The sequence below is a fragment of the Nicotiana tomentosiformis genome, chromosome 9 (assembly GCF_000390325.3).
Source record: "Nicotiana tomentosiformis chromosome 9, ASM39032v3, whole genome shotgun sequence".
In the NCBI taxonomy this organism is placed as follows: domain Eukaryota; kingdom Viridiplantae; phylum Streptophyta; class Magnoliopsida; order Solanales; family Solanaceae; genus Nicotiana; species Nicotiana tomentosiformis.
Window position 1 is genome coordinate 28267023 of NC_090820.1, and position 144179 is coordinate 28411201.

General features: G+C 37.6%; 4 protein-coding genes across 5 annotated transcripts; all 4 read right to left on the minus strand.

Annotated features, from left to right (window-relative positions):
* Positions 1–47543: 47543 nt before the first annotated feature.
* On the minus strand, positions 47544–51296 carry LOC104093148 (ethylene-responsive transcription factor RAP2-3). The gene is made up of 2 exons (XM_009598863.4): positions 51003–51296; positions 47544–48278 (listed from the first exon to the last, which is right to left on the minus strand). Exons 1-2 carry the CDS (start codon positions 51226–51228, stop codon positions 47731–47733), a joined length of 774 nt encoding a protein of 257 aa, XP_009597158.1. The 5' UTR covers positions 51229–51296; the 3' UTR covers positions 47544–47730.
* Positions 51297–75378: 24082 nt separating this feature from the next.
* LOC104093149 (uncharacterized) lies at positions 75379–84168 on the minus strand. Of its 2 annotated transcripts, XM_009598865.4 has the most exons (3): positions 83932–84168; positions 82485–83833; positions 75379–75791 (listed from the first exon to the last, which is right to left on the minus strand). In XM_009598865.4, exons 2-3 carry the CDS (start codon positions 83811–83813, stop codon positions 75618–75620), a joined length of 1503 nt encoding a protein of 500 aa, XP_009597160.1. In that variant the 5' UTR covers positions 83814–83833; positions 83932–84168; the 3' UTR covers positions 75379–75617. The 2 variants fall into 2 exon arrangements, with proteins under 2 accessions (XP_009597160.1, XP_009597159.1); XM_009598864.4 differs by having other exon boundaries at positions 82485–84084.
* A 2721-nt stretch (positions 84169–86889) lies between these two features.
* LOC104093151 (multiple organellar RNA editing factor 3, mitochondrial) lies at positions 86890–97103 on the minus strand. The gene is made up of 4 exons (XM_070186027.1): positions 96554–97103; positions 88569–88666; positions 87453–87518; positions 86890–87343 (listed from the first exon to the last, which is right to left on the minus strand). The coding sequence occupies exons 1-4, from the start codon at positions 96907–96909 to the stop codon at positions 87087–87089; spliced, it is 777 nt and encodes a 258-aa protein (XP_070042128.1). The 5' UTR covers positions 96910–97103; the 3' UTR covers positions 86890–87086.
* A 17955-nt stretch (positions 97104–115058) lies between these two features.
* Positions 115059–118738, minus strand: LOC104110665 (exopolygalacturonase-like). Its single transcript, XM_009620202.4, has 5 exons — positions 118412–118738; positions 117238–117552; positions 115979–116268; positions 115621–115837; positions 115059–115528 (listed from the first exon to the last, which is right to left on the minus strand). The coding sequence occupies exons 1-5, from the start codon at positions 118598–118600 to the stop codon at positions 115295–115297; spliced, it is 1245 nt and encodes a 414-aa protein (XP_009618497.1). The 5' UTR covers positions 118601–118738; the 3' UTR covers positions 115059–115294.
* Between the last annotated feature and the right edge of the window lie 25441 nt (positions 118739–144179).

Below are 144179 nucleotides of genomic sequence, written 5' to 3' on the forward strand. Positions count from 1 at the left end.
TAAGAAATCTCTGGCATAACACTGAAATAAGGTCGCACTATAGCACCCCAAGGAGGCGGTCGTGCTGGATATGGGGGCCTGCTGAACTACCCTCTCACGAACTGACCTCTACCCCCAAACGGGGCACCTCTAAACTCTCCAGAATATCTAAACCGCTTATCTCTCATAACCTGCTCTCGGCTATGCTGACGCACACCCTCAATCCTCCGGGCTATCTCCACAACCAACTCATAAGAAGTCCCCATCCCAACCTCTCGGGTCATAGTGGCCTGAATGCCAGTATGTAAACCCGCAACAAACCTCCGTACTCTCTCAGCATCATTAGGGAGTATCATAAGTGCATGGCGAGATAACTTAGAAAACCTCACCTCACAATCGGTCACTGACATCTGATCCTGCTGGAGCTGCTCAAACTGAAACCGCAACTCTTCCCTCTGAGAGGGTGGAATATACCTATCCAGGAAAATACGGGTGAACCTGTCCCAAGTCATGGGCGGAGAATCTGCTAGTCTGCCAAGAAGATAGGACTTCCACCATCTACGGGCCTACCCTCCAACTGAAAAGTAGCAAAGTCTATCCCATGAGACTCCAATATCCTCATGCTGTGCAATTTGTCCCTGCACCGATCAATGAAGTCCTGGGGATCCTCATGTTGCTCACCCCCCAAAGACAGGAGGATGTATCCTAGTCCATCGGTCCAATAGCTTTTGCGGCTTGGTGGCTGCAGCTGGTCTGGGCTCAGGTATAGTTGCTGCCATAGGCTGGGCTCCACCCACGGGTAGTGCACCCTAGATCTGATATACAACAGATGCCTGCCCATGGGCCTGTGCGGTAGAGGTCTGTGCTCCCCCGTCCGCCTAATATGTGGCTGGCTATACCGGAAATAAATCGTCCTGAGTCATAGTGTCCATGAACTGCAGTATACGGCCCATGACCTCCTGAAATCCCGGTGTGAATGTGAAATCCACCGGCACTAGCTCGGCTGTGGGCACCTCGCCCTGCTCCTCGATAATAGGATCCTCCAGTGCAACCACTGGTGGCATTACTGGAACAACTCTAGGATGTTCTCGTCCCCTACCACAGGCTGGAGCCATCCCTCGGCTTTTGCCTCGACCTCTAATAATTGGGAGAGTAGCTATTCCCTGGTTTGGAACCTCATTAGAGCGCGTTCTCACCATTTGTGAGAGAATAAGAGAAAGATATTTAGTACTACATCAATTGCACAATGGAAGATGAATAAATGTAGTTTCCTAACACCCTAAAGCCTCCCGAAGATAAGTAAAGACGTCTCTGTACCGATCTGCATGACTCTATTAGGCCTGCTCATAACTTGTGAGACCTACATGAATCTAGTGCTCTGATACCATGTTGTCACGACCAAATTTTACCTATAGGTTATGATGGCGCCCAATATTACAACTAGGACAACCAACTAGTGAATTAAACATATATTTATTAAGGAAATATGAAAGATCTGATTAAATAAAACCAAGAAAAACCATTCAACCCTAATTCTACCAGTGTATGTGACAAGACCTGGTGTCACAAGTATATGTGCATCTAGTAGATTATACAAAAGATATCCAAAATACTGTCTAAACACAAAGTAGACAGAAAACAAATACAAAAGGGAGATACTAAGTGCTGCGGAACGGCTAAGGAGAAGCAGTTCACCACTAGGCCCCAGGATAACGTGGGTGCGCACCGGTAGGACCACCTAAGGTTCCTGTCCGAGATACTGCATAAAAGTACAACAAGCATAGCATGAGTACGTAAATAACATGTGCCCAATAAGTATCAAATCTAATCTCGAAGAAGTAGTGACAAGATGTCGACTTTGACACTCACTATGGGTCAATAATATTTAAAATAGAAATATTTAAATAGACATAATTTATGTGAACAACAAAAATTTTCTTAACAAGCAGAAATAATTAATTCTTTCCAGTACTTTAATTAAATAAAGTATGCAGTTATCACAAGTAATTCATGATTTGAGTCCTAAACTATCCGGACATAACTTAATTAGTAGCTACGCACGAACTCCCGTCATCTCGTGCGTACATAGCCCCCACAATTAGCAACAATTATTACTTTAAATCACTTACGGGGTAAATTCCCTCTTACAAGGTTAGACAAGAGACTTACCTTGTCTCAAAGTCCACTTCCCGTTCACAACGTCGTGTTAAAGTCTCAATTTGATGATGAAAAATCCGAAACTATCCAAATGTTATGCAAAATAATTAATTCATGCTCAATTATTCGAAATTGGACTATTAAATTAATTATCCGACCAAAAATGGTAAAATTTCTAAAATTCATCCGAGCCCACGTGCTCGTATTCTGAAAATTTTCTGAGAAAATCGTTACCCATAATCTCAAGAACTCAAATATACAGTTTCCTTCCAATTCCATCACCATTTTCGTGGTTAAAATCTCATTTTTATCAAAACCTAGGCTTTTCATCTAAATCCTTTATTTCCACGATTTATATGTTATAATATACCCATAATCTATGTATTTAACTCAAAGTGTGTAGAATTAACTTACCTTTAAGTTGCTAGTTGAAATCCCCTCTCAAAAAGCTCCAAAATCGCCCAAGAATGGAGGAAATATGGGCTAAAATGGCTGATTTTCCGTTCCTTTAAACATTCTACCCAAACAACCCTTTCGCTTATGCATCTCGCAAGCCGCTTCTGCAGCTCTGCATCTGCGGAAAAGACCTCGCCGATGCAAATTTCCCCTTAGTCGGCTCGTCTGCTTCTGCGATCAGCGGCTCGCTTTTGCGAGACCGCTTCTGCGGTGCATGCACCGCACCTGCACCCTCGTCCGCACTTACGTTCCTCCCCTTTGCACCTGCACCTTTACAAGTGAGGTTCTTATCTCGCATCTGCGGTGCCCAACAACCCCTCCTCTTTCCGCTTCTGCAACTCGTGGATCGCTTTTGCGAGCTCGCACCTGCGGCTGGCCAAGAGTAGGTGCGATTGCAGCAGAAGTTGGAAGCTTCAGCTGCTGCTCCAAATTCCAAAATTGATTCGAGCCTCCTCCGGTTAACACCCGAGGCGCCTGGGACCCCACCCGAACATACCAACAAGTTTGAAATCATAAAACGGACTCGCGTGTACCCTCAGAACGTGTAAAACAACATCAAAACTAAGAATTATACTTCAAACAAAATTGATTTAACTTAAAATTTTTAAATTCTTCAAACTTACTCCAAATGCGCCGAAACATAATTAAACTACTCTGAATGATACTAAATTTTGCGTGCAAGTCTTAAATTACCATACATAACTATTACCAGACTCGAAATTTCAAACGGACCTCGATTACTCCAAAACCTACTCCAAACAAAATTTAAAGAACCTTAAAACCTCCAAATAGCTAACTTTCACTATTAAGCGTCGAAACGCTCCCGGGTTGTCCAAAACCCGATTCGAACATACGCCCAAGTCCCAAATCATCATACAAATCTATTGGAATCGTCAAATCTCGATTCCGGGATCGTTTTTTAAAATGTTGACCAAAGTCAAACTTAGCCTTTTTAAAGCCAACTAAGGAATCAAGTATTTCGATTTCAAACTGAACCCTTCCAAATCTCGAACTAACCATTCCCGCAAGTCATAAAACTGTAAAAGTACATACGGGGAGTCTTATTTAGGGGAACAAGGTTCTATAAATCAAAATGACCGGTTGGGTCGTTACACCAATCTTGAAGACAAATAAGAGATTGCACCAGTTTAGGCGTCAACGAACTCCTAAACAAGTCAAGAATGTGACCTCCAGTGCTGAATGCACATTCTTTGAATTGCTTAGACAAATTATTATGTTGTGTCTAACATCATGTATGTAGAGTTCCATCGAGTAAAAACATCTAAGCATAATGATATCTTGGAAGTTAACTTTTGAGATTCACAACATTCTTTGAACTTTTTAATCCTAGCGGGAGATTGTCTAATGTATCTCACAGCTTATCTAACTCTCTTGATAGGAAACACCAATTTCTTTCAACCCATATTGTACAATGAGATTAAGTATGTGAGCCATATATCTCACATGTAGGTGTTTACTATTCATTATATTAGTTCCTCAAGTAGTCAATTGTTTAGACACTTCTCTTACTGTGACATCATTGGAACTAGCATTATCTACCGTTATAGTAAATACATTTTCCAAACCCCAATCAAGCAAGCAATTAGTAATAACCGCCGTCATATTATCACCCTTATGACTAGCGATAGGACAAAAGTTTATTATCCTTTTATGCAATTTCCAATCGCTATCAATAAAGTGAGCAGTAAGACACATATAGTTTATTCTTTGTATAGAAGTCCAAGTATCTGTTGTAAGACAGATTTTTGGACGTGCTTCATAGAAAGACTTCTTCAACCTTTGTCTTTATTCACAATAAAGTTCATAACAATCTCTTGTCAATGTTCTACGAGAAGGAATTTAAAATTGAGGTATTGTGACTCCTATAAACTTCTTAAATCCTTTCTTTTTAACAAAACTAAATGGCAGTTCATCCAAAATTATCATTTGAGCTAAGGCTCTACTACTAAGTGCTTGATCAAATTTCCAAGTGGTAAGCATCCCCTTCATTTGCCCCATTTGAAGCTGGTAGAAAGCTTAGTTGTGTTTGACTAATTTCCATATTACGGGGCATTTTGGTACACTTAGTGAGATGATTGTTCATTGATGTAGTGCCTTTACCTTTCGTAGCAGCTGCACAAGTTTTTTCACAATGCTTATATTTTGCTCTATTAGCTCCAATAGGATAAACATACTTCTCAAAATTGTTCTAAGCATCAGATCTAGGTTGCATGACTTTCCTTTCATTTGGAGCTTCAGCAGGACTGAGACATTCAGTGTTAGGTATGCTATCATTTGAACCCCCACCTTCGCTTACCCTACTTTCATTTTCCGCCATCTACGAAAACGAAAACAAGCAGAACACTAAAATACTGAGCATAAATATATAAACTAAGTTATAAAAATGCGAAAAAGGAAGTTAGAGGAGGAGACAGAACAAGCACAAAATTAAATGAGGAGACAGAAATAATAAGCGAGCAAGGAGACAGAAAATGAACATCAAATTCAAGAGTCAAGACTTCTTTCAACAATATACTACTAATTTTTAGCAGAAAAATAAGAAAAAATTTAATAAAACAAGAGAAACAAAAGAAGATTGGCGAGGACAGTGAACAAAAAAGAAGAAATGAGAGAAATATAACAAAAAATAAGCTTACCTGAACAACAACAAGAAATTTGACGACAATGAAAACTGTTGGAGCACCACCGGCACAAATCAATGGCGATAGAGACAAGAGAGACGCAATAGAAATTTGAAGAACCCTAGCATCTTAGAATGAAATGGAAGTTTTATTAGAGTGAAAGTCTTAAGGGTTAAGAAAGAAAAAGTTGATTGACCTATGTATTTGGGTTGGGACTTTGTCTTTGATGGAACTTAAAATTAGGCCTAATATTATTAATTTGTTACATATGAGCTTAGTCTATATATAGTTTAAAGAATTCATTCGCTAATAATTCGATTTTTCGGTTAATCGAACCAAATAAATCAATAACCGACAATCGAACCGTAAAAATAAATTTTTGAAATTTTAAAGTGAAATCGAATGAAAAGACCGAATAATCAAAATCGAAATAAAAATATTTTCAAGTCGGTCGATTTCTTCGGTTCTAACTTATATATGCTCACCCCTACTAAGCTGTAGGTGGCTCTGCCACTGTCTTCTAGTATACGGGTCTTAGATGCAAGCAGGTAAAGTTTCTTGGTATCCATCAATCAATCAACAAATCCAAACTACTCCTAATTACGTGTCCATTATATCCCGCTTTTGATTCCTTTGCTGTGTTCCAATTGAACCTTCCATTTATCTCTCCGTTAATTTCCAGTCGATTCCGTACGTTTGAATTGTGAAATTATGTCGGAATATGAGTTTACACGTTGCCTAATGTAAAATGGAGTTCCCATTTTTTCTTCGATCAACTTGAGTGTGGTAAACTGGTAATTAAAAGTGGATTTAGAATTTTAAACTATCTAAGAAGTATCATTACAATATGTTACTTTGGGGTAAAATCATTTATATCCCCCAAGTTTATTTTAAAAATTAAACTCATCCTCTAATATTAAACAATTATCATTTTCACCCTTTTATTACATGCAATGTCTACTTTACCCTGGACATTTTCGACTCCCCATATATATAATATATATTTTTATATTATTTAGATATTTTTTAATGCATGTACTTATTCATATATTAAAAATATTATAACTTATTATATAATTTAATCTAAGTTCACTAACATTATAAATAAAATAATCATATTATGAATTTATTACAAAATGTATTCCTATTTTATTATTTTAATATTATGTATATTAAAATGCATATATGTATGCCGGCGTGTGTGTGATTTTAAAATCCGCTACTTTTATTATTCTCTACGTGTATGTAAATTTTTGAATTTTGATTGTAATTACTAGATTTTTTTAAATTATAATTAAAGTTCATGTAACGTATAAATAGATAATTTTTTGCAAATTTATTATAAAATTTACTTTTATTTTTCGTCCATTAAATTCTTATTATCTGCATTGTATAATTTATAAAAGTTTCACTCTCTTTTATTCTCAATTTTATAAATAGACTGAGCTTTGATTGCTATTAATAAAATTACTGATGCGAGTAAATTATTTATTGTAATTTTTTATTTTTCTCATTTATTTGACTATTGAACATCATTAATTTATATGCTTGACTACTACTACTTTTTTTTTTTGGTTTCGAAAAAGTTTTTAAAATTTGTTTATAGGTAAGTCGATAACATAAATTAAAATATAAAAATATTATTATATTAAAGAATAAAAGTAATTAAGAGATAAAAATTTTAGAGGATAAAATAGGCTTTAATATGAGGAGAAGAATGATAATTGTTTAAAGTTGGAGGATGAGTTTGATTTTTAAAGCAAACTTGGGGGATGTAAATGATTTTCACCCGCTGCCTCGTGACGATGAGTGTAGACTTAATAAAAAAATTTATATTTGCAAAAAAAAAAAAAAAAAAAGTTATCATACTATATTAAAAGTGGGAAGCCTTTAAATCTAAGTTAAATTACGAAAATATCCCTCAAAAGTTGAGGGACTTTTTTACCCTTCAATCAATTATTATTCATAGTTATTTTCTTGTATAAACATGTAAATGTATAATAATCAGTTCTAATTTGTTAGATTTGAATGTCTCTTGGGTGTATAATGAATCTGCCACCATTTCGTATTCATTGAATTTATAGCTAGAGTAAGTTCAAGGAATATTTATTTCTTCATATTTCAATTCTAATGGAAATACCAAAGGTTATATTTGATATATGTACAGTAATTTAACAATCAAAAGCAGTAAATTCTTAGTAGGCGTTTGGACATAAGAATTGTAAAATTCGAAAAAATGGTGAAAAAAAATTTCAAGTAAAAATTGTATTTGAAATTTAGAGTTGTGTTTGGACATAAATTTCAGTTTGGGTTATTTTTGAAGTTTTGTGAGTGAAAATTTTGAAAAATAACTTTTTGAAATTTTTTAAATTTTTGAAAATTTTTAAAAAATTATTTTTCAAGTAAAAATTAAAAATTTTATGATCAAACAATGATTACGAAAAAAATAAAATCTTTTTGAAAAAATTTTCCATCAAATTTTATGTCTAAACGGGCCTTAGTCACCTATATTTTACCATGAATCCTTGGGCTACTCTAGAAACTCTAAAATGTGATGAGGAATCACAAGAAGTTGCCGACTAATCCAACACAGAACAAGGATACACGTGGTAGTGATTTTTAAAACTTCAACAAACGTTAATTTCATCAAAGAAAAGGAACCAAAAGTTGTGCTCTTTGTCTCCACCTAACCAGACTTGAACTCAAATCCTCTATGGTATTCTTGTTCTTTGTCAAGTAAATTTTTATGTGTTTTTTATTTTCGTAGGTTCTGAATTTTTCTTTTCTTTCTATTCCTAATTTTCTTTTGACAAATTTAGTGTATTTGATTTATTTTACAGCTCTAACTTGCTAACTAAATCAATGTTGCTTCCTTATCATCTCTGCAAGTGAGTTTTCATCTCATAGTTATTTCTTAGACCTTTGGTTAAGGGGTGTCAAAATATATAAAAGTAAACATACCAGAAAATTAAGGGGAGTCAATACATAATATATATACATATAATTTATTTTTTTTACCTACTTTGATATCTCCGCCACTGACTACACTACTTTAAAGGCGAACCATGTAAAATTAATTATTATATTGATTTGTCTTTGAAATGTAGGTAAAGGTAGAAACAAGAAAACTCGAATAATTTATGAAAGAAAAGTGATGTTTCAGAAGGGAAATACAAACGGACATAGTAGTATGTAGTGTTACATGAGCATATCGAGCAGAAATAGTAGGTGAAGAATAACTATTCCGACATATTCATCGGTGGTCTTGAGGATATGTGACGGAACTTATCTTGTTTAATTCTTTTTCTTTTTTTTTTATAGCAAAAACAAATGCTTTTAGAATATACTACAAACTTTCCTTTAAATCTTTTTTTAAACCTTACACATATGTTTAATAATAACTTTGTGATTTAAAAAAAAAAAGTACTAATGGGCTACAGAAACTAGTGTATATATAAAGCTCGAATTGAAGGTAGTGAAAGCATTAATTGCCATAGTGCAAAAGTTGACACCACCTTTCACATCCTTAAGGGGACAGTCGAATTATCTGAATTGTCAACACTTTTGCTTGCAATTATATTGTAGTGGAATAATTAATTTGTTTGAAATACAAGAATTGTAAAATTTTGAAGAAAAAAAATTCATGATAGGAAAATAAAAAATACACAGGCAGACACACTCATACGATGTTTTCAAGTGCCTTAATTTGGTATTTAATTTGTCTGTTATGAAATATATAGTACTCCTAATTGAGATGCGTAGGTCAAATTTGGGTTGGACTTTCTAGCTTATTGTTTGGCAGAGCAAAAATGATTGAGAATTAAGGCATATAAGAAATTATTTAAGTCATAGATTAGATCGAACTTTACTCAAAAAAGGCCCCACTTAGATTGTAAGTGACCCGGTAATGCTAAGGTTCATGCATCTTTATTATACGATGATGACTTATTACATGGATTCTTCTCATCTTGTTGTCTCAATACTTTAGGTGTTTACTTTATTCATCAACTAACATGCTTTTTGGAATCAATTCAACAATCAAACATATCATCAATAGCAAATACCCACGAGTTATCGCGACAATATACAAGAGGGGCAATTGCACATAATGTGATTCTATTGATGCTATTTAGAGATTAATTGGTATTTATTTTATTCTGAAATTTTAACTAAAATCATAATTTCAAAACAATTCGTGACACGTTTATCCTGAAAAATTAAACTGAAAAACTGAAATTCATGACACACTGACTGATTCCTAAATAGCAGCCCTTTAAAGTGGTTACCTGGTATCATTTCTACTATACAAAACAAGAATATGTTCAACAAAGATGGAACCAGGATTCGAAGCGGCTTATGGTTTTGGGATTCTAGTCCTATAAAGTTACTTCGTTTTAAATTAATAATCTGTACATATTCAATAGATTTTTTTAAATAAATACATGAATTGGACCAAAGCGATCGGATTCGACCGAACCCATACTCGATGGGCTAGCTCCGGCCCTGATGCTCAATACACCGCGGGGAAATACAAAAAACTTAGCTACATGGCATATACTATAGTTTTTCATTCACTTGCTAAACACCTTTGGATTCATAAGTACTTTTCCACGGCTCGCGTACACACTATTAGTGCTTATCTGAGCTTAGGGTCTTTTCGGAACCAGTCTCTTTACCTGCAAGAGATTAGGGGTAAGGTCTTCTTATCCAGCAATTGATGTTAACCAAAAATTTGAATATAATCTAGAAGATCCCAAAACTTGGTAGATATGGCTGGAAAAAATTTGACAGTTTTTGACCACAACCTTCTGCAGTTCTGCTGGTAGTTAGGAAAAAAAAATGACATAAAATTTCTTTTAGACTGATAGAAGTTTTAGTTGGCTAGAGGTATCCAATCAAAGAGGACAACTTGGTTATGATGAATGAGGTCATCATATTTTTATTTTGCACCGGCTAGACTAAATTCGAATTCGGACTAGGAAATGGGTTAAAGCGTTGCATAACAAAGATGACTTTATACCTAAAGTTCAAATTCTAAGATCTTTATTAAAAAAGATAACAAAATATTTACTAGTCCCCACAACCTTTGTTAGTCGAGAGGTCATATTGACAAAGATGTTGCAACTAGAGCAAATATTATATTATCTGATTTTTCTGGGTGCATGCACAATGTTCACTTGTTTTATGTCATTCTCCTAGTTGCGTTGTAGTTTAAATCCTTCGGCCTAGCTCTAGTTGTCTAATTAATTTTATTTTTCTAACATTTATATAAGATTCAACCTCAGATTATTGAGTTCTTCTCCGAATCACAATCTTTATAATTAAAAGTATTAGGAAATGTTGGAAAAAATATTACATAAAGAAATAATATGAAATGAGGAAAAGTAAGTTTTTCAATTTCTTTTGGTGCATGCATGAAGTTTGTTTTCTTAATTTCCACCTCTTCAACTTGCCTCGTAGCCAATAGATGGCTTCCTCCCGCACTCAAATGATGTTATCTTCGAATGATTTTGGGAGTGACTTAAATTTATAACTTTTTTAATGGCAAATGGACGTATATGTCAATTGAAAGAAAATATCCAGAATAAATTACCTTTAACGATAACTTAAGGATAATTAATATTTACATATTAATGATGAAAATTAAACTGCATGTACAGTATAAATCTAATCATCTGAAGGTTGTAAAGTGATTTTTCGAGCACGTATTTAGTGTATACTGTATAGCAAGGCACAGCTATGTTCTTGTCAATCTTAACTCGTCAAAACATCTTTTGTAGAAAATATTTAAATTAATGGTAAATGTATTTTGACCGTGAGCAGTGGAGAGCCAGAAATTATATCAAGGCTGTTCAAAAATTTGAAGAAGTAAACAACAAATTTATTCAATGTGTGGGTTCACTACCATCTTGTTCACTCCAGTGATTCTGCCATGAACGATCTCAACAATCTGTTTCTACCAAATACAAATTATACAGAAATTTGTTTTTTTGTCATTTGTGTTTATTTTAGTAATGAATATACACTAATTGCCGTATAAACTGAAATATTGTATATTGAGCACAGATCACGCATTCAAAGAGAAAAAGATGGCACTGATTTATCGATTTTAGCTTTGGGCTTAACTTTGTTTTCCATTTTTGTTTTTTGTTAATATTTTCAACATCTCAAATTGCATTGTTTACCCGAAAAACGGATAGAGTTGAATTTATACGTAGTTTTAAAGATATGTAGTATAAATTGGTATAAATCGAAAAAGATACATAAATGTGTATTGAAATTAGTTATAAAAGAAATGAATGCAAATCAGATGAACTAATTAGCCTAAACTTTCAAGTTTAATCACCTCCAAATCCGATGAAGAACGATTGATAGAAGAAACAATTAGACTAAAATACCAAAAGCCACCCAAAGATAGTATTGGCTCTGTTTTCTGTATATATTTGAATGAATGTGTGTATGAATCAATGTCCTCTTACAAATGATAACCAGTCTTGATAGAGTGGGGGATTCCATTTTGGGTATAATTTAAAAGTACATAATGGGGATCCCATGATAGATTAATTAATTAATTTTTCCTTTGATTTCTGCCGAGATTCTCTCCCCAAGTACGGCTATAACGACTCTTTTGTCCCTTGGTTCGATATTGATCTTGTCTGGTCTCGGTATGGGTCGGTCCCTGGGTCTCGAGCTCGATATTGATCGGTCTCTAGGTCTCGAGCTCGATATTATAATGATGAACCTCGGTTCATCATGCACCAATCTTGATTAATCACACGAAGAAAAAATTTGATTTTGACCGTATACAGATAGTCCCCTCGTTTCTCGAAAAGAAGGTGGCGAGAAACGATATGATTTTTCAACCACCGACTAGACGAATACTAACGTCTGCGACGAGCCCAATTGTAACGTATGTGACAAACGTCCCGTCGGTCCAGTTACCAAGGCATTAAATGTGCGTCAGTCGATGGTCGGCCACTGCAAATTTTGAACCGTCGCTGTGAAATCTATAAATAGCTTTTTTCTTCATTATTTCAAGCTTTTACCTTTAAACCTTTTTCATTCCAATCTTCACGGTCCTTCGCCTTCTCCAAAGCTTCCTATTTCCAGGTTTTGGAATTTCTTTGCTTGTTCTTCACAAAAAACCAAATACTTCAATCTCCCTTCTTCTTTGTTCACAGAAATTTAGATGGCCAAAACATTTAAAATCGTTCCGCAAAAAGAGGTTGCTTCTTCATCACGACCCACCGGTGGTGAGGATGTGGCAGAACCTTGCCCTGAGGAATTTATTCCGGTAGGGTGTTCAACTGTCAGTGATTTTAAAGTTGAAAAACCTTCTTCGGTATCGGGTCGATGTGAGCCGATGTCGAGGTACCAGTGTACAATCAACGAGAAAATTATCGAGAAAGTCAAACAAGAATACAACTGGGACGATAAGCATGTGTTAGTCCCATCGCATGATGAATCAATTACTACCCACGTGGAAGGGTTCCTAAGTGTTTATACTTATCCTTTCATGTTGGGTCCTTTAGACCCTATCATCATTGCCTTTTGCAAGAGATACGACGTGACCCTTGGCCAGATCCATCCTTCTTTTTGGAGAATAGTGATTCTTCTCCGATTTTTCTCGAGCAAAATCGAGGGGTGTCTTTTCACCCTCGACTACATTATGCGCCTTTATAGTCCCCGACTTTATTGAGGAGGGTTAATCAAGCTTGCTCGCCGATCCACCAAAGTGTCATTCTCGAGTGTAGACGAGACTCGTGATCAAGGTTGGATGAGCCGATTTGTTCGAGTCAAAACCTCAGACCTGATCCCTTCCGATGACATACCATTTTCTAAGAAATGGAATATGAATCGGGAGCACTTATTTCCCTTCGTTCGTTTTAATTTTGTAATTGCCTTTCATTTTATTGATCTATATTTTCTTTCTTGTCATAGCTGTGGCTCGGATGCCTGAGCTGATTCCGGATCTTAAGCAATGGGTTGAAGGTCCGGTGTTGCCGAGACCGTACTCTGAGCGCGCTTGGGTGGAATTATCAAAGGGTCGATGGGAGGACCGTAGTCATGGTAAGTCTCTTTCTTAATCTGTTTGTCATTTGCTCTTCTTTACTTGCTTAACCCCCTTTTCTCTTTGTAGGACTTGGAAAGGACGTTGCCATAAGGCCCCCATCTGGTGATGAGGAGGTTCCTATCTCGAAGCAGGTTAAAGAAAAAATGAGAAAAGATGTACCGAGTTTCCCGGTCTTGGAAAAGAAAAAATCAGCGAAGAAATCTCGCAAGCCAAAGGGGGGCCTCAGTTTTATGCTTTCGGAATGGATCCGCCGATTAAGGGACGAGCCCGAAGAAGGAGAAGAGGAATTAGCCAGTGTACGGGCTAATGTTGTGATACAACAATCTTCCGAATCGGCTGAAGTGAATAAGGGAACCCTGGCCATAATCCCGGAACAAGAAAAAGCAGAGACTATTCCATCTCGAGCTGAGATGGTTGAAGGGGAGACCGAGGGTAGGACTTCTCGGGCAGCAGAAGATATCTCGAGGGATGAGCTCGGGATAGTTGATATTAGCGGATCCCCTCAAATTTCGGATGCTATGATCCGTGAGGCGAGCATGTTGGAAGGTCGATCCTACAAGGGCATTCAGGAGCCGACCGATATCCACGGTTTTCTCGATGGGCTCGATTCAGCTGCCTCGGAGGAGGTTATCGGGTTTGGTGGATTACCTATACCAAAGAAAACATCATGGTTAGGCTCTACCGGGTCTTCATTGATTCCAAAACTGGTGGACCAATTCCCGGCCCTGAGTATTGATCATGATCTTAGGCGGAAGGTAGTGCTCTGCGTCCCGGAAGATACCCGAATTTTCTCTCCACCCGTAGGGATTGCTAGTTATCTTAGATCCCTAGTGACCGAAGAGTATCAAGCAGTGATGAATGTGGTAGGACCCGCCTACCTTTTCAACGAGGCCCAGCATGCTCTGAATCGGGTAACTTCGATGGCATCTATGTTGTTTCTTTTATACTTGTTGTAGATAATTCTAACATTTTTTCCATGTTTGTAGGCTTCGGTGTTGCATCATGAGGCTTTCCTCCTAATCCGAGAGGAGCATGAGGCCGAGGTTCGGGACCTCACTGAGAATAGTGACTCCTATAAACTTCTTAGCGAGAAACTTCGAGCAGATTTGGCAGCGGCTCGGGATGAGCACGAGGAGATGGCTGAGCAGGTATTCCAAATTCTTCACGATAGTGGAGATGAATTGTAGATAACCACTAACAATCTGATTCTGTAGGTTCGGTAGAGGCTTGAACAGATCGAGCGACTCAATTCGCATGTAGATGAGCTAATGGCCGAAGGGGAAAAATTCAAAGAAAATATGGATATACTCGCCTCTAAAAAGGAGATCGTTCAAGCGCAATTGGATTCCGTTGAGCCCCAAGTTTGGGCTGCAAAAAAAAAAACACCTTGGTGCAGATCGAGAGGGTTAAAGAGCTTCAGAGCCGGTTAGATTTGGCCACTTCCGATAAGGCAAGCTTGGCTAATGAACTCAAAGTGGTCAGATCTGAGGCAACTGAGGCTAATAAAAGAGCTGATGCTAAAGTGGCCCAGTTCAGGACCGATGTTGAGGTTAACCAGTCCCATGCTAAGAGCATGGTCGAACATGCTAAATGGCGGGCTCAGAGAGAAGCTCTCTAGGAGGTCAGTGCTCAGGGTTTCAATGTTGAGGCCGAAATTGAAAATGCCAAGGTGGAGGAAAACATGGCTCGAAGGCTGACTTTCCTGAGTAAGACTCCGATAGCTCGAGCGAATCTGAAGGTGGGGAAGATCTCGAGGACGCGGCCTTCGATGAAGACCAAGCCATTTAGTAGTTTTTGTTATTTCTATCGAGGTTGCTTCGGCCTTTGCAAAGAACTTCCTTCGGGCCGTGTTGCCTTTGTAAAAGATTTTGATGTATATATAAGACTTTTCCCTTCTATGGCTTCTCAATCTTTTGCCTTTTTGTTAACTTATACAAAGGTCAAAGAGTGCCTTAGCATGGAATAATTATTCAAAGGTCCAAGATTGAGATAGTAAGAACCGATAGCAAGTACTGCACTCGACATTTTCTTATAGGTAGTCCCAGAGTGAATGTTCTAACTCGAACCGAGGTGGCTCTTAGACTTGATAAATAGATGTCAAGTGAAATGATTCGCTCGAACTCGAAGCAAAGTATCCCTTAGGATTTACAGTCGAGTGAGAATGATTTCTCGAACTCGAATTAAGGTAGCCCTTAGGCTTTGTAGTCGAGTGAGAATGATTTCTCGAATTCGAATTAAGGTAGCCCTTGGGCTTTACAGTCGAGTGAAAATGATTTCTTAAACTCGAATTACTATAGCCCTTAGGCTTTGTAGTCGAGTGAGAATGATTTCTCGAACTCGAATTAAGAAAGCCCTTAGGCTTTGTAATCGAGTGAGAATGATTTCTCGAACTCAAATTAAGGTAGCTCTTAGGCTTTGTAGTCGAGTGAGAATGATTTCTCGAACTCAAATTAAGGTAGCCCTTATGCTTTATATAATTCGATCTCGTTGATTTTTCGGATGGCAGTCCCCGATTTATGAGGTAATCATTCGAACTCCGGTTTTGGTCGGCCCTTAAGCCTGTGTAGTCGAGTGAGAATAATTTCTCGAACTCGAATTAAGGTAGCCATTGGGCTTTACAGTCGAGTGAGAATGATTTCTTGAACTCGAATTAAGGTAGCCCTTAGAATTTGTAGTCGAGTGAGAATGATTTCTCAAACTCGAATTAAGGTAGCCCTTAGGCTTTGTAGTCGAGTGAGAATGATTTCTTGAACTCGAATTAAGGTAGCCCTTGGGCTTTACATACGAGTGAGAATGATTTCTCGAACTCGAATTAATGTAGCCTTTGGGATTTACAGTCAAGTGAGAATGATTTCTCGAACTCCCTTGGGCTTTACAGTCTAGTGAGAATGATTTCTCGAACTCGAATTAAGGTAGCCCTTAGGCTTTGTAGTCGAGTAAAAATGATTTCTCAAACTCAAATTAAGGTATCCCTTAGGCTTTGTAGTCGAGTGAGAATGATTTCTCAAACTCGAAATAAGGTAGCCCTTAGGCTTTGTAGTCGAGTGAGAATTATTTCTCGAACTCGAATTAAGGTAGTCCTTAGGCTTTATATAATTAGATCTTGTTGATTTTTCAAATGGAAGTCCCCGATTTATGGGGTAATCCGTATTCCAGTTATGGTCGGCCCTTAAGCCTATTTGCATAATAGATCGAGAATATGAAGTAGAAGAACCTTTCTGAGGTATGAGATATCGGCAAAGAAATTTTTTTTCTTTTATAGGTCATTATACATGCGTATATGTTTTGTGCCAGGGCTCGAGCAAACTATGCAGGCATGGTCCGTTTGACCATTTGGCCCTTACAAATTTTTCCTATCGAGACCCTCTTGCCATGAAGTAACGATCTTGCCCAGACTTGATATTCGAGGGCAATGCCCCCAATATTAGAGGTTGATTGTAAAGAGGCCTCGGATACTGCTGAATTGTTCTAAGATAGCACGATCAATGGTTACCTCATTAAAAACCTCGCCGAAAAACCCATTTGGGACAAATCCGGTCTAAGGGAAAAAGAATGCAACGCGCGCTTTCAGACCTAAAGGCTTCATGTTGAAGAATCCATCCTTGTTTCTGCTCGAACACCTGCAAGGGTTAGTTTCAAAATACAAATGAACATGGGAGGGTCGTACCTTAGCAGTAGTATCATTTTAGATGCGATACATTCCAATTGCTCCGCAGTTGTTTGTCGTTTATTACCGAGCTTGTAGGATCCTTTTCCGACGATTTCGAGAACCCGATACGGTCCTTCCCAGTTCAGACACAGTTTCCCTTCATTCGTCTGTCGGGTATTGAGGATGACGTTGCTTAGCGCCAAGTCCCCGATGTTAAAATGTCGAAGATTGGTTCTTCGATTGTAGTACCTTTCGATCCGCTATTTTTGGGCGGCCAATCGGACGAGAGCGGCTTCTGGTCTTTCGTCCAACAATTCTTAGCTCGTATTCATGGTCTCGTTATTTGATTCCTATGTTGCATATCGAAACCTGATGCTGGGCTCTCCGACTTGATCGGGATAAGAGCTTCGGTGCCATAAACCAACGAGAATGGTGTTGCTTTGGTACTGGATTTCGATGTTGTGCGATATGCCCATAGGACCTCGGGTAGTATTTCTCTCCATTTTCTTTTGGCGTCGGTCAATCTCTTCTTAAGATTTTGGATGATGGTTTTATGGGTTGATTCGGCTTGTCCGTTCCTACTGGGATGATAAGGTGTTGATAGAATCCTTTTGATCTTGTGATCCTCGAGAAATTTAGTTACTTTGCTGCCGATAAATTATTTTCCATTATCACATACAATCTCGGATGGCAACCCGAATATGATGTGGTCCCATATGAAGCCTATCACTTCCTTTTCTCTTACTTTCTCAAAAGCATGTGCTTCAACCCATTTAGAGAAATAATCAGTCATAAAAAAAATAAACTGAGCCTTTCTTGGGGCCGAAGGGAGGGGGCCAACGATGTACATTCCCCATTTCATGAAAGGCCATAGAGATAGGACCGAATGGAGTAGTTCCCCGGGTTGATGAATCATGGGCACATGCATTTGGCATTCGTCGCGTTTTCGAACTAACTCTCTTGCATCCTTGCCCATATCGGTCCAATAATACCCTGCTCTAATTACTTTGTGGACCAGCGAATCGGCACCGGAATGATTTCCACAAGCGTCCTATTGAATTTCCCGAAGGATGTAATCGGTATCTCCCGGTACCAAACATATTGCCAATGGTCCATCGAACGTCCTTCTAAACAGTGTTCCGTTTTCGTACAGGGTGAACCGTGATGCCTTTATGCTCAGAGCTCTCAATTCCTTTGGATCCGATGGAAGCTTCCCGTTCTTAAAGTACTCTATGTTTTTGTTTCTCCAATCCCAGGTTAAACTTATGGAGTTTATCTCGGCGTGACCTTCTTCGATTACCGATCTCATGAGTTGTACGACAGTCCTCGAGTTAAGTTCGTCATCTTTGACCGATGAACCTAAGTTTGCGAGAGCGTCGGGCTCGTTGTTCTGTTCTCAAAGTACATGTTGCAAGGTCCATTCCTTAAATCGATGTAGAGTCACCTGTAGTTTATCCAAGTACCTCTGCATTCGATCTTCTCGGACTTCAAAAGTCGCGTTAACTTGGTTTACCACTAGGAGGGAATCGCACATAGCCTCTACAACTTCCACTCCCAAGCTTATAGCTAGTTCGAGACCTGCAATTATGGCCTCATACTCGGCCTCATTGTTAGTCAATTTTGTAGTTCTAATAGACTGTCTAACTACATTACCTGTGGGTGATTTTAGTACTATGCCTAGTCCGGACCCCTTCGCATTCGAGGCACCGTCCGTAAAGAGGGTCCAGACTCCCGAAGAGGTACCCGATTTTATTAGTAGTTCTTTTTCAATCTCGGGTACGAAGACCAGTATAAAGTCAGCCATGAAGTCCGCCAAGATTTGAGATTTGATGGCGGTTCAGGGTCGATACTCAACATCGTACCCACTGATTTCTATGGCCCATTTGGTCAATCGACCCGAAAGCTCGGGGTTGTGCAAAATATTTCGAAGAGGATAATTTGTTATAACACATATCGGATGACACTGGAAATATGGTTTTAGTTTCCTAGAGGCGCTTATTAAAGCAAGCCCTAATTTTTCTAAGTGTGGATATCTAGTTTCGGCCTCGCCTAAGGTCCGACTGGCATAATAAATAGGGAATTGCGTACCTCATTCTTCTCGAACCAGGACTCCACTTACCGCTATCTCCGAGACAGTCAAGTACATGTAAAGTTATTCGTCCTTTTTTCGGGTATGAAGTAGCGACGGGCTCGATAAATACCGCTGTAGCTCCTCCAAAGCCTGCTAGCATTCTGTAGTCCATGCAAATTTGCTCTACTTCTTAAGTAGTGAGAAAAATCGATGGCTTCTATCTGAGGATCTCGAAATGAATCGTCCTAGGGCGGCTATCCGTCTCGTTAGCCTCTGCACGACCTTCAAATTATCTACTATCGTGTTATCCTCGATAGCTTTGATTTTATTGGGGTTGATCTCGATTCCCGATTGGGCACTATGAAACCAAGAAACTTGCCCGAGCCAACTCTGAATGCATATTTTTTGGGCTTGAGCTTCATATTGTACTCCCTCAGTATATCGAAAGTTTCCTGCAAATGTATTAAATGGTCCTCTGCTCGCAGGGACTTTACTAATATGTCATCAATATAAACTTTCATTGATTTTCCTATTTGTTTTTCAAACATTCGGTTTACTAGGCTTTGATAAGTTGCACCAGCGTTTTTTAGACCGAATGGAATTACGTTATAACAGTAAGTAACGTACCTAGTGATAAATGAGATCTTTTCCTGGTCCTCCGGGTTCATATGTATCTGGTTGTACCCAGAGTATGCATCAAGAAACTGAGAGTCTCGCGGGCGGCCGTGGCATCGATCATACGATCGATATTAGACAAAGGAAGAGAATCCTTGGGGTATGCTCTATTCAGGTCTTTATAATCTATACACATTCTAAGTTTGTTTTCCTTCTTAGGGACTACCACCACATTTGCTAGCCATTCGGGGTATTTTACTTTTCGAATGGATCCTATTTTAAGAAATTTTTACCTCATCCTTAATGAAGGCATGTTTGACCTTTGACTGGGGCATTCTTTTTTGCTTCACCGGATGGAATTTCAGATCCAAACTTAGTCTATGAGTGGTTATTTCCGGTGGGATCCCTGTCATGTCAAGATGGGACCAAGCAAAACAGTTCATGTTAGCTAGAAGAAATTAAACAAGTTTTTTCTTGAGCTCGGGATTTAATCCCGTGCCCAGGTACACCTTTTGCTCAATCAGATATTCGATTAGCGTGATTTGCTCCAGTTCTTCGACCGTTGATTTGGTAGCGTCGGAATCATCGGGGACCATGAAGGATCGAGGGATCCCATAATCATCATCTTCGTCAGTCCTTTGATTCTCTAATGGGGTCGAGGCTGACGTTTGTGATTGCTATTTGGTGTCCCGTTTCTTATTTGAATCTGATCCCTTTGTCGATAATAATAATGATATCAAAATCACTTCATCGACGGCAAATATTTCCTTTGCAGCCGGTTGCTCCCCGTAGACCGTTTTGATTCTCTTTGGTCTTGGGAATTTTAGAACATGGTGAAGGGTCGAGGGTACTGCTCTCATGTTGTGGATCCACGGCCTCTCGAATGGGGCGTTATATCTCATGTCGCCCTTGATCACGTGGAACTTCGTTTCTTGGATGGCCCCGTCCATGTTTACTGACAAAATCATCTCACCCTTAGTAGTTTCACACGCCATATTGAATTCGTTTAGTATCAGGGTTGCGGGCACGATCTGGTCCTGTAGACCGAGTTGTTCTACGACTCTTGATCGAATGATGTTGGCCGAACTACCTGGATCAATTAACACACGCTTAACTTGAGTTTTATTCATAAGCATAGATCTTACCAGTGTATCGTTATGGGGTTGCATGATTCCTTCCGCGTCTTCGTCACTAAAGGACAAGGTTCCTTTAGGTATGTAATCCTGAATTCGAGATCACTTCTCTCTTTTGATCAACATCTTAGTGCATTTAAGCACCGGCCCCTAGGGGACATCGATCCCTCCGATGATCATGTGGATGATGTGTTGTGGCTCTTCTTATTCGTTATGTCTATTGAACTCTCTATTTTTGAAATGGTTCTTGTCCCGCTCACTTAAAAACTCTCGAAGGTGCCCTTCATTGAATAACCGGGCTGCCTCATCTCTCAACTGCCAGCAATCTTCCGTTCTGTGGCCATGAGTGCCTTGATACATGTACATTTGATTGGGATTTCTCTGGGCTGGATCGGACTGCATATGTCGAGGACATTTAGTATCTTTGATGCGTCCGATAGCCGATACGATGGCAGATGCATCAATGTTGAAGTTATATTCTACTAACCGCGATGCTTCCTTAGGTCTGGTATGCATGTCGAACCCATTCTTGTTCATCATCCCTCGAGACCCTTGACCTCGAATACTTCTTCTTTCGCCCCGTACGGGGTTACATCCCGGTTCGCTACCCCTACGATCCTCGTTATACGGCTGGTATCGATCCCTATTCGACCTTGGTTCTTGGTTGTTGTCCCTTTTAATAACGGACCCAGAACCCAACTTGTCGTCTTTGACTCTAATCTTTGATTGATATCGATTGTTTACATCAGCCTAGGTAACATCCAGGTACTCGATCAAGTTCTACTTCAACCGTCGTGAAGCCATCGAGCTTCATTCGTTCAGTCCTTGGGTGAAAGCTTGAATGGCCCAATCATCCGTGACCAGTGGTAGATCCATTCATTCCATTTGAAAATGAGATACGAACTCTCTTAGCATCTCGTTATCTTTTGCCTTACCTTGAAAAGTCCTGACTTTCTGGTTTCGACCTTTATGGCTATGGCATGTACTTTTACGAAAGAATCTGCAATCATAGCAAAAGAATCGATAGAGTTAGGCGATAAATTATGATACCATATCATCGCTCCCCTTGACAAGATTTCACTGAACTTCTTTAATAATACGGATCCGATCTCGTCATCTTCTAGATCGTTCCCTTTGATGGCACATATGTAAGAGGTGACATGTTCGTTAGTGACGTTCGTTCCATTATATTTAATAATTTCGGGCATGCGGAACTTCTTGGGGATCGGTTTTGGAGCCGTGCTCGGGGGGGAAAGGCTTCTGTACGAATTTATTGGAATCCAAGCCCTTCAATATTGGTGGTGCCCCCGGGATCTGATCAACCCTGGAGTTATAAGTTTCCACCTTTTTGTCGTTTGCTTCAATCATCCTTTCTCCTAACTCTATTCGTTTTGTCAGTTCCTCGAGCATCTTAATAATTTCGGGATTAGTCCTCGATTCTTGTTCATTTGACCTTACTACAGTTGGCCCCGTTTTGTGGGTGACTTCTTGGGGTGGACCGGGCTCTACCTGCTCGGTGCCTGGGTTTGGCTTTGCAACTGAGTTATCGCTACCTGTTGAGCTTGCAACATTTCAAAAATCATACGCAGGTTGATCCCGTCTTCTCCAGCATTTTGGGTATTTCGAACTGCATATCGAGTTTCACCATGAATGTTGTTTTTGGGGTCGGAACATTGGTTCGCCTCAATGGCCACATGTGAATTAACGTCAATTGGATCTACAGCTCGAGTTCCAATAGGGTAGACGAGTGGCCTTTCATCCCCGAGCGTCAGGTTGTTATTCTCATCTTGAAGGCTACCTTCGTTATTGATAGGTAAGGCCATTAATTGAGAGTTCATCGTTTTTAACCTGAAATCAAAGACACTTCCAAGAGCAAGTGTAAAATAGTGTGTTTCACAGATATTCGTATCAAATAACCACTATTATCCTTGGCCCCACGGTGGGTGCCAAACTGTTTACCCAGAAAACGGATAGAGTTAAATTTATACGTAATTCTAAGGATGCGTGGTATAAATTGATACAAATTGGGAAAGATACATAAATGTGTATTGAAATTAGTTATAAAAGAAATGAATGCAAACTAGATGAACTAATTAGCCAAAACCTTCAAGTTTAATCACCTCGAAATCGGGTGAAGAACGATTGATAGAAGAAACAATTTGATTAAAATACCAAAAGCCACCCAAAGATAGTATTGGCTATGTTTTCTGTATATATTGGAATAAATGTGTGTATGAATCAATGTCCTCTTACAAATGATAACCACTCTTGATATAGTGGGGGGATCCCATTTTGGGTATAATTTAAAAATACATAGTGGAGATCCCATGATAGATTAATTAATTAACTTTTTCTTGATTTTCGCCGAGATTCTCTCCCCAAATGCGGCTATAACGCTCCTTTATCCCTTGGCTCGATCTCGATCTTGTCTGATTTCGGCATGGTCGGTCCCTGGGTCTCGAACTCGATATTGATCAGTCTCTGGGTCTCGAGGTCGATATTGATCGTTCTCTGGGTTTCGAGCTCGATATTATAATGACGAACCTCGGTTCATCATGCTCCAATCTTGATTAATCACACGAAAGGCAAACTCCATTTTGACCGTATACATGCATATCTTCATATTTTTATCTATATTATTATATAAACACACAAAATTTTGACCAACTTTATTTTATAATTTGTAATTGCATTTTATGTTGGATACAATTATAAATATAATTAATATCTGTATTACTATAAAAATATCTTTCAAAAACTAAAATAATTTATTCACATAGATAATTCTAAATTGGAAAAAAGTGTAATATTAAGGAGGTTGACAAATATTAATATTTTTAGGTAAACTAAAGTAATTATTAGCTCTCCAAGTGACAATAGGACTTTTCATTAGATAATTTGGGAGAAAAAGAACAACATACTATGTATGAGTAACTAATTTTATCGAAAAAAGATATTATGTGTGGATTTTATAAGTGTATTGGTTGATGCGAGAATAATGGGGCAATAATTCATTAGTGTATGCAACTGCAGCTTGTGAGTTTTCAACCTGTCAAAAATGAAGCAAAAATTATGCTGAACGCTGCTGCGTGTGATCTTTGAACAAAGACGTATCAAGAATTTTAAAAATATGGGTATGCTATTATCTTTTAAAATTGATGTTTGATTCCATTATATAAAATTTTATGGTGATAACAAGTTGACGAGCAAACTATATCAGTACTATATACGCAAAAAATATTATTCACTTTACAATTTTCCCTGACAAGTTTTCATACTTTGAAATCAGTCAATAATAACATCATTACTTATAGTTTTAAATATCTCACGCTCTATAGAGCAAACTAAATTCATTCAAAAAAAATTTTAAAGTCATAGTTTAGTATTTAGCAGGGAGTTTTGCTGCTTTGAATCCACGAGAGCCTCAGAGCTGAGAAAGACGAGTCACGTGTACTTTGTTTTTAGGAATTTCAAAGATTAAGAGAAGAAAAATAAAAAAGACGTAGGCAAAAGGGAATTAAAAAAAAGAAGTAAAATACGTGTTTGCTTATTAATTGGAAAGAAGAAAAGGGCGTAGGGATCTGTTGTTAATTAAAAAGTGACTTTAATTACTATTTATTAATTATAAAAGAAATTAATTAAACAGAATTGTATGTGGATCGATCCCCTGATCTTGGGGACAAAAAGGAGACAAAAGGGGTATTCGACACCCGTGCACCAAACCAGTAACTTGAGCATGTGTGGCCACAAATATATTTAGTCCATAATAGCAAAAAAATAATATTACTCTCTCTTTTCAATTTAGATGAGGTAGTTTGACTCGACACGGAGTTTAAGAAAGAAAAATAAGATTTTTTGAAATTTGTGGTCTTAAAAGTTTAAGGGGTAAAAGTTTTATAGGGCTATGACATTTGTGTGGTTATAAAAGTTTCTAATTCTAGGTAAAATGAGTAAAATAAAGAGTTAAGTTGAATTATTTTTAATTGTAAAAATATATCATTCTTTTTGGACGGACTAATAAAGAAAGTGTGTCATCTAAATTGAAACAGAACGGATACTATTTATACATAGCCCAAGGAGATGAGCATGGGTGCATGTACCCCACCCCTCCACATAAATCCGCCCATGTCTTCGAACGCGCAACTTTAAGGTGATTTTTATCACTCTTTACCACTAAGATGAAGGACTAAGCTCAGTCAAGTAATTTTTCTATAAAGAATGTTCAAGTGAACACGAATGGATGTATATCTCGTGTTACAAATACTTTTTTAAAGGCAGATTTGATCGAGCTATTTATTATTAGATATTTATTTTAGGTAACCGCTTGAGATTATCTACTGGTACCTGTCGGGATAGATGCAATTCTCACTGCCCTCCTTTCCTTTTCCTAATTCCCGATCTAATAGAATTTATTTAAAAAAATAATAGAATCCATCGCTCATATGACCATTCTGTTAATAATCTGTGTTTAAAATTAGAAAATCAGAAACTAAAAAAATGTTAGTTCAATAAATAAAACATAAAATATTCTAAGCCCACAAATATTTGTGTGTTTGTAAGGAATCTAATCACACTACTATTGCTCAAGGTTATAGATTAATTCCTCGCAGGATAGAACGAAATAACTATTCTGTGATATCGGCACTACAAATCACAAAACTTTAGTGAACTCAACAGACGAAGCAAATCACACTTGACACTTATATTTATTTTGAAAATAATACAGCAATATAGAAAAGAGGAAAAAAGTTTTCAAATTTTTTCATATATAAAATATGAGGCTAACCCTCTAAATTTATAGGCAATGAAAGGGTGAGATGAAGAGGTGCAACTCAAAAGGTGCCTCTTTCATTTCTCATTCACACCCATTCACAAAACCTAACACATTCAACAATTCAAAATTATAGACTAATGTCACTTCTCTTTCGTTTGTAACAGGAAAGTCACTCAACTATTCTTATTGCTCACAGATGGTCACTAAACTGGAATTATCAAAATTTTCGGTGGAAAAATGTGTCATGGCAGTTAGGCATGTTCATGAATTGGATCGGATTTAGCACCTTTCAAATTATAATTTCAGATTTCGAATTTTGTAAATTACAATCCGAATCCGAACCAAATGAAATACGGATCGGATAAATATTTCGAATTTCGATTCGAATTGTATACCTTATTACGATGCTAAAATAAATAATTTTAATATGTTATATCCTACTATTTTCAGTAACAAACTCATTCATTTGCGTATCTTTTACTTTTAATATTGAAAGGAAAGAAAAGGGAAAAACAGGACTATGCATGGTCTTTTTATATTCTTGGACTAAATAAAATGAGTTTTTTACACGCTTGATCCTTTTTTATCTATTATTTAAAAAAATAAAATCATTTATAAAGATCACTTCTTTTTTTTCATTATTAGCTATTATAAAAATTAAGCTCAATATTTAATAAGTAAACTGACTCACTAATAACAGGAAGTACTTTTTTGTCCATCTCAATTCTCCCTTTCCAACATTCATCTTCTTCACTCCATTTTTGAAAATCTGATGCATATGTAAATGCCACCTAAATTCAAGATGTATTGATTTATACGTCTTTTATACTTTGTATATCAAGTATCACTTTAATTTAAAATATATTTTTATGTATATATTTTTTGTATATTTATTTGTGAAGTGTCATATTATTTTAAGATGTATTTTTAATATATATTTCACATATATTTTATATGTCAAGTGCCATTTTAATTCAGGATGTATTTTTTATGTATATTTTTTGTATATTTATATGCCATCTTAATTAAATTTAAGATATATATTTTTATGTATATTTCACATGTCTAAGTGTCATCTTAATTGAAGATGTATTTTTTATGTATATGTTTTGTATATTTTATATGTGTTAATTCAATGTATATTTTTTTATATATATACGTTTTGTATATATTAACATATATTATTATCGAAGTAAAATCTTTATGTTAAGAAAGGAAGAAAGAAGGAAGAGAAAAACTTAAGAAAGATAATTAAAAAGAAAACGAATGGAACAAATTTTGAAAATATATTGGCTTCGGCATAAAAAGAAATTAAGAAAATGAAGAAAAAGAAGGAAAGCTAATAGATAAAGAGAAAACACGGCATGATTTTTGTACAAAGAATTATTGACTTTCCATTCAAATTGCTTATGTTTACTGATTAATAATTAATATTCCTATTTTAATGAAACTGTGTGCTATAAATATAATTATTTTTTGCCACAACTGTAATGTTGAGTTTCATGCTAAGAATTTGTTATATTTCTTTTAAACTGTGACAGTTATGTAAAGTTTCCTAAAATAATTAATACCACATAACATAAAAATGCACCCATACACCCAACCCGACCTACTAAAAATAAATATTCACCACTAAAATGCATCCCTGTGGTAAATGTATCTCTCTTTTTCTTATAAAAAGCAGATTTTTTATGGTTTTACTCTACTTTTATAAAATAATAATGGGTACGAGGCTAACGACTAAAGACTAAAGACTAGAGTGACCTGTGTTCTTCTTTTCTCAATGACTTGTATTATGTTTTTTACGATTTTTCTTCTAATTAGTAATGGGTATGAGATTAAGGACTAGAGTGAAACTATGTAAAAAAAAAAAAAAACTTTTTATTAGAAGAAGAGAGATGCATTTACAATAGTAATGGGTTTTAGCGTTTCATTTTATTCAACGGGTGGATTTTTATTTTTAGTAAGTTAGGTTGGGCGTATGGGTGAATTTTTATGTATTATTTGGGTGTTAATTTTTTATTTTGGTCCAAAAATATAAAAAATTTATATGGACTGTCACGTCACATTTTTTCACCGAAAAGTTTAATAATTCCGATTGAAGGACTATTTGTGTGCAATAGAAATAGTTGAGTAAATTTACTGTTACAAATAAAAGAAAAGTTACTTTAATCCATAACTTTAAATAGTTTAGTGATCATATGAGTAATAGACTCAAAATAGCATGTGGTGGCTGAAACCTGGGCTTGCTTAAAGTATACGGGATAACAATAGTATATACACTACCATTTTCTAAAATAAAATACTACTACTTTAAGTCTACTAATAATTCATGGTAGAAATTTGTAACGACCTGGTCGGTCGTTCCGAGAGTTTTAGCATTGTTTTTCCCATTTCTGCTTATTTATGTGTTGTTCAGCTGTGTTGAGTTGTATCGAGTTTGTAGGTTTGGGTTCAGAGTAGTTTTGGAGTGAAATGAGACACTTAGTCTCTTAGTTAGAAAGTTAAGTTAGAAAAGTCAACCGGATGTTGACTTATGAGTAAACGAACTCGGATTTGGATTTTTATGATTCGATTAGCTTCGTTGGGTGATTTTAGACTTAGGAGTATGTCCGGAATGTAATTTGGAGGTACGTGGTAAAATTAGGCTTGAATTGGTGAAAGTTAGAAGTTTAGAAGTTCTTAGGCTTGAATCCGAGGTTGATTTGGTATTTTGGTGTTATTTTGGATGTTTCGAAGGTTCGACTAAGTTCGGGCAGTGATATATGACTTGTTGGAATTATTGATTGAGGTCCTGCGGGCCTCGAGTGAGTTTCGGATAGGTTTGGGTTGTGTTGCGCTCGTTTTTCTTATGTTTCGACGCCGTTTCTTCAAGCATAAATGATATCATATGGAATAAATGAGCTCCGATTTCTTTTTTGATTAAAGCATTAGATTCGTATCATAATTACGGAACCGTAGAAAAAAGAATCGTCGAATTTGGATATCGTATGAGGATTTTATGGTCATTTTACTAAGAATTAAGTTACTAGATTTTGTCAGATTAATTACGAAATTGTCACGGACGGCGTATTTAAAAATCTGCACTATTTAAAAATATTAAAACCTGCATATCTCCTTCATTATAAGGTCAAATTGAGTGATTCAAAAGCCTAACTTGACTAGTATTTCACAAAGAATCCATTGGAGGTATTAAAAGCGTATTTCGGAATCGTTTGGCATGAGAAACGAAGTAGAATATCTGGCAGAAAAATATATAAAATAAGAGTTTGTTCATTCGGTCATATTTTGAGTTGGGGAACTCGAATTGGGGCGATTTTGGAGGCGAATTGGGGCGATTGAGGTAAGTGTTCTCTACTCAATTTTGGTTATATTTCATGAATCCATCTTCGTTTTTGGGATTTGATTGATAATTTCAAAGTGAAATTGAGGGAGTTAGGGCTTGAGTTTTGGAGAGTTTTAGGTAGGGATTTGAGGGACCAAACGGAGCCCGATTTTAAAATTTTTTATATGGTTAGACTCAGGTGAGGATGAGGTTTATTATTCTTTCATTTTTGACTGGTTTTGAGACGTGGGACCGAGGGCCGAGTTTTGGCCGATTTCGGATTTTTGGCCTATTTATGTAGCTTTTATTGTGGAATTCGATTCTTTAGCCTATGTTGATAGTAGTATTCCAATTTTGATTAGATTCGGAGCTTTTGGAGACCGAGTCCAGAGACAAGGGCATCTCGGAGTAGGATTTTACGTTGTTAAGGTAAGTAACAGTTTTAACTCTGGCTTTGAGGGTATAAACCCGGAGATTTGATATCATATGATTGTTTGGAGGTGATACCCACGCTAGGTGACAGGCTTGTGAGTTTGTACCGCGAGGGATTGAAACTTGGTCCGTCCCGTGAGGCCTCATGGCCATCATCTGTGTTTACGTAGTTACTTGTTGTTGAACTTGTCTGCCTTCATGTTAGAGATCATGCTTAGGCTTTATTCATACTCACATTATTTGTACTAAGTCATAGAAATTATTGTACATGTTTATCTCAGTCTCTATTATTTGCTAATATGATGTGATACTTGATGTGGGTTGTGTTCCCTTATTTGTTGATGATGGTGAGGCTAGTGAGGTACATGATTGAGTGAGGCCGAGGGCCTGGTTGTGAGGATATTAATACCATAGCGCGTGAGTTATCCGCGTAGCACATGAGTTGAACGTGCGGGTCCAGGTATTGATACCATAACGCGTGAGTTGTCCGCATAGCATGTAAGTTGATCGTGCAGATCCAGGTATTGATATGATGGCATGTGAGTTGTCCGTGCTTAGCGCTTGGGCTTTGGGAGCCCCCCTGGAGTCTTTACACATCCCCAGTGAGCACAGAGTGTTGAGTGTTTTGAGTGCTGAGTGCGAGTGATAAGTGATGGAGTGACACTGCTGTGAGGTTGTATTTATTTGTGTTGTTGCTGTATTTATCTGCTAAACTTCTTTGTGGCATTTACTGAGTTATGGAATTTACCTGTTTATTTTTAAATTATGAAAATAAATAAATGGACTGTTTTACTTAGCTCGTCACTACTGCTCAGTTCCTTAGTTATTTCTGTTACTTCCTGAGGTAGTTGTACTCATACTACACCCTACACTTTATGTGAAGATCCTGGTGAGTTAGAGCGCGACGATCGTTGAGTTCAGGCCGGCTATCTGTGGAGATTGCAAGGTAGCTGCTAGCGTCTGCATGACCTTGTTACTCCTTTTGTCATTTCTTCTTTTGGACAGTTAGACAGTTTATATATCTTATTTTATAGTTTTAGACGCTCATGACTTAGTGAGACCCTGATGTTTGAGGCTCGTTTTTGTATTTTTCTATATTATATTTAGAGTTGATTTAGTTTATGAAAAAAATTAAATGTTGGAAATGTTTTATTAAATTCTCATAATCGATTTAGTAGTAATATTTTGGGAAATAGGTTTACCTTGTAACACGATAGGTACCATCACGACCATGGTTAGATTTTGGGTTGTGACAAGTTGGTATTAGAGCCTAGGTTATATAGGTCTCACGAGTCATGAGCGAGTTTAGTAGAGTCTTGTGGATCGGTATGGAGATGTCTGTACTTATCTTCGAGAGGCTGCAGAACCTTTAGGAAAACTTCACATTCTTGAATTCTTATCGTGCGGTATTGATTCAACTTGAAGTGTAACTCTTTGAATTCCTTCGACGCATTCGTATGCGCACATGAGTGCTCAGTATCAGTTGTGCCTCGACGGCTTGTGATTCCCTAGATGAGGTGCGAGATGTGATTTCTATGTGTTGATGTTGGGCCAGTCTGAAGGACTTGAGGCCGGGGTTTGATTGTAGCTTGAGCACTGATGTGTTGATTGTGTGAGCGCGCGCTTGTGGTACTTTTGGGGGTATTTAAGAGCATATTCAGTAGCTTATGTGCCTTAGGGCGGTGTGGTTTTATGCTTGGGTCTCGTGTGGTGAGTCTGGGTTGAGGATTGTGGTGTTATGGCGGGGCGGAGTATCAATTTGAAGGTAATTCAGAAGGGACTCAGATAGATAGGACATCTTGGTAGTAGGTTGGATCTACATGGTAATGGGTATGATTAGTTCTTTGGGTGTGTATGAGGTAATGAGTTCTATAGGTGTTTTGTGGCAATGTCCTTGAGTTTTTGGTGGCCTGCGTAGCTTGGTTGAGTTATAAGGATTTAGTCCTGACAGATTGGTTTTGATCCATTGGGGTTCGGAGAGAGTTCTTGATGGTTTTGAGAACAACTCTTGGCTCGTTCGAGGACGAACGTTTGTTTAAGAGGGGGAGGATGTAACGACCCGATCGGTCGTTCCGAGAGTTATAGCCCCGTTTTCTCCATTTTTGCTTATTTATGTGTTATTCAGCTGTGTTGAGTTGTATCGAGTTGGTAGGTTTGGGTTCAGAGTAGTTTTGGAGTGAAATGAGACACTTAGTCTCTTAGTTAGAAAGTTAAGTTAGAAAAGTCAATCGGAAGTTGACTTATGAGTAAACGAATTCGGATTTGGATTTTTATGATTTGATTAGCTTCGTTGGGTGATTAGACTTAAGAGTGTGTCCGAAATGTAATTTGGAGGTCCATGGTAGAATTAGGCTTGAATTGACGAAAGTTGGAAGTTTAGAAGTTCTTAGGCTTGAATCCAAGGTTGATTTGGTGTTTTGGTGTTATTTTGGGTGTTCCGAAGGTTCGACTAAGTTTGGGTAGTGATATATGACTTGTTGGAATTATTGGTTGAGGTCCCGAGAGCCTCGGGTGAGTTTCGGATAGGTTTGGGTTGTGTTGCGCTCGTTTTTCTTATGTTTCGACGCCATTTTTTCAAGCATAAATGATATCATATGGAACAAATGAGCTCCGATTTCTTTTTGATTGAAGCATTAGATTTGTATCGTAATTACTGACCCGTAGCAAAAAGAATCGTTAAATTTGGACATCATATGAGGATTGTATGGTCATTTGACTAATAATTAGGTTGCCAGATTTTTTTAGATTAATTACGAAATTGCCATTTACGGCGTATTTAAAAATCTGCACTATTTGCAAATATTAAAACCTACATATCTCCTTCATTATAAGGTCAAATTGAGTGATTCAAAAGCCTAACTTGACTAGTATTTCACCAGAAATCGATTAAAGACATAAAAAGTGAGTTTCGTGATCGTTTGGCATGAGAAACGAGGCAGAATAGCTGACAGAAAAATATATAAAACAAGAGTTTGTTCATTCAGTCATATTTTGAGTTGGGGAGCTCGGATTGGGGCGATTTTGGAGGCGATTTTCACCATAGGGATTGGGGTAAGTGTTCTTTACTCGTTTTTTGTTATATTTCATGAATCCATCTTCGTTTTTGGGATTTGATTGATGATTTTAAAGTGAAATTGAGGGAGTTAGGGCTTGAGTTTTGGAGAGTTTTAGGTAGGGATTTGAGGGACCAAACGGAGCCCGATTTTGATAAATTTTATATGGTTAGACTCGGGTGAGGATGAGGTTTATTTTTCTTCCATTTTTGACTGGTTTCGAGATATGGGCCTGGGGGCCGAGTTTTGGCCGATTTCGGATTTTTGGCCTATTTATGTAATTTTTATTGTGAAATTCGATTCTTTAGCCTATGTTGATAGTAGTATTCCGATTTTGATTAGATTCTGAGCTTTTGGAGACCGAGTCCAGAGACAAGGGCATCCCGGAGTAGAATTTTATGTTGTTAAGGTAAGTAACAGTTTTAACTCTAGCTTTGAGGGTATAAACCCGGAAATTTGATATTACGTGATTGTTTGGAGGTGATACCCATGCTAGGTGACAGGCTTGTGGGTTTGCACCGCGAGAGATTGAGAGTTGGTCCGTCCCGTGAGGCCTCATGGCCATCATCTTTGTTTACGTAGTTACTTGTTGTTGAACTTGTATGCCTTCATGGTAGAGATCATGTTTAGGCTTTATTCATGCTCACATTATTTGTACTCAGTCATAAAAATTATTGTACATTTTTACCTCAGTCTCTATTATTTGCTAATATGATGTGATACTTGATGTGGGTTGTGTTTCCTTATTTGTTGATGATGGTGAGGCTAGTGAGGTACATGATTGAGTGAGGCCGAGGGCCTGGTTGTGAGGATATTAATACCATAACACGTGAGTTGTCCGCGCATATGAGTTGAACGTGCGGGTCCAGGTATTGATACCATAATGTGTGATTTGTCCGCGTAGAACGTGAGTTGATCGTGCAGATCCAGGAATTGATATGATGGCACGTGATTGTCCGTGCTTAGCGCTTGGGCTTTGGGAGCCCCTCCGGAGTCTTTACACACCCCCAGTGAACGCAGAGTGTTGAGTGGTTTGAGTGCTAAGTGCGAGTAATAAGTGATGGAGTGACACTGCTGTCAGGTTGTATTTATTTTTATTGTTGCTGCATTTATCTGCTAAACTTCTTTGTGGCATTTACTGAGTTATGGAATTTACCTGTTTATTTCTGTTTATTTTTAAATTATGAAAATAAATAATTGGACTGTTTTACTTAGCTCGTTACTACTGCTCAGTTCCTTAGTTATTTCTGTTACTTCCTGAGGTAGTTGTACTCATACTACACCCTACACTTTATGTGAAGATCCGGTGAGTTAGAGCGCGGCGATCGTTGAGTTCAGGCCGGCTATCTGTGGAGATTGCAAGGTAGCTGCTAGCGTCCGCAGGACCTTGTTACTCCTTTTGTCATTTCTTCTTTTGGACAGTTAGACAGTTTATATATCTTATTTTATAATTTTAGACGCTCATGACTTAGTGACACCCCGATGTTTGGGGCTCGTTTCCGTATTTTTTTATATTATATTTAGAGTTGATTTAGTTTATGAAAAATTTAAATGTTGGAAATATTTTATTAAATTCTCATAATCGATTTAGTAGTAATATTTTGGGAAATCGTCTTACCTTGTAATACGATAGGCGTCATCACAGCCATGGTTAGATTTTAGGACGTGTAGTCACTAATTTGGTTTTGTTCCGCCTTTGAGAAAGAGAATGTAAATGCATTTGCATCTTTTAGTTTACTTATCTTCCAAATTTTCCTTTTAATGTTTTGTTTTAAGAGTTCTTCTAGAGTTGTCACCTTTCTTATGTCTACTAGAACTATTAGTTAAAGTTTAATTTGGACTTATTCAAGTCATTTCCTAGTGAGCGAAGGACGAAAAGCAAAACGAAATAGGCTGCAATAACTTAGTCCGTTTAAAAAAATAATGACATATTTTTATATTTGAAAATAATTTAACTTTAAACTTTATATTTTACTCATTTTATCCTTAATAAAAAAAATTTATAGCCACACAAATGTAAGACCCCATAAAGCTTTTACGCTTTTAGGACCACATGTTTCAAAAAAAAAATCCAACCTTGTGCCAAGTCAAACTAAATCATCTAAATTGAAATGGAGGGGGTATATTTTTTATTAGTCCTTTACACTTAATTTTCTTATTTAATTTTAATGACTAACTTATAAAGCCATATAAATATCAAGACATATTTAAAATTACAAGTTTCTTAAATTTTGCAATTAGACTTATACAATATAAATTGAAATGGAGGAAGTAAAATTTTGAGTCTGAACCAAAGTGTGGTTCTTTTGGACTCAAACGACACAAAAAGCGTTTGTACCATTTTATAAAAAGCGTGGTAAATAACCGCACTATATTTGAACTCAAAAAAGGGCGGAAAGTATAGCGCACATATAGGACGCGCTATAGTATAGCGACTATAGCGCGTCATATATATGTGCTATACCTACTTTAAAAAGCGGGCTTCCATCTTTCCCGACCAGAAAACCAGTAACTCCCCCTTTCCCCATTCCAGCCCCCCCCCTCCCCCCCATTTTAAAAGGGAAAAAACTCCATTGGAGCCCACCCGTCCCACAAAAAGTGTATCTTCTCTGTATTGTAGCAAGCTAACACCTTATCGCGTAGTGGATTGCTCATTTCGGCCCCCAAATCATTAAATCCTCACCTTTCAAAAATATTTAAATCGAGGTATTCCGACTTACTTTTTAGTAAAACTCATGTATAAAAATGCGTATTAGTTATTTTTTTACTGTGGTCTATGTTTTTTCGTGATTGTTTTGTGATTTAATTAATTTATTATTTTATATCTGGATTGGATTATTTATGTGCTAAAAATTAGTAAAATGGATAAGTTGTTATTTTATGAATAATTAATGTTATTAGTTGTTATAAAAAATATTTATTAGTTATTTTTTAATGTGGTATATGATTTTTCGTGATTTTTTTGTGATTAAATTAATTTGTAATTTTTGATCCGGATTAGATTATTTATGTGCTTAAAAATTAGTAAAATAGATAAATTATTATTTTATGAATAATTAATGTTATTTGGATTTTATTGTTGTACGTATATTAATATGTGACTTTATTGTTGTTTAGTACTTTTTAGTGTTATGTTGTGCCCGTAATTATAATGTAGTGCCCTTTAGCGTAGTAAAACTGATAATAAATTTTAGCTAATGGTAGTTGACTTTATATAAACTAACATATGAAATATTAATATAGAAAATTTATCAACCTAAGCATCTGTTATATGAATAATTACTAAATTATCTTTATAATTATTGAAATTAATCATTTAATTATCCGTTAACCCCAAAACTATCTAAAAAAGATGATAGTTCAAACACAAACTCTCTAGAATTTTAATCAACAAATGTAAGAAATAACATAAAAACAACAATATTTGTCATACTAAGTATTTTTATATGAATACTTATTAATTATATCATGTATAGTTATAAAAATTAATTATTTAATTCTATTATATCCAAAAATAGCTGAGTAAGAAACAAACATATAAAATAATAAACTAACATATAAAATAAGAAAAAAATATGTAAAATAATAAACTAACATATAAAATAATAAACTAACATATAAAATAAGAAATAAATATATAAAATAATAAACTAACATATAAAATAATGTAATAAACTAACATATAAAATAATAATATAGAAAATGTATCAACGTAATAATATAGTAAAAATATCGATTAAATATTAATATAAAAGATATTGCAATATGTTTAAAGATGTAAAGCAATCAAATTGAAAAATAATTTAATTAATATTGTTAAATTTACAGACATCGTCTTGTAGGTTCCCCTTGTACATCCCGGACATGCATCTCGAGAGCTACGGTTGCTACAGGGCAACCATAAGTCTTCATATATCTGGGATGGGCAGTGTTTGTCCCAGACGTATAGACGATATGTGGGAGTTCATTAGGGACCACCCACTCCATCCCCGTATAGTTAGACGCCTTTAGGATATGGGTTTCTACAGGATCATAGAGATAGGTGGGTTGCAGTTCGACTGGGCGTTGATCACGGCTATGATAGAGCGGTGGCGACCAGAGACACACACGTTTTATTTACCCATCGGCGAGGCTACCATCACGCTTGAGGACATGTATGTTCTTTTCGGGCTACCGGTTGATGGATTATCCATAGCTTACCCGCATGCTCTTAGAGACTATATGGGAGTACATTACCTACATATGTTGTAGCGACTCACCGGTTTCTAGCCAGCGAAGCCGACTCCATTGAGTGGGCTAGTCGATTGCAAATGACGCCCGTCCGACAACATCTGGTGGCGATATATGCGGAGATTAAGGATGATTCACCGCCGGAGGATATCGACCAGCACACGAGATTGATGTTGTTGCCGATGTTTGGTGTTGTACTGTTCCAGAACACTTCGAGAAACCTAGTTAGTTTGAGATTTCTACATCATCTGGAGCGGCTAGATGATTTACATGGTTACAGTTAGGGAGCAACTGTTCTAGGTTACCTGTATAGGCAGATGTGTCGGGCATGCATGGGCACCCAGAGAGACATTGTCAGATTTTTACCGCTGTTGCATGTGAAAACATAGTCAATTCTTTTCATGACTATAACATACATAGTAAAATAATACCTTAAATTTTACGTCCACAATATATATTAGGTTTGGGATTGGGAGCGGTTCCTGCAGTTCCAGCCACCTCTACCATCGATCGCTCCGGATGCACCACCTCCACCGTTTCTTCCTTTAACTTAGAGGTGGGTTGATAGGCGAGGCTACGGACGCGAGGTCGAGGCTCGACATCATCTCCCATATTACAGGGATTTGTTGGATTTGCTTAAAGGCGCGCAGGTACATATACACTTAAGTTTACTTCGCTTGGCTTTATATGTGTTGCGTTTACTCATGATTCTTGTGTTTAATAAATAGTTTGTATGAAGGCCATACAACGAAGCGTTCATAGCCGGTTTTCCCGATTATTGCTCCCGCGGCCGAGCTAAGTGAAGCTCTTCTGTCCCACTGATATGTCTCGATTTAGTCGAGCATCGTACCACCGAGCAAGTCCTTCGCCAGTTTGGTCGACCGCAGCTTGTACCTATTCCGCCCACTTGGGTTAGGACACATTACCAGCGGGATGATCATTGCAAGGTTGACCAGACATACTTGGCCTAGCTAGAGGCCCAGATTGAGGTTTGGAACCAGAGGTATGACCTGATTCCTCCACATCATATACCTAAGCGTACGGATGGCGAGCATGAGTATATGGGTTGGTATCGCAGCGCTACCCAACTTCTCATCGGGAATCACGTACATCGCGCTGGTGGTCGATACATTCCATATGCCTGGAGGCATGAGGCACTGGTATGTTATTTGTTATACTTACTTATAACGTTACATTATCCTTCCGTAATTAATATTTTACATGTTATGCAGGCTATTAGCTTACATCAGTTCTACCAGTTGGGACTGCAGATGCTGCAACATACCGGTGAGGGAGGGGCAACTTTGCACATGTTTGGCCGCGGGTTATTGATCTTGCTGCTGAGACATTGAGACGTGCCTGAGATTATGAGCGCCTAGGATACGAGGCTGCTTATGTGCCGCCAGAGGAGTACCATCATGAGCCACCAATGGAGCCTGAACGTGGTAGACGTGGCAGGCGTGACTAGAGAGGAAGGGATGTCCCACGAGGTCGTGGTGGTCTGCGAGGACAAGGTCCCCAGCAAGGGGCCGTTGTGGCACCCGTGGAGGATATTAGAGATGATCAGCTGAGTAAACACCCTGAGCCATACGATGCGCCTCATGATATGCCGCCATTCAGCCTTCAGTTGTCGCAAGGGACTGCGCAGTTGACCCCGTGAGCTCCATTGTTGATCGCGGGCACGACCATTACGCGACAGGAGTGGGATCATCGACGGCATGGCACATCCATTACCCGTGAGCCATCGACAGTTGCTAATGATCGTCCGACACGAGAGGTGCATAGTGGGCGACGACTAAGTTATGGCTCATCATCGAGGGATGCTGAGGATATTTCACATACTTCATATACTCCATTGCACCTCGATGTTCCGACAGAGCATTGTGGCGCTACTCATGCACAGGTTTGTTTGTATTACTATTATTTCTAAAAAAAAATTATCTCATTGATTAGTCGGTAATATCTAAAACATTTTTATTTTTTTAAAGACATCGTCATCGCCCGTCACGGAGGCCACATTATGCGATACTGACATTCCGGAGACGGATGATCTTATTCGGGAGCCCGCTGAGACCATGGTATGACCATTAAAAAAAATTGCTAACAAGTATGTTAGTAAAATATATTTTACATACTAAAATATCTTATTATTCTATAGGTTACTGCTAGCCCGATGGCCGTTTTTACTGAGTCTGCCAGCCTTACCGACGATCATGCTGCAGCGCATTCTCCGATAAATAGGCGACGTGATGGGGATGATCCTGATAGCGTAGTCGGGCGGGATGGAATGCGCTTCAGGCCAGCCAATTCTTTAAAGCATACAAGTTGTGGGACACATAGATATTTATTATTATTTGTATATATGACATTAAATATATAATAGCAACATTATTTATGTTTTACATAATTTGCGCATGTATTTTTATTTCTCACGTTATTTATTAGTTTAACACTAGAACACACAAAACAGATGACAGCTTAACATAAAATTTAAATTCGTTACCAATTAAAGATAATACATGACACGTACAACATAAAAATAAAATACTGCACTCAACGTATCCATGTGTTTGTTTAGTCACTATCGCCCATTATTCTGTGCTTCAACCATTTAAATTTCTCTTTCAACCTATTTTTTTCTTCTTCAACCTCTTTTAGTTTCTCCTTCACTGCCTTAAGTTGTTCTTGTAATTTCACGATCTGGAGTTCGTATTCACCAGTCATATTCTAAATGTTTAGCAAACATGATCTATAGTATTCCTGATTAATGGGTTCATCATACCATTCTTCATAACCACATTGATTTTCGTCCTACCAACGGAAAATTAACACAATACTATTAATTAACATGTTATATAAAAAGTATTAACAAATATTTTTTTCAAGAATAATTACTTAGAACTTGTGTACACATCCAACGTTTGAGTCCCAAATTGCAATTTGACCAACATGGCTTCAAAATCGCACGTCTTCCACAGTAACACCTGGGTACGTAATTGAGTCTAGACATGTCGTAATTCTTGAAAATAAAAAATTAATGGAAAGTTTTTCTATTCTTTTCGTTATCACGCAAATAATAACGAAAATGCGCGAGGTTTTTATAGGCAGCTAAGAGTAATTTTAGGTTACATAACGCATATTGGTGAGGCACTATGTTTCGCGTGATAATAATTCTTTAGGGTACAAGTGGGTCCAGCTTTATCAGGTCGACAACTTTTTCAGATCGACAACTTTTTCAAGTCGACAATACACATAATGCATATTGGTGAGGCGCTATGTTTCGCGTGATAATAATTCTTACGGGTACAAGTGGGTCCATCTTTTCAGGTTAATAGCTTTTTCAGGCCGATAACTTTTCAGGTCGACATGATAATACACATAACGCATATTGGTGAGGCGCTATGTTTCGCATGATAATGATTCTTTCGGGTACAATTAGGTCCAGATTTTTCTGGTCGACAGCTTTTTTCCAGATCGACAATGTTTTTAGGTCGATAGCTTTTTCAGCCCGACATGACAATACACTTAACACATATTGGTGATGCGCTACGTTTTAATATGCAAGTTCGTGCAGTTTAGTTCTTCTGAAGTTGAACCAAGAGATTAGTATTCAAATACCATTTGAAGAACCATTACAGCATCCATTTCAGAAATGCCACTAACATTTAATAAGTGGTTTAAGAAGAGGCAAAAATGTGAAGGTAGTTCAAAAGATCCACATGGAACACGTCATAACACAATCGATCCCTACCTTGAAACAAATATGCTAGGTTGCTATACTAATTTGGTTTATGACAAGTGGTATGGTGTTCTGCGTCCCTTGAAAAATAAGTCTATCAAGATACACACTGATCTCAAAGTTGTAGTGCACATTATTGAGGGCGAAGTGCATTCTAAAAAGCCTGAAGGTATGCGAATTTGAGGCGAAAAACTCTAACGGATTCCCCTTTACTCAAAACGATGTGATTATGAAGTATTGTCACTGGCATGGGCTTGTTGTACTACAAGCACTGTATACAACCTTCCAAACACATACAAATATGAACCAGAAGTGATTCGGCATTTGATGAAGGATATTCTAGAGATGAAAAAGGCACTAGCTATTCATCATGCAATGTATGATCTAAACTACCTGGAAGGAACGGAGGATTAGTACTGGGATTTATTATAAAATGCAAAATTGCATAGAGACAATGATTATCCTGTTTTCCCAACAGTTTTTGAGTAGGAGGGACTACCTAAGTTTCTACCACAGACGTTGGACGTATGCGTCCTATATTGTTGTAGAAATCAAGCCAGTGGTCTTATTATTGGTAGTGATGAAATACGAGAAATGTATGTCACCTGGGGCCTAGATTACGATGCCCTCGGTCCCGAAGGGTGTGTACAAGATGTTGACGAAGAAGATGAAGACAGTGACAATGAAATAATGTCAGACAACGACGATAGTGGCGAATGACAATTATTTTTTTATTTCTTGGGGTGTATGTTAAATTGTTGTATTGAATCTTTAATGCTAAATATCAATTAGATTTAACCCCATTGGAAATATAATTTTATTTCATATATTTTGCAAATTGAACATTTACATAAATTTATTACTCCCTCTGTTCCAGTTTATGTGAACCTATTTCCTTTTTGGTTCGTTCCAAAAAGAATGACCCCTTTCTAAATTTGGTAACAGTTTAGGTTAAACTTATAATTATACCCTTAATGAGAAGTTTTTATAACCACACAAATACTCTGGGTCCCTTTTTGATTTGTTTAGGACCACATATTCAAAAAGTCTTCATTTTTTCTTAAACTCTGTGCCCAGTCAAACATGTTCACATAAATTGGAGCAGAGGGAGTACAACAAAATTACTGTAATAAAATATTACGTTTATCTTTGATAATTGGGAACATTGGATGAATTGCCACCTCGAGCTGAAGTACCACCGCTTCCCAAACTAGATGAAGGACATTTACGGCGGTCGTGTCCTGTTTGGGAACATATGCCACATTTACGCGCATAAACAGTATCATCAATATCCATTTGGTTTCGTATATGCTTTCTTTTTTGCACGTGTCGTTGACGCACATACACACCATTTAAATGAATCCGACGATCAATAATGCTCAGCACCCACTGGCGACAACTAGGGGTGTACAAATAAAACCGACAAACCGATAATCCGACACAAACCGAGAAAAAAAATCCGACTATATTTTGGTTGATTTGATTTGGTGTTAGAAAACAAAAAACGGCCATAATTGGTTTGGTTTGGTTTTAACTAAAAAGATCAAACCGAAACCAAACCAACCCTACATTACATGTATACAAGTTTTAAAAATGTTTTCTACATAAAAATAATTATTCTAATGTAATTTATAAATAGTTTTTAAACTTTTTCATAATTCTCTCTTATAATGTATTATTTCAAGCTTAGATTTAGAATTTTTGAATGGTCAAATATGTTTTATAGCCCATAAAAGTTAGTGACTCAAATAAAGTCCAAAGCAAAATCAAATCAATAAAAATGCTAACAAAAAAATTCAATTCAATACTAAGAAGGACAATAGTGTTGGATATTTATTTTCTTAGTTTTTCATTATTTTAGATAGTGAAAATGCATAACTTACTTTTAATATTATTTAGACATGTATTTAATACTTAGTACTTATTATTCTTACTTAATTTAACATGATTTAGTACTTTTAGATTATGTTTATTTTTATTATGGCTTATTAGTTAGCAATATTTATTTTATGCGATTTGTTGACTATTTTAATATAATCATGACTTATCTCACATTATTTTGTATTATTTTATTGGATAACATCTTATCTAATTTTATCCTACGAGGACCTAAAAAATATTAGAACACAAATTATAAATTTTATGCTATGAAGATTTTGTCGAAACAAATCCGAAAAACCAGAGAAAATCAAAAAAATCGAGAAAAAAAATCGAGATTGAAAAACCCGACTTTTGTTGGTTTGGTTTGGTTTATAGATTTAAAAATCCAAGACAATTTATTTGGTTTGGTAATTGAAAAACTCGAACCAACCCGTCCCATGTACACTCCTAGTTACAACTGTCCACTATAGGTGTTTAAGTATGCAACAACACTATATTCTTTATCAACATACTTCGTTGCCACAAAACCTGTATGTTGAAAGCACTTCATGGCATGTGAGCATGGCAAGTGATAGATTGACCATTTTTCGTAGGAGCATAATCTTCTGGCTTCATTGACGATGCGTGTATTATTCTCGCGGTTATGATGCAGACCAGTCCGAACTTCAAAAATATTTCGCTCACTGCAATACTGCAAAAATGAATGCCAGTGTGATCGCTTCCTATATTTCTCAAATCGTTTCATTGGTTGTGGCATAAATTCAACACCTCTTTCCATCAATGACGATGCACCTCTAGATCTTTCAACAAACCTCTCTGCCATCTGCTTGAATAACATCCGCACCATGGCAGTGACATGCAATCCACTTGCAGACTTCAATAACCCATTGAAAGACTCTGACAAATTTGTAGTCAGAGTTCCCCATCTTCTACCACCATCCGCATACAAAGTCCACATGTCAAACTCATGTCGCATCAACCAACGATAGGCTTCTGGGTCTTCCTGCCTAATCAATTCCATTCGCCTCCTGAATTTATACTCTTGGCGATCTGTTGCAGTCATCCACATTAAATCATGCAAGTCCTTATTCGGATAAGCCCTCTAGAAGTTAGCTTTATAGTGCCTAACACAGTAACAGTGGTAGGCATACGGTTCATGCCATGCATGCAAATTCTGTATAGAACTTAAAATACCGCCATGTCGATCACATATTAGACAAATACCTAAACGTTGTCTGACAACGTGCTCCTTCAAGTGGTTCATAAATAATGTCCACGTCTCTTGGATTTCATTAGCACAAATAGCAAATTCTAGGGGAAATATACCTCCATTAGCATCTACTGCAACGTCGATCAACAACTTAATATCATACTTTCCGTCAGAGGCGGACCCAGGATTAGAGCAAGACGGGTGCACCACAGTATGCTAATTACTAGCAATAAAATTTGATGTGCAACTCTTTGAAAACTTAATATTATGATGACTTACCATTCAAATATAAACAAAAAGAAGTTCTAAAGAAAAAGAAAGCACCGAACAAAGAGAGATTTTTTCGTAAAATGGATGCTATAGGAAGGGAAGGTGTTTGATTAAGTATGATTAGTATTTTAATAAATGAAAAAGAGGCCAATGATCAAAAGGACGTCCAAACTTTAAATTATCAAAATTTAGTAAAGAAATCAAGATTATGGGTATGTTAATAGTCAAATAACTGAACAAGGGTTTCAAACTCTCAGTTGTCATTGCCGAGTCAGAGTCAAAGTGATTGTTGAAGAAGGCAGTTGTAGAAAAATTCTAATTTTTCTATTTGTGGAGCGATATGTTGCAATTTGAGGCTTTTAATTTTAAGGTAGAGATTTGAAAAAGAATAAAACTAATTAAGTTGACTATTATGTATATTAGTACTAAGCTATAGTTGAATTCAAAAAGAAGATAAAAGTTAAAAATAAAGCAATTTGCAGAGTATTAACTATTAAGTATAAAAACTGTTATATTCCAAGAACTAAAACAAAAAGGAGAAAAGGCTGAAGTAGGGTTTCGAACCCTCGTCATCCAGCCATTGAGCGAATTTAATTGCCCAACACAACCACTCCTCCATCAGCTTTTCTCTGTTTGGGGGCACAACTCAAATATTTATTGGGTCCCATATATATGGATAGATATATATAACATATATATACAGTATTTTTGCCGAGACTAACAATGTCCCGTGACCCCTCAACCCACAACGTAGGTCCGCCCCTGCTTTCCGTAGACATGAGTGTCGTCTATGGATATTACCGGCCGACAATGCACAAAACCATCAATGGCTGGTTTGAATGCCTAGAACATATATCTGAAAATGTATTCTAGTATTCTCGGACTCCGCTCAAGCTTTCATTTTACAATAGTCCCACGGTTAAAGTATTGCAATGCAACCATGTACCTGGGTAGAGCAGCAAATGACTTATTTCAGTTACCATAAATAATTTCAAACGCACGTTTATGCCCAAAAAATACCTTTCTTTTGGTAATGGTACATCCATATACCTGGTGGACAGATGTTATACACTCTTTGATCTTGTACTTTATGGACGCTTCAATGTGTGAAATCAAGACAAGAGAAATCAAGTCAACATTCAAGTTAAAATGATTCCTACTGAATGTGTCCATTTCACAATTGTGGATGCCAATGTATTTTCCCATAATACACATATTTGTTTTCAACTTTCTCGCACGCAACATCCAATTATAACCTTGAAACCATCTACGCCAAATAACTTTGTATACTTCCGGAGATGACTCAAGAACCACGATCTCACGACACTCTTTTATGATGTACATTCGCACCGCCCTACTTAGGCGCGCTTTACCAGCAAAAAGCATGCCCTTTGACAACATAATTGCTCTAGATTCATGCCATATTGTTGTCCGAATTTCGTCAAGATCCCTTGTGAGGGCATCGACATCCGGCATACTTGGCAACTGATAATGGTAGGGAATCTTCCTTAAATGAAACGGCACATGGGACTCGTACACTCTCGGTCTAACGGGAGGTGGCGCATGCTCCCTCATCAAATCAGGTTCATCATTCTCGTCCTCATCATCATCACCCTCATCAGGAAAGGGGGTGTCATCTCCAGACTCATCAGCATTTTTGTCATAATCACTATCATCTTCCTAACTCTGCGCATCTGCCAGATCCCAATTAAATATGACATCTTCGGACAATTGAGTAAGGACATGACCTTCAAGTTGCTCGTTTTCACTGCACATCCAATAAAATAATGAATTTTTCAAATTTATCCAAACATTACATATAAACTTTATTACTTCACTTACAAAATAATGTGTTGATATCCCATGATGCACATTATCCTGTTGATGATGACTCCCATATGGACCACCATGATCCAACACATCAAAACTACGCATATTCCAACTGTCTGTTGGTTCACAACTTGTAAAATCCATATCTGGCTGGTACCCTCTATAGAATATATGAGTGTTAATATAAATTTAATACATAAAAATAAATATCGTAACACAAAGAAAAATTAAAGTTTACCACTCGGCTTGTGGATTATGTAAACTTGGGGAGAAAGTATGTCATCGCTCCGCATTCGCCCGTGGAGATAAGTTTAGATCTGGCCAAACTCTTTCACGTGGAACCTATTCGGATAATTACGAACGTCATTATTGCGAACGGCAAAATCACACAATGATTGAGGGATATCCCTATTTTGCGAAGCCTCATTATTGCGAACGTCTTCAGCCTTGACGTACATTTTCAACATTTTTATCACAAGAAGTTTCCGGTATTCATTTGGAGTCCTCAAAAAATCTGTCAGAGTTTCATCATATTCGATGTTAAACTCAGCATAACAAGCAACCCCTTGCGGAGTAACAGAATATAGATATCTTCCGGTTACTTTAATATTGACCGAACGTTTGCTCACACTTATTTTTTTACATAACGATACCAATCTATCGTACTCCATTGTAAGTGGTAACTTAACATGACACTGTGGAGAACAATTATAGCGTACTGAGTTATTCTCCGCCACAACTTCATCCCCTCCCCCTCCCCCCCCCCCAATATAATGAAACCCTAATTTTTTGCTATTTGGATATTATGATAAAATGCAAAATAACTTAACGAACAAATATTTCGGAAGACTTGAAGGTCCTGAATGGATTTTTACCAAATTCTGAAACTCCTTAAATAAGAAAAAAAACCAGTCTGGGGGTACAATTATTTGATGTATAGTGCATGCATAATAGGCTCTGTACCCATATGAATTATTAGTGGGTCAGTTAAGTACAAATGAATTATTGGTGGAGCCATGAATTATTGGTGGGGCCACATTTTATATATAGTATTCACCACACTATACCTTAACGGACAAACGTGATGTTAAGATATAGCGCGGTGAATAACCGTGCTATATATAAAATGGTACACAATTTATTTATTTTTATCTATTTGTGTCGTATGAGTCCAAAAGAACCACACTTTGATTCCGAACTCGTAAATTTTTTTACTGTAACTTTTGTACCTTTTGCAACATTTTATTAATGATTTAACACTCATGATCTTGAGATATGTTTAAGTTATATGCTTTTTGTCGTTGCTAGAATAATCTAGGGCTGCCCGTAAATGTCGCCGGAAGTTGTTTTTTGGGTCGAAGTATTTTTTTTTTTTACCAAAAGTATTTTTAAAAAAAAATTGAGGTATTTGGCCAAACTTTAGAAAGAAAAAAAATATTTTTTAGGAGAAGCAGAAGCAATTTCCGAAAAGCATAAAAAAATAGTCTTTCCAAAAGCACTTTTCTGAAAAACACTTTTGACAAAGTTACACTTAAAAACAGTTTTTAAAACTTGATCAAATACAAATTAATGCTCAAAAGTGTTTCTCAAATTAATTAGTCAAACACAAATTGCTTATCATTTTTAAAAAAGTACTTTTCAGAAAAATTTCTCAAAATAAGCTAATATTAGAAAGTTGGCCAAACAGGTTATAAATTAATGTCTAACTTTTAAAAAATGTTATAATATTGTTTAAAAGCGTTCAAACATCAAATTATTACAAAATCAACTTCCCAATCTAAATCCTAATTCCATTATAGATGTTTCTAAAGAGGTTCAATGTATATTCGTCGACAAGTATTTTATTTAACTTTCTAATGTCCTCCATCACCTAGCTATAAAGCACTATTACTTAATAGAGACAGAATAATCTTTTATACTCCAACATAATGCTCAATAACCTTTTTTAATGTCCAAAAGTAGAGATTAAAATGCATGCACCAAACATCATAAGCGTAATCCAAGATTTAGAAACCATAAACAGTAAAACAGCACAAAACAACATGACATTAATATTACAAATTGCATGCAAAGGCACGCAACTTATTATTGTATGTACTTTCTGCATTGTACTACGTACTACCAAAAGCTAACTAGTCACTCATCAGAAAACGCACACCAAACAACTTAGGATGAAATTAACTAGTAGTATATGATAATTTTTACAGTGTTCAGTAAAACAGCTGCTGCTGCTGAGTTGCAGCAAAGTCATCCATCAGAAAAATATTGAGGGGGTCAGAATCGACGATCCCTGAGTCTGGCTCTAAATCCAGGAATGACTCCAAGTTGGAAATCTGCTCCTTGAGCTCATAATCATGATGTTGAGGATCCTCAGCAGCGGGCATTTCCATGGGGTAGTAGGGTGTTTGGTTTTCATATCCATAGTTCAACATTATTGAGGCCGGTTTCTGAGACATTAAGTCAGAACGTGTGGGCTGATCAGGGATGGTGCTAGTGCAGTGTCGCTTGGCTGGTGGCGAAGGTGGCTCTGGAAAGTTGAGCTTAGCCTTGTCACCGCGGATTCGCTTTGCAGCCTCGTCATATGCCCTGGCAGCTTCCTCAGCCGTGTTGAATGTACCTAACCACACGCGGACGCCTTTCTGAGGATCACGTATCTCAGCAGCCCATTTTCCCCACGGTCTCTGCCTTATTCCTCTGTATTTGTTCTTCCTCGCCCTTGGGCCACTGCTCTCCTTCTCAACCTTCACACTTATTGTACCTGCAGATTTATTCTTTATAAGGGTTCCTGCTAAACATTTTAAACACAACTACTCTGGATTTATTTCACTTCCATTATTTTGAGTCTTCAAAAACCACATTAATCAAGTCAATTCATTTGACATCACTAAAGTTATTGATCAACTTCTGCTCCCATAAGTGGTGGTTTCATATGATTAGTTGACACGGACTGGGAAGCAAGTCTGTCACATGAAATGGCCTGTGCGATATACATGCAAAAAGAGACTATTTACTTAGTTCTATTATAATCCTAAATAAAGTAAATCTTAATTCTTGGTAAACTTGAACTTTGATGTCTAATTTCACCTTCTTATGATTTTACTTTATCTGGGATCATTTTTTTGGTCGATATTTGGAGCTAAATCGGATTAAATAATTAACTTTGGATTAAAAAGAAATTACACGAAATATATTACACTCCCTCAGTCCCGATTTACGTGGCGCCGTTCGAATTTTAAGAATCAAACGAGCTTTTCTTTGACCTTGATTTTCCATATGCCTTTTAAATATTTTGAAAAGTTAATTATTATGACTAGTTTTCAAAATTTTATTTCGAAATTCATGGCCAAAACTAAGAAATTGACTCAAAATCCAAATGGTGCCACAAAAATTGGGACAAGGGAACAACTAACAATTTTCCTCAAACTAATATATCAATATAAAAAATACAAGCATTTAGTTTGAACTAACCTCCAAAATAATTAAAGAAATAAAGCAATTAAAAGGCAAAGAAATAATTACTATAGGAAAGTGGTCACAACCTTTTTAATTACCACAAAAAAAAAAAAAAAATTGTATATATAGCATCTCTCTCTACATACACACACACACACACCATATATATATATATTGTGATTGATTTTCTTTTCTTCTCCTTTTTGTTCGGTTTTGATTAGTTCAAGTATGATACTAATTGACTTGAAAACGACAAGAAATTAAGCTAGCGTTTGGCTATAGATTCCCAAATTTATTCTGAAAATTCTTATTTGGGTGAAGTTTGATTTGAAGATGAAAATGTGTTTGGACATCCGTTTTGGGTGAAGTTTGATTTGGAAGAACATGAAACATGACTTATACCCACAAGTTCTAAAAACTATCACAAATACCTAACAGTACCATTATCAATAACATTCATTATATTATCGCAAACTATAGTCCTGAACATAAATAAATTTGATACAAAATTATCATTTTTATAATGAACTATATGATACACTATCAGATGACCGAGAAGACGAAGCAATATCGTTACAAAATAATAAATGGTGGGCTCTTTTATAAAATATAAAAGTTTGGGACAAGTTTTAAAAAATATAATAGTGATATTTTGACCCAAAACCAGCTATTGAGTTGGTTTTGGGATTTGGGACTTGGGATTTGGCCAAAATATAGGCAAAATCTATGGCCAAACATGTGTTTGCCAAATAAAACCCAAGTTTATTTTGGCAAAATCTATGGCAAACGGGTCCTAAATATATTAGTTTGATTTTTGTAATTCTGACTTGTTTTATCTGAAACAGAACACATGTTCAAATAGATAAACGCAACTACCGGCCGATACTCGTATTAATATGAGTTTAAAGAACATAAACTTAGAAATCACATCTTTGCAGCAATTTAAATAATGATTTTTTTAAAAACATTTAGAGGAAATCTGCGAGTAAATTCTTGTATACATCCTGATGCAATAGAAATACGAAAACATATGTTGTTTATGCGTGTACTAGCTATAGTCTTTCCCTTGATGCGTGTGCATTTATTCCCTCTTAATCCCAATGAATTTTCAATTATTTTTCTAATATTTATAGTATCTTTTATTTATAATTCCTTTGAATAAAAAATAAACCGAAATAACATTACCTGTAAGAAAAATATTACTAGTATTTGATTTAGGCAGTCTGTCCCATTTATGACACTGATTTCTTATTTGAATATTTTAAAACTATTTTAAAATGTTTAAAGAAAATTATACTAATATTATATTACTCTTGTGCAGCTTCTCGAGATTTTATTTCATAAAATTAAGGTAATAATGTACAAAATCATCTGAAAACTAGATATGGAGTAATATATGGATATTATTTTCAAACTCATCTTACTTGGATATTTTAAAACTATTTTAAAATGGTTTCAAAAATTTAAAATATTATATGACTCTAGTGCGGTTTCTCTAGATTTTATTTCATAAAATTTAAGGTAATAACGTACAAAATAACCTGAAAATTAGATATGGATTAACTTTTAGAAAAGACACAGAAAATCTGAAATAAAAAAAGATAAATAAATTATAAATTTGAATGTTTACTTGAGTTCCCAAAAATAGTTTGTTTTTACAGAAACCGTACGGGACACGAGTGTATCGCGTGTTAGTTCCGAGAAAATAATCATCAGATAAATATATTCTTTTGATGAAGAATCATCAGATATATAGTACTATAAGACTATCATTACACTCCTCCCATTTTGTTTATTTTAAAACTTATCATTTTATCCTTAATAATTTTACCCATTTATTAAAAAAAAATTATAATCGCACAAATGTTTCTGAACAACAAATATTATGACATAGAGTAGTATTTCTGATCACAATTTTTCTTTTTTTAATTTCGTGTTAAGTCACAGTAGTCACATACATTGATACGATACGGAGTGAGTATAACACAATCATATATGTGAGAGAGGAAGTATAAGAGCATTATCGCACCTTTTTCGAGTTGATTAAGTTTGCCGGAATCTGATTTCTGAGGCTTATTGTAGGAGTGGGTTAACGACTGAACGGAATCAGATTTGCCGGCAATGGAGGAGGAAGAGGAAGAGGAAGACCAGAAGTCGGAGATAGGGTCAAGCTCAGCCCAGAGGTCACTAGCAGTGATTTTCCGGCAGCGGTTTCCGACGGGTTCATAGTCGGGGATTATGGCACCTCCACACATTTTTCTTTTTGTTATTGAGATGTTTTTTCTTTTAAGAGAAAGAAATGGAAAGAGACGGTGTAAATTGTGCTTGGGTGTGAGTGTTTATTTATAGGAAAGGACAATTGCAGTTTAGTCCTTTAGTTAACTATTAAAATGTAATTTTGTCTCTCGTTATAATCCAGGTAAGCACATCTAACCTGAAATTGCTTGGAATATGCACTTTTTGCCCCATTCCCTTCACTTAAATATTTGAGATGGTTTAATTCATCTTAGTCTGAAATAAGTCAATAACACCAATTCGATTAGTCATGTATCGTAATTTCACATCACTTTATTGACAACTTTTTATAAATATATTGAGAAGATAGCTTAGTATTTAATTCCAATTATAAACGTCACCCCAAATACATATATGATTGATATTCATATTTGATTTTTTTTATGCACTCATTTCATTCACTAAAGAAAATTGAAGCAGTAATGGTAGCATCTCAATCAAATATAGTCATTCTCACGTTGTTTTTTATCGATAAAGATGTTATATTTATGATTGTGTCACAAATATATTTTTTAATGAAAATATTGTTGTTACACAACAATAACAATTACTAATTGTTTTTTTTTGGAACTCCTGGAAAACTCGCAGCCGTTACAGTCTATGTCATTCGGGTGAGTACTCTGTGCGCACTGGATAAACCTCCCACTGTATAATAGTCCGCAAACTACACATGAGATATAAACCGCACAAGGCAAGCCATATGCGACAGGCTCGACCCAGAAGGCATTGAGGGGGATCGTTCCCAAGTCATCTATATGGACGACCGCCCTCCAAACCAATTGGGCCATACAAAAGAGTTATCATATGAATAGACATTGACCACGAACTCAAGAGCTCAAAACAATACGTTATACTGTTAATAAGAGAACTTAGAGGCTAATAATAGTTTTCACATGACATATTTTATCTAAAAATCGATCAAATCCATGAATTAAGGACTAAATATATTTACTATTCGAGGAACATATTAAAATTTTCATCAATCATTAAAGGACTAGAAGTGCAAATTTCTCTTACAGGAATAAGCGGTTACAGCAATCAGTGAGGGTAACGACAAATCTGTAGCAATTTGGCATCTTGGTAGCAAGTGGAGGTAAAAATAATAATAGAAACAACAATCAGACGGTAAAGAGAGGGCCAAGCTAATTGGAGGGTGAGATCATGGTCGTAGCAAATGGACTGCTTTCAAACACTGCATTCCTTTCAAAACTCTTTCATCACTTGCATCATTATAAGAAGTCAAAAAAATTCACCCACTTTTAACTTTGGTTAAATTCAAGTTTTACCTCCTAAACCTTTTTAATCAGGGTGCATATCTCCTTCAATTGTGTATGGGGATAAAATATTTGTTCGTGGAATAATTTTGCGAAAGAGAAATATTTGAATATAAGTAAGAAAAAGGCATAAGGAAAATACATAAGTTGTTATCTGAACTTGTGTCGAAAAGTGAGTTTTCATCCCCAATCTTTACGAGTGTCATTTTTTCATCCTATACTTGTTCATACTGAATTTAATTCCTCGTTACAAATACATAACTATTCTTGTGGAGAGTATTGTTTTACATGTTCTACCAGCAGCCTCATCAGAACTATGTGAGAGTCAAGTATTTTTTTTGTTTTTCAGTTATTTTTTCTTTTTAATGTCTCCCCCCTTTATTTACTATTTTTACACAAATTTTTCTCTCTCCCCCCTCCCCCCCGACACATATAGTCGTGGTTGCTGCCATCTCCAATTTTTTTCGGCAAACGAAGAAGAAAAATATATAAAACGATCAAATAGTGTTATTATTTGAGTTTGAATTGAAGTATAGTTACTTAAATTATTGGACCGCCATAACAGGCCCCAAAACACCTTTCCACCAACAAAACACAGGTTCCATCATGGACAGATCTAGCAAAAGGACCCAACAAAATAACACTCATTTTTATTCCTTTTTTCTCCTTGTCCTAGTTAATAATCAATACCAATATGAATTAAGAAAATATTTTCTATAGAGTTGATTAGCTTTTGATTTTATGGAAAAGACAGTAAAGAGGATCACTTGGTGATAGAAGAAGAAATGACAGAGAAAGTGATATGAGAAATTTGGAGAATAAGCAAAGTAAAAGAAGAGTACTAAAAAGTTACTAAAAAGAGAGAGGAAGGAGCCAAGAAAGTACAAGTTGGACAATTAAGCTACTTTTAAGGCTTTTTTGACATTCTACGCTGTTTGAACAGAGTAACTTCACTTGTTGTACCACATTTCATTTAAGGATGAATTAAATTCAGTATGAACAAGTATAGGATGGAAAAACGACACTCGTAAAGGTTGGGATGAAAACTCACTTTTCGGCACAAGTTCAGGGAGCAACCTATGTATTATCCCTATAAGATATCCCGTATTCGTAGGCAGTGGCGAAGCTATATAGCTCCAAGGGGTGTCAACGGACACCCCTTCGCCCGAAAACTACACTGTTTAGATAGGTAAAAATTATCTTTTATATATATAAACTATCTATGGAGTCATCTTGACTTTTTCGTGTATCTATTTCATTAAATTTTGGCACCCTTAGTGAAAATTCGGGCTCTGCTACTGTTTGTAGGGTCCAGAAAAAGGCCACACTCTAATGTGATGTATAGAAATTATCCTATAGGTCATACAATAACAACTTTATTGTTGCTCCAAATAGTTATAGTTCTGTATTATATATTCAAATTTGACCCTATACTTTTGTCTTGTTCTTTTCTTTTCTTCTTCATTTTTCACTTTAAGCATTTATTGATCCGACTAATCTTTATTCGTGTTAAGTAAACCTACTAAGAAAAGTAAAGGTCTGTTTGAAAAGCCACCGGATAATTGAAATTGGTGTAATTACTAAGGTAGTAATTAACAGCCTAGTAATTATATAGTTATATAATTACGATAACTTGTTTGTTTATCATAGTATAATTACAGTGTAATTATAAATTTATTATTTTATTGCACAAGTGTAATTACACAGTTAGATTAAATTTTAAATGAATTAATTATCAAAACTTAAAAGTTAATATAGTAAACATATGCCTATAAATTTTTATAAGTATAAATGATATTATATTTGGTATTTAGGATGTATATTTTTTCGTGAATATACATTAATTAGTAATCATATATTTATAACTAATACTGTAAAAAAAATTATATATTTTTTAAATTAATAATATTTAGTTTAGACACTTACAAAAACTAAAAGCATACATTTTGTAAGAATATCATGAAATTGACGTTTGATAAAATAAATTAATATTTATAAATATAATGTCATAACATTATTCAAATATTTGACAAAACTAATTTATCAATTCTAACTAAAAAATGAACAACATGCAATGTGAGTCAATACTACTAAAACAAGTAAATTGGAGCCATGAATATAACACAATTCTAAAATTCAAAAAAAAAAGTTTAACGTATGTCAAATTCTAACATAATAATGCTCCAACTTAAGATTTGGAAACATAATAAGTTTATAACCACATTCAACAACGAAATTCCACTTTAATTGCATCACTCATTATATGTCAAGTTTGTTAATGACACATTATTTCTAATATTAGGAGGTGTAATTTTAAAAAATAGAATAATAAAATAAAATATAAGCAATTACATGGAATCACAAGAAGTAAAAGATAGAGAAATGAAGATAAATAATGTACAAAGAAAAATATATTTTAAAATTTTAAAAAAAAAGTAAAAATAAAATTAAAAATTTAAAACAATAGAAATAAAAAGTTATAAAGAAAATAAATTAAAATAAAAACAAAAAAGAAAGAAACTAAAAAAGCAACCTTGTAATTAAAGAGTGTAATTACCACAAATTCTCACATCTCCCTTGAGAATTGGAGAGTGTAATTACACCCCTCCAATTACACTCAATTTCATGCTGATCAAGTAATTATTTGGCTAAACAAACATGTCAAACTGTGTAATTATACCAAATCTAATTCTTAGGTGGCTTTCCAAACAGACTCTAAATGTTTTTACTTCCTCCTTCCCTCTCTTAACAAACCACTCCAGCTCCATAAACAGCAATGCGTGTGGTGTGGGGCCAACTAATTGCCAGAAAACTCACAAGTTCGTCCATATGGATGTACAAGAATTGTACTAACAATTAGTAACGTATCTCTTAAGGATCCTTTATAGAAAGTAGTCGTCAATTCACAATTAAATCATTAACCAAAAGAACAATAACTCCAAAGGGTTGAGGGTTTTAGGGAATTATGAACACTTGTTGCTTAAAATGGTGACTAACTTACTGTTACAAGCTCATACTTCGTGCCTTGGGCCGACTCATCTGCAAATAGACGCATGGACGGAGTTCTTGATTCATATAACTGTTCGATTTTACTATTTATTTTTTCTAGTTGATATACATAGATTTATATTTATTATACATAAATTTATATATATATATATTATAAGTGTGAAGCCCAAAATTGAGAATTGAATTACTAAAATATCCCTCAAAAATTAATTGACCCTTTTGTCCTTGAATAAGAAAAAGACCTTTCATTAAATAATTATTTTTTAAATTGAAACATGTGAATATAATATGAGAAAATTGTTCCATCTAACTGTAGTTATTGTAGGTGTTATTGAATAGTGCTTTATAGACTAAATTCATTCTACTAATTCACTACAAGACCAATACATTTATTAAATGCAAATTAAAAACTGTCCATTCATATCCTAGGTTTATCTTTTAGTTTCAGTTTTAATTTCTTAAAAGTACTATATATCTTGCTGCAAGAATAATTATTTTTATCAAAAAAAGGTGAAACAAATCAGTCATGTTGGGGTGAAAAGTTAGAAGTACGTTAGGTTCCGGCGTGATTACTTAAAAAGTTAAGATTATACTGACGCAAAGCTAAAATATGGTAAAAGAGAAGGTACAGTTTAAAGGTATATTATATTTACTAATTAGAATAAATGTCAAGAACTCTCATACATCTCTTTTGATATTTCAAACTGCAGTATGATTCTGGTATGAGTAAAATATCTGCAAGGGTGGGGGAGGAGAGTTGAAGATTGTGTATTTATCAGTGTTGAGTTCTTTTGTATTCTTCATTACACATTTACTCTTATATGACCACCCTTTTATTAGAAAATTTTGACAAGTTTCTTATACATTATATGTCACGACCTAAAATCTCAACCTGTCGTGATAGCGCCTATCTCGATACTAAACAAGCCGATAATCTCAATAAACTCAAACTTCTCTTTAAGGTTGAAAATACAATATTTAAATACAATACAGACACTTCCCAAAATCTGGTGTCACTGAGTATATGAGCACCTAATATGAATACAAGTCTGAAAAATATAGTGTATAATAGTCTAAGACCAAATACAGTGAACAAAGAGATAGAGAAGGAGAGACACGGTCTGCGGAACACGGCAGCTACCCTCAAAATCTCCTGAAATTCAATCGTGCGAAAGGATCAACATCCGCTATATCCGGAAATACCTGAATTTGCACACGAAGTGCAGGGTGTAGTATGAGTACAACCAACTCAGCAAGTAACAATAATAAATAAAGAACTGAAGATAGTAGCTAGTTATATAGTTATGTTTCATTTCCAGTAATCCCAATAAAGAATAGACATGCTATCAAATCTGGCAGTTTAATGTCAAATAAATTTTTATACAGTTCTTGTTCATGTAATCCGTATATCAACAATCTTTCAGAGATTTCACGATAATGACAGATAGCAACTAAATGCAAAAATAAATGAAAATCAAATACAACCTCTCAGGACAACAATCACTCACTGGGCTCCCAGCCATCATCACTCACTCTCAATGGGTACCCGCGCTCACTAGGGGTGTACAGACTGCGGAGGAGCTCCTACAGCCCAAGAGCTATAATCTGCACGGCCAACTCACGTGCTGCACGGACAACTCACGTGCCATAATATAAATATCTGGATCCGCATGGCCAACTCACGTGCTGCACGGCCAACTCACGTGCTATAGTATAATATAAGAATCCGCACGGCCAACTCACGTGCTGCACGGTCAACTCACGTGTTATAGTATAATATAAGGATCCACACGGCCAACTCACGTGCTGCTTGGACAACTCACGTGCTATAGTATCAATATCTCACAATCAGGCCCTCTGCCTCACTCAGTCATAAATCTCTCCAGTCTCTCGGGCTCTCAATAATCATGAAATCAGCCCAAACAACAATGATATGATGTATCAATAATAATCACAGAGATTGAGATAAAATGTGCAAGTAAAAACTGAGACTGAGTATATATAGCATTTAGCGGGCAATTCAACAAGTACGCGACCTTTGTGGGTCCCAACAGTACTATCACATAGCCTAAGCATGATTTCTAATATAATTTGCAGTCAAATTTTATCAACACATAGAGAGCATATAGCTAACAACAAATTATTCAATTTTACAGTTTTTCGGGACGGACCAAGTCACAATTCCTTCGGTGCACGCCCACATGCCCGTCACCTAGCATGTGCGTCACCTCCAAAATAATCACATGATACCAAAATTCGGGGTTTCATACCCTCGGGACCAGATTTAAAATTGTTACTTACATCAAGCCGTGAAATTCTTATTCTGCAATGCCCTTTCCTCGTGAATTGGTCTCCAAACGCCTCGAATATGGTCATAAATAATTCGTATCAGTCAATAAAATTCATTGGAATTAATTCCATAAGAAAATAATAATTTTTCATAAAAATCCAAAAATTATCTCAAAAATCGCCCGTGGGGCCCACGTCTCGGAACTCGACAAAAGTTATAAAATCCGGAAACTCATTCAATCACGAGTCTAACCATACCAATTTTACCAAAATCCGACCCCAACTCGACCCTTAAATCTTCAATTTAAACTATGAGGGTTTTCAAAATTTCCCAACTCAATTCACCAATTAAATGATAAAAATAATCATGGATTCGGGTAATTTAACCAATATTGAGTTAAAAATACTTACCCCATTGTTTTCTCTGAAAATCACCCAAAAATCGCCTAAATCCGAGCTCCAAATCGTCAAAAACTCTCTGCCCAGACATTTTCTCTATGCGATCGCGAACATTCCCACGCGATCGCGAAGAACAATTTTCCATCGCCCAGATTTTACTCTACGCAATCGCGGACTTTCCCACGCGATCGCAATGCACAACATCACAGACATACGCGATCGCGGACTAGTCCACGCGATCGCGAAGCACAAAACGCGTGACTTCTACTCCGCCCCACTTACTCTACGCGAACGCGACCTTCGTCACGCGTTCGCGAGTCACAAAATTCTAGAGCTACGCGATCGCATGCCGCTTCACGCGATCGCGAAGCACAAAATGCCACTGCCTCACATTAACCCTACGCCATCGCAGATATCCCCACGCGATCGCGTAGAATAAAAACCCCCACTGACCAAATAAGCCTACACGATCGCAAACGCATTCACGCGATCGCGTAGAAGGAAAACATTATCAGATATCAGAAAATTCCAGCAGCTATTCAAGTCCAAATTTTTGATCTATTAACCATCTAAAACTCACCCGATCCCCTTGGGACCTCGACCAAATATACCAACAAATCCTAAAATATCATACGGACTTAGTCGAACCCTCAAATCACCTCAAATAACGCTAAAATCATGAATTACACCCCAATTCAAGCCTAATGAACTTTGAAATTTCTAATTTCTACAAACGACTACGGAACGTATCAAATCATGTGCGATTGACCTCAAATTTTGCACACAAGTCATAAATAACATAACAGTGGTATTTCAATTTTCAGAATCAGATTCTGACCCCGATATCAAAAAGTCAACCTCCCGGTCAAACTTCTCAAAAAATTAAACTTTCGGCATTTCAAGCCTAATTCCTCTACGGACTTTCAAATAATATTCCGGACATGCTCCTAAGCCCAAAATTACCATACGGAGCTATTGGAATCATCAAAATTCAAATCCGAGATTGTTTACACATAGATCCATACCCGATCCACTTTTCTAACTTAAATTTTCTATTATGAGACTAAGTATCTCATTTCACTCCGAGTTCCTTCCGGACCTGAACCAACTAACCCGATAAGTCATAAATCAATTGCAAGACATAAATTGAGCAGTAAATGAGGGAACGGGGTTATAATATTCAAAACGACCGGCCGTATCGTTACATTATAGCAACCTCAAGACAGTTTCCGGGGTATGCTTTCCTCCACCCTTTTAGCTTGTAATTATGATCATTTTACTTTATTAGTCAGCCATTCAAATATTTAACTATATCTGAAATCAATCCTTTTTCCGAGCAGTTCATCTTACAAATCTTGTATTAATTTGAAGAAACAAAAAAAAGATTTTTTTTTTAAAGGATCTTGATTATTATGAAATATTAATAGTGATTTTAGAATCCTAATCTGAGTATAAAATTTTAGTTGTGAAGTCTATAAAACGCTTTGTTTTTATTTTTATAAGATGCAATATATGGTATATATTTTATGTCGTGTACAATATTTCAGTTCCTTAATTACCAGGATTACACATAACTGGGCGGTGCAGTGGTAATCTAATAGTCACATGAGAGAATTAGCTAACAGTAGCATTTCAGTTTGGATAAATTACAAGACATACTTTAAGGGTATTTATTCATATTAATTGCGTATTTTTATGAAGGTGAAATGATTCAAATATTACTACTATAAATAATATATATAAAGCCCTGCATAAGTTATGTGATTCTTATTTATATAGAACATAAAAATGGCTGCCAAACACGATTGGTAATATTTATGTCCTCTTTGTGAAACAAAATTTTCCATAACAAGAAAACAAGGACTGCTACAATTTTAACAAGGTTGATTCAGTGATCCGCAAAATCATATGTTTCTCTCTCTCTCTCTCTTTTTCTTTGTGTGTGTGCGCGCATCCGCATTACAACATTTTATTTTTGAGTTTTATATTTTAACAAGAGATACACGTGTAACGTACGTGTCCAGGACTAGTGTGTGTATATATATATATATACACACTCATCGTCTATTTTAGTTTAGACGGTTGTCTGGTCGGCTATTTAGGTTAATTTTTCAAAGTTAAATTAACTAAATTTGATGTATGCATGCAAAAGTAAATTTTTTCTTTTTCTAGGAATGTGAAATTAGTTACATTTGATGTTCCTCATGACATCTATCTCTTTTTATTTTTATATTTATACATTTCTTAAACAAATTAATATTATCGATCATTCAATGTATTATCATCCCCTTTTCAACCTATATAGTATTGATTCTCAGATATCTTATCAGCTAGACTAAAGCAAGAAAGAATCATCAACAAGTAACACAGGAGAATTTGTCGCCTAAAATTTCAAATATTAGACAATATCTTCACTGTTAATATCATGCTCCATCCAATTCCAAATATTAATCATTTTAATAAACTGAATTTGTTTCAATATACTTGAAGTTGTAGAAAAACTTATTAGGAGTATTTTTTTCTTCTCCTTCTTCAAATTTACCCTTAATGCTCCAATTAGTGGGGTGTTTTTTAAGCAATACATATTACGAGTTCAATTTCATGTGCTTTGCCTATACCCTCTCCTAGGGGTGTACAAAGAAAACCGATAAACGGCACCAAATCGATAATCCGAGTCAAATCGAGAAAAAAAAAAACCCGATGTAGTTTGGTTTGATTTGGTTTGGTATTAGAAAATAAAACCCGACCATAATTAGTTTGGTTTGGTTTTAACTAAAAAAAGTCAAACCAACCCGATAGTACAATTATGTAATTTTTAAAAATATTTTATACATATAAATATTTATTGTAATGTAATTTATAAATATTTCTTTACTTTTTCACAGTTTTATCTTTTAACGTATTATTTCAAGTTTAGACTTAACATTCCTGAATGGTAAATAAAATTTATAGCCCATAAATATAGTAACTCAAATAAAGTTCAAGTCCATACTAATGCTAACAAAAGAAATTCAATTCAATAATAGGAATGACGATAGTGTTGGATAATTATTTTAGTTTTACATTGGTTTATAATGAAAATGCATAACTTAGTTTATCTTTTTCTTTAATACTTAGTTATGTAATTAATATTAGTAGTTATTAGCTATACTTATTTTAGCATGACCTATATAGTATTTTTAGATTATTTTAATTTTCATTATGGCTTATTAATTAGCAATATTTTTTTTGTGTAATTTTATTATTTTATCTTTGTTATTGAATATTTTAGTATAATTCTATGACTTATCTCATATTATTGTGTTAGTTTCTTAGAAAGCACATTATATAGTTGTATTTTACTAGGACTTAAGAAATATTTGGAGCACAAGTTACATATGCTATGAAGACTTTAGCGGAAAAAATCCGAAAATTCGAAAAACCCGAGAAAAATCGAGATTGAAAAACCTGACTTTGTTGGTTTGGTTTGGTTTATAAATTCAAAAACCAGACACCATTGGTTTGGTTTGATAATTGAAAAATTCCAACCAACCCAACATATGTACGCCCTTACTCTCTCCCATGTTAATTATGTGAAAAATAAAAATCTCAAGCTTTTCACTCTCTTGCATTTAGAATTCAAGTAGATAGTTTTATGAAACATTTCAAGATCTCACCAAAATGGCAACTTAAAGTATTAGATTTAGCGAAAGTAGTAGGGTCAACCACCGATGATTGTGGTGGAATGGATAAAATTTTGTCACCATTAACCAGAGATCTCGGGTTCGAACATTGAGAAAGGAAAAAATCCTGGTAGGAAGCTGTGATGACCCAAAAGGTCATCTTATATTTTAGAACTCGAATTTGCGCTTTTAAGCCTTAAATACCTCATTTTTACCCTTTTCGATTTGCGTGAGCAGTCCGGGCAGATTTCCGGAAAGCTTTTATCTTAAAAATTAATGAAAATAAGAATTTTTGCCTTAAAAGTTGATTTTAGTAGATTTCGGTCAATATTTTTGCTAAAGGGGCCCGGATCCATGCTTTGACGGTCCCGGTAGGTCCGTATCGAATTATGGGACCTGGGCATATGCCCGGAATTGAATTCGGAGGTCCCTAGCTTGAGTTATGAATTTTTGATGAAAATTAAAAGTCTGAAAATTATTTATTTTTAAGAATTGATTGATATTTGGCATTTGTTAGTATCGGATCCGTATTTTGATTACGGAGCCCGGTACAGGTTCATTATGATATTTAAGACTTGTCTATAAAATTTGGTGAGAAACGGAGTTGATTTGACGTGATTCAGACGCCTAGTTGAGAAGATATGAATTTTAAAGTATTCTTGAGAATTTCATTTGATATGGTGCTAAATTCATAGTTTTAGGTGTTATTTTGGCGATTTGATCTCGCGAGCAAGTTCGTATGATATTTTTAGACTTGTGTGCATGTTTGGTTTGGAGCCACGAGGGCTCGAGTGAGTTTCGGATAGGCCACAGGATGTTTTAAACTTAAAATTTTTTTCTGGTATAACTGAACCTGTTGCAGGCCTCTGATCTCGCAATTACGGGATCAGGCATCACAAATGCGAACATAACAGGGTCTGCAATTGCAAGGCTTTCATCGCAATTGCGATAAGAAGCCTGGGCCAGCAGTTCTCGCATTTGCGAGGTTACCTTCGCAATTGCGAAGGGAGTCTGAGAAGGGCAGGTTCGCAAATGCGAACATTTACTCGCATTTGCGAGGTTCAGTGGTCGCAAATGCGACACTTTCCTCGCATTTTCGAAGGCAGCGGGACTGTGAAGGGCATCGCAATTGCGAGTGTTCCTTCACATTTGCGAAACTCAGGTCGCAATTGCGATACCTGCAGCTGAGTAAAAGGGACTTAGACATGATTTTTCATCCATTATTCATATTTTCAAAACCCTAAACCTTAAGAGGCGATTTTTCAAAGACCAAATCTTCCCCAAATCACAGGTAAGTGATTCCTAACTCTTTTCTTTCAATCTTTTACATCTTATAACAAGATTTCAACCTAGAATCTAGAATTTTTATGGTGAAATTAGGATTTTTGGGTAGAACTTAGGAGTTTTGAAATTTGAGGATTTAGACCTCAATTTGAGGTCGGATTCTAAAACTAATTACATATTCGGGCTCGGGGATGAATGGGTAAAAGGATTTTGGTCCGAACTTCGGCTTTGACCAAGCGGGCCCGAGATCGATTTTTCGACTTCTTGGAGGAAAATTTGGGAAAATGTAATTTATGTAATATAATTGATTTTAAGCAATATTTGATATTATTGAGTCATTTTTGAATAGATAATAGTGGTTTGGAGGTGAATTTCAAAGGAAAAGCTGTGATTGAGAATTAAGTGGCCTTTGGAGCGAGGTATGTGTTGTGTCTAACCCTGACTTGAAGGAATTAGGAACCTTAAATTACTTGCTAAGTGAAATTCATGTGAGCGGCGTATATGTGAGGTGACGAGTACTAATGCGCCGCCAATTTATCTGTTTTCCATGTTTCTCAGTTTTTCTTATATTGTCTCATTCCTATGCCTAATTGCGATGTGTTATACTAGTATTGTTTAATTTATCGTTCTTATCATGTTTACGGATTTTCTGGTAATAATTGAGTTTTTATTTCAAAGTTGAGATTGATGTTATGGAACCAAATGTTGAAGTAAGGTTTGTACTTGTTATTCTATCTCTCTGTTGATATTCATGCATTGCATTATGGTAAGGGACAGTGTTAATGCACGGAGGGTGATGCCGTGCCATATTGTGAGTGTTAATGCACGAAAGATGATGTTGTTCCATGATATGAGAGTTAATGCACGAAGGGTGATGGCGTGTCATTTTTATTTATTTTATGGTGAGATTGAGAGTAAAAGCACGAAGGGTGATGCCGTACATTTTCCTTATTGTATTCACTATTCCTGTTGATTCATGGTATATTGACTGCTCCGGTGATCATTTTGTTGTAGTTCTTTATCTTGTATTCCCCTCAGTATGTTCCCCTCCCGACATTTCCTATTTAGTTCTTCATTTCTGTTATTTGTATATACACTGTAAAATTGTACATGTTGATTTGTAGGTGCCTTGCCTTAACCTCATCACTACTTCGTCGAGGTTAGGCTCGACACTTACCAGTACATGGGGTCAGTTGTACTGATGCTATACTCTGTATTTTCTGTGTAGATTTTGATACCGGCTCAGGTTGATCGAGATTTTTGCTATTGGTCCGCTGTCCGAAGACTCAAGGTAGATTTGTCGGCGTTCACAGACGTTGAAGTCCCCTTCTATCTTTTCTGTTCTACTATTTTTTTCATTTAGACAGTTGTATTTCTTCAGACTATTACTTGTAGTAAATTCTAGAATGCTCGTGAATTGTGACTCCAGATCTGGGTGGTAGTAATTAATACAGTTTTATAATATTTCGTACTTATTATATTTCATCTTAGTTAATTATTATTATTTACTGAATGGAAATAAGGAATTGGTTTAATAATTTTCTAACGTTGGCTTGCCTAGCAAGTAAAATGTTAGGCGGCATCACGGTCCTGTCGGTGGAAAATTTTAGGTCGTGACTGTTGGTATCAAAGCACTAGGTTGCCTAGGTCTCACGATTCACGAGCAAGCTTAGTAGAGTCTGGAGGATCGGTATGGAGACGTCTGTTCTTATCTTCCAGAGGCTATGAAGTTTTGGAACAAGTTTCACTTATATTCTTCTCTGTCGTGCGATTTTGCTTTCCCAATACTGATTTAACTCTTCTACTCTTATTCTCTCGCAGATGGCGAGAACACGTACCGCTTCCTCAGCTGAGCAGCAACCAGAGCCTCCAGTGACAGCTCCAACGCGGGGCAGAGGTCGAGGCCGAGGCCGTGCCAAAGGCCGAGGTAGGGGCAGGGCTCAGTCTAGGGCCCGAGCAGCAGCCCCATCAGTGGAGCCTCAGATAGAGCTTGACGAGGAGGTTCCAGCCCAGACTGTTCCTGCCGGACCAGCTCAGGTTCCTGACGGGTTCATTGCTACCCAGTACTTCAGGACGCTTTGGTCCGTTTGATGGGCCTTATGGAGAGTGTGGCCTAGACTAGCGCATTTCCCATGGCACCAGCAGTCTCTCAGGCTGGGGAAGGAGCCCAGACTCCTACCACTCCCGCTCCGGAGTAGATAGTTCCCCAGTATCAGACTCCAGCAGCTCTGCCAGTCGGATTAGTTCAGCCGGTTATTGCGGCACAGGTCGTAGATGGGCCAGCTATGTCTTCTGAGGCTTTATGGAGATTGGACAGGTACCAAGCTCTTTTCTGTTCACTTCAGTGGTGCTCCTTCAGAGGATCCCCAGGAGTATCTTGACAGTTGTCACGAGGTTTTACGGAACATGGGTATAGTGGAGACCAATGGGGTCGATTTTGCTGCATTTCAAATGACTGGTTCCGCCAAGAAATGGTGGAGAGATTACTTGTTGACAAGACCAGCTGGGTCGCCTACTCTTAATTGGGACCAGTTCTCTCAGCTCTTCATAGAGAAGTTTCTACCTATCACATTGAGAGAGGAGTGTCGCCGTCGGTTTGAGCGTCTCCAGCAGGGCAGTATGACTGTTACTCAGTATGAGACCCGTTTTGTGGATTTGGCCTGTCATGCCATTCTTCTGCTTCCCACCGAGAGAGAGAGGGTGAGGAGGTTTATTGATGGACTTGCTCAGCCTATCAGATTGCAGATGGCTAAGGAGACTGGGAGTGAGATTTCTTTTCAGGCGACTGCTAATATCGCCAGACGAGTCAAAATGGTTCTTACTCAGGGAGGTCAGGGGTCTAACAAGAGACCTCATCATTCCGGTGAGTTCAGTGGTGCCTCATCTAGAGGCAGGAGTACTTTTGGTAGAGGCCATCCTCCCAGGCCATTTCATTCAGTGCTTCAGGCATCCCACGGTGCCTCAGGTGGTCGCGGCCCTTAGATGCATTATTCCGACCAGCTAGCCTACAGTGCACCACCATCTCCTATTAGTGCACCTCCACTCTAGAGTTATCAGAGTGGTTATTCAGGCCGACAGGGTCAGCTTCAGGTTCAGCAGTCACAGCAGCCGAAGTTATGTTATACTTGTGGTGATCCGAGACACATTGCTAGATTTTACCTTCGAGCAACGGGCTCACAGCATCAGAGTTCGCATGCCATGGTCCCGACACTAGTTACTGCACCACCTGCTCAACCAGCCAGAGGCAGGGGTCATGCATCCAGAGGTAGAGGCCAGACTGTTAGAGGTAGAGGTCAGGCCGTTAGAGGTGGAGACCAGCCAGTTAGAGGCCGTCCCAGGGACGTAGTTCAGGGTGATGGGGCCCAACCACGGTGTTATGCTTTCCCAGCCAGGCCTGAGGCTGAGTCATCTGACGTTGTTATCACAAGTACTGTTTCAGTTTGCAGTAGAGATGCTTCAATTCTGTTTAATCCGGGATCTACTTACTCCTATGTGTCATCCTATTTTGCTTCCTATTTAGTTATTCCTCGTGATTATTTGATTGCTCCTGTGTATGTGTCCACACCACTGGGAGATGCTATTGTTGTAAATCGTATTTATCGTTCGTGTGTGGTCACCATTGGGAGTCTTGAGACTCATGTAGATCTTCTACTTCTCGACATGGTTGATTTTAATGTCATACTGGGTATGGATTGGCTGTCACCTTATCATGCTATATAAGATTGTCACGCCAAGACGGTGACCTTAGCCTTGTAGGGGTTGCCTCGATTAGAATGGAGAGGGAATTTTGGCCATTCTGCCAGCAGGGTTATCTCTTATGTGAAGGCTCGACATATGGTCGAGAAGGGGTGTCTATCTTATTTGGCTTATGTCCGTGATTCTAGTGCGGAGGTTCCTTCCATAGATTCGGTGTCGGTTGTTCGTGAGTTTCCAGAGGTATTTCCTGCAGATCTGCCGGGGATGCCACCCGACAGGGATATTGATTTCTGCATTGATTTGGCTCCGGACACTCAACCTATTTCCATTCCGCCATATCGCATGGCCCCGCCAGAGTTGAAAGAGTTGAAGGAGCAGTTACAAGATTTACTTGATAAGGGTTCATAAGACCTAGTGTCTAGCCATGGGGTGCACCTGTGTTGTTTGTGAAGAAGAAAGATGGATCGATGAGGATGTGTATAGATTATCGGCAGTTGAACAAATTCACCATCAAGAACAAGTATCCATTGCCAAGGATTGATGACTTATTTGATCAGCTTCAGGGTGCCAAGGTGTTTTCAAAGATTGATTTGAGATCTGGCTACCATTAGTTGAGGATTAGGGCATCCGATATTCCTAAGACAACTTTTTGGACTCGGTATGGGCATTATGAATTTCTAGTGATATCATTTGCGCTGACAAATGCCCCAACAGCATTCATGGATTTGATGAACCGGGTGTTCAAACCCTACTTGGATTGCTTTGTGGTTGTGTTTATTGATGATATCTTGATCTACTCCCACAGTCGAGAGGAGCATGAGCAGCACCTTCGGATCGTTCTTCAGACTCTGAAAGACATCCAGTTATATGCTAAGTTCTCAAAATACGAGTTTTGGTTGAGTTCAGTTGCTTTCTTGGGTCATGTTGTATCAGCAAAGGGTATTCAAGTAGATCCTAAGAAGATTGAGGCAGTCCAGAACTGCCCTAGACCTACATCAGCTAAAAAGATCCGTAGTTTCCTGGGTTTGGCGGGCTATTACTGTCGATTTGTGGAGGGGTTTTCATCCATAGCAGCCCCGTTGACCAGATTGACCCGGAAGGGTGCCCCGTTCAGGTGGTCGGACGAGTGTGAAGCAAGCTTTCAGAAGCTCAAGACTGCTTTGACTACGGCACCGGTATTGGTGTTACCCACAGGTTCAGGATCTTATATAGTATATTGTGACGCATCCCGTATTGGTCTGGGTGCGGTATTGATGCAGAGTGGCAAGGTTATTACATATGCTTCGCGGGAGCTGAAGGTTCACGAGAAGAATTACCCTGTTCATGATCTAAAGCTGGCAGCCATTGTTCACGCGCTAAAGATTTGGAGGCACTATCTTTACGGCGTGCCATGTGAGGTATTCAATAATCATCGGAGCTTGCAGTATTTGTTCAAGCAGAAGGAACTCAATTTGAGGCAGAGGAGGTGGCTGGAGCTATTGAAAGACTAAGATATCACCATATTGTATCATCCTGAGAAAGGCCAATGTGGTGGCCGTTGCTTTGAGTAGAAAGCCAGTCAGTATGGGTAGCCTTGCATATATCCCAGTTGGTGAGAGACCACTTGCATTGGATGTTCAGGCCTTGGCCAACCAATTCGTGAGATTAGATGTTTCTAAGCCCAGCCGTGTTCTAGCTTGTACAGTTGCTCGGTCTTCTTTGTTTGAGCGCATCAGAGATTGGCAGGATGACGATCCTCATTTACTTGTCCTTAGAGACACAGTGCGGCACGTTGATGCCAAGCAGTTTATTGTTGGAGATGACGGAGTTTTAAGGATGCAGGGTCGTATTTGTGTGCGTAATGTGGATGGACTTCGTGAGTTGATCCTTGAGGAGTCCCGCAGTTCCCGGTATTCTATTCATCCGGGCGCTGCCAAGATGTATCAGGACTTGAGGCAGCATTATTGGTGGAGGCAAATGAATAAGGACATAGTTGCCTATGTAGCTCGGTGCCTAAATTGTCAGCAGTTAAAGTGTGAGCATCAGAGACCTGGTGGCTTACTTCAGAGGTTAGATATTTCTGAGTGGAAGTGGGAGCGTATCACTATGGATTTTGTTGTTGGACTTCCACGGACTCAAAGAAAGTTCGATGCAGTTTGGGTTATTGTGGATAGGATGACTAAGTCAGCGCACTTCATTCCTGTGGCAGTTACCTATTCTTCGAAACAGTTAGCAGAGATTTATATTCGTGAGATCGTCCGTCTTCACGGTGTGCCCGTGTCTATCATTTATGATCGAGGTATGAAGTTTACCTCGAACTTCTGGAGGTCAGTACAACATGAGTTCGGTATGCAGGTTGAGTTGATCACAACATTCCATCCTCAGACGGACGGACAATCAGAGCGCACCAAACATATATTGGAAGAATGCTTCGCGCTTGTGTTATAAACTTTGGAGGTTCTTGGGATCAGTTCTTGCCACTTGCGGAATTTTCTTATAATAATAACTACCAGTCGAGCATTCAGATGGCTCTATATGAGGCATTATATGAAAGGCGATGTCGTTCGCCAGTTGGCTAGTTTGAACCGGGATAGGCTCGGTTATTGGGCACCTATTTGGTACAAGATGCCTTGCGTAAGGTCAAGATTATTCATAATCGACTTCGCACAGCTTAGTCTAGGCAAAAGAGTTATGCCGACCGTAAAGTTCGTGATATTGCATTCATGGTTGGAGAAAGAATATTGCTTCGGGTATCGCCCATGAAGGTTGTTATAAGATTTGGGAATAAGGGAAAGTTGAGCCATAGTTGGGGGAGGTAGCTTATAGACTTGCATTGCCTCCGGGGTTATCCTCAGTTCATCTGGTATTCCATGTGTCTATGCTTCAAAAATATCATGGTGACACGTCCCACGTGTTAGATTTCAGCTCTGTCCAGTTGGATAAGGATTTGATTTACGAGGAGGAGCCGGTGGCAATTCTAGCCTGGCAAGTACGCCAGTTGAGATCAAAGAGTTACCTTTCAGTTCGAGTACAATGGAGAGGTCAGCCTATTGAGGCAGATACTTGGGAGTCCGAGTCCGATATGCGGAGTAGATATCCCCACCTTTTCACCAGCCCAGGTACTTTTCTATGTCTGTTCGAGGACGAACGATTATTTTAGAGGTGGAGAATGTGATGACCCAAAAGGTCATCTTATATTTTAAAACTCAAATATGCACTCTTAAGCCTTGAAAACCTTATTTTTACCCTCTTCTATTTGCGTGCGCAGCCCGGGTAGGTTTCCGGAAAGCTTTTATGTTAAAAACTAATGAAAATAAGAATTTTTACCTTAAAAGTTGATTTTAGATGATTTCGATCAATATTTTTGGTAAACTGGCCCGGATCCATACTTTGATAGTCCCGGTAGGTCCGTATCAAATTATGGGACCTCGGCGTATGCCCGGAATTGAATTCGGAGGTCCCTAGCTTGAGTTATGAATTTTTGATGAAAATTAAAAGTTTGGAAATTATTTGTTTTTAAGAATTGATTGATATTTGGCATTTATTAGTATCGGGTCCGTATTTTGGTTCCGGAGCCTGGTACAAGTTCATTATGATATTTAAGACTTGTCTGTAAAATTTGGTGAGAAACGGAGTTGATTTGACGTGATTCAGACGTCTAGTTAAGAAGATAAGAATTTTAAAGTATTCTTGAGAATTTCGTTTGATTTGGTGCTAAATTCGTAGTTCTAGGTGTTATTTTGGCGATTTGATCGTGCGAGCAAGTTCGTATGATATTTTTAGACTTGTGTGCATGTTTGGTTTGGAGCCCCGAGGGCTCGGGTGAGTTTCGGATAGGCCACTGGATGTTTTGAACTTAAAATTTTTTTCTGGTATAACTGAATCTGTTGCAGGCCTCTGATCTCGCAATTGCGAGATCAGACATCGCAAATGCGAACATAACAGGGTCCACAATTGTGAGGCTTTTATCACAATTGCGATCAGAAGCCTGGGCCAGCAGTTCCCTTCGCAATTGCGAAGGAAGTCTGGGAAGGGCAAGTTCGCAAATGCGAACATTTACTCGCATTGGCGAGGTTCAGTGGTCGCAAATGTGACACTTTCCTCGCATTTGTGAAGGCAGCAGGACTATGAAGGGCATCGCAATTGCGAGTGTTCCTTCGCATTTGCGAAGCAAAGGTCGCAATTGCGACACCTGCAGCTGAGTAAAAGGGATTTAGACAGGATTTTTCATCCATTATTCATATTTTCAAAACCCTAAACCTTAAGAAGCGATTTTCCAAAGACCAAATCTTCCCCAAATCACAGGTAAGTGATTCCTAACTCTTTTCTTTCAATCTTTTACATCTTATAACAAGATTTCAACCTAAAATCTAGAATTTTTATGGTGAAATTAGGATTTTTGGGTAGAACTTAGGAATTTTGAAATTTGAGGATTTAGACCTCAATTTGAGGTCGGATTCTAAAACTAATTACATATTCGTGCTCGGGGGTGAATGGGTAAAAGGATTTTTGTCCGAACCTCGGCTTTGACCAAGCGGGCCCGGGGTCAATTTTTCGACTTCTTGGAGAAACATTTGGAAAAATATAATTTATGTAATATAATTGATTCTTAAGCAATATTTGATATTATTAAGTCATTTTTGAATAGATAAGAGTGGTTTGGAGGTGAATTTCAAAGGAAAAGCTGTGATTGAGAATTAAGTGGCCTTCGGAGCGAGGTAAGTGTTGTGTCTAACCCTGACTTGAGGGAATTAGGAACCTTAGATTACTTGCTAAGTGAAATTCACGTGAGCGGCATATATGTGAGGTGACGAGTACTTATGCGCCGCCAATTTACTTGTTTTCTATGTTTCTCAGTTTTTCTTATATTGTCTCATTCCTATGCCTAATTGCGATGTGTTATACTAGTGTTGTTCAATTTATCGTTCTTATCATGTTTACAGATTTTCTGGTGATAATTGAGTTTTTATTTCAAAGTTGAGATTGATGTTATGGAACCAAATGATGAAGTAAGGTTTGTACTTGTTATTCTATCTCCATGTTGATATTTATGCATTGCATTATGGTAAGGGAGAGTGTTAATGCACGAAGGGTGATGTCGTGCCATATTGTGAGTGTTAATGCACGAAGGATGATGCCGTGCCATATTGTGAGTGTTAATACACGAAGGATGATGTCGTGCCATGATTTGAGAGTTAATGTACGAAGGGTGATGCCGTGCATTTTCCTTACTGTATTCACTATTCCTGTTGATTCATGGTATATTGACTGCTCCGATGATTATTTTGTTGTAGTTCTTTATCTTGTATCCCCCTCAGTATGTTCCCCTCCCGACATTTCCTATTTAGTTCTTCATTTCTGTTATTTGTATATACACTGTTAAATTGTACAGGTTGATTTGTAGGTGTCTTGCCTTAGCCTCGTCACTACTTCGTCGAGGTTAGGCTCGACACTTACCAGTATATGGGGTCGGTTGTACTGATATTGTATTCTGTACTTTCTGTGCAGATTTTGATACCGGCTCAGGTTGATCGAGATTTTTGCTATTGGTCCGTTGTTCGGAGACTCAAGGTAGATCTGTCGGCGTTCACAAACCTTGAAGTCCCCGTCTATCTTTTCTGTTCTACTATTTCTTTCATTCAGACTGTTGTATTTCTTGAGACCATTACTTGTAGTAAATTCTAGAATGCTCGTGAATTGTGATTCCAGATCCGGGTGGTAGTAATTAATACAGTTTTATAATATTTCGTACTTATTATATTTCATCTTAGTTAATTATTGTTATTTACTAAATAAAAATAAGAAATTGGTTTAATAATTTTCTAACGTTGGCTTGCCTAGCAAGTGAAATGTTATGCGTCATTACGATTCCGTCGGTAGGAAATTTCGGATCGTGACAGAAGCGCTTTCTCCTATAATTGGCTTTACATAGTGCGACTTCAAATTAATCGGTGCTCCAAATTAGGTACGGGACAATATGTGGAAAAAACAAAAAAGGAAGTAGAAGTGAAGAGAGGAGAGAGACTGTGGCTACTAATATCACAAGTTGAAAATGTGATTGGAGAAAGAAGAAAGGGGATGATGAATCAGTTGAAGAAAAGAAACGTAACTGAAAAGAGTGAATGTGCCAAAAGAGGACAGAAAGCTGAGAATAATAAAAGGCGTCACTCAGAAGAAGTGACCAAACAAACAGCAAGAGCACAGAGCCACTCTCTGTTGGGAAGCAAAAATTTAGGGCTAAAAAGTAAGTAGCTTACTGCTTCTTGCTGAGAAACAGGCCAAAACTCAATTATCTTTCTCTCACAAAACGTGACTTTGCTTCCCTCATCTATGTTGTCTTCATTTGATGGAGGTTTCTCAATCTTGTTCTTTTCTATAACTAAAATGCCTATCATATTTCATTCCCCCAGTGTTCACTATTTAACTCCCCAAAAATGACTAACAAAGGATGTGGTGTAACGGATGGAGCTGCTTTTTCCTTAACTAGAAATTTTGAGTTCGAGCCCTGAGTATAAAAAAATTCCTTGGTATGGAGCGCTTCCCCCGAATGAGGCCCTACGCGGTACAAATTTGGATATAGTCGGACTCCAATACGGGTACCGAATACCGGATGGGAAACTCAAAAAAAAAAGAAAAAAAAGGAGACTACGCAAAAAATGGTAGCCGCTTGTGTATTTGCTGACCCTCAAAACAAAGTTGAAAGTTGTATTACACTTATATACTTCTTCCGTTTCAATTTATGTGAACCTATTTGACTAGACACGGAGTTTAAAAAAAGAGGAAAGACTTTTGAATTTGTGGTGCAAAATGAGGCACATATAGTTTGTGTAGCTATAAATCATTGCATAAAGGTAAATTGTTTTTAAATAAGGAAAGAGTTCATTCTTTTTTGTAAGTACTAAAAAGGAAATAGGTTAACATAAATTGAAACGGAGGAGTATGAGTTTACGAAGAGATGTAAGGCTTAAACTAGCCTCTATTGACTATCCCATACAAAAGAATTCACTTGTGCAGAATTGTTGCTTCCTTTGTTTATTACGATACCCTATACTTTTTAAAATGATCTAAGAATACCCCTCATTATATTATTGTGTTATCTATACCCCTGTAGTCATATTTTGGGTTCAAATATACCCCTCATTTAAACAAAGGGACACGTGTCATCGTCCTGTTGGCCAATTCTAATTATCTCCTAATTAATTAAAAAGACTCATTACCCATACCCGAAAAATAATTTTCTAAAACAATTATTTTTTTGTTAAAAATGAAAAAAACTCAAAAAAGTTTTTACTAAAAATTGAAAAAAAACGAAAAATATTTTTTTTCCATTTTGTACAAAAAACCTGCTTTAAAAAAAACTCAAAAATATGTTCTAAAACAATGTTTTTGTAAAAACTAAAAAAAATTAAAAAGTAATTTTCTAAAGCAATTAAAAACTGGAAAAAACTGAATGTTTTTTTCCTAAAAACTGAAAAAACCGAAAATATTTTTTTCCAATTTTTTTAAAAAAACTGAAAAATAATTTCTAAAGCAATTTATTTTTGTAAAAACTAAAACAAAACTGAAAAGCAATTTTCTAAAGCAATATTTTTGTAAAAACTGATATTTATTTTTTCAGTTTTCAGTTAAAAAAATTTCAGTTTTTTCCGGTTTTTAATTGCTTTAGAAAATTATTTTTCATTTTTTTTTCAGTTTTTACAAAAATATTGTTTTAGAAAATATATTTTATTTTTTTTAAAGCAGTTTTCTGTAAAAACTGGAAAAAAAAATATTTTCGTTCTTTTTTAGTTTTTTAGTAAAAAATATTTCTGTTTTTTCTAGTTTTTACACAAAAAAAAAAATTACTTTAGAAAATTACTTTTCGAGTATGGGTAATGAGTCTTTTAAATTAATTAGGAGATATTTGGAATTGGCCAACAGGGCGATGACACGTGTCTCCGTTTAAATGAGAGGTATATTTGAACCCAAAGTATGACTGCAGGGGTATAGATAATCCAATAGTATAACGAAGAAGGGTATTCTTAGACCATTTTTAAAAGTACAGGTGTATATTTGGACCTTCACCGTTACGAGAATGTTCCACAAGTATAACTTTTTTACCACTATAAAATCGTTGGCTCTTTTGCTGAAGTTTGATTAGATTAAGATATTAATGACCTTTAATAATAGAAGAGAGTGGCATTAAGTAACAGAAATATAGAGTGAAGAATAAGAATAATTGAAGATAGGATCTTTTTCTTTCTGCTAATGACAACTCCAGCAAAGCATGATTTTAACCATTATAACAATAACCTGTCACCTGCTTGCGTTTTTAATATTTAAACCAAGTTACAACGACCAGACAAAGAAAATCAGTTTTCGTCATTACACAACTGTATTGACCTATTCCATTTTTGGCTTCGCTTACAGTTAAAATATTTTCCAACCATAATTAAGCCCAAATCTTAACACCTTCCAAACACATCAATCATTCAACTAAGCCTTAATCTCAAGACTAATTGACCAAACACATGAGAACACATCAAACAATAATATGCTGTATTTCAGATTCCAGTACAAAGCAATTTTCAAGATATTAAAATGACAGTTCACAGTGGCAAACAATATTATGATTAAAATACATAGGTAACAAACCAAGAACCAGAAAAAGATGAAAGAATTTATACGTAAAAGTTCCCAAGGATTGGTATGACGGGGAGTAGTTTTCAAATCATCTTGCTCGCAAAAGCTGAGGAGAAACCAATGTGGCAAAACCTCTTAGCTGGCCATCTTATTCAAGCGATGTATGGTACTTCTTGCCACCCTATTACCAGGATCAATATTCATAACAGTTCTAAGGTCTTCCGCCCCGAGCTTGTACTTCTCCATACTCTCATACAACAGAGCACGCTGCACAAGGACGGAAACATTCTTGCCATCTTGTTCTAGAACCTGCACCACAAAATGCAGCAAATAAGTCTTTATTCTCATGATAACACATTCAATGAAGTCACAAGAGTTTGGCTAGCCATAATCCGGCAAAACATAAGTCTTTGCATCTAATCAGCCAGAGCATCCTACATACAGGTTGCGATAAAGGGTTTGGTGCATCAGTTTGGAGAAACATAAGTACTTTCATCTTTTTTATGATTTTATTTTCCCGAGACTTTCTCGGGTTACTTTTCCTGAATTCTCTTTTTGTAATATTATAAAATGCTTTGACTGTAAAATTATCAAACAAAAATATTATATACACCTTATTAGCAAGCAGTAAGCTGCAGGGAAAATGTTCCATTTCCGTTAAGTTTAGAACAGTATAAGTAACATAAAACAACATCATTATGACTACCATTGCTCTAACACTATTTAGAGACAATTTTGAAATGCATACTGATTAGCAATAACTGAGAAAGAGCAAGTTGCTGATCAATGTAGCAACTCACAGGAAGCATAAAGTGCGTTAAACCTAAAATGTAGATTGTAATTAAACACAGTCACATTCCACTTAGCACGGATCGCTTTTGTGATAAAAAGGCAATATGTGGGGGGGTTTTTGGGGGAGGGGGCGTCGAATGTAGCCTCTCGCTGCCATTATAGGGAGTCCAACAGGACCAAACAGTCCTATATTTGATTGCCTAATATCACATCCTGGGGTTTAGGATTGGAAGAAACCATTTTACTCAGATCCCCCCCTTCCTTTTATGTTAAGATTTTTTTATGGCTGCTCGTTTTCTGAATTCATTCTGCTACATATATGTTGATCACATGTATGATAATCTCACTAATTTTTCTCAATCGTTAGGACTAGCCATCTAGGTACTTATAATCCGCTGTTAATCATTTCTTTTATCACCTAGAAATCCCAGGGTCACTGGGGAAAGGTTCGAATCTCTATGAATAATGGTCCCATCCCTCTATCCTTCTCCACTTAAATAACAGGCTTTTAATGCAGTATGGTTTGAATCCGCGCACCTAACCCACACATGCTGCGCTATTACCACTAGAGCAAAGCCCTAGCGGCATCGGTGCTACTCAGTTTCAGTAAAAACAAATTGATGTTTCTATAAATGACATGGTCTAAATATGGAACATTATATATGCCAAGATCATCGACCTGAATTATTAGTTCAAAACCATCTTTTCACTGGATCGCTACAACGGTACTACAGGAAAGGTTTTACAAAGACACCAGCCCTGTCAAGCCACAGTCCTGTCAAAAATACCCTAAACCACGGTCTTTCCCATGACTCTTTCAACCCCCACCCGGCTAACACGAGCTTACAAGGACCACCGGTTATGTTGCCATAACCAGGGTTTACTGTCTGGACTGTTAAACTGCCTGGACTCCACAGTTTCAACCTTAGAACCGTTGGTTGATACAGTATAAAACTAGCAACAAAACATGTTAAAAGTAGCTTAGTGTGCCTAAGCTCAACATAACACTATTTAGCCTATCATTTAGGTTGAATGAATATTCATAAAATAATTAATATAAAAGATAAATACCCGAGACTGCCGAGGTTGTGGCCAATCGACCTTGTTGGTATTTTATTTCAAAAGAAATATATATACAAGATAGTTTTTACAGAGGAATTCTAAAGAGACTAAAAACTTAGGAATGAAAATATTGGCTGAAGCCTACCTCTAACTATGAACTCGAATCCTTGTATAATGGATCCTTAACAAAACTGACAAAATAAAATGGCCGACAATGTGGCCAACAAGATAAAAAGCTAAAAAGAATTCTACTTTTACAAAGCATATAAAAACAAACTACTTTATAAAAGTTATTCCCTCCATTATTAGTGAGGGGTGTCCTTCTGTGATATTATTGAGTTGTTGGGACCGGCTGCTACGACCTTTAATCTATATTATTGAGGTTGCTGGGGTCCTTTGTTACTTTATAATTGTTTTTCCTTTATCGTTTTTTGGTGTAGAAATTCTTCTACTCCTTCCTTGAATTTTTTCAGAAATTCTTCAATCCTATCTAAATTAACCTGTTCTTGTTGGCTTCCTTGGGCCTCTCCTGCCATACATGTTTTTTCATCTGTGGTATTACCTATTGATGCCATTGACACGTCATCTGACATTTCAACTTCAAAATTTCTTACCAAATCACTTTTTATTTCTTCAAAATAAGAAGCAATAATTTCCTTCTTAGAAATAACTCCTTTTTTCATTTGAAGCCTTCTAGTAACTTGCTGAAATGGACTTAATTCTTCCACTTCGACATTTGTTATTTCCTGTTTGCTATAAGCTTCAATCTTCTTCTCGATATCCTCAATGATTTCTTGACTATAAATTTTTCCTTGCTGGTCTTTTTGGAGTAATTTACTCCAGAATTTTGTATAAAAAATTTTGTTTACACATAGTTATCAATTATAAGCCCCTTAATAAGGTTTTAAAGTGGATTAGATATCCAATTCGCAATAAAAAGGATTTATTAGATAGATTGCATGATGCTATTATATTTTCAAATTTTGATTTGAAATCTGGTTATTGGCAGATACAAATTTCTGAAAATTGATAAATACATAACTGCTTTTAATGTTCCAATGGGACAATATGAATGGAATGTTGTGCCATTTGGTTTGGAAAATGCTCCTTCTGAATTTCAAAAAATCATGAATGATATTTTCACACCATTTACTAATTTTATAATAGTTTATATTGATGATATCTTGGTATTTTCAAAAAAATTGGATATGCATTTTAAACATTTAGAATTATTTAAAAAGATTGTCATACAAAATGGTTTAGTAATATCTAAACCTAAGATGCTTCTTTGTTAGACTAAGGTAAAATTTGTTGGTCATTTTATTGAAAAAGGAAAAATTATCCCTATTCAAAGAAGTATTGAGTTTGTATCTAAATTTCCTGATGTTATTACAGATAAGACTCAGCTTCAAAAAATTTTAGGAAGCTTAAATTATATTTCTCCTTTTATAAAGGATTTGGCTAAGGATACTTCAATTCTTTATGATAGATTAAAGAAGAATCCTAAAGCATAGACTAATGATCATAGTAATTCAGTGAAACGCATTAAGCAGAAGGTTAATAACCTTCCGTGTCTTACACTTGCTAATCCAAGTTGGGCAAAAGTAGTTGAAACTGATGCCTCAGATATTGGATTTGGTGGAATATTAAAACAATGTTCTCCAACTGACGAACAAGAATATCTTGTTCAATTCTATTTGGGAAAATAGAATAATTCCCAAAGAAATTATGCTACTGTAGCTAAGGAAATCCTTGCTATAGTAAAATGTGTATTGAAATTCCAGACCGATTTATATAATAAGAAGTTTTAATAAAAACTTATTGCCAAGCAACAAGATTTATCTCTAATAAAGATTGCAAGCATGATGTTTCTAAACAGATGTTTGCAAGATGGTAAGCTTTATTAGTACCATTTGATTTTGAAATAATTTATAAAAAAGGGTCTGACAATAGTCTCCCTGATTTTCTTACTAGAGAATTCTTGAGTTAATAATCTCTCTATTTTTGTAATAACAGGATATGAAACCAGCTAGGAAGGAAATCAGAATCTTCCTATGGCAGAGGAAATATCCTAGCCCAAATAGGAAATCAGCAGCTAATAACTGCCAATATAACAGGAACATCTGGTCTTAATACAGACCACCCGATGTACAAAGAATTTTTGGATTTGACGTAGATAACAATCCTCCATCATATTCTTCAGCTTTGACAGATGATAGTCATGATAACATTAAGGTTTATAACCAGAAAGAAAGAAAAGAGTAAATAATTCTCTCGGAACAATCCGACCTAAAATGGAAGGATAACCCCAGGCAAATCATGACCAGGTATTTTGATACAGCATCATATGCTACTACTGCATACAAATACATAATGAATTATAAGTTAATTCTCTCATCTACTGGTTCAGCTGAAATTCAGCATTTTTATCCAGCAAATACAAAGAATTTATAATTTCTTTAAAATCATTATAAAAAAGGTATTAGTCTCAGATGAATGGGGAATTAGTACGCTAAAGGAGAGGGAATATACTCATCCAGAACAGAAAGTCTCGGTAAAATTCAATTACTGGGATTATAGTGAAAGTTTTAATAAAACTATACTATATGAGAACCCTAATAGGAAACACTCTTAGTTCATAAAATTATGTTTCAGCTTGTTTGAACAACAGATCCCAAATTGGTTCTGCAAATGGTGGATATCATATGGTCCATCTTTGAAAATACTTCCACCACTTTTTAAAAGTTTATATACTCAATGGGTAGATATATCTCCCAAGATTATTACCTTGCAAAAGGATAATGTCTTTGTCGATGGTATAGCAACAATGTATTTCTTTATAGAATTCTCCATCCCGTGGATTATGAAATGGGATGTAGAGGTAAATCAAACCATGGAAAGATTCTCATGCTTAAACAGAATTTTTTATACAAAATTTTGGAGTAAATTACTCCAAAAAGACTAGCAAGGAAAAATTTATGGTCAAGAAATCATTAAGGATATCGACAAGAAGATTGAAGCTTATAGCAAACAGGAAATGACAAATGTCGAAGTGGAAGAATTAAGCCCATTTCAGCAGGTTACTAGAAGGCTTCAAATGAAAAAAAGGAGTTGTTTCTAAGAAGGAAATTATTGCTTCTTATTTTGAAGAAATAAAAAGGGATTTGGTATGAAATTTTGAAGTTGAAATGTCAGATGACGTGTCAATGACATCAACAAGTAATACCACAGATGAAGAAACCTATATGGCAGGACAGGCCCAAGGAAGCCAATAAGAACAGGTTAATTTAGATGAGATTGACGAATTTCTGAAAAAATTCAAGGAAGGAGTAGAAGAATCTTCTACACCAAAAAACGATAAAGGAAAAACAATTATGAAGTAACAAAGGACCCCAACAACCTCAATAATATAGATCAGAGGTCATAGCAGCCGGTCCCAACAACTAAATAATGTCACAGAAGGACCCCCTCACTAATAATGAAGGGAATAACTTTTATAAAGTAGTCTGTTTTTATATGCTTTGTAAAAGTAAAATTCTTTTTAGCTTTTTATCTTGTTGGCCACATTGTCGGCCATTTTATTTTGTCAGTTTTGTTAAGGATCCATTATATAAGGATGTGAGTTCATAGTTAGAGGTAGGCTTCAACCAATATTTTCATTCCTAAATTTTGTCTCTAGAATCCCTCTGTAAAAACTATCTTGTATATATATTTCTTTTGAAATAAAATATCAAAAATGTCGATTGGCCACAACATCGGCAGTCTTAGGTATTTATTTTTTATATTAATTATTTTATGAATATTCATTCAGCCTAAATGATAGGCTAAATAGTGTTGTGTTGAGCTTAGGCACACTAAACTACTTTTAACATGCTTTGTTACTAGTTTTATACTGTATCAACCAACGGTTCTAAGGCTGAGACTGTAGAGCCCAGGCAGTTTAACAGTCCAGGCAGTAAACCCTGGCTATGGCAACATAACCGGTGGTCCTTGTAAGACTCGTGTTAGCCGGGTGGGCGTTGAAAGAGTCATGGGAAGGACCGTGGTTTAGGGTATACTTGACAGGGCTGGTGTCTTTGTAAAACCTTTCCTGTAGTACCGTTGTAGCGATCCGGTGAAAAGATGGTATCAGAGCCTGGCTAGAAATAGAAATAGGTGCTAAGTTCAATACATTTTCTCTAATGAATATCATTAGGAAACAACCTACTGTAAAAAACAGTAGGAAAGAAGAATATGATATGCCCCAACAATTAGATTTACTTAATAAATGGACGATTCCTAGAATCCAACATAATTAATATATACCAATTAGGTACCTTTTGAGAAATTAGGTTTAAAACAAGTAGTTAAAACTACTGAAGAGACTATCACAGTAGATAGTGATCATGCTATATTTAGATTATTATCTGAAAATGATTTAGCATTTATTAAGTAAATCTAATTGTTGGGGTATATCATATTCTTCTTTTCTACTGTCTTTAACAATAGTTTGTTTTCTAATGATATTCATTAAAGAAAATGTATTGAACTTAGCACCTATTTCTACTCCTAGCCAGGCTCGGTAAGGAACTTTGTGTCGCGGCTGCTCCACTCTGCTGCGTTGCGGTCTCATGAACTGAACTTTGTTGCCTTCCCTGACATGAAGCACGTCTACATAATGGCTGTAACTTTATTAGTGTCATAAGATGTCATGTGCGACGCAGATACCCGACGAGCCAAGATTATATCACAAAAGATCAAAAGAGCGTGTGAAATGTACAAAATAGGAATGGAGCATTGTTTATGTCAGTTTGTCACCTTTTCTTTCATTGAAATTCAGTCAAGTTGTACACAGCTTTACAAAAGAAAATATGGGGCATGTACCTACTGATGAGTACTTTTAGTATATACCACTTTCCCCTACATGTTAAATTGAGTAAATGAGCCACTACTCTTCTGGAACTAGGATTACAGGGAACCTTATTTTTTATAGCTTCCAGTGCAAGCAGAAGTCTGTAAATACTTTTCTAAGTAGTATTATAAAAAATGAGGTGCAAAAACTTCCAAAAAATACCATCAACAGCGCATTAAAATAAATGACCATAAATTAACATCTAAAAGAACATAAAGGTCTTAGCTCCACTAAAAAAGCATAGTTAATGATCATACCTTCGTACAGTCAGCCACAGCCTTCTTGTATTCTCCTACTTCTTTGTAACATGAAGCCCTACTTGATAGAACCTCCATTGCACCAGACCCATCGCCAGCTTTCTCAAGAAGAATGACTGCCCATGACAACCATTTTATGGCATCAGCATATTGTCCCTGCTTGTGATTATCCATTCCCTTGTTCTTGGCCGCGGAAGCACTGACACCAGCAGGTGGTGGTGGAAGTCCTTCAAGTTCAGTTGTCCCACTGCTATCATCAGCACCCACAAACTCCGATTCAAACCCCCAATCATCACCCCCTGTAAACTGCTGGTTCCCACTCCCCCCTCCAGTGGCTCCCCCGGATGAAGCAGTAGTTGATGAGAACAATGAATCAAAATCACCAACACCCGAAGACTGAGTAGCAGATGGTTGACTCTGAGTATTAGTGAATCCAAAATCACCAACACCTGAAGACTGAGTAGCAGACGGTTGACTCTGAGTATTAGTGAATCCAAAATCATCGACTTTGGAATAAGCGCCACTTGAATTCGACCCTGTTGAAGCATTAACATTATTTGTTGGAAACGGGTCCGATTGAAATCCTGACCCACCTGTTTTCTTAGCATTCTGGAAATCCCCAAACACATCATCCCCTGAACTATTCTTATTAGTTTCTTTACTACCCGACTTCATATTAGAACCACCGGGCTTAGACGAAAAATCAACCAACGAACCAAATGGGTCCTTACTAACACCCATCCCTCCACCAACTCCACTTCCGCCCATATTTTTCAAAGACGGACCTCCAAGATTAGGGCTTTTACTATTACCACCACTCAAATTCACACTGCCACTATAACTATTAGCATTATAACCACCAGCATTACCCCAGCTACTACCAGTTTTCGCGGAATTGCCACTCTTCGGCAAATTATCAGCCATACCACCCATCGAGAACGTGCTCTTATTAGCAGTTGGGGCAGCACTTTTCAGAGGGACATTGCTATTACTCTTATTTCCTCCTCCTAATGCTGAGCTCACCAAATCACCAAACAAATTAGGGTTTTTGTTAGCAATCCCAATAGTTGGGGTTACATTGCTAGTGCTTGAAGGAGCAGCAGAAGATGATCCCCAACTCTTCCCAAATATGTCACCGACCATTGAATTTGGGCCGGATAATGACCCGACTGGTTGGTGAGTCCATGTTGATTTGTTGGGCTGAGTCCATGAAGATCCAGAATTTGGTTTTGATGAATATGTATAGGATGATGATGATGACGAATACGACGACGTTTTATTCTTCTGATCGTTCAGACTAGATCGAGACCGACCCGAGTTCAAACCCATATCAAAATCGAAACTATTACCTGATTTCCCATAATTTGAATTCATATTTTTTTACTCTACAGATCGGGAACTATGATAATGAAAAAGAATGAGATCTAATTTAACTTTTGAAACGTACCTGATAATGATAACGAAATTACAAATAAGATAAACAATGATAATTCAGCTGTATGCTAACGTGAAGCTCCGGCGATATGATAATCGGAGCTCAGATCGGAGAATGAACCGACACGGTGGAGATGGAAGAAGAGGAAATGCCCGATAATGTTGGGTAATTAAGGGAACACAGAATTTAATTATTTTATATTGCCCGGAGAGTTATTTTAGATTTTGTTTTAAAATTTTTTATTTTCATAATAAACAAGTCGAAGGATCAAGTTTTTGTAGGAGTAATACTTTTTCAAATTGTGACCTATTAACCATTTGACTGTCTCCTCAAAATTGGTTTCGTTTCAAATGAAGAGTTTAATATTAGAAATATGAGAAATTCAAAAGATATTTTTTGATATATTATTTTGTTTGATTGAGAAATTGTATGATAATCTTATTTATTTATTTGAGTAATTTGATAATTAATTTTTTTTTGTTATACGTACATTATTTCGGGAAATGATCCTACTCAAAGTAATATAGCAGTTTGATTTATTTATTATTTTATTATTATTATTATTATTATTATTAATAATAATAATAATAATAATAATAATAATAATAATAATAATAATAATAATAAGTTTGTGCTTTCTTTGATCATTTTACCATTTATGCCCATTTTTCTCACAATCTACTTGCATCTTTCATCAATACAAATACAAATAACTCTTTGTTCACTGTTTCATTCGTTTCAATTTGTTTGTCTGTGTGATCTTAAATGAGCCATAACATTGTATGGCTATAAATCTTTTTAAACTTGTAATTTTAAATCTGTCAATTTATTTATTGATTATAAATACTTTTCATTAAGGAAATATAGGAATGTGATAATACTTTTGGAACGAATTAATAAAAAATAGTGTCAAACAAAGTGAAACGGATGGATTATAATTTAACCTGATAGAACTTGCTTGGACTATGAACCCCTTTTTTGTTTAGATAAATGATCATTAGATGATTGTTTATTAGTTTATTGGATTATTTTCTGCAATACAAATTTGTTATGAAATAATTAATAAATTGTTAATAAATTAGGTAAAATAATGGTGCTTCTTTTCCATTTTTATATTTTTTTTTCTGCTCCATCATCTTTGATCTTAGATCCAACAGGACGCCATAAGTCTCATAGTCGTCTCATTAATCAATCATTATTCATTAATTAGAACATTTTTGCTGTCATGAATTGTCAAAACTAGTTGGCAAAAAACAACAAAAATAAAAGAAAAAGCAAAAAACCACCCCCAAAGTATTTTAACCAACCAGAACTTTCAAGATATCTTACAACCAAATTATTAGTCACCAGAAAATAAGAGTAAACCAGTTACTAAAAAACAAGCGGCCTAATTTGTAGGATTGTATCCATAGTACTTAACTACATAAATTTTATTTTCTAATAATCTGTGAAATTGATGTCCGAATTGAGACGAAAATTAAATATTTTTACCCTCTTATTCTAAACACAATTACGGATTGTTCTTTTTCTGAGTCGGAGTGCTTTTATAGAGAGCCCCAAAGAGTCAGTTTGAGAATATTTTTATTTAGGTATTATTGTCATTTATTGTAGCTTGTCAGTAGTTAACAATATATAACTTTTTTATAAATAGAAAAATTAATGTCTGAATTCACAATAAGTTTTAAATACCTTGATTTTTATGCCTGTGACACTACCTTGCACAGTCAAAACTCTTGACAAGGACAACATGGGAGAAAAAAAATATAATCTCATGTTTCTTGCTCAATAATAAAAGTAAGAAGATGAGATGCCCCTCGACAAGCCAAGAGGAGGAGGTGCGTGCGCACATTTCAGCTACTTGTACCTTTTCTATAAAATATATTCTAATAATATAATTTCTCATAAGCTTAGCCAAACAAGATAATATAGCACTTGCGTGCCTCTAATAACACAATATGATGGTGGCGTTCGTCCTTCGATAATATAATCAGGTACCTATTACGTCTTATCGGTACATGTATTGAGTAACTTAATCCATTAATACTTAGGTAGATGAACAGTACCGGACTTAGGGTAAGACAAGTAAAGCAAAGGCTTTAGGCTCCATAATTTTGCAGGTCTTATTTTTTGCTAGTAGTAGGTTAATGAATTATTATTTTTTTCAAAAAATTAAGTATTTTAAAGTAAAAAAGTATATTTTTTAATAAAATGAAAAGAAACTTTTAATTATTTGAATAATTCGAAGCATATGAAAATAATTTTGATTTTCTATTTAGGGGTCAAAATATTGCGAGAACCTCGTGAGTTCCTTAAAACATAATAGTTAATTGATATTGACGATTTAGACTTATTTTTCAAATTAAAACTGTTAAGAAAAATAGTATAGTTAGAAGATAATACTCTAAATGATAATTCGATACTTAATCATATAAGAGGACTTGATTCCTTTTCAAATACATATATTGCTTATAGAATAATATTAACAGTTTTTATACTAGTTGCATATACGAAAAGAATTTTAAAAAAAATTAGAATTGATAAAATCTTACTTAAGATCAACAATGCCTCAAGATAAATTATCTATACATATTATTAATTGAAAAATTTTATTAGAAGAAAATGATTATATACAAAATTATTACTTAACTTTACATTTCAAAAAGCTAGATAAATAAACTTCAAATAAAAAAATATACGAAGTTTTTGTTCAAAAACAATTTAAGGCCTATAATCAAGGCTTGGCTTTAAAACACTAATTTTGTTGAACCACTTGTGCAGATGAGAAATAATCACCTCACCTATTTACCTCCGCTGGAATTAAACTTGATAGTTCTCCTACTTCAATCACCACTAGGCTACATCTTAAAACCCAAATTACCACTGCACAGAAGTTAGGGATTTCCGGATTGATAACGTTTTGAATTACTACTTTACAACACTAAAATCTGCAAACACTTGTCCAATGCCAAATTAGAGAAGAAGATTCATCTCCTACTATATTAATGCTCTTCATGTGAACAGGGAAAATATTCACATTACAATCATTTGGAAAATTTGCCCTTACGCTAAGTTCAGAACAACACAGTGCAGAACTCATGAAACGAACAATTTATGAGGCCTAGTCCCATTACTACAGATTTTAGCGTTTAACAATTGGCATAGAAGCTTCAACCACTGTTTCCCTGAGATCCTGCTGGACCTCCTCCAGTTCCATGAGAGAAATTCTGGCCTTCGATTGACACTGGTTGTGCAGGAGGTTGCTGATTGGGTGTCCAGGCTCCTCTTTGTATCGGTTCTCTTCTTTCTACTTGCATCGTCTCCCGGCGCCTGTCATAACGAGGTCGAGGCCTGGGTCTAGAACCTTGATTTTGATTAAATCTATATTGTGGCCTATGGATGACTTTTCCGTCTACGAACAGATCCCCTAAACATCAATGAGTGGAAACAGTAAACAAGTGATGAACTTAACAAGCATGCTACAAGTGACAGAAGAATCAGAATGGCACAAAAACCCAGGTTTCCAGCAAACAAACCTCCATAATCCTTGTTGGGGACATCCAGATATGAATCTGGCAAGACCCACAAAACACCAGGTAGACCTACATAATATAATAAGAAACCAATCAGGCTGAAATCAAATGGAGTAACACAATTCTGAGAATAACCATAAATCCGCTTACTAACAGGGAAACCAAACATAAGTGCGTACATGCCAACATTAGGAAAGGCTAATAGCTACATGAAACAAGGGTTTCCTCTCTCAGTAAATGCTTTCATACAAAAGGTTTAAGCCAATCCTACAGTTTAATCAATAAACTAGCAGTGTTATCAACGTGATAAATGAAAGGAAGAACATAAAGGTATAATGGAGCTTCAAGCAAAGCGTAAAAAGTGCAGTGGTTTTAATGAAGTGAAGCACAAAAGAGAATAGTAAAATATACATGTAATACTAGAAGAATAATTACAAACACAAACAACAATTTTATGGACAAAATTGAAAAAATACATCTAAGAGCTCATGTGCAATGAGGTGCATGACATATATCAGTGGCCCATGCACTGAAACACTGCCTATATGAGACAAAGGGTTCATCCTGTGTTATACCTAATTTAGGCTTAAGCGCCTACTAGGCGAGCCTTTAACAACAATGTGAAGGACTTAGGTCGACCCCAAAATAGTTTCAGTTGACCATAAGAATCCTCTTTTTCCATTCCGCCTCATTCTAGTCCAAAGCCAATCTTAAATTTGATATTCCTTTTTTTTTTTTTTTTTAAGAAAGAAGGCACCAATAAGCACTTGTGATGTGACTCTAGACGACTACACCAAAGGCATGTTTTTTCCTACTCTAAGATTAGTGTGGAAGGGAGAGAAATGTGAATGCTCATCTTTCCTTCTTCGGTAATCATAGCACAAAATTTGCAAGGTTACTTTAGCACTTCAAGATTATCCCCATTAAGTTTGTATCCTGAAATAAACTCAGAAGTATCTGTCCCTACTTAACCTGATAATAGAAAAGTACCACTTCTCAACCTTCTATAATGACAAGGCTTTTAGGATGGAGAGCATAAAATTTCAGATAGCAAGTAACTCAAGGAAAGCATATGAAAGAGCAAGACACTTTAAATGACAAGCAAAGAAAACCATATACCTTTAACTTTGTAGGAAAGCTCTTCAGAAATCAAAGCACCAAACCCTGTGTATGTGGTTGTACAAACAGAGTAAATCTTCTTTTTTGCTTCTTCCTCACTGCATACCAAACAAGCAGCTATGAAATACCACTACATAGACCAAAGAACCTAGGCCTAACAATACACAAAAAAGTTTACCAGCCAAGGAAGTGAGATAACACTGTTCATTTTAAAATTCTAATACAGTATATACCCTACAAAAAATAAAGTTTTTGATGTAGAAAAGTCAAACCAACAAAATTAAACATATATGTGTATTCAAGCACATAACGGGTCATATATGCATTGATATAGTTACTCTGCAACATAGGCACACTTCATAACTGGGTAAACATTTTGCAGAAGATAATAGAACCAATATAGGGTAGGCTGTCTACATTATACACCCCTAGGGGTGCGGCCCTTCCCCGGACTAGGGGTGTTCAAAACTGAACCGAAACCGAAGCTTAATGGCTTATTGGTATCGGGTTAACGGACGGGGAACGGATTGAATTTTTTTTATTAACGGCTTATCGGTTTGGGGGAGGATTATTCAATTTTCTTAACGGATAATCCGTTAACCCGTTAAGAATATATATATATATATATATATATATATATATATATATATATATATATATATATATATATATAATTTATTTTTATCCATATATATATTAAATATAAAAAATTCTTCCACTTCTTCCAGTACTCTATCTCTAAGTTCTAACGCTTAATTCCTAAATAATCAGAACCCTTACGTACTACGCATCAAAAGATCCCAAGCTTGGCTTAGCTTAGCTTATTCTCCCACCCTACAACAAGATTGTTTAAGCTGCTGTCTATGGTTCACCTCTGCTTTTGTTTTTTTAAACTAATGCCTGATGTCTATGTTTAATAGAAGAACAACAGTGCTGTGCCACAACTTTTTTCACTCTACAACACATGACACACTACATCATTCTTATGTAGGCGTTAACAAACATGTATGTCTGGACTCAATGTGTAATCTCTTATTCTGAATTTGTATGCTAGGCGGTCATCAAACAATTAATGCACGCAATATAGATTGAATTAGGCCGATAAACCGCCCGATAAGAGCTAAACCGATACCAATCCGCCCGATATCTTATCGGGTGGCTAGCGTATTAATACATTTAAAAGCCAATAACCGTTAAGAGTAATTAACCGCCCAATCCGCCCGATAAGCAGTCCTACCCCGGACCCTGCGTGAATGCGGGATGCTTTGTGCACCGGGTTGCCCTTATAATAGAACCAATGTATTAACAAAGTTATAAAATATTTGTTGAAAGAATAAATAAACAAAGCTATGAACTGTAAAGAATTCTTCAAAAAAGACTAGAACAGAACAAATCAACGAAAAAAGCAAATATATTGACAGATACGAAGAGCAAGCCACAGACATACATAAATACAACATAATGTTTCCCCGATTCTCCAATCCCCAGTGAACTGCATCATGTCGTTCTAGACCAATTTGGAATCTTAACTTCTGCAAAACAAATTGTTATCCTTCTCTTTACAATTTATTGCCAATTTTGTCTCTAAATCAAATTAAACTTGAATAAAATGTGATTCGGATAACTTTTTCTTCGAAGAGAAACTAACTACATGTAAGTCTTAATACAACGGTATTTCGATTTTCCAATCCCTTAATGAACTGCATCATGTCATTCCAGAAACAACACAGTAGCATACTGGAAACTTCAAATTTGCAAAGCAAATAGTTATTCTTCACTTGTATCACATTTTAACTACTTTTATCTCTAAATACAATTGAAGGTTAAAAAGATGCGATTCCTGTAAGGATCAATAGCCAGGATATTGCGGAATTTACCAAAATAATCATTTAATAATGATAACAAGGACAATAAGGAGACAACGAAGTCACATGGTTCAGTCAATTTGACCTACGTTCATGAACAACGGAGCAAATTCACTATATCAAATGTGTGTAAAATAGAGTAAAAACTTTAATTATCCCAGACTATCCAAGAGAAATAGAGAAAACCCCAACAATGATCACTCTAATAGCCTCTTTAGCCAAGCTTCTCAAGAGGCCAAAAGTGCTTTTTTTCTCAAAAGCACTTTTTTCCCTAACTTGAGGTGTTTGGCCAAGCTTTTTTTTTGGGAAAAAAGTGTTTTTGGGAAGAAGCAGAAGCAATTTCTTAGAAGCAGAAAAAAGTAGTTTCTTCCCAAAAGCAGAAGCAGAAACAGTTTTGACTTTTCTTCTTACCAAAAATACCCTTAACAAAATATAGTATATACCAAAATAACCGTTAAACCTAATACTTAGGATATTAATGTATAAATATTTCTTATTATTTTTAGGATAGCTTTCTAATATATAGTGACTTTAGGGGTGAATGCTTTTATATTTGTTGAATGATTTTTAATATATTTAATTTATATTAAAAGAATTAAGTATTTTTAAATTTTATTTTCATATTTTACTTAAATAATTTAATTATTGCCTGTAATAATAATTTTTTAAGATTATTTATTTACTTATAATATTAACTATTAAGTAAATCTATTCATGTCCTTATTCGTAATTTGATACTTAAAAGCACTTTCTGAAAAGCTTGGCCAAACACAAATTATTGCTCAAAAGTGCTTTTCAGAGTGATTAGCCAAACACAAACTGCTTATCTCCAAAAGTACTTTTTTCAAAGCACTTTTGAAAAAAACACTTCTCAAAATAAACTGATTTCTCCACCTTGGCCAAACAGGCTATAAAAGAGATTCACTAGAAGTGCTCCGACATGGCAGTTTAGGTGCCACACCCGTGTCGATACGACACTAGTATGGGTGTGGTTATGGGATCCGTACCGGATCTGGTCAAACAATTTTGGGATACAATTTGATTCCCGAAATCACAACCAAACTAGGGTCTTATATAGGAAATCAATCTTTTACTTATCTACAATTTGAGAATAAAAAAGAAATCCACACTTTACAAGCAATACGTAAGTATTCCACAAAATTTCTCATAATTTAGAATTTTTATTATTGCCTGTAATAATAATTTTTTAAGATTATTTATTTACTTATAATATTAACTATTAAGTAAATCTATTCATGTCCTTATTCGTAATTTGATACTTAAAAGCACTTTCTGAAAAGCTTGGCCAAACACAAATTATTGCTCAAAAGTGCTTTTCAGAGTGATTAGCCAAACACAAACTGCTTCTCTCCAAAAGTACTTTTTTCAAAGCACTTTTGAAAAAAACACTTCTCAAAATAAACTGATTTCTCCACCTTGGCCAAACAGGCTATAAAAGAGATTCACTAGAAGTGCTCCGACATGGCAGTTTAGGTGCCACACCCGTGTCGATACGACACTAGTATGGGTGTGGTTATGGGATCCGTACCGGATCTGGTCAAACAATTTTGGGATACAATTTGATTCCCGAAATCACAACCAAACTAGGGTCTTATATAGGAAATCAATCTTTTACTTATCTACAATTTGAGAATAAAAAAGAAATCCACACTTTACAAGCAATACGTAAGTATTCCACAAAATTTCTCATAATTTAGAATTTTTATTATTGCCTGTAATAATAATTTTTTAAGATTATTTATTTACTTATAATATTAACTATTAAGTAAATCTATTCATGTCCTTATTCGTAATTTGATACTTAAAAGCACTTTCTGAAAAGCTTGGCCAAACACAAATTATTGCTCAAAAGTGCTTTTCAGAGTGATTAGCCAAACACAAACTGCTTCTCTCCAAAAGTACTTTTTTCAAAGCACTTTTGAAAAAAACACTTCTCAAAATAAACTGATTTCTCCACCTTGGCCAAACAGGCTATAAAAGAGATTCACTAGAAGTGCTCCGACATGGCAGTTTAGGTGCCACACCCGTGTCGATACGACACTAGTATGGGTGTGGTTATGGGATCCGTACCGGATCTGGTCAAACAATTTTGGGATACAATTTGATTCCCGAAATCACAACCAAACTAGGGTCTTATATAGGAAATCAATCTTTTACTTATCTACAATTTGAGAATAAAAAAGAAATTCACACTTTACAAGCAATACATAAGTATTCCACAAAATTTCTCATAATTAAGAATTTATTTTATTTTTTTGAATTATTTTTAGCCGGATCCACCCGTATCTATATCCCCGAATCTCAGAATTTATGTTTCGAAGCATTCGATCTCTAGATCGGCACCCATGTTGGACACCTGCACTCGTGTCGGAGCAACTTAGCAGAATAATGCTAAGGGTCATATGATTATGACCTTTCATTAATGTCAATGGATGTGACTTTAGTAATGAGTTGGTGACAAGGGTCAGAAAATAATGTCAAGCGCAGCGATCTTTCCGAAATTGAATGGCCAATATCGACCAGTTCTATCTGACAAATCTCCACATCAGCCTAGATTTGGCTGATATAGTGTATCTGCAGAAAATGATTAAGCAATCACCAATACCAATCAAGTCCGAAGAGCGCTTGAACGAGACAATTGGTCGGAGCTCTATAAGCATTTCAGTAGGATTGTCTCTAGTATTCACATTTTTTTATAATGGTAACATTGGTCTCTAGTATTGACATTCCGAACTTAGACCTACCCCTCAAGAATGATTTCCCGAATGAAATGATACTTCATATAAATATACTTTGCCCCCTCATAATACATCTGATCAGTAGTCAAGTGAATAACACTTTGATTATCACAGCAAATGATAATACCACCTTGAAGCAGTGTTATTAAAAGCGCACGCTTCTCACTTAAAGCGCAGAAGCGAGGCGAGGGATCTGTGCCTTTCTGCCCTATAGCGCGACATTGGTAAATAAGCGCACGCTTCACCCTAAAAAGCGAGAAGCGAGGTGATGAAAAAAGCGCATAAAATCTCGCTTAAGCGAGGTCCAGCGGTTGCCTAGAGTTTTCTTAAAAATAAATTGCAAATACACTTGCGCACACTTCTTCCAAACATCTGCTTCTCTGCTGCAAGCGACGATTGCAAACTTCGACTTTTTCTCTTCTGCTCTTCAGGTAAGTTTCTCTTCATCTCTTCTGCTCTTCTTCTCCTTCAGTTCTTTCTTCTCTTCTCTTCCTCTTCTGATTTTCTCTGCTTCATTGTTCGACTCCTCTCCTCTTTTCTCTTCTTCTCTTTCTCTTCTTCTTTTCTATTTTTTTCAGTTCTTATTTATCTGTTCTGCACTGTTTTATGCTTGTGCTCTGTTTTTCTTTTTAATTTTTGTTGTTCACTCACTTCATTGTTCGACTTCTCTCCTCTGTTCTTTTCTTCTTTTCTATTTTTTTCAGTTCTTATTTCTCTATTCACCCTTGTTTTCTAATTTATGCTTGTGCTCTGTTTTTTTTTTAATTTCTGCTGTTCACTGTTCACTGCTATGTGTTCTGTTGTTCACTGTTATGCCATGTTTTAACAATTCCTTTTGTGATTTGGTTTTGCATTTGCTTAATATGTTATGACTTTTGAGGATTATTGACTATCTAGTTTTAGTATCTGTTATTTACTTCTTAATTAAAGAATTGAAACATTTGCTTAATATGTTATTTTTATTGAGTTCTTGGTCATTTATCTATGCCTATTTAATTTTTTTTTATTTATGTGTTATATTGCGCTTCACATGAAAAAAGTGCGCGCTTCGCTTCACGCGCTTCACCGAAGTGAGGCCTCCTCGCTTTTTTCCGCTTCTCGCTCTCCAAAACACTGCCTTGAAGTAGCTTGAAGTAGACTACATTCAATAAACAAAACCATCAACCATAAGGTTTCTTTGATTGCCTTTGGTCACCAACATGTGTTTTGCTTCGGGACAAAGCTACAATATTATGACCTAACTTTCCAAATAATAGCACAACTTTCCAATGTAGCCTGTAAGCGCTCTTCTGTCAAGATCACTTGCATAATCTAAGTCTATAAAAGCAACCAAAGTGTCATACTCTTTCCAAAATCCAAACATGAGTGGGTTGCTCTAGTGGTGAGCACCCTCCACTTCCAACCAAGAGGTTGTGAGTTCGAGTCACCCCAATAGCAAGGTGGGGAGTTCTTGGAAGGAGGGAGTCAAGGGTCTATCGGAAACAGCCTCTCTACCCTAGGGTAGAGATAAGGTTTGCGTACTAATTACCCTCCCCAGACCCCACTAGTGGGATTACACTGGGTTGTTGTTGTTGTTGTTGTACGTGTAGTACCTTGCAAGTATTTGAAAATCTATTTCGCAACTTGTCAATATGCCTCATCAAGAAAGTTATACACTGCTTACTACACTTACTACTTGAGAAATGACTCGATGTGTACATACCATTGCAGACACTATATTATTGACTCACTAAAATAAGGAACCTGTCCCATCCTCTTTTCTTCCTCCAACTGCAATGCCTGAGCAAGTGTTAACTTAAAATGTGCAGGAATCGAAGTATTTATTAGTTTAGCAGCATCCGTGCCAAACTTCTCCAAGACTTTCTCTGATTCTTCGGGTTCAGGAACAAATTTTTTGAGCTATTTGTTAGATAGAGGTGGCCTAAATGGCCATTCAATTATTGAAATACCTTGACATTTGACATTATTGAAAGGCCATGGCCATTGACATTATAAAAAGGTCATGATCATTGACACTATTGAAGGTCGTGACCTTTTTGAAATAAAGAGCCAAATTGGCTTGTCGTTCTTCATAAAAGGCAAATCCTTTACCTATAAATAGAAAATCATTTTGCTTATTCTAAGCATCTCAATCGAAGCAAGTCTTCTGAATTCTCTCATCTTTGTTTATTTTGATCTTGTAGTAGATCGAACGTTTTGAATATTCCATAAAGATAGTGTGAGGAAAAATGTTGAATGAATCTCTTCTAGTTCCCTTTTAACTTAGCCAATAATATTTTGACAATCAAGGTTTCTTGACCTACCTACTTTTACAAGAATTAAGTTTAATAGTAATAACTTAGTGTAAACTTTTTCCCGCATCACAAACTCAAGTACATGTATTAGGTGCCTAATCAATCAACTATAGCTTAATCCCGATAAAATGTATGAATCGTCATTGTCCACTCCACTCCATTAAGTTGTATGGCCTGTCTAGGCGGACACGTGTTACATTCCAGATTTTACGGGGACATATTGTTCGCTTGGTCCCAACAGACTTTAAGAATTTGTCTCTTGGGCTAAGCTACTTCGAGCCCAAAAGTGATCCTACTAAGTGAACTTGTTCTATGTCATATAAAGTCTAGGATTTTTTCTCCTGTGTCACATGAACTCTTTCTCCGGAAGCCTAGAAGCCTGACAGTCTCTCACTTGTCTTCATAGACATCATATACACCCCCCTTCTTAGGAACTTATTAGCATCCTAACTGAGGATTGTTCCACTCTCCCATCGTACTAAGGGAATCATACTTTGATACCATATTAGTCAAAGTGCAAGGTCCACGGCACATAATGTCCGCTTTCGCCCAACACACTTCATAGCTTTATCCTTAGGCTATGTCAAATCGAACCCAAAAGCATGAGTACTAAGTTGTTCTTTGTCATATAGATCCTAGGGCCCCCCCACCCTCCCCACCAGTTCCGATATGAGATTCACCTTAAGTATTGTGTGCACCCATTGTTCAAAAATCTACCAACCTAAAAGCCTATCTTTACCCATCCTCATCAGCTCCCTCTCTAACGTCACAACACGTCATGAGGAATTCAATATTTGCATAATTTATCATCCTAACTATTAGGTGACTAATACATTGGTTAAACACCCATGACCCAGGAATTGTATGTCAACAAGGAACCAGAAAGAACTGGTTATTATTCGGAAACTTCCAATGAACTCATAATCCATGATTCAGGTATAGTATGTCTATGAGGAACTAGAAAAACAAGTTTTTCCAAAGTAACTTCCTATGTATTCGTAACAACACAAATGACCTAGGTATAATATGGCAACAAGGAACAAAAAAAGGGGTGTTTACCAACGTACCTTCCGACAACGGCAGCAAGGGTCTTGACATATGCATTAATCATTTCTTCCTCCGAGGGTTTAGGGTCAGGAAACTCTAACACAATCAGCCAATGCTCATAGTCACATCCATCCAAAAGTATCGTCTCCTTCGGCGGCCGGTTGCTCCAGTTCGGTGAAGGATCATTGAGGGGCGAGTAACCCGACCCGGATGACTTGGGACGAGTGGGAACGAATTGCTCTGATGATGGGAAGTACTGGGGATTGAAGAAAAGGAGAAGAGTAAAACGAAATCGAGATAATGATGATGAAGGGGGTGAAGAGAGTGCACGGTAAATGCTGGAAGCTAATATGCGCCTGGTGGCTAACAGCGCCATTGGATTTGGGGGTCTCTTAAAATGAGTAGAAACTCTCAAATTGAGTTGGAGAAGTTTATCGAGGATTTAAACTTTAAAGTCTCTGGCTTCACTACGACATCGGTTCAACCTAGAACTTTCTGCATTAAATTAGGTACTCAGACATTTTCTTCTTTTTTCTTTCTTTTCATTTTTTAAACGGAAAAGTGCCTAAAGTACGCTGAAGTATTATTGAATTTGGTACAATAAAGCCCTCCTTACACCTTTTTGAATAAAAAAGCACTTACTATTTATTTTTTAGATCAACTATGCCCTTATTTCTAATGACCTTCTATTAAATAATAAAAAAAATAATTTTAATCCATGTGTTATATTTCCATTGGCCCAACTTAAAATCCAGCCCTAATCTCCCGCCATACCCGTAACCTGCCCCATTACTGACCCGCTCGCCCCACGAATTCATTAAACCCAAACTAAATAACACCCGACCACATTCAGACAAAAAACATTTAACCCTATTGTCTAAGAGCGAAAATGGTTGGCGATTAAAGAGGGTGAAATCTGATTCAAGTTTTGGGATTCTCTACAAGAAAATACTTTACACTTGAAGATTTTTACTCTTCTACTCTTTCAAGTAAGTTTAAACTATTATTTTGGTGAATAATTTAGAGTTTAGGGTTTTTTTGAAATTTGCATTTTGTGTTGCTTCCCATGTATTTTCATATTTCTTCCATGCTTTTGATGTCTTTTTTGTAGTCAATTTGGGTTGCATGTGGTCCCTTTTCGTTTTTTCTTGTACGAAGTTAGGGTTTTATTGTTGGTTGTGGCTGGTTAAATTATTGGTATGTGGTCCTACTTTTTGTCGATTCCATTTATTTAATTTTAGTTTGTCGATTCCAGACTATACTTTATACGGTCTGTGGAACGTGTCATTGTTGTGTTGCTTTTTATGAGTTTTCATGTGTTTTTTAGCTTCTTTGTTTTCTTCCATGCATCTAATGTCATTTTTATAGTTAAATTTTGGTTGCATGTGGTCCATATTCGTTTGTCCTATGCAGAAGTTATGGTATACATTGTGGTTGGTGGCTAGTTTAATTATTGGGATGTGGGTCCTATTTTTTGTCCATTTCAGTTATTTAATTATGTATGCTTTTGTTTTTATCTGTACTTTATTGGTATGGGGTTCCTTTATTCTTATTGAAACTTTAATTTTTTATTTTAATATGTCTAATGGATCCCTTTTCCCTTTCTTTTAAGGCTTGCATTTATTTTTTTGAAGAATGAATCACAAGTGGACTTGGTATTTAACTATGGGGGCAAGTGAATTTTGAAACCTCAAATTTTATATATTAAAAAACTGAGTCATGTACTGCAAGCCTATGCTATGGATTTACTGTCTTATATAGACATATGTTCAGAATACATTAAAAATTGTGGGTTTAGTAAGGTGGAACAATTGATAGTCATTGGACCTTCTGATAGGTACTTCATAGTTGAAGGTGACTCAGGAATTAGGACAATACAGTCTTTACTATCAAATAACTTTTGTGTGCTTCAACTATTTGCTATTAATGAGGGTGAGATACATGTCACAGTTCCTAGCATCATTCACTATAATGAACCCTATAATGTCTCTGTAGATATTGGTACTAATTGTGAGCCTTCTGAAGATGATGAACCTTATGCGTATATGATTAACTCTAGTGATTATGATACTGATGAGTTAGATCTATTTAGAAAGGAAAGGACTAGGGAAGTCAAAGACAAATTGGACAAGTATAAGGAGTTGGAGATGGGTATGAGCTTTAAAGATTTAGCTGAAGCTAAAAGAGTGGTTGGCTACTATGCTATTGTTAATAATAAGGGACTTAGAGTTGAGAAGAGTGACACTGGTAGAATTAGATATAGTTGTGATGTTGGATGTCCTTTTGTGTGCTTGATATCAAGGGATAATAGATCTGGACGCACATTTTTGAAAGGGAAGTGCAGGGGAATTCTAATGGTTGCTATGACCCAAGATTCAGTGAAATATTTTTACCCACTTGCTTGGGCAGTGGTGGATAGAGAAACATCTAGAACATGGAAGTGGTTTATGGAGCTATTGAGATCTTCATTAGAGCTGGGAGATGGTGAAGGAGTGACATTTATGTCAGATATGCAGAAGGTACTTCTAATTTTTATTATTCATTTCCAATGTTAGGTTTACATTATGTATTAATAAATTTTCTTTAATATTGCAGGGTTTGCTGGATGTTGTGTCTATTGTGGTACCTAAATCACATCATAGATGGTGTGTTAGGCATCTTTAAGCTAATTGGAGCAAGAATTGGAGGGGTGTAAAGATGAAAAAATTGCTATGGTGGTGTGCTTGGAGCACTTATGAAGAAGAATTTAAAGATCATTTGAAGACAATGGGTGATATTAATAAAAATGCTGCTAAAGATCTCATATGGTACCCACCCCAAAACTGGTGTAGGGCTTACTTTGATACCACATGCAAGAACTACATGGTTGATAACAACTTTATAGAATCATTCAACAAATAGATTCTTGAGGCTAGACAAAAGCCTATTATCAAGATGTTGGAAGATATTAGAGTGAAGGTAAATTTCTGAGAGCCTTTTACTTCATTGTTTCTAAAGCAGAATCATTTTCTTTTTTTCCTAATGTGGTACCACTGTTTGACAATGATTTTTTCTTGTTTGGAAGGTCATGACTATGTTGAAAGATCGTGAAGAGGAATGTAGAACTTGAAGAGGAGAATTTAGTCTTTATGCCATGGAGTTGCTGAATGATTTCACACAGAATGTACAAGGGTGTGAAGTTATTTTTAATGGAGACAATATATATGAAGTTGTTGAAGGTAAAGACAGGCATACAATCAATCTTCTACTTAAGAAGTGTACATGTAGGACATGGGACTTGTCAGGAATACCATGTTCTCATGCCATCAAAGCTTTAGATAATAACAAAGAAGATCCATTGAGTGAAGTGCATTAGTGGTATTCAAAGAAAGCCTACATGTTGGTGTACATGCATAAACTACAACCAGTAAGAGGTGATAAATTCTGAAAATTTGAGCCAACACATGCAATGGATCCACCAGAAGTACATAGAATGGTTGGTAGGCCAAAAGTAAAGAGAAAGAGAGAAAAAGATTAGGCAAGAAAGAGAGAAGGAGTTTGGTCAGCTTCAAAAAAGGGGCTTGTGATGACATGTGGGCACTGTGGCAATAGAGGTCACAACATCAGAAAATGTCCTTTGGTAAGTACAATATTCTTCTTAAATGTCTTAACAATCTTTTTATTGCTATACTCTCCCTGTCCTAACAGTCTTCTTACTGCTATTGTAGGTTGGGGAATGTTCTCAAGATGTGCCTCAGACAGCACCTCAGGACAGTCAAAATTCATAGTATGCATTTATGCCTACTCCTGGACTGAGGGTGTTTACTAGTCCAGTCCATGAAGTAACTCAAGCATCATCCTCTGTTTTACCAGAAAACAAGCAGACAAAAAAATCTGTTGCACCTAAAATCTGCTATCAACAGTTTGATGTATCCCAAGGAATACTTCAACAGTCTGTTACATCGCAAGGCATACTTCAACAGTTTGCTCCATGTTCAGATATTGTTGATGATGAAAGTGAATATGAAAATGGAGATGAAGACAATGAAGAGCCAATTCTGAGGCCTAAAGTGATATCTGAAGCTAAGACTAGGCTTCAACAAAAGAAGTTGTTGCAAAAACCAACTGGAATTAGAAAGATCAACTTCAAAGGAGATGAGACTGGTGTGAATATACCTACTAACTTGCCATATTCTCCAAAGAAAGTTACTTGGAAAGGAAATGCAGCAATGACCTCTAACCAGTTGGTAGAAAAAAATGAAAACAGAGTTGGTAAACTGAAGGCTAAGAAGGCCAAGTGTTAGGGAAAATTACAATGACTGACTGTTTTTTTTTTGTAATGACTGATTCAAGTACTAGTATTTTACTTTTTTTTTTTGGTGAATCAGTTGGGAAAATTGCTGTATTGATTCACCCGAAAAAATCTTTTGTTATGCTTAATGTAGGGCGAAACACTATGTTGACAGTTTAGTTATATTTATGGTTTGATATTTAATTATCTTTTGGTGGTATTTATGACAGAGCAGTTTTAGTTATGTTTATGATTCAAGAAGTAGTGCAGGCATTCATTTATGGTTTGGTGTTTATGGTTTGGTATTCAAGAGTATGAACAGATTTGTTTGGATGAAGTGGTGAACAATCACAGTGCTATTCATATCTTTGTCGTCTCTCATTTTGAGCAATAAAACGACTCGTTAGTCCAAACAGTTTTATGATAGAGGGATTATTGTGTTACCTTCAACACTAACAGTTAACAAACCACTTTATGTTACATAAAAACTACAGGACCATAAATTAACAAACAATTAACCAACACTACATGTTACATAAAAACTACATATTACATTAACCACTTCAACACTAACAGTTAAAACTCCAACTATTATGGAGTACATTACATAAAAATTGCATATTACATTAAACAATGTTAGCACTAATCTGCAAACTACCTAGAAACACTAATCTGCAAATTACCTATTAACCAGCGTTAATAACCAACGCAACAACAGCTACTTGACATAAAGTAAAGTAGAAAGACACAGAATCTTCAAATACTTCTTAATCCATCATCTTCACCGCGACAAAAAACACAAAAGCAACCCATGACCATAGCAGTACTCTTCTCAATTGATTAACTTTTAATTCTAAATTGGAACCTTTCTCATCCAAGGCAGATATTTTGTTCAAATTTGCAGCTTTGCTATGAACCATATCAGCCACAGTCTGCTTTAACTTGTTCCTTTCTTGACAAAGGGCATCTAATAAATTTTTTTGATTATGGATAAACATTGACACATGAGGTAAAAATTGTTCATCGCGCCATTCCCAATAACAACAACCGTTCTTCTAAGAACGACAACATTTTGTAGAATGTATGACCACCATTCATAGGTGTCATAGCAGTAAAATGGTTGGCAATTAATCCGCAATAACATATACGGGAATCACCTTGGTCAAGAGAAGAAGCAGAAGAAGATTCAGACATTTTAACCAACAGGAAGAATAGTTATGAATGTAAATTCAAAAAGAAGAAACAAACTTGGGAGGTAGGAGATGAGAGATGGAGAATTTGAAAAACCCTAATGAAAAGAGGAAGAAGAAGACGCTGCTGAGTCTTCAAAGATTTGTTTAGTTTGGGTTTAATGAATTCGTGGGGACGGGTGGGTCAATATTGGGGCGGGTTACGGGTGGGGCGGGAGATTAGGGCTGGATTTTAAGTTGGGCAAATGGAAATATAACACGTGGATTATTTTTTTTATATATTTATTTAATAGAAGGTTGTTAGAAATAAGGGCATAGTTGATTCAGAAAATAAACGGTAAGTGCTTTTTTATTCAAAAAGGTGGAAGGAGGACTTTATTATACCAAATTTTATACTTGAGGGGTACTTTAGGCCCTTTTTCGTTTTTTACATAATGGGCTATCTTTTTGGTAATCTAGTCACTCGCCAACCTTTTTACTGTGTGTAGATGAAAGTTTTTTTTTTTTTTTTTTTTGAGAATATGGAAACATCATATTAATACTACACTGGTTCCACGATGTAAACTTTCTATATTTTACTTTATGTGATATTGTTAATTATTTAAAAAATAATAAAGAATCAAATTTTAAAAAGACACTGTCGAATTTAAATTTGATAGGTTATAACTCTTACATTATTATTAAGACTAAACATATAACTTGCATGCTACATCCACCACTGAAAGATCCAAGTTGGATAAAAGCCTTTATGTCTCTTGCTATGATGTTTTTCACTTTACTTATAACTGCTCTACGGAGTTTCAAATTTACGTAAATTGTCCAAAATAGATTGACATATTGGATACGGTCGAGATCGATTTTGCCTACGACATGAAAGGATAAGTTCGGAACATGATGATGCAAGATTGAAGATTGGCTCCAAGTCACACCGGGCTAGAACCCGGGGTCAGAACACCTGCCTTCGAGAACATTGAGTCTGAGACCCCGGAGTCGACCCTAGCCCCGAACTAGTTCGGAGAAACATTGTTAGCATAACCAACGGAAGACCGAAATATTCGTAACCGGGTATATGTTGCGGTGAAAATCTCGGCGCGTATCAGTAAGGAACCCGCAATCAACAAATCAAGGGATTTTACCTTTTATAGAATTGTACTAAAGTAGGACTCCTCTACTATATAAAGGGGGGTCTGATAATTCATTAAGGACATTGTAACACGCATTCCAAAGCAATACATTATTATATTTTCTCTTTAAGCTTTTGTTCTTCCATGTCCTAACACCGTTCAAAGTGTACCTGGCTCGAGGGTGATTAACCTTTCAAGGCTAAGACTGTTCCATTCGTGTGGTTTGCATTTATTTTACCATTATTTATTTTAATTGCAACCTAATTTTTCGTTTTGTGTCAAGTTATTCCACGTATCCTTAAAACCACTTACAAATTCAATTGTTATCTGATTTTCAGGGTAAACAGTTTGGCGCCCACCATGGGGCTAAGGATAATAGTGGTTATTTGATACAAATCTCCATAACACACACTATTTTTCACTTGTTCTTTGAAGTGTCTCTAATTGCAGGTTAAAACTCAAAATGTCGAACTCTCAATCAGCACCCCTACATGTTGACAATGAGTCTGGTCATCATGGTGAAAATAACAACGTAGTGCCCGGTGACGAGGTACCGCCCGTCGATCCCATCGGAATTCCACTAGCGGATCCAATTGACGCTACTTCACATATGGTTATCTACACAAACCTGCCTACCGACCCCGAGAATAGCGTCTGTGGTGGAGCCCGATCGGCAACTCAAAATACACAAAATATTGGAGGATACGGGATCAGTTTACGGGTGATCTTCGAAATGTTGCAGGCTCAATAGGCAGTGATAGCTCAGTTACAGAACCAAAGTCGTGCACCGAGCAGAGTTGATTCCGATCCACCCCGGGAAGTCACCCGCAGGGATGAACCGGTTGCAGAAAGGTCAAATAAAAACGAATCAGGGGCTAACCCCGAGATCATAAAGATGCTCAAAGAACTGATAAAACGGGTAGAATCAGGGGAGAAGAAAATCGAAGCTAATGACAAAAAAGTGGAAACCTACAATTCCAGGGTAGACCAAATTCCAGGAGCACCGCTGATATTGAAAGGCCTGGATTCCAAGAAGTTCGTGCAAAAACCTTTTCCTTCGAGCGCGGCTCTAAACCAGATCCCTAAGAAATTCCGCATGCACGAGATTGCTAAGTATAACAGAACGACCTATCCAAATGAGCATGTAACCTCTTACACATGTGCCATCAAGGGGAACGACTTGGAGGATGATGAGATCGAGTCTGTCCTGTTGAAGAAGTTCGGAGAGACCTTGTCAAAGGAGCTATGATATGGTATCACAACTTACCTCCTAATTCTATTGACTCATTTGCTATGCTTCCGGATTCTTTAATGAAAGCACACGCCGGGTCCATCAAGGTCGAGACCAGGAAATCAGACCTTTTCAAAGTGAAACAGAAGGATAACGAGATGCTCAAAGAGTTCGTGTCTAGGTATCAAATAGAACGAATGGACCTGCCACCGGTCGCCTATGATTGGGTCGTTCAGGCTTTCACCCAAGGGCTCAATGTTCAAAGCTCGGTGGCTTCACAGTAGTTGAAACAAAAATTGATAGAATATGTGGTCGTTACTTGGGCCGGCGTTCATAACCGGTATCAGTCGAAAATCAAAGTCAAAGATGATTAACTCGGGGTCCCTTTGGGGTCTGTTTATCCCGTCAGAACCATCGATAGAGACAAAAGAGACATCGATCGTGAACCGAGATCAAACATGGATCGGTATCAGCCATATAATGGAGACCGAAGAGGCAGTGGGTCCGGGCAGAAAACTATGAGAAATGAAATGAGAAGTCATCAAGTTCAGAGCAACCGGGGACTCATGAGCAAAAACAGCTTTGACTAGCCCATCAGACCTAAAGAAGCACTGAGGTTATCGAAATACAACTTTAACGTCGATGTTGCCGCCATTGTATCAGACCTAAAGAAGCACTGAGGTTATCGAAATACAACTTTAACGTCGATGTTGCCGCCATTGTATCATTTATCGGATGCATCAAAGATACCAAATGGCCTCGATCTCTACAATACGATCCAACCCAAAGGGATCCTATCCAGATATGTAAATATCACGGCACTCACGGCCACAGAACAGAGGATTGCCGACAATTGATAGAGGAAGTAGCCTGACTATTCAACAACGGGCATCTTCGAGAATTCCTGAGCGACCGAGCCAAGAATCATTTTAGAAATAGGGATTCTAACAAACATACCGAACAAGAAGAGCCTCAACACGTCATTAACATGATCATCGGTAGGGTCGACGTCCCTCAGGGGCCAATGTTGAAATACACCACAGTGTCCATCACGAGGGAAAAACGGACTCGAGATTACATACCGGAAGGAACCTTGTCTTTCAATGACGAGGACGCGGAAGGGATCGTGCAGCCCCACAATAATGCACTGGTAATATCTATACTAGTAAATAAATTTCAAGTTAAGCATGTGTTAATTGATCCAGGTAGCTCGACCAACATCATCCGATCGAGGGTCGTGGAGCAGCTCGGTTTACAAGATCAAATCGTGTCACGGTCTGAGTACTAAACGGATTCAACATGGCATGTGAAACCACTAAGGGGGAGATAACATTACTGGTGAACACCGCCGGGACCATTCAGGAAGCTAAGTTTTACGTGATCGAAGGATACATGAGGTACAACACTTTGTTCGGGAGATCCACAACATGAGGGCAGTACCGTCGACTTTGCACCAAGTGTTAAAATTCCCAATACCAGGTGGGATTAAAACAATCTACGCAGAACAGCCAGCCTCAAAGGAGATGTTCGCGGTCGAAGAGGTGATTCCGATATCCACACTTGCAACGACAAATGGGCCGGGTTCGACCGCAAAGCAAGAAACTAAATAGCAATTATCGACATTAGCCCTGACTCAACCGGAGAAATGGGGGACTGATGAAGACAATGATTACGGGGCCCCCCAGATCTTTTATAGCCCCCGATGACTCCGACGCTACAAAATTAACGGTCGAGGAACTGGAACAAGTCGCATTGAGTGAACGCTTGCCCAATCGAAAGGTATACTTGGGCACGATGTTAAGCCCCGAGCTCAGGAAAAAACTCATTCAATTTCTTATGCTTATGAAGATTGTTTCGCTTGGTCCCACCTTGATATAACAAGGATCCCGCCGGAGATAACCACTCACAAACTGAGCCTGAACCCGAGGTTCCATCCAGTCAAGCAGAAGAGGAGACCCCAGTCCGAGGTCAAACATGTTTTCATCAAGGACGAGGTATCTAAACTCCTTAAAATAGGGTCCCATTCGGGAGGTCAAATACCCAGATTGGTTAGCAAATGTAGTGATAGTCCCTAAAAAAGAGAATAAATTAAGAATGTGTATAATCTATAAGGATTTGAATAAGGTATGTCTCAATGGGTCCTTCCCTTTGGCCAACATCGATCGCATGATCGATGCCACGGCCGGCCACGAGATTCTAAGTTTTCTCGATGCCTACTCCGGGTACAACCAAATACGGATGAACCCGGATGATCAGGAAAAAACCTCCTTCATCACTAAGTACGTCACATACTGCTATAACGTGATGTCATTCGGCTTTAAAACGCCGGTGCCACTTACCAACACTTAGCAAATCGGATGTTCGAGGAACAAATAGAAAAATCAATGGAGGTTTACATTGATGATATGTTGTTAAGTCCCTGCGAGCAGAGGACCATTTAAAACATTTGCAGGAAACTTTCAGCATATTGAAGAAATACAATATGAAGCTGAACCCGGAGAAATGTGCGTTTGGAGTTGGATTAGATAAATTCCTCGGGTTCATGGTATCCAACCGAGGAATTGAGATCAACCCCGACAAGATCAAAGCCATAGAAGATATCACAATTGTGGACAACGTGAAGGTCGTGCAAAGATTAACCAAGCGCATAGCCACCCTGGGGCGATTCATCTCGAGGTCCTCCGACAAGAGCCACCAGTTCTTCAAACTATTGAAGAAAAATAATAACTTCTCATGGGCCCCGGAGTGCCAACGGGCCTTGGAGGAACTCAAGCGGTATCTATCGAGCCCACCGCTGCTTCACACGCCACGCCGAAGACAGACGAACAACTATACTTGTACTTGGCAATATTGGAGATAACGGTAAGTGGAGTCTTGGTCCGGGAAGAGCAAGGTACGCAATTTCCAATTTACTATGTTAGCAGAACCCTAGGTGAGGCCGAAACTAGGTACCCTCACCTAGAAAAGCTGGCGCTCACTTTGCTAAGTACCTCTAGAAAGCTAAAACCATACTTCCAGTGTCACCACATATGTGTCGTGACTACTTACCCATTAAGGAATGTTAGGCATAAGCCCGAGCTTTCGGGCCGGTTGTCCAAATGGGCCGTGAAAATCAGTGGGTACGATATTGAATATCGACCATGGACCGCCATTAAATCTCAAATTTTGGCACACTTTGTGGCCGAATTTATGCCAGCACTTATACTTGAGGTCGAAAGAGAGTTAGTAATCAACTCAGGGACCTCATCGGGGATCTGGATCCTCTTTACGGATGGCGCCTCGAACGCAATAGGGTCCGGACTTGGCATCGTATTGATACCACTAACAGGCAATATAGTTAGACAATCTATTAGAACTGTAAAATTGACTAACAACGAGGCCGAATATGAGGCCATGATTGCAGGTCTCGAACTAGCCAAAAGCTTGGGGGAAGAGGTGATCGAAGCTAAGTGCGACTCCCTCCTCGTGATGAACCAAGTTAATGGGACGTTCGAGGTCAGAGAAGAACGGATGCAAAGGTACCTGGATAAGTCGAAGGTAACATTACGTTGGTTCAAAGAATGAACTTTGCAACACGTACCTCGGGATCAAAATAGTGAGGCCGATGCCCTTGCTAACTTAGGATCATCGATCGAGGATGACGAGTTTAACTCAGGGGCAGTCATACAACTTATGAGGTCGGTAGTGGAAGAAGGCCATGCCGATATTAACTCAACGAGCCTAACTTGGGACTGGAGAAATAAATATAGAATATTTGAAATCGCAAAACTTCCCTCGGATACAAAAATATCAAGGGCCCTGCATACAAAGACAATCCGGTTTAATCTGTTCGAAGACGGAACCCTGTTCAGAAGAACATTCGATGGCCCACTCGTAATATGTCTGCGACCAGGGGATACTGAGTACATTTTGAGGGAAATCCACGAAGGCACCTGTGGAAATCATTCATATGCTGAATCATTGGTTCGAAAAATAATCAGAGTCGGCTACTACTGGATCGATATGGAAAAGTACACAAAGGAGTTCGTACGAAAGTGTGATGAATGTCAAAGACACGCTCCGATGATTCATCAGCCCGGGGAGCTGCTGCATTCAGTTTTGTCACCATGGTCATTCATGAAATGGGGAATGGATATCGTTGGCCCCCTTCCATGAGGACCCGGTAAGGCTCAATTTATATTATTTATGACTGACTATTTTTCTAAGTGGGTTGAAGCCCAGGCATACAAAAAGGTCAGGGAGAAAGAAGTTATCGATTTTATTTGGGACCACATCATATGTCGGTTCGGAATACCGGCCGAGATCATATGTGACAACTGGAAACAATTCATCGGCAGTAAAGTAAGCAAGTTTCTCGAAGATCATAAGATCAAAGGAATCCTATCGACACACTACCACCCTAGTTGGAACGGACAAGCAAAATCGACCAACAAAACCATTCTCCAAAACCTCAAAAAGAGGTTAACCGACGCCAAAGGAAAGTGGAAGGAAATCTTGCCCGAAGTCTTATGGGCATACCGTACGACATCGAAGTCCAGTACCGGGGCCACTCCGTTCTCACTGGTTTACGGTGCCGAAGCTCTGATACCGGTAAAAGTTGGAGAACCAAGTCTCAGGTTTCAATATGCAACTAAGGAATCAAACGACAAGGCTATGAATACGGGCCTAGATCTATTAGACGAAAGGCGCGAAGCAGCCCTTGTCCGGTTGGCCGCACAAAAATAACTGATCGAGAGATATTACAATCGAAGGACCAACCTTTGACATTTCAATATCGGGGACTTGGTATTAAGGAAAGTCACGCTAAATACCCAAAACCAGAATGAAGAGAAGTTAGGACCAAACTGGGAAGACCCCTATCAAATTATCGAGATCACCGGTAAAGGATCGTACAAACTCGGAACCATGAACGGTGAGCAACTACCGAACAACTGGAACATAGCTCACTTAAAGTGATACTACTGTTAAGGTACGACCTTATTTATTTCCTTTTATTTATTTGCATCCCGAACTAATAGTTGCAGGTAATCATCAAAGTACGATACAATCTTTAGGCCTGAAAGCACACATTGCACTCTTTTTCCCTTGAACCGGTTTTGTCCTAAATGAGTTTTTCGGCAAGGTTTTTAACGAGGCAATAGTAAATTGTGCTAACATAGAATTAAAGGCCGGGTCATCACCGGTATCGAAGATCATGACAACAGTATTCGAGGCCTATCTACAAATTCCCCCAACACTGGGGGCATTACCCTCGGATAACGATTTTAGCAATGAAAGAAGATTTATGATTGAATGGTCTCAACTCGATCGATAGGATTTATTGTAAGGGCCAAACGGTCAAATGAACTGTGCCCGCATAGACTGCTCGAGCCTTGGCACAATGTTTGTATCCATGTGTAACTATTACGCACAAGAATAAAAAAAAGTCTCTACCTTGCGGATAAATATCTTGTCCTTTAAGAATTTCTCTTTTTTATTTTCTCTTAAGAAATTTCCTACATTCGATCCCCTAAAGGTATCGAGCCTAAGGGCAGCCTTTATTCGAATTGGAACGATCGCTCCCAATCGGGGACTGCCGTCCAAAAACAAACTCGAACGGCTAGGGCTAGCGGAGCCCGGGGGCACAAGACCAATTAGGAAGTGCCCGAACCTTAAAAGCTACGACCATCCCCATTCGGGGACTGTTATCTTAGTCAAGCCCGGATAACTCGAGGTGACAAGCCCACTGGGCAACACCCAAACTAAAAAGGCTATGACCATATTAAAATGGCTCGGAGACGTCTATGACCCGTAATAAAAAACAAAGCCTTGAAAAATTTCTAAACCAGTTCTAAAGGCTACCCTCGACAAACTATAATCTAAAAAATTATAAGTACCTTGGGGAAAAGTTCTGATCATACTGAACCCCCACGATGCCTTGGACAAAATAATATCAAAGACAAGAACTGTTCGAACCTCCGAACATGACCTAACTAGTTCATGCTAAGGCATTTTGATCTTTGCAAATATAAATAATAAAGCAAAGTACAAAACAAAACTCAAAGATCGTCGAAGGGAAAAACAAGCCTTATATTATATATACAGTCTTTACAAAGGCCAAATGGCCTTGACAAAAAGTACAAATTACAAAAAATGTACAAGGCACTTAAACGGTCTGATCTTCACCGGAGCCCGTGTCATCGCCAGGGTCTTCGTAGTCTCCTCCACCCTCGGATACGCTCGAACCCTCGGAGTCTTCCTCGGGGAAATCCAACCTCTTGGCCTCGGCTTCGAGCCCCTTATCATTCTCTATTTCGGCCGACAAGTCGAAACCCCGAGCATGAATCTCTTTGAGGGCCTCCCTTCGGGATTGTCGCTTCGCATACTCGATGATATTTTTCGTTCGGACCTGGGCCACCTCGGCATCGACCTTATATTGGTCCACCATTTTGTCAGCATCAGCTTTAACAATAGCAACCACCTCCTTGGCCGTTTTCACCTCCTTGGCAAGATTTCTTCGATCAGAGATGGCTACACTCAGCTGAGATTGGAGCTCCCCAACCCTTTTGGCCTGCATCTTGGCTTTTCATTTACCGCTCGAAGCTGGGCCTTAGACGAAGCCATATACGCCCAAGCAGTCTCCCTTTTCGAGGCTAGGCGGTCCATCCTGCCCCTCCATTCATCGGTCTCGGCCTTGACATCGTCCATCTCAGCTCGCAGTTGATCGACCTAATCAAATTTTTTGTTGGACATGCAGATTTTGACCGTTAGTCACCAAGCCTAGCTCATCGTCACTAACCTCAAATATTTTTACCTGCTAGATCAAATCGGCATGCTCCTTCCGATCCTCCCCCAGCTCAGCTCAGAGGCTCTTAGCCTCCCCTCCACACTGCTCGCTAGGAAGCTTGTAAGAGTCTCTCTTCTCAGTGAGCCCTCGAACCTCAGCCTCAAGCTGGTTTAGCTATTCCCGATATCGGAGGAAGGTCTCATGATGAAGCACTGAGGCCTACAGACACAAAGAAAAATGTTATGATTATCTGCAAATTAGTCTAAGTATGAATTGAAATCATCAAGAGATATTTGAAGTTACCCGGTTTAGTGCTTGTTGTGCTTCGTTGAACGGGCAGGGCGCATCTACCTCATTCATCTTAGCTTGATCCTCCTCAGTCACCAAGCGTTGAAGATAGTTGGCCACCCCTACGGGGGCGAAAATGATCCAAGCATCCTCCGGAACAGAGATGGCGATCGACCGCTTCCGGTTGGGATCCACACTCGGAGCTGGAAATCGGTTGACCAACTTCGGGATTGAAGAAGGCCCGCTTGTCCCTGAAGATGGACTTTTCTTCGGCACCTCCAAGTTACCCAACCCGGTAACATCCTCCGTGGCGGTAGAATCCACGCCATTGAAAAAGCCGCGGAAGGGGTCGTCCGCTCCGATGGCCCCCTCGTTGGGACGTTCCTTCACCGTTTGAGCCTCATTGAATATGGACTCAATGAATGAAGGCGATTCGGTGATGTCGACCACACCGTGTACTTACTTTAGGGTGTCTCCCACATCTCGAGAAGCTTCGGCCATAACCTCCTCGTCGGCCTCCCTAACTTGAGGCAGATCAGCCTCATCTCTCTCCGGTTCGGATGCCCCTTGCCCTTCGAGTCGTGACGATACTCGGGCAACTAGATTGAAGGCTTCTTCTTGTTCTTCTTTGGATTCATCCCTCTGTCAATAGAGAGAATCCTAATATGGTGCTCGAGCGCTGATGCTTTCTTTGGATTTACGCACTAGCCTTCTCCTTGGCTTCTTCTTCTCCGAGCTCGGAGAACTCGGAGCCCTTTTTCTTTTCTTCTCTTTATCCTGTCTCGAAGCAGGGGACTCGGTGGGGAAATCATCGCTACCTGATGGGTGCCTCATTTTGATGTCCTTGGATAAACCTCCAAAAGGAAATAAAACAAGTAAAGACTTTATGATACAAAAGGGAAATTGAATAGTACTCATGAAAGAGATCTCACCATGCGAACGAGCCTCCCATCGGCCCTTTGAAAGCTCGCGCCACGAACGTTCGGAATAAGGCCTTTGTAATACAATGCCCTCGACCCACTCTTTGAGTCGAGGAACTGCATTCGGAACCCGAGCAACAACTGCACCACAACAGAGCACCAATAAGAAGGAAGGAAAAAACGATAAATTAAATTTTAAAGCAAAATTATACTTACGTGACATGTTCCACTTCTCAGGGAAAGGCATGTGCTCGGCCAGAATCAAGTCCGAGGTCCTCACTCGGACGAAACAGCCTAGACAACCTCGATCCCTATCTTCATCGATACTCGAGAATGGGGCTTTATTGGCCCGACGGGCGAGCTTGATCTGTCCCCCCGGTAGAGTCGGGGACTCTATAAACGCATGAGGTGGTTGATAGTGAAAGTGTACCCTTCGATCTTACTTACGAAGAAACGGAGGAGGATTACGATCCTCCAAAAAGAAGGGTAAATCTAACCGAGAGTTACCTCATATCTTTTGCAAAAGTCGATAATAACCGGGGTCCAAGGGGCCCAGCGTGAAGGGATAAGTGTAAACACTTAAAAATCTCTCAACGTGGGTAGTGATGGCTTCGTCAGGTTCGGGAACCACCACATGTTTGTCGACCCAGTTACAATCCTTTTTGACTTCGGAGAGAATATCCTCGGTGACCGAGCAGATGTACCTCGAGGTATCCTTGCACCGGCCAAGTACGGAGGATGGTTTTTCGATTTTAAAATCAGCGTTGATCGGACACCCCCCCGGGATGAACATTTTCAGAGGAGGTTCCGATACTGGTTCTTCGATGGCAGTACGTGAAACGGTCTCTTCAGTAGCCGACCGCGAGGTAGAAGGCGTTTATTTTTGGGGAACGGTTTTTAAAGTCTTCGCCATTTCTTTGAAAATGAAGGAAAAAGGAGGGAAAAAAGGAAGTTAAAAGAGTGTACTTGATGGTTTGGGATGAAGATAGAACAAAAGTTCTTATAAAAAGATCTCAAATAACCGAAATATAAGTGCCTGAAAATATTAAGATTGCTAAGGTACGAGGACAGAAGCTTTGAATGTAACGTTTGAATGAGCAAATGAGGGGGTATTTATAGTTTTTCAATGACGGTTCGCATCCAGGAGTGGCCGACCAGTGACTGACAAACATTTAATGCCATTAAGACTTGACTGATGAGACGTTTTGACTGTTTTGTCATTTCTGTCGTATGGTGTCGAAGAAAGAATCGAAAGCTCATGTCATTTCTCGTCGTCTACTCTCTGAAAAATGAGGAACTATCTATATACAGTCGAGATCGAGTTCGCCTATGACATGAAAGGACAAGCTCAGAGCATGATGATGCAAGACTGAAGATCGACCTCAAGTCACACCGGGCTAGAACCCGAGGTCCGAACACCTGCCTTCGAGAACATTGAGTCCGAGACCCCGAAGTCGACCCTAGCCCCGAACTAGCTCGGAGAAACATTGTTAGCATAATCAACGGAAGACTGAAATATTCGTAACTGGGTAGATGTTGCGGCGGAAATCTCGGCGCGTATCAGTAAGGAATCGACAATTAATAGATAAAGTCATAGAATTGTACCTAAAGTAGGACTCATCTACTATATAAAGGGGGGAGGGGATCCGATAATTCATGGAGGACATTGTAATACACATTCCAAAGCAATATATTATTATATTTTCTCTTTAAGTTTTTGTTCTTCTGTGTCCTGACACCGTTCAAAGTGTACTTGGCTCGAGAGTGATTAACCTTTCAAGGCTAAGGCTGTTCCATTCGTGTGATTTGCATTTATTTTACCATTATTTATTTCAATTGGAGGGTAAACATATATTGAAAACAAAACAATGTGCTAGTAGACAAATATATAAGTCCAGCCTAGGGAAACTAGGAGTTCAATTGGGAAATCTTTAATAGTTAGTTGCTAGCGTTGAATTATTAGTACAATAATATTGTTTACTTGCTTTTATTAGGTCTGAAAATGATATATTTCGAAGCCAAAGAATTAATGAATGAAGAAAAGCTCAAATAAGAGAGTAAATCCGTTGTAATTTACATTGTCCTACTACTAAGATTTATTTTAAAATCAGTGACTAACAAATTTTCACTTACTTCTCTGTATAAGCAGTGAATTTTACTGATCTATTCCTTATCAACGTGCAATCGGATTTTGTTCCTTTAACATAAAAATTCACTCTATAAACAAGCATTGAATCATTTGAGGACTTTATGCGAAGTTGATTTTCTCTTGTGAAAAAAAGCTAAGTTTTACTAGCATAAATAGTTATTCCAATGGAAAGTCTGATATTTATACCAGTATATGATATTTTGTAAATTCGACACCCTATATTTAATTTGGTTTTGACCCTATTAATTTTTTTTATTCATGTCAGAGTGACATATCACGCTAAGAAACAAATTAAGAATGAAAAACAGAAACTACTGCAAATCTTCGTTAACACAAATTCATAAGGGTCAACTATAGCCTACTCCTACCACTAAAATATGTTACAAACTAAAAAGAAAAAAAAGTTGGTATAAAAAAGAATTCTAATTTTGTTTTTATGAGGAGGGGCACATAGAAGATGTGAGGATATTTTCTTTTTTTAAAATTCTATTACATTTGGGGATAGGGAAGGGGAAGAGGGAGGAGAATAACGAGAATTAAACCTACACCTATAGTGTGAAAGATTTAATTCTATCAGTAGGGGAATATGGAAAATAACGGAGGGAATTAAACTCACATCTACTGTGTGAAAGACTTCTACTGATACCATTAAACTATAGATCTTGGTGGTGCGAGGACGTTATCTTTTTTAACTATATCACCATTTCTTTTTCCTTTTCTGTTTGCCCACATTTTCCCAGTTCTTCTTTCTTTTGGACTGTCGGATTGAGATTAGATATCTGCATTTTCTCCTTTGTTTCTTTTACTCCAAAAGAGAGAAATACTATGAAGAGAGTGCGTGGCAAGGAGGTGGGAATTGGATGCCAGTATAGCCAACATTTGCATTTTGGCATTGCGAAGTAATTGGCGTATTTGCTATATGCTTCAAATTTATGTTGGTAAGTCGAACATTTAGGCAAGGGAGTCGTGCACTGCACATCAGTTGCACTGCTACTTCACTTATTGTTGTTCCCCTTATATTCTGGTAAATTACATCACTTATTCTTACTTGTGATGGCTGCAAAATTTAAAATCAGAATCATCGATCAAAACTCAAATGTTGCTAATAATTAAAAAGAAAAACATATTATGAAATTAATTAAGACGAACCTCGGTGGATTTGTCACCATAACTCTGATCAATGATGATTGGATTTTTAACGTTTTCCATGACAATATCGCTGAACATCATCCCTATTGCTCTGTTAGGATTTGCCCCTGCAAAAGTTTTAATTCTGATACCATTTGTTGTGCCCCTCAACGTGCAATTCTTCACGATGAGTCCTCTAATTTCCAGTTCGCCAGACAACTTACCAATACTACCTATACTGTGTTTTTAATCAGCACAGACACATAAAAATGTATGAGATTATACATAATAAGAATATTAAATGTTCGAGTTATATGAAGGGTAAGTGGGATACGAGAAAAAGAACGCTAATTACTTAATTTTTGGAATATATGTTTACCTAATGCCATGGCCAGGGCCACAGGTGACTTTGTTAACGGTCACATTAGTTGCTCCTTGTCCAAATGAGACACAATCATCCCCTGTTCTAATTACACTTCTGGAGAGTTTTATAGTGTTAGATTTGCTTATGTGTATGCCATCAGTATTTGGGCTGTTTTCTGGAGCATCAATGGTAAGGGCATGAAACCTTACTAAATAGCTATTAGTAATATGTATATGAAATCCCATGCTATTTATCAAATTCAGCCTCATCACTTTTCCGTTCTCTACACCATTGAAAAATAATGTCTACAAAAGAAAAAAGAAACAGGCGCAAAAAGTTTTAATAGTCATGATAAAATATAAAGGAAACGGAAAATGAAATAGAAATAATAAAGAGATAATGATTGGAGTTGCAATCTAGCGTCTGTAGTTTCACCCTACAACACTTACGTGCAAAAATGGATGGACCGAACCCAATATCTATTATACAAAGTATAAAGATGTAGTAATATTCAATAAATTTCAACAAGTATTATATTCTGAAATCGTAATAAAGAGCAGTTTGGTGCACTAAACTCCCATTATACGCGAAATCCAGGAAAAGGTCGAACCACAAGGATCTATTATATGCAGCCTTATTCTGCATTTCTGTAAGAGCATATCCTGAAATCGTAATGCGCTCCTTTTTGTACCTTTTCTCGCCTCTCTATTCACGGGTCCACCCATCCCAAAAGAGAAATAATTCTAAAAAGAAAGGATAGAGAGATATTCTTTCTGTTCCTATTTAGTTGTTATGGTTACTAAAAATAGTTGTTCTAAATTTTTTGTCATTTTAGAAAATCAAGAAACAACAACAACAATCCAGTATAATCCCATTAGTGAGCTCTGGGGAGGGTAGTGTGCACGCAGACCTTACACCTACCCTGGGATAGAGAGATTGTTTTCGATAGACCCTCGGCTCCCTCCCTCCAAGAACTCCTCCCTTGCTCTTGGGGTAGCTTACAACCTTTTGGTTGAAAATGTAGGGTGCTTACCACTAGAACAACCCACTCTCAAGAAAGAATTAATTAATTTTTTCAACCTTTTATCTTATTCTTATTCTAATAACCGTGGAGAGAGAGACTAATATAGTAAAAGCAAGAATAGTAATAAGTTGAGATAAAAGAATAAATAAGGATAATCTAGTCAAATTATTTTCTTGAGTAATAATTTTTCAAGGATCGTGCAAACATGACAAGTAAAAAGGAACATATGAATATGAAATGAGGAACTTACAGCAGGGAGGTGAACACAATTAGAATTGCTTTTACAGTCATTAAATTGCCAAAGAGCTTGGCCTTGAGCATCTAAAGTGCCTCCACCAGTAATGATAATGCCATTAATTGAATCAAAAGAGATCCAAGCAAAATTTGAATATTCAGAAACATCAGCCACAGCTTTTAAGGTTCCTGCAATTTGAACAATTATAGGATGTGTTCCTTTGCATGGTCCTGAAAATATGGTCTCTGCTAGATTATATACTCCAGGTGGGACAAAAAGTCTTGCTCTCCCATTGAAATCACATGCTGCTCGCCATGCCCTCATAAATGCCTGATTTATTTCACACAAACATTAATTAATTAGTTTCATTATTCGTAAACCACTGTTTCAATTCAAGAAAGATTTAATCTATATATGTTCCATAGACTTGGATATATGTTTGATTTTAACTAGTTTTTGTTTAAAAACCATGCCAGATAAAGATAAAACAAACAAGAAAAGTGCCAAATTTCCTGTGAAAAGATAGAAGCTGACTATTTGTAAAGTCAAGATCAGACGGGAGCGAACTCAAAATGGGCATTGAGTTTAGGAGTCGGAGGGAAGTATTCGTGCACTTGTTATATCTTTAACCGGAAAATATTTAATATAACGGAACATTAAATTATTTTTACAGAGCTAAAGCAACTTTTTGCCTCATCACATATGATATACTCCATCTTTTTCAAATTAGATGGTACATTTCGCTTATCAAGAGTCAATTTGACTAAACTTTGAAGTAAAATTAGATTAGTTCAACTTTATATTTAAAAATTAAACTTTATATGTTCAAAAACTATACGAAAAGTACAATAAGTTGTAATTTTTTTAAATGTCAATATATATATATTTAAAACATTGGTCAGTAATTATATACTACCAAAAATAATTATATGATATTGTACATCAAAGAGTTCGTCACCCAATCCATATTAGAATGCAAGGCCCCTAGCCAATGTTAATTGCAACTTGCAAGATAGGGAAAATCATTGGAAGGCAATAGGATAAATGATATATTGAATTGTATAGTTTCATGCATTTCGTTCTAGATTTTCTTTTAAAATATATACAAGCGAAAATTTCTTTTAGATTTCTCTAGGTTGGTAATAAATTTTGCTTAAATATTGGAACAAAGCGAAAGGAGGTTCATTACCTGTGTGCTTATGAGTTCTGAGTTAGGTTTGGCACCAAAATTCAAGACGTTAAAAATGGTTTGATCAGCAATATTATTGCCACCTGCAGGTTGAGGAAGAAGGCCACCAACTACAGCTGCATTGCACGTAATAACCAAAGCTGAATACAACACAAGAATGAGGACTAAACCAATCGTAGTCATCGCCATTTTTGCAAGCCCCTCAATTAACCTTTTTTATTACCTTGGGCTAAAAGAGAGTTTTAGATATCAACAAATTTAAAGCATTTTGTAGCTCCTACCCAGAATTTATTGGAGGGAATTGACCTCAAAGGGGTAAGAGCTCTCTCTTTGCATGAATTCTTCTTCCTTGCCATTTTATTAGCAAATAAGGAAAATTCCTCCGATAAATGCTCTTAATTGGTCTCACTTTGAGGACGTTGTTGCTTCTTTGCTTGGCTCCTTTAATTTAGTTGTGACATTAGTTTAGATATCGTCATTTCATATATTTTCTAAATTCATTAAATTGCCTACCCTGAATTTACGGCTGCTTGTTCTTTTTCCCTTTGTGCCTAAAAATAGTGCAGTACTCCCTCCTTTCACATGTGACCAAGGAGGTCACGAGTTTGAGCCGTGGAAACAGCCTCTTGCAGAAATACAAAATAAGACTGCGTACACTACACCCTTGTAGTTCGACCCTTCCCTGGGCCCCGTGCATAGCAGGAGCTTAGTGCATCATACTGCCCTTTTCTTCCCCTCCTTTCCCTTTTACTTGCCTACAATGGACTTTACACGCCCCTTGAAAAATAATAAATGAAATGCATATGTGATGACCCAAAGTGTCATCTTTAAATTTAATAAGTAATTATGTGTTCTAAGACCTCGAAAAGCACTATTTATCATTCCTCGACTTGTATGTGCAGTCCCTATAATTTTCCGAAAAGTTTTTGTGTGAAAAATAGATTAAAATGTGAAATAGAGCTTTAAAACTCAATTGAGTTGACTTTGATCAATATTTTGAGCAAACGGACTCGGATCAGTATTTTGATAATTCCGATAGGTCCGTATCATAATTTGGGACTTGGGCGTATGCCCGGAATCGAATTCCGAGATCCCTAGCCCGAGATATGATATTTTGATGAAAAATTAAAAGTTTGAAAGCTTAATGATTTTTAAGAATTTACTGAAGGTCCATTTAACATCGGAATTAACATGGGAGAAAAATTAGTTTTTTATAAAATCTTTCAAAAACAAAAATTTAAGATTTGAAGGTTCATTTAACATCGGAATTTGATAATTTTTGTATGGTTGGACTCATCTCGGAATGGGTGTTTGGATTTTGTAAGTCTTTTCGAGATTCAAGACGTGGGCCCCATTATCAAATTTTAAAGTGAATTTCGAATTTTATCCGGAAAATTAGTAAATTCATATGAAATTAATTCCTATGATTCGTATTGAGTATATCGAATTGTTTGTGAATAGATTTGAAGCTTTTGGAGATAAATTTAAAAGAAAAAGTTGTGGTCGAGTAATTGATTGAAATTGCAAAGCGAGGTAAGTGTCGTGGTTAACCTTGACTTGAGAAAATAGAACCCTTGAATTATTTGTTATGTGAAATGCATGTGAACGACATATAGGTGAGGTGACGAGAGTTTATACGCCGTCAAATTAATTGTTTGCATAATTACTTGAAAAATCATAAATCATGAATTAATTATTATATTAATTATTTCACTCGTGTTGTTTGCTCAATATCATGCCTTGAACCCATGCTATAATTGCTACATGCTTATTTGATTTATGTGACTTAATTTTCACTCGACGTTTAGCATGCTAATTATTAAAATACCTATTACATCCTTAATTTTCACAATTAATTACTACTTGTCATCATTTATTTCTAGTAAATAATAATTATTGTATGCTTGTTGTCTAATAATTTTATATTAATTATTGCATTTATTGGAGTAATTTCTTTTATAAGAATTGGTAAATGAATATATTGGAGGAGCGGGTTGCACGCCGCAACAGAATTGATTGAAATGAATATATTGGAGGAACGGGTTGCATGCCGCAACATAATTAATTGAAATGAATATATTGAAGGAGCGGGTTGCACGCCGCAACAGACTTGTTTAAAAGTCCATATTGGGAGATCGGGTTGCTTGCCGCAATAGACTTATTTAAAGTCTATATATACTTGATTAAAATAAATATATGGGAGGATTGAAAATGAATATATTGTGTGAGTAGGTTGCATGCTGCAAAGGAAATTGATTGAAATAATAATTGGTTATGACTGCTGAGTTGGCTTCAACTATTAGAAATGAGTTACCTCATTTAATTCTATTATTGTGGTTATTGCTATTATTGCGTACATGTTAATGTAAGTGACCTGTCTTAGCCTCATCACTACTTCGTCGAGGTTAGGCTCGACACTTACCAGTACATGGGGTCGGTTGTACTGATACTACAATCTACACTTCTTGTGCAGATTTTGGAGTTGGTCCCAGCGGCGTACCATAGACTTGCTCGGATTTCAGCTACCAGAGGAGACTTGATGTATAACTGCACGGCGTCCGCAGTTCTGAAGTCCCCATCTACTTTACTTTAGCTGTGTGTTTGTTTTCAGACAACTTTATTTTATTCAGACCTTTATTTGTATTATTCTAGAAGCTCGTGCACTTGTGACACCAATTCTGGGATGGTATTTAGACACCGTTATTTTTATGGATTATTCATTACATTTCAGACTTTACTTCCGTATTTGTTTCTTTATTATTAATAAATTTAAAAATTTTTTTAAAATGGATAATATTATTCTAACGTAGGCTTGCCTAGCAAGTGAAATGTTAGGCGCCATCACGGTCCGAAGGTGGTAATTTCGGGTCGTGACAGTTGGTATCAGAGCACTAGGTTACATAGGTCTCACGAGTCACGAGCAAGCTTAGTAGAGTCTGAAGGATCGGTACTGAGACGTCTGTACTTATCTCTCAGAGGCTATGAAATTTAGGAACAATATCGATTCTTTCTTATTTTGTCGTGCAATTTTATTCTATCATCGATGATTGAACCATTCTACTCTTATTCTCTCGCGGATGGTGAGAATACGTAATACATCTACCGATAGATAGGGACCAGAGCCCCCAGTGGAAACTATGGCCAGGGGTAGAGGTCGAAGCCGAGGTCGTGCCAGAGGCCGAGGCAGAGGCAGAGGCAGAGGTAGAGCTCCGTTTAGAGCTCGAGCAGCTGCACCTGTTGTAGAACCTCAGGTGGATCTTCAGGATGAGGTTCCAGTTCAGAATGTACCAGTCAGACCAGTTCAGGTTCCGGAAGGATTTATAGCCACTCCAGTACTTCAGGACGCTCTAGTCCATTTGGTGAGTCTTATGGAGGGCGTGGACCAGAATGGTACATTTCCAGTGGCACCAGCCATCTCACAGGCTGGGGGAGGAGCACAAACTCCCACTACTCCCGCTCCGAAGCAGATGGCTCCCCAGAATCAGGCTCCAGCAGCTCCGCCAGTTGGGGTAGTTCAGCCAGTTATTGCGGCACAGACCGGTGATAGGCCCGCCATGTCTTTTGAGGCCTTATTGAGACTGGATAAGTTCACTAAGCTCTTTCTTGTTCACTTCAGTGGTACACCTTCTGAGGACCCACAGGATTATCTTGACCGCTGCCATGAGGTGCTGCGGAACATGGGTATAGTTGAGACCAATGGGGTTAATTTCGCTGTATTTCAGATGACGGGTTCCACCAAGAGGTGGTGGAGAGATTATATATTGACCAGACCAGTCAGATTGCCTGCACTTACCTGGGAGCAGTTCTCTCAGCTATTGTTGGAGAAGTTCCTTCCTATCACACTGAGAGAGGATTACCGCAAGCAATTTGAGCGTCTACAGCATGGCAATATGATTGTTACTCAGTATGAGTCCCGTTTTATGGATTTGGCCCATCATGCTCTCCTTTTACTACCTACTGAGGGAGAGAGAGTGAGGAGGTTTATTGAGGGACTCACTCACCCTATCAGGCTTCAGATGGCCAAGGAGACCGGAAACGAGATTTCTTTTCAGGCAGCTGCTAATGTCGCGAATAGGATCGAGATGGTTCTTGCATAGGAGAGAGGACAGAGGTCTGATAAGAGGCCTCGTCAGTTTGGTGGTTTTAGTGGTGCCTCGCCTGGAGGCAGAGGTAATTTTGGTAGGGGTCATCCTCCCAGACCATTTCATTCAGCACTTCATGCATCTCCCGGTGTTTCAAGGAGTCACGGTCCTATTATGCCTTACTCTGGGCAGCCAGCACTTAGTGCACATTTAGATCCTATCAGTACACCACCACTCCAGAGTCACTATATCGGTTATCTGGCCCATTCGGGTCAGCTTCAGCTTCAGCAGCCACGGCATCAGGATGGGTGTTATGAGTTTGGGACATTGGTCACATCAGGAGGTATTTCCCTAGGTTGGCGAGTAACAGATCTCGGCAGGATTCTCGTACCATCATACCGGCACCGGTTGCTTCACCGCCTGCTCAGCCAGCTAGAGGTAGGGGTCAGGCAGCTAGAGGTGGAGGTTAGGCCATTAGAGGTAGAGGTCAGGCCATTAGAGGTGGAGATAAGACCGTTAGAGGTGGAGGCCTGCCAGCTAGAGGCCATCCCAGGGACGCAGTTCAGAGTGGTGGGGCTCAGCCCCGATTTTATGCTTTTCCAGCTAGGCCTGAGGCCGAGTCATCTGATGCTGTGATCACATGTATTATTCCAGTTTTCCATAGAGATGCTTCAGTTCTAATTGATCCAGGATCTACTTATTCCTATGTGTCCTCCTATTTTGCTTCATATTTGGTTGTGCCTTGTGATTATATGAGTGCTTCTGTGTGTGTATCTACACCGGTGGGAGACTCTGTTGTAGTAGATCATGTCTATCATTCGTGTGTGGTTACTATTAGTACTTGAGACTAGTGTGGATCTTCTACTTCTTGATATGGTAGATTTTGATGTCATCTTGGGTATGGATTGGCTGTCACCTTAGCATGCTATATTGGATTGTCATGCCAAGACAATGACCCTAGCCATGCCGGGGTTACCTTGGTTAGAGTGGAAAGGAAAGTTTGGCCATTCTGTCATCAGGGTTATTTCTTATATGAAAGCTCGGCGTATGGTCGAGAAAGGGTGTCTAGCCTATTTGACTTATATTTGCGATCCCAACGCGGATGTTACTTCTATGGACTCAGTACCAGTGGTTCGTGAATTTTCGAAAATATTTTTTGCGGATTTGCCGGGAATGACACCCGACAGAGATATTGACTTCTGTATTGATTTGGCTCTGGGAACTCAGCCCATTTCTATCCCACCATACCGTATGGCCCTGTCGGAGTTGAAATAATTAAAGGATTAGTTACAAGACTTTCTTGATCAGGGATTCATTAGACCCAGTGTCTCGCCCTGGGGTGCACCAGTACTATTTGTAAAGAATAAAGATGGCTCTATGCGGATGTGTATATATTATTAACAGTTGAACAAGGCCACTATCAAAAACAAATATCCGCTACCAAGAATTGATGACCTATTTGATCAGCTTCAGGGTGCCAAGGTATTTTCGAAGATAGATTTGAGGTCTAGTTACCATCAGTTGAAGATTAGGGCATCTGATGTCCCTAAGACATCTTTTCGGACTCGATATGGGCATTACGAATTCCTAGTGATGTCATTTGGGTTGACAAATGCTCCAGCAACATTTATGGATTTGATGAATCGTGTGTTCAAGCCCTATTTGGATTCTTTTGTGGTTGTATTCATTGATGATATCTTGATTTACTCCAGCAGTCGAGAGGAGCATGAGCAACATCTTTGGAGTGTGCTTCAGACTTTGAAGAATAATCACTTATATGCCAAATTTTCAAAATGTAAATTTTGGTTAGACTCAGTTGCCTTTTTGGGGCATGTTGTATCGGCATAAGGCATAAAAGTGGATCCTAAGAAGATTGAGGTTGTTCAGAATTGGCCTAGACCTACTTCAGTTACAGAGATACAGAGTTTTCTAGGTTTGGCAGGTTATTATCGTCAATTCTTAGAAAAGTTTTCATCTATAGCAAGTCCATTGACCAGACTAACCCAGAAAGATGTTCCATTCGGATGGTCAGACGGGTGTGAGTTAAGCTTTCAGAAGCTCAAGAATGCTTTGACTACGACGCCAGTGTTGGTATTACCCACAGGTTTAGGATCGTATACGGTATATTATGACGCATCTCACATTGGGCTTGGTGTAGTATTAATGCAAGATGGCAGGGTGATTGTATATGCGTCACGGTAGTTGAAAGTTCACGAGAAGAATTATCCTGTTCATAACTTAGAATTGGCAGCCATTGTTCATGCGCTGAAGATTTGGAGGCATTATCTCTACGGTGTCTCGTGTGAGGTATTTACTGATCATCGTAGCCTTCAGTATCTGTTCAAACAAAAAGATCTTAATTTGAGGCATATAAGATGGTTGGAATTGTTGAAAGACTATGATATCACCATTTTGTATCACCCCGGAAAAGCCAATGTGGTGGCCGATGCTTTGCGTACAAAGGCTGTGAGTATGGGTAGTCTTGCGTATATTCCAGTTGGTGAGAGGCCGGTAGCTGCAGATGTTTAGACCTTGGATAATCAGTTCGTGAGGTTATATGTTTCAGAACCGAGTCGGGTTCTAGCTTGCACAGTCACTCAATCTTTTTTATATGAGCGCATCAGAGAGCGGCGGTATGATGATCCTCATTTATTTATCCTTAAGGACACGGTGCGACACGGTGATGCCAAACAGGTTCCTGTAGGGAAAGATGGAGTTCTGTGAATGCAGGGTCGTATTTGTGTGCCTAATGTTAACGGGCTTCGTGAATTAATTCTTGAAGAGGCACACAGTTCTAGGTATTCTATTCATCCAGGTATGTATCAAGATTTGCGGCAACATTATTGGTGGAGGATAATGAAAAAGGATATAGTTGCATATGTAGCTCGGTGCCTGAATTGTCAGCAAGTTAAGTACGAGCATCAGAGATCTGGTGGTTTGCTTCAAAAGTTAGAAATTCCTGAGTGGAAATGGGAGCGTATCACTATGGATTTTGTTGTTGGACTCCCACGGACTCAGAGAAAATTTGACGCAGTTTGGGTCATTGTGGACAGGTTGACCAAGTTAGCACATTTTATTCCAGTGGCAGTTACCTATTCTTCAGAGAGGTTAGCGGAAATTTACATTCGTGAGATTGTCCGCCTTCACGGTGTGCCCGTGTCTATTATTTCAGATCGAGGTACATAGTTTACCTCACACTTCTGGAGGGCTGTACAGCATGAGTTAGACACGCGGGTTGAGTTGAGTATATCATTTCATCCACAGATAGACGGACAGTCAGAGCGCACCATTCAGATGTTGGAAGATATGCTTCGCGCTTGTGTTATAGACTTTGGAGGTTCTTGGTATCAATTCCTGCCATTTGCGGAGTTTGCTTATAATAATAGCTACCAGTCGATCATTCAGATGGCTCCATATGAGGCATTATACGGAAGGCGATGCCGTTCGCTAGTTGGCTGGTTTGAACCGGGAGAGGCTCGGTTGTTGGGTACTGATTTGGTACAGGATGCCTTGGATAAGGTCAAGGTTATTCAGGATCGACTTCGCACAGCTCAGTCTAGGCAAAAGAGTTATGTCGATCGTAAAGTTCGTGATATTGCATTCATGGTTGGAGAAAGAATATTTCTCCAGGTTTCACCTATGAAAGGTGTAATGAGGTTCGGAAAGAAGGGCAAGTTGAGTCCTAGGTATATCGGGCCCTTTGAAATTCGTGAAAGGGTGGGTGAAGTAGCCTACAGGCTTGCATTACCACCTAGTTTATCATCGGTTCATCCGGTGTTCCATGTGTCTATGCTCCGAAAATATCATGATGATCCGTCCCATGTGTTAAATTTCAGCTCAGTCCAATTGGACAAAGATTTGACTTACGAGGAGGAGCCGGTGGCTATTCTAGCTCGGCAGGTCCGGCAGTTGAGGTCTAAGAGTTATCCTTCAGTTTGGGTGCAATTGAGAGGTCAGCCGGTAGAGGCATCTACCTGGGAGTCCGAGTCGGACATGCGAAGTAAATATCCACACCTTTTCTCCAGCTCAGGTACTTTTTCTAACTCCGTTCGAGGACGAACGTTTGTTTTAGAGGTGGAGAATGTGATGACCCAAAGTGTCATCTTTAAATTTAATAAGTAATTATATGTTCTAAGACCTCGAAAAGCACTATTTATCATTCCTCGAGTTGCATATGCAATCCGTATAATTTTTCGGAAAGTTTTTGTGTGACAAATGGATTAAAATGTAATAGAGCTTTAAAACTCAACTGAGTTGACTTTGTTGAGCAAACGGACTCCGATCAGTGTTTTGACAATTCCGTTAGGTCCGTATTGTGATTTGGGACTTGAAAGTATGCCCGGAATCAAATTTCGAGGTCCCTAGCCCGAGGTATGGAATTTTGATAAAAAATTAAAAGTTTGAAAGCTTAATGATTTTTAAGAATTTACTGATGTTGGATTTATTGACACCGAGTCCGTATTTTAGTTTCGGAGCCCGGTATAAGTCCACTATAATATTTATGACTTGTCTGCCGAATTTTATAAGAAACGGAGTTGATTTGACGTGATTCAGACGTCCGGTTGTGAAAATATAAGTTTTAAAGTTTTCTCAAAAATTTCATTCGATTTGGTGTTCAATTCGTAGTTCTAGGTGTTATTTTGGCGATTTGATCGCGCGAGCAAGTTCGCATGATTTTTTAGGACTTGGGTGCATGTTTGGTTTGGATCCCCGAGGGATCGGGTTGATTACGGGTGGTTAACGGATCATTTTGGACTTGGAAAAAACTGCAGAAAATCTGCTTCTGATTTCCTTCTTCGTGTTCGCGAGAGGGGTCTCGCATTCACGAACAAGAAACTGGAGGAAGGCAGAATTATTCTTCGCGTTCGCGAGAGGGGTCTCGCGTTCGCGAAGGGAAAGAGGCAGACCAGGGAATTTGTCTTCGCGTTCGCGAAGGGCATCTAGCGTTCGCGAAGGCCAAGTCAGGCAAGCGTCATGTTCGCGAGGTAGCCCTCGCGTTCACCAAGAGTAAAATTGGATAGCAGAAATTTGTGCTTCGCGAACGCGAGGCACTGACCGCGTTCGCGAAGGGTAAAAATTCGAGAAACAGAACTTAAGTTCTGGAAAATGGTTTTCGTCCCATTTTCAATCATTTCCCATTTTAGAGCTCGGGTAAGGCGATTCTTGGGCGATTTTTACGGGAAAACATTGGGGTAAGTGTTCCTTATCCTATATTGATTATATTTCATGATTCCATACTCATTTATATCATGAATCCGTGAAATTTTGGGAGAAAAATCAGATTCAGATTTTTATAAAATCTTCTAAAAATGAAAATGTAAGATTTGAAGGTCCATTTGACATCGGAATTTGATAATTTTTGTATGGTTAGACTCGTCTTGCAATGGGTGTTCAGATATCGTAAGTTTTTCCGAGATTCGAGACGTGGGACCCATTATCAAGTTTTAAAGTGAATTTTGGATTTTATCCGAAAAATTAGTAAATTCATATGGAATTAATTCCTATGATTTGTATTGAGTATATCGAATTGTTTGTGAATAGATTTGAAGTTTTTGGAGACAAATTTAAAAGGAAAAGCTGTGGTCGAGTAATTGATTGAAATTGCAAAGCGAGGTAAGTGTCGTGGTTAACCTTGACTTGAGGGAGTAGAACCCTTGAATTATTTGTTATGTGAAATACATGTGAACGACGTATAGGCGAGGTGACGAGTGTCTATACGTCGCCAAATTAATTGTTTGCATAATTACTTGAAAAATCATAAATTATGAATTAATTATTATATTAATAATTTCTCTCGTGTTGTTTGCTCAATTTCATGCCTTGAACCCATGCTATAATTGCTACATGCTTATTTGATTTATGTGACTTAATTTCCACTTGACGTTTAGCATGCTAATTATTAAAATGCATATTACATCCTTAATTTCCACAATTAATTGCTACTTGTCATCACTTATTTCTAATAAATAATAATCATTGTATGCTTGTTGTCTTATAATTTCATATTAATTGTTGCATTTATTGGAGTAATTTCTTTTATAAGAATTGGTAAATGAATATATTGGAGGAGCGAGTTGCACGCCACAACAAAATTGATTGAAATGAATATATTGGAGGAACGGGTTTCAGGCCGCAACCGAATTGATTGAAATGAATATATTGGAGGAACGGGTTGCACGCCGCAACATAATTGATTGAAATGAATATATTGGAGGATCGGGTTGCACGCCGCAACAGACTTGTTTAAAAGTCCATATTGGGGGATCGGGTTGCTCGCCGCAACAGACTTATTTAAAAGTCTATATATACTTGATTAAAATAAATATATGGGAGGATTGAAAATAAATATGTTGTGGGAGCGGGTTGCACGCTGCAACGGAAATTGATTGAAATAATAATTGGTTATGACTGATGAGTTGGCTTCAACTATTAGAAATGAGTTACGTGATTTAATTCTATTATTGTAGTTATTACTATTATTGCGTACATGTTAATGTAAGTGACCTGCCTTAGCCTTGCAGTACTTCGTCGATGTTAGGCTCGACACTTACCAGTACATAGGATCGGTTGTACTGATACTACACTCTGCACTTCTTGTGCAGATTTTGGAGTTGGTCCCAACGACGTACTATAGACTTGCTGGGATTTCAGCTACCAGAGGAGACTTGAGGTATAACTGCACGGCGTTCGCAGTTCTGAAGTCCCTGTCTACTTTACTTTAGTTGTGTATTTGTTTTCAGATAGCTTTATTTTATTCAGACCTTTATTTGTATTATTCTAGAAGCTCGTGCACTTGTGACACCAATTCTGGGATGGTATTTAGACACCGTTATTTTTATGGATTATTCACTACATTTCAGACTTTAATTCCGCATTTGTTTCTTTGTTATTAATAAATTTAAAAATTATTTTAAAATAGATAATATTGTTCTAATGTTGGCTTGCCTAACAAGTGAAATTGTAACGACCCGGTAGGTCATTTTGAGAATTTAAGTCCCATTTGACGGCGTAAGATCCTGAATAGCTTCGTATTATGTGTGTTGACTTGCGTGCGTGGTTGAATTCAGTTACCGGATGATTCAGAGTGATTTAGGACACTTAGTCCCTAAAACGAAAGCTTAAGTCTTAGAATTTTTGATCGTAGTTGGAACTATGTGAAGACGACAATGAAATGGAGTTCCGTCGGTTTTGTTAGCTCCGTTGGATGATTTTGGACTTAGGAGTGTGTCCGGACTGTGAATTTGAGGTCCCTAGATTGTTTAGGCTCGAAATGGCAAAAGCTGATTTTTTGGAGATTTGGACCGGTAGTGGAAATTTTGATATCGGGGTTGGATTCTGATTTCGGAAGTTGGAGTAGGTCCGTAATGTTGAATATGACTTGTGTGCAAAATTTGAGGTCATTCGGACGTGGTTTGATAGGTTTCGACATCTGTTGCAGGAATTTGAAGTTTCAAGTTCTTTAAGTTTGAATTGGAGGGTGATTCGTGATTTAACGTTAGTTGATGTGATTTGAGGGCTCGACTAAATTCGTATGGTATTTTAGGATTGGTTGGTATGTTTGGTTCAGTTCTCAAGGGCCTCGGGTGAGTTTCAGGTGCTTAATGGATCAAAAGTTGGATTTGTGTTGCTGCTGAAGTCTTCAGGCATCTGGTATTTTCGCACCTGCGGTGGAGAGACCGCAGGTGCGGGATCTCACGTGCGGAGAGGCAAGCGCATAAGCGGAAAGGTGGAGGAGTGCCATGGGTCGTAGGTGCGAGGTAAATTCTGCATCTGCGATGCCCGCAAAAGCGATGGAGCAATAGCATGAGCGGTGAAGGACCGCAGAAGCGGACATGGGTCCACAGGTGCGCACGTGCAGGTGCGACCCTTGGATCGCAGAAGCGGATGCTGAGATTTGAGTGGAATCCGCACCTGCGATTGGAAGTCCGCAGGTGCGGTGACGCATGTGCGAAGGCAGGTCCGCATATGCGGTTTAACTGGAAGAAAAGGGGCCAAATCGAGGGTTTGATTCATTTCTTCATTTTTGGACTTGGGAGCTCGGGAATTAGCGATTTTTCGAGGGATTTTCAGAGAGAGAGATTTGGGGTAACGATTTCTAACTCATTTTTGGTTGTATTTCATTAATCTATAGTTGTTTTCTTCATTAAATTTTGGGTTTGGATTGAAAATTTAGGAAAAATGGGAAGAAGTTCTTCAACTAAGATTTTTGAGTTTTGATTGGGATTTAGACTTCGGATTTGAATAATTTTGGTACGAGTGAACTCGTGAGTGAATGGATGTTCGCATTTTGTGAATTTTAGCTGATTCTGAGACGTGGACCCGAGTCGACTTTTTAGGGCGAATTTCGAATTTTTTGTTAAAATATTGATTTCATTGATTAGATGAGTCTATTATGGTTGTATTCATGACATGCAATTGTGTTTGGCTAGATTTGGGCCATTCAGAGCCGGATATTCATGGGAAAGGCGTTGTGACTGATTGATTGAGCTTGGTTGGAGGTAAGTATCTTGCCTAACCTTGTGTGGGGGATTTTTTCCTTAGGATTTGAGTCTTCTATGTTGATTGTAGTCCATGCACGCGAGGTGACGAGTACGTGCTTGGACTTATTTGTGAAAAGTTGGCCTTTTAGGATTCTTAGGCCCTTATATTCACTGAGTATGAAGTTGTTATTGATATGATTTAGGTTCCTATTTACTAGTTTCACCTATACATGCTTTAATTAGAATTAATTGCTTTAGGATTCACTCTTATTGCCTATTTGACTTTTATTTGACTTAACTGAAGATTTTACCTCCTCTATTATCATGATATCGTTTCATAACTGTTTATCTCTATTTGGAATTTTTATTATCTCATCCTATAATTGTTCGGTCTTAATTGAGGTTACGATTATTTTTCCGCTGCTTATCCTTGATTAAATTGTTGAATATCCTTCGTAAATTCCTCAACCTTAAAAAAAAGTTTAGATATCCTATATTTTAGTCGACTTATTTTATTTGGAATTATTTGACTCGTGTTAGCTTCCCTATTGTTGAAATGTATATTGTGGGATCGTTGCTACACATAATTTTTCCCTTGTTGAGCTGTTCTCTTTACGCCTAGATTCTTTACTGTGGTTATTCTTTGTAAATTGGTTCTACTGTTTCTTTGTGATTTAAAGTTCTTGAGATGATTTACTTGTCGTACTTTGTACTTTGTACTATTGTCATTGTTGCTGTTGTACTTGTTATGGTAAAGCACGAGGTTTCTGCCGTGCGGTTGTTATTATTGTGATGCACGAGGTTTCTGCCGTGCGGTTGTTGTTATGGGATTGCACGAGGTTTCTGCCGTGCTATTGTTACTATTGATATTTGCACATGCGGCGTGACAAGGCGGGATATATATATATATATATATATATATATATATGTGTGTGTGTGTGTGTGTGTGTGGGGGGGGGGGGTTGCGCATGTGGCGAGACAAGGAGGGAACATTGTTATGCACGTGTGGCGAGACAAGGCAGTCACTTACTTCATTACTGCACACGTGGCGAGACAAGGTGGGTTGTGTCAGGGATTGATTTGTGATGATTTATGGCCTGGGGGTATTCTTGTTGTTGATATTTGTGTAGTGATATATATACCTGTGTGAGCTTTATCTTGTGAAAGCTGTGAGAAAATATTCTACTTGCTGTCCGTTCTTCTTTTTCCTTATGCTTATTTGCTGGTATGGACTATGTTAGGACACTTGTACACGCATATACGTAGTTAAGCACTCTTATCGGATAAGAGGTGTTCTTGATATTGTTGAGTATAGATACTCACCCTTCTTTACTTGCCTTCTATGTGAGAATGGCTCTATTGGCACATGAGTCGTCAGTGCGGTTATGAGATGTTATGAGGGCACAAGATGTCAAGTGTTAGAGTTCAGGTATTGAGACCCGTGAGTTGTGATTTGTTCGAGGTTCGGTACCTCGTGGAGTTGTTGACTAAAACCTGATGTAAAAGCGGTTGTAGTTGCTGAGTTATTACTTGTCCTTGCTGTATTTGTGATTCCGGATTTAGGTTGTGTTCCGTTCACCTTTCTGTGTCATTTTCATGATATTCCGCTGATACTTGTTGTTTCCTTCCTTATTGCCATTACTGTACTGTGAGCCATATTATATAGTATTTATGTAGACATCATGCTTCTGTTGTTCATGTATTTATATATGTCCAGTTTATTAGACCAGTGGGTGTCTTGACTGTTCCTCGTTACTACTCCACCGAGGTTAGTCTTGATACTTACTGGGCACCGCTGTAGTGTGTTCATACTACTCTTCTGTACATTTTTGTGCAGATCCAGGAAAATATTCGTTAGCTAGCTGTGTGGACTGTTGCTGCGGAGACTCAAGGTAAACCTGCCGCTGCGTTCGCAGGCTTCAGAGTCACCTTCAAGTTTTTGTTTTGCACTGTTTATTCCTATTTCTGGACAGTTGTATTTAAAGGCTTTCTAGAAAATACTCTATAGAGATTATGACTTGTACTATCGGTTTTGGGAATTGAAGAGATTCTATTTAAATAATGTTGTTGTTTCAATTATTGTTAGGCTTACCTAGTCCCTAAGACTAGGTGCCATTACGATACCCAACATAGGAAAAATTGGGTCGTGACAGAAATGTTAGGTGCCATCACGGTCCGAAGGTGGAAATTTCGGATCGTGACAGCATATTAGTATAATAACCAAAATAATGACAGTATTTTAAGAAGTCTTGAAAAATAATTTACAGAATGAGTAGTTAATGAAGGGTAAAACAGGAAAAGAAATTTGATTTTCTCTTAATTTGTTAAATTGAACAAGAAAAAGAAAAATATATTTTTATTATAGTAAACACGTAAAAATAACCGGACTGAGTTCTTATAATTAACTGCTTAATTTTCTCCCTTTCTCCACACTTTTTTTTTTTAAAAAAAATTTTTAGAGGTGCAATCTTTCTACCTCCATTCCATTTTTTTTTTGATTTCCTCTCAATGATAAGCATATGCTCATTTCTTAGAATTCCTACAAATATTTAGTTGCTTTTGAGAGTGCGAGGGTTATGGGAGGCAAGTTTCGTGTCTCCCAAGTCCTAAGAATACTCTTCGACTTTTAACATGCACGTGGTCTTATCTAAACCTTCACTTCCGAACAGATTCTTTTAAAGAAGAAATAATTGCAAGAATGTGGGTATAGGGGACATGTTTGTAATCTAGCTAGCTAGTTTAACAACAAGAAATTAAATAGCTAAAATAAAAGAACAAAAATATGAGCGATATTATAAGGTTTACTAATATAAGGTTTGTTCCGTTATTACTTGCCATCGGTAATTCCGTAGTTTGCCAGCAGTACTTCGTTCATATTCTCGTTTGCTGCCTTGGACTTAGTTTTCTAAATATATTGTCTTGCTATTACTTGTTATCGGTACCTATTTCATATTCTCTATTGCTATCTTCGATTTAGTTTTCTAATTATTTGTCTTGCTATTACTTGCTATAAGGGCTTCTTTCACCATCTTTAGCCGAGGATCTATCGGAAACAATCTCTCTGCCCTTCCAGGATAGGGGTAAGGCTGCGTACATCCTACCCTCCCCAGACCCCACTTATGGGATTATACTAGGTGGTTGTTGTTGTATTATAAGGTTTATTAAACGTTAGTCAATAGTACTACTCACTCTTGATAATTAAGATTGACATTATATCCTTATTAGTTTGTTCCAAAAAAATTGACACTTCTTAATATTTCTTTAACAAGAAGTATTTATAGCCACACAAATATTATGACAGGTTTCAGACTATAATTTTCAAAAGTTTTACAGGCACATAAATACTATAGCTTATTTAAGACCACATATTTCAAAAAGTATTCTTTTCTTTATTAAGCTTTGTGCCAAGTCAAACTAAGACAATCTTTTTGAGACGGAAGAAGTACTTTTTTAGATTTTCTTAATATATAGAGGGAGATAAAGGGAAAATGACGGAGGAGATACAAGGTGGGATAGAATCCCAGCCACAAGGTGAAAGTTAAGACAGCTAATCAACTAAACTAACATGATCTTCAAACAGTAGAAGATCGTGAGAAGTGTAGTTGTCAACAGTAATATCTTTTTAAACTAATTTTGCACTATATATATAGATAGCAAGAAACACAAGGAAAATTAACCTCTAGTAACCATTCCTAAAAAGTGTGACTTTCTTGACAACCACTCCTCCATACACTTTGGCAGCCTGATCACAATCCATAACATCCCTATCTTTTTTCAAAGGAATCATGTATCTCCACCAACTAATTGGATATTGCTTCTGAAACGTCCTTGTCGGCGCCACTGATGAAGCTGTTGCCGTCAGTTCATTGAACTGACGACGTTCTTGGCTGTGAGTCAATTGTTGCTGCCTCGGCGTGTTATTGTTGTGCCCATATTCCTCGTCCACCATTCCAAACCCTTCCACCCCAATATGAACAAGATCTGCTCGACAATAAGTTGCTCTTCTTCTCATATCGAGATGATATGTTAATGTGTGCTTAAAAAATAAGAGTTTGAACTTAGAATTTGTGGCACTAGAAATATATAAGAGCTAAGTGTAAGTTGTTAATGACTTCTTGATTCAATAACTATTTGATCTCCTTTATATAGGACATAGATATGTTGGATGGGGGATCTGATTTTAATACCAAATCCTGGTTTGGACTGTGGTGGTAGACGCTCCATAGATCACAATTGACGCTTGTTTGAAGAATATTCCTAATTAAAAAGGACAATTCGATGAAAATTCTTTAGGAAAATGTAGGACATTTTGAATGGTTGGGATAAAAAGAGAAACAGACATTTTGGATTATGAACGCCGGCCAAGAATCCTAGTAATTAGTAGTATAATTAAGAAACTAGAGCCTATTTGGGCAAGCTTCCAAAATCAACTTATTTTAAGAAGTGTTTTTTTCTCAAAAAGTTCTTTTCAAAAAATTTGGTGAGAAGCCGTTTGTGTTGATTACTTAATTTAAAAAGCACTTTTGAACACCAATTAGTGTTTGACCAAACTTTTTAAAAATGCTTCTAAGTGTATTTTTTTCAAAAGCGCTTTTAGGGATAAACTATTTTTTTCTACTTTTAAAAAACTTTTTCTACTCAAAATTACTTTTTTCCTTCTAAAAGTTTCACCAAGCACCATAACTTTAGAAAAACGCACTATTGACAATAAAGAAAAAAAAAAGCACTTTTGACCCGAGAGGAGGTTGACCTAACATTAATTATTGAAATACATGCTATAGGACGGGAATTACATGTTACATTTTTTTGGGAGTAAAATATACAATCTTCCTTATTGATTATATTCAATCTGAATAATGCAGTATGAGTTATTTGACTGACATCTAAACCTGTCAATATTACTTTCCTTAATCCTTATCACTCCAGTTGATGATTGGCATACCTAACCCAATTTTTTTATGTGGTAAATATGAGAATAATCACCTAATTGTAGCCGGGGCAAAGCTACCTAGAACTAAGGGTGTCTTCGTCGAAAAATTATACTGTATATGTAGGGAAAATATTAGATTTGAACATTCTTTATTGAGATTTTTTTTACTTCTTTCAAATTTGAACATCCTAGATGAAATTTCTGACTTCGCCACTGATGGTAAGTATGATTATTAGTATTGGAATCATGAATATTGTTCCTTGTATTATTTAAAAATTGTTAAAAAGAAAAGAAAGAAACGTGCATATATCATAAAATATCTGAATACGATTCCTTCTGAGCTTCAAACGATAGTTGGTATCCCATCATCCCAAATTTAAACATAAACTAAGTCATTATTGGAGGAATTAAGCATCTGATTAACTAACTAAATTCCTTCCAACGTGGAATGAGTCTGGCTAATTCCCTTTTATATACTTCAAACAAAGAGACTTCTACTTTTTACTCCCTTAGTTTTTAAGTGTTGAAAAACAATACCCCTCATATTTGCTAGAAAACTTCCTCGAACAATATTTTCTAGTGAGTTTAAGAAATTCAAAATTTTAACGCCAAGAAAAACAGCACTCCCTTTGTGATGACCCAAAATGTCATTTTTAAATTTAATAATTAATTATGTGTTCTAAGACCTCAAAAAGTACTATTTATCATTCTTCGACTTGCGTGCGCAATCCGTAAAATTTCATAAAACGTTTTTATGGAAAAAATGGATTAAAATATGGATTAGAGCTTTAAAACTCAATTAAGTTGACTTTGGTCAATATTTTGAGCAAACGGAATCGGATCAGTATTTTGACAGTTCCGATAGGTCCGTATCATGATTTGGGACTTGGGCGAATGCCCGGAATTAAATTCTGAGGTCCCTAGCCCGAGATATGAAATTTTAAAGAAAAATTAAAATATTTAAGTTCGAATAGTGACCGGATGTCTAATTATGTGAAAACGACCCCGGAATAGAATTTTGATGATTCCAACAGCTCCGTATGGTAATTTTGGACTTAGGAACGTGTTCGGAATTTTATTTGGAAGTCCGTAGTTAAATTAGGCTTGAAATGGCTAAAAACAAGAATTTAAGTTGGGAAGTTTGTCCGATGAGTTGACTTTTTGATACCGAAGTCGGAATCCAGTTCCGAAAATTTTTATAGTTCCGTTATGTCATTTATGACTTGTGTGTAAAATTTGAGGTGAATCGGAGTTGATTTGATAGGTTCCGACATCGAATGTAGAAGTTGAAAACTCTTAGTTTCATTAAGCTTGAATTGGGGTATGATTCATGGTTTTAACGTTGTTTGATGTGATTTAGAGGTTTGACTAAGTTCGTATGATATTTTAGGACTTGTTGGTATATTTGGTTGAGATCCCGAGGGCCTCGGGTGAGTTTCGGATGGTTAACGGATCAAAAATTGGACTTAAAAGGTGCTGCAATTTTCCCTTCTGCTGTATATTCTGGGCTGTGATCGAGCCCCAGATCGAACCTAGATATCGAGCCCCAGATCGAACCCAGATATCGAGCCCACGATCGAGGCCTGAGTCGAAGCCAGGAACGGGGCTCAGTATCGAAGCCACGATTGAAGGTCCAGCTCGAGGACATGATCGAAGGTAAGGCTCGAGGGCTAGGATCGAGACCCATGCTCGATGCCCTGATCGAAGGCCCATGCTCGATGCCCTGATCGAAGGCTCAACCTCGATGTCCTGATCGAAGGCCCAACCTCGATGCCCTGATCGAGGCCATGACCGAGGTCCAGGCCCGAGCCTGTGATCGAAGCCGCGATCGAGGCCCAGTTCGAGGACCAGTTCCGAAGGCTGCTGGGTAGTTTTTATAAAAAGAGGGCATTCGTCCCATTTGCCATTTTTGACGTACTTGAGCTTGAGCAGAGACGACTTTTGGCAGATTTTCAAGGGAAAAATATTGGGGTAAGTGATTCTAACTCGGATTTGGTCTACATATACAAGTATATCATTGTTTTCACCATAAATTAGTATTTTGAGATTTAAATTTGGGAAATTTTTAGAAATCTCATAGAAACGAATTTTTGAGATTTCGGTATTGATTCGGAGTCGGATTTGAGTGAAACTGGTATCGTTGGACTCGTAATTGAATGGGTTGTCAGATTTTATAACTTTCGCCGGATTCCGAGATGTGGGCCCCGCAGGTAAATTTTTAATTAATTTCGGATCTTTTCTTTAAAATGTAGTATTTTCTTATAGAATTGATTCCTATAAGATTTAGTGATTGTATCGAATTATTTTGGCTAGATTCGAGCCAGATGGAGTTGGATAATCGTGAAAAAGGCCTTATAGTGGATTAAATTGGAGCAAAACGAGGTAAATCTCTTGTCTAATCTTGTGAGGGGGAAAATTACCTCATAGGTGATTAAAATTAAACAATTGTTGCTAAAATTGTGGGGGGTTTCGTACGCACGAGGTGATGAGAGTCCGTGCGTAGCTACTATTAATGCTAAAGTCCGGGTAGTTTAGGACTCAAAGCATGCCTTACTTGTGTAAATTGTATTCTTTGATTAATTAATATTAATTGATATATATATATATATATGAATATATTGTAAATTGTTAGATAAAGATATTAAAGGATGGAAATCTCATATGCTTAATTTTTGTTTAAATCAATTAATTATTAAAAGAAATTATTCTCCTCCCAAATCTATCTTATAATAAACATACTCTCCTTCCGGAGGCACATAAGAAAATGTCCTCCTTTATTGTGGAGCGGGCCGAATGCTTCGGCAAGATAGATGCATCTATGGATCACGCCGCACGTCCCTCGGCAGTGTACACGACACTCTGGATCGGGTCGTATGTCCTCGGCAGAAATCGTGCTTAATAATAATAATTACACGATACTTTAATAATTTATTTCAGTTTGTGAAGCTAATTAATAAATTAGAAAATCCTTGGAATTTAATGAATTATTATTCTTGCTTGTTTAGGAATTAATTGTTACTCCTGTAAATGAGATTTAATTGATAAATTGGAATTTATTTGAATTGAAGGAATTTAATTAATATATTGAGAATTGTTACATTTGAAGGAATTTGATTATTTTCGCTGATTAAATAAATTATTGTAAATTCTGTAAATCATGCTGATTTAAATATCCTAGTTTTATTTTAATTATTATTGACCCATAGTGAGTGTCAAAGTCGGCCATCTCGTCTGTACCACTTCGAGGTTAGGCTTGATACTTACTGGGTACACGTTGTTTACGTACTCATACTACACTTGCTGTACTTTTTATGCAGGATCTGAGACAGGTACTAGTGGAGGACCTATCATCACATACCCACATCATCCCGAGGCATAGTGGTGAGCTGCCTTTCTGAGCCGTTCTGCAGCTACTAGTGTCTCTTCTTATATTTATATTCTGTCTATTTCATTTCAGACAGTATTTGGAGTTTTGTATAATCTACTAGATGCTCATGCACTTATGACACCGGGTCTTGGCACACACATTGGTAGAAGTTGGTATTTTATTATTTTCTTGGAATAAAAGTTTAACCAATGTACGATTGACTTATTAGTTGGCTTGCCTAGCTGTAGTGTTGGGCGCCATCACGACCTATAGGTGAAATTGGGTCGTGACAACATGGTATCAGAGCACTAGGTTCACGTAGGTCTCACAAGTTATGAGCAGACCTAATAGAGTCTTGCGGATCGGTACGGAGACGTCTATACTTATCTTCGAGAGGCTATAGGGTGTTAGGAAATTACCTTTCTTCACATTCCATCGTTCAATTAATGTAGCACTAAATATCCTTCTCTTATTCTCTCACAGATGGTGAGAACACGCTCTAATGAGATTCCAGACCAGGGAAGAGCTACTCCCCCAGTTGCTAGAGGCCCAGGCAGAGGCCGAGGGAGGGCTCCAGACCGTGGTAGAGGACGAGGACGTCCCAGGACTATTCCGGTTATGCCGCCAGTGGATCCAGCAGAGAATCCCATTATTGAGGAGCATGGTGAGGTGCCTGTGGCAGAGCCAGCTCCGGTGGACTTCACATCTGCACCGGGATTTCAGGATGTCATGGGTCGTATGCTGCGATTCATGGACAATATGACTCATGCCGGTTTATTTCCGGCAGACCCAGCCACATCTCAGGCGGGCGGGGGAGCACAGACCCCTACCACGCAGGCTATGGACAGGCAGCTGCTATATATCAGACCTAGGGTGCACTACTCGTGGGTGGAGTCCAGCCAGTGGCAGCAGCTACACCTGAGCCCAGGTCAGCTGTAGCCGTCGATCCTCAAAAACTATTAGACAGATGGACTAGACTACATCCTCCTGTCTTCTGGGGTGAGCGACATGAGGATCCACATGATTTCATTGATCGTTGCAAGGATAGACTGTACAACATGAGGATATTGGAATCCCATGGGGTTGATTTCGCTACTTTTCAGATAGAGGGTAGAGCCCGTAGATGGTGGCAGTCTTATGCTCTTGGCAGACCAGCAGATTCTCCTCCCATGACTTGGGACAGGTTCACCCGTATCTTCTTGGACAGGTATATTCCACCCTCCCAGAAGGAAGAGTTGCGGTTTCAGTTTGAGCAGCTCCAGCAGGGTCAGATGTCAGTGACTGATTATGAGGCGAGGTTTTCTGAATTATCTCGCCATGCACTAATGATACTCCCTACTAAGGCGGAGAGAGTGCGAAGGTTTGTAGCCGGTTTACATACTGGTATTCAGGCCACTATGGCTCGAGAGGTTGAGATGGGTACTTCTTATAAGCGAGTTGTGGAGATAGCCCGGAGGATTGAGGGTGTACGTCAGCGGAGCCGGGAGCAAATTATGAGAGATAAACGGTTCAGGTACTCTGTAAAGCTCGTAGAGGTCAGTTCGTAAGGGGACAGTCCAGCAGACCCCCATATCCAGCACCACCACCTCCTCGAGGTGCTCCAGTACGACTTTATTTCAGTGCTATACCATAGAGTTCTTATCGCCCACCAGCTATTCAGGGTTCTTTCCGTGGGTATTCAGGTCCCCAGGGCCAGACACTTAGTCAACAACCCATTGCACCGAAGAGATGTTACGAGTGCGGGGATCCCAGTCACATGCGAAGGTTTTGCCCCAGGCTTCGAGGTAGACCAGTACAACAGGGTCAGCAGCCTATGCTTACCGGACTAGTTGCTATACCAGTAGTCCGACCACCCAGAGGTGGAGGACAGGTGGGTAGGGGCCGTCCTAGAGGTGGAGGTCAGCCAGGCGGAGGCCAGATAGTTGGCGCTCCAGCTCGGTTCTATGCTTTTCCGGCTAGACCAGATGCAGAGGCCTCAGATGCCGTGATTACAAGTATTATTTCTGTTTGTGGCAAAGATGCCTCAGTATTATTTGATCCAGGATCTACGTATTCATATGTGTCATCTCTATTTGCTCTATTCTTGGGCGTTTCTCGTGAGTCCTTGAGTACTCCTGTTTATGTGTCCACTCCTGTGGGCGATTCTGTTGTTGTGAACCGGATCTACCGGTCCTGTATTATTATATTTTGTGGTTATGAAACTAGAGCAGATATCCTATTTCTTGAGATGATCGATTTTGAAATTATTCTGGGCATGAACTGGTTATCTCCATATCATGTTATTCTAGATTGTCATGCCAAGACTGTTACCTTGGCTATTTCAGCATTGCCTAAGCTGGAGTGGAAGGGTTCACCTATTAGTTCATTTAATCGAGTTATTTCTTTCATAAAGGCTCAACACATGATTGAGAAGGGTTGTTTGGCTTATCTAGCCTATGTTCGGGATACTACTGCAAAGACTCCAGCTATTGATTCAGTGCCTTTAGTTCGGGAGTTCCCCGATGTATTTCCGTCAGATCTTCCAGGTATGCCACCTGATCGTGATATTGATTTCTGTATTGACTTGGCTTCAGATACCCAGCCTATATCTATCCCACCGTATTGCATGGCTCCGAAAGAATTGAAAGAACAGCTTGAAGAGTTACTAGCCAAAGGGTTCGTCAGACTGAGTGTATCGCCTTGGGGTGCACCAGTATTATTTGTGAAAAAGAAGGATGGAACAATGCGGATGTGTATTGATTATCGCCAATTGAACAAAGTCACTATTAAGAACAAGTACCTGTTGTCGCATATTGATGATCTATTTGACCAGTTACAGGGTGCTAGGGTATTCTCTAAGATTGACTTGAGGTCGGGGTACCATCAGTTGAAGATTCGGGATTCGGATGTTCCGAAGACTGCTTTCCGTACTAGATATGGTCATTATGAGTTTTTGATAATGTCTTTTGGTTTAACTAATGCCCCGGCAGCGTTTATGGATTTGATGAATAGAGTATTCATGCCATATATTGATTCGTTTGTCATTGTCTTCATTGATGACATCTTAATCTATTCGCGTAGTAAGGAGGAACATGAGCAGCATATGAGATTAGTGCTTCAGACATTGCGAGAACAAAAGCTATATGCTAAGTTCTCTAAATGTGAGTTTTGGCTAGAGTCTGTAGCATATTTGGGACATATCGTATCGGGCGAAGGTATTAAAGTTGATCCCAAAATGATTGAGGCAGTTCAGAATTGGCATCGTCCCACTTCGGCGACGGAGATCAAGAGTTTTCTGGGTTTGGCAGGTTATTATCGTCGGTTCGTGGAAGGTTTTTCATCTATTGCAGCACCTTTGACCAAATTAACCTAGAAGGGTGCTCCATTCCGATGGTCCGATGATTGTGAGGTGAGCTTTCAGAAGCTCAAGACATCATTGACTACATCACCAGTGTTAGTGTTTCCTTCCGGTTCGGGTATGTATACAATGTATTATGACGCTTCGCGCGTTGGCTTGGGTTGTGTATTGATGCAGGAAGGGCAAGTTATTGCATATGCTTCACATCAGCTGAAGCCCCATGAAAAGGATTATCCGGTACATGATTTGGAGTTAGCTGTGATTGTTCACGCTCTTAAGATTTGGAGGTATTATCTTTATGGGGTGTCTTGTGAAGTTTACACTGATCATCGCAGTTTGCAGCATTTGTTCAAGCAGAAGGACCTAAATTTGAGGCAGCACAGATGGCTGGAGTTACTAAAAGATTATGATATTACTATCTTGTATCATCCGGGCAAAGCAAATGTGGTTGCAGATGCCTTGAGCAGAAAGGCGGAGAGTATGGGTAGTTTGTCTTTCATTTCAGCAGAGGAAAGGCCATTAGCCTCAGATATTCAGTCCTTGGCTAACCGACTTGTGAGGCTGGATATTTCAGAGCCTAGCCGAGTTCTTGCATGTGTTGTGGCCCAATCTTCACTATTTGAACAGATCAAGGCTCGCCAGTATGATGACCCACACCTGGTGGTTCTTCGTGAAACGGTACTACGAGGTGGTGCCAAGGAAGTCACTATTGGTGCAGATGGTGGTCTACGACACCGGGATCGTCTGTGTGTTCCTAATGTGGATGAACTGAGGAAAAATATCTTGGAGGAGGCACACAATTCTCGATATTCTATTCATCTAGGTGCTACGAAGATGTATCATGACTTGAGGCAACATTATTGGTGGTGACGAATGAAAAAGGACATAGTTGAGTATGTAGCTCGGCGTCTAAATTGCCAGCAAGTTAATTATGAGCACCAGAGGCCAAGTGGCCTACTTCAGCAGATGACCATACCAGAGTGGAAATGGGAACAAATTACTATGGATTTTGTAGTTGGGTTGCCGCGGACTTTGAGGAAGTTTGATGCAGTTTGGGTGTTTGTTGACAGGTTGACCAAGTCGGCACATTTTATTCCTGTTGTGATTACGTATACTTCAGAGAGGTTGGCCCAGATTTATATTCAGGAGATAGTTCGGTTGCACGGTGTGCCAATTTTCATCATATCAGATAGAGGCCCTCAGTTTACTTCACATTTCTGGAGAGCAGTACAGAGTGAGTTGGGGACCCGTGTAGAGCTCAGCACAGCCTTTCATCCGCAGACCGATGGACAGTCAGAGAGGACAATTCAGATTATGGAGGATATGCTCAGGGCATGTGTGATTGACTTTGGAGGTCAGTGGGATCGTTTCCTGCCTTTGGCCGAGTTTGCTTATAATAACAGTTACCAATCCAGTATCGAGATGGCTCCATTTGAGGCTTTATATGGTCGGCGATGTCGTTCACCTATCGGATGGTTTGAGCCAGGTGAGGCTAAGTTATATGGTACTGATTTGGTAAGGGATGCCTTGGAAAAGGTAAAGTTGATTCAGGAGCGACTTCGTACAACACAG

Coding starts and splice junctions, on each gene's coding strand:
- LOC104093149 (XM_009598864.4), bottom strand. CDS start 83,858: ATGAATTCAAATTATGGGAAATCAGGTAATAGTTTCGATTTTGATATG. Junction 75,792..82,484: donor CTGTGGCTGACTGTACGAAG/GTATGATCATTA, acceptor TTTGTGGTGCAG/GTTCTAGAACAAGATGGCAA.
- LOC104093151 (XM_070186027.1), bottom strand. CDS start 96,909: ATGGCGCTGTTAGCCACCAGGCGCATATTAGCTTCCAGCATTTACCGT. Junction 88,667..96,553: donor CTTGCTGCCGTTGTCGGAAG/GTACGTTGGTAA, acceptor TTTGGTATGCAG/TGAGGAAGAAGCAAAAAAGA. Junction 87,344..87,452: donor CCCCAACAAGGATTATGGAG/GTTTGTTTGCTG, acceptor ATTGATGTTTAG/GGGATCTGTTCGTAGACGGA.
- LOC104110665 (XM_009620202.4), bottom strand. CDS start 118,600: ATGGCGATGACTACGATTGGTTTAGTCCTCATTCTTGTGTTGTATTCA. Junction 116,269..117,237: donor ATTGTGTTCACCTCCCTGCT/GTAAGTTCCTCA, acceptor TTTCTTTTGTAG/ACATTATTTTTCAATGGTGT. Junction 115,838..115,978: donor GGCCCTGGCCATGGCATTAG/GTAAACATATAT, acceptor TTAAAAACACAG/TATAGGTAGTATTGGTAAGT.
- LOC104093148 (XM_009598863.4), bottom strand. CDS start 51,228: ATGTGTGGAGGTGCCATAATCCCCGACTATGAACCCGTCGGAAACCGC. Junction 48,279..51,002: donor ACTTAATCAACTCGAAAAAG/GTGCGATAATGC, acceptor ATAAATCTGCAG/GTACAATAAGTGTGAAGGTT.